Raw genomic sequence first — 101,311 nt, 5'->3', positions numbered from 1 at the left:
GGTAGAGTAAGAAGGAATTAAAGGCATTTAGCTCAGAAATATCACAACTAAACCCTGTGTATAGCCAGTTCCAATAATGCAATGCTGCCCCCTAGTGCCCTACAAAAAAAGTACACAAGAAAATTATGATTTATGACTCTCAGAAATCACTTTAAAGACGCAACCACATCAATTACTGTAAAATCATTATTTATTCAAACTTTTTAATAGAGAAAATGTGATTTTCTTACTGCTGTATGCATAAATTCTCAATTCTATACAAAACCATGTGTAAAACTAGGTGTACCATTTACAAATATACAGGAAGAAACTCCAGTTTTTGAAGTCATTCATACCAAAAACCTAAGGGGTTGTCCAGTAGCACACCAAAAATAAAAGCAGGTAAAGAAATGATTGGAGAACACTGTCAGTCACCATTAGAAGAGTAAAAATGCGTTGGTGGGCAACTACAAAAATAGAGTTTCAGGTAGATGTATGTTTGGTATAGCAATACAGGTTAAAAGCCTTCAGAAATCTACATTTTAGAAATCAATACATATAGAACTAATTTTAAAAGTAATATTTGCAGATTCAAAACAAGAAAAAGAAAACAAAGAACACCCCTGGCCTTCACACACTGAAAGCTATACACTAATTTTTAACATGTCCTAAATGCACATTTTGTTTGGAATTTAAGCTACATGAAGCAAATGAGGTGTGACATGAAATTAAATAAATAACTAGACATTAATTTAACCATGAATTTAGTAAATAAATACAGTGGAGGGGAAAAAATCAAGTAAAGTTGACAGATATTGAGTGAGCTACGGCTTCATTAGTAACACCGGGGCTTGATTGCTTAGGGATGGCTGTATGGCTTATACATAGGAAGGCAACTCAGTAGGTTACACAGTTTGGAGTTCAAACTAATTCTGCAGAAACCAACACATAAAAATCAATAATCAATAAAATTTCTTGGTGGGTCTAATAAAACAAATGATTTCATTGCTTTCAAGCCTAATATGCATACAAACATTTAGAAAATAAACTGTACTATGTTACAGTGCATAATTGTACAATATTTCATTTACTTATACAAAAAAAACAAAACTTCTTCTTAAAACATATTCTTTTTTTTTTTGCACCATCATGACAAAAGATTAAATAAAAAGGGTCGTGACTGCTCTGAAAGGAAATAGGCATTATATGAGGAGGGAGGTAGAGAGGGCATCCAATATGGCTACTATTGTATTTCAGGTAATCAGGTGTATCTGATAAACCTTATAATGTGCCAGGTCGCCTTTTCTCCTCCTCTTCACATACAAGAGTCTCTTATGCTCCCTCTCTGTGGTGGGAGCTGTTGGTCTCTCCATACACTTCTTTGTCCCCTGCCCGCCCCCTCCTCCTCCTCACCTCTCCTCTTTGACATCAAGCCTATTTGAGAAAGCCCTTGTAAAGGAAATGGGAGCGACTGGTAAATCTCTCATTCTCCAAACAGAAGAGCAGGTCCCTGAGATTGACGCGTGTGATGCGCTGCCGTGTGGGTCTGGAGCCTGATGAAGCAGGCCCACCAGACAGAGAGGGACCTGTTCCCGATCCCTGCAAGATAAGGGAGAGGGGCATAAGAAAGGGAGCGTGTGACATCTGTTACTGGTGGCAGCAGAGTTTAATGACTGAATGGGTTTGCACGTGTTCACATTTATCTGGATATCTTTTAAGCTTTTCTCAGTTAAATAATAATGTTAACCAATATAATATAAGCAGATTATACCAAGGAGAGAAGTTTATTGCAAGATTCTGAAATTAACCAGAAGAAATAGACATTATCTTCTTTTTACTTTTTGACTGAAAAAAAAAGTGTAAATGTGTACTGTAAGGCACTGACAATATAAGGGAGATCAAAGTAAACAGACACAAAAAAGTAAAGAAATGATGATAGGATAAAGCACTTTCTCAAGAAAAGCACTGAGATGTTGCCGCTTAGTTAAAATTTTAGAACTTTTTCCCTCAATTAGATCAGGCTAGAAGGTTTTAGAGAAAAACCCTGTATGCAGGAAGCATAAGAGCAACTCCAGCATTACTAGTTACAGTGTGAGAAACAACAGTGGCTGTTCCATTGTCTTAAATGAATTTATCTAGTGACCTGTTTACATGTGATCTATGATTATAATAGTCAGTTGACATTGTGCATGAGTGTAATGCTCTGGCTGATTTAATGACAGGTCTTATTCTGTTACTTTCTCAGCACTGCTCAGATAACTGGTAGCAGGTTTTTGTCAGGCTAGAGTGGACTCTCAGTGACAGCCTGTCACCAAATTAACTTTGTCTGGCTCTAGCGATCTCCGGGGAGAAAAATGGACAGTTATTGCCAATGTTAGCCATTTCTTTATGACAAATATATTATGCAGAAAAAAAAAAAATCAGGAGAAGCTAATCTTCTTAATGCTCCCAGTGGAATTTGAACACAAGGTAATACGCTATCCATCCGGCACCAGCTATGACATATCCAACCTTTCTACATAACGTCTGTGCCATTGAGTCGTGCGGTCCTCAGTTCTCTTTTTGTTCAAGCACCGTAGCAAATACTGCCCTCCACAAGGGAGTAAACCAAAGTTCTACATGAACTCAAGATGACACGGTCTGTTAATAAGGAGGCTGTCAGATAAACATCCACGATGACTTTCTGGCAGGGTTTTATACACACATTAATAACTGACTTATTTTTTCAGTTTAATTTATAACTATTCATCACATTTACAAGTCTGCCCACTGGCCACTTCATCAGCCAATCATGTGGCAGTAACTCAGTGCGTTTAGGAAAGTGGACATGGTCAAAATGACCTGTTCAGATTCAAACTGAGAATCAGAGTGAGGATGAAATGCGACTGAATTGACTTTGAACTCTGACAGACAGGCTGCTCTGAGTATTTCAGAAACTGATCTTCTGGAATTTTCCAATACAACCATCTCTGGGGTTTCTACCAGGCAGTCCTCTGTTGCTGCCAGAGAAGAATAGCCACACTGCTTTGAGCTTATAGGAAGGCAACGGTAACTTAAATAAGTACAAGTTACAATCAAGGTATGTAGACGATCATCTCTGAAAGCACAATATACTGAACCCCGACCTAGATGGGCTGCAGCAGCAGAAGAGCACACGGGTGCCACGCCTGTTAGTTAAGAACAGGAAACTGAGGCTACAGTTCACCCAGCCTCACCAAAACTGGACAACAAAAAATTGAAAAGATATCATTCAAATAGTAGGGTCGGAATTTGGTACGAACAACAGGAAAGCATGGATCCATCACGCTTTCTAGCAACAATTCAGACTGCTGGTGGTGAAATGGAGTGGGGATATTTTCTTGAAACACTTAGGGCCCCAACTGATCATCATTTAAACACCACGTCCTTCCCTTTACAATCAGAGCGATGGCTCTCTAATCAATCAATGATCTAATTTCCCAACTCATGCAATAAATTAATGTCATTTTTAATATCATTATTCTGAGATTGATAATAAATTAAATCTACCAAGCCACAGTTTGATCTTGCACCTCCAGATACAACCAACGCATGTGCATAGATGCACGCACACGTCTGGACTTCTGCACACTTTGAAATGAACGTAGACACTGGTCTCTTTCCCCCTACACCGGGCATGTTGTCAGGTTGAATGGGAAGATACAGTAGAACTGTACATGTGATTGAACGTGAACTTCACATCCTGGATGTGCTCACAAACCTGCACTAACTATGTGATGCTATCCTGTCATTATGGCCCAAAATCTTTGAGAAATGTTTTCAGCACCTTGCTAAATCTGCGCAAATGAAAAAGACAAAAGAGGGCCCAATCCAGTACAAGCAATGTGTACCTCAAAAAAAAGTGTCCTGTGAGTGTGTATATATATAACAGAACAAGAAAATTAAAGTATAGGTAGGATTTAGGATTTCTTGTTTTATGTCACCTCGGCTGAAGCAGAAGAGGACGGTGATTCCAGATTCTTCCTCTTCTTCCTGGGGCCAATGGCTGCCAGAGCTGTCAGGTTGGCCTCCCTTTGTCTCATTTGAGCCAACTCCTGCTGTTGCATCTATACAACACAAACACACATACGTAAATTCATCATACACTACATAAATATAGGGAAACAAACTTTGTGGACAGTCCTCTTTTTATTGTACCTCTTTTGCCTTCTGCTTGAGACGCAGCTGTTCTGGATCCTCTTGCCGAGCTCGAGACTGCAGAAACACAAGAAAGATGCAACAAATTAAACAAAGAAAAAAAACCTAACTAAAAACACATTGCACGCAGGAAAAAAAAACAACCCTCCCCCCAAAAAAACCCCCACCTAGGAGTAGGTGGTGCAAGCACTGAGATCCATTCAACATCAATGTAAGCCTGTAGACAAAATATACTGATATCTGTCAGCGATGCTGTACCTTAGCTGCCTTCAGGAGGATCTCTCTCTCCTGCTCCTCTTTTCGTTGTTTCTCTAACTGGTCCAACTGCTCGAAGAATTTCAGCTGAGTACGAACATCGCTGCTTTGCTCATAGTTGTTATCCTCCTGCCAAGTGAAAGAGATGTTAAGATTTTATATTAAATAGACTGTGTTCCAACTCATTTACTGCAAGACATACCTATCATTTGCACATTAAAACCAAATGGAAAAACATTTTGTGGCTACAAACCTTGAAAGTGATGTTTTTCTGCTGGGCTACTTGGGAGACTTTTTCAAGCAGGTTCTGAAGTCGCTGTTGAGCAGCGTGCGAGACGTAGTTCACCACCTCAGGACCGAGTTCTGTTACACCATACCTCCTACCTGGAGCAGAAAAACCACAGCAGTGTTATGAGGCTGATAAAACAACAAACGTCGTATTGAGGTTTTGCAGGCATCTGAGTGCTAAACCACGTGACTTTATCTTGTCTGCCATTTTGGACGTTGATGGTTACAGTGTAGGATAAAGTGAAAAAGGCCGCAGTCACACAGACAGTGGTGGGCGACCATCTGGTAGCCATCCATCGTGAGGGAAAAAGAAAGTGCTTTGAGTGTTCTGGTAGAATAGAAAAGCTCTATATAAGAACCAGTCCATTCACCATTTACCTCACAATATGGCAAAAACCTTGCAATTACTTTGGTCACTAGCAGACTTCCACGCAACACTTTCCAGCTACTTTCCGAGCTACAGTATAACTGTGGAAAGTAACTGGAAATGGAGAGCATTAATGCAAAAATGTCACCTTCTGAAACATGTTAGCTCCAACACAAAGGCACAACCTTTTACTTTGAAGGAGAACATTGTCAGAACATTGTCTAGTCTGTTTGACTAGTACTTAGCAAGTATTAGAAAAAACAGACTAAGACTAACAACTAACTTCAGGCGTTTTTGACATTCTAGTAGCTTATCATAAGAGATTTTGGTGCAGCACCCTGTTTGTGACCATTGTCAACCTTCCAGGAAATACTTGCAAACCACTCAGGGAATACACATTTTTCATTTGCAAATGGCACTTGTATTACATCCAATGTGGTGGACAACTCAAACAATGTCAGCATCACTTGAGAAACCTGTAGTGTCTCACCGATCTCCAGCATTTTCCTCTGCAGTACGGCACAGGAGAGAAACGCTTCGTCCTTACAGGAATGCGTCACCGCTCCCACTGTAATGGAATTGGTGGCGAGGATATTGGCGCTCTCTTCTGACAGGTTCACTCCAGCCATGGAGGCTACGTCATTGATGTCATCATCATCTCTGTCAATAAACATCAAGTAAAAAAATTCATCATGAAATTCATTTATGAAATATGGCGCACAATACTAAGACTTCAAAACTATCAATTCAATTTTTAACCCTGTTTAGAGCCAGCTAGAGTTTTTTAAGCAACGAAAAGATGCATTGACATTTACTTAAGTCTTTAATTATTACTTAACTACAGTTGCTGGTTTTCATTTTTCAAGTAAACCTTTTGTTGATACCAAACAAAACTAGAAGGACTCATTTAAATGTCACTTACTTGAAAGTACCACCCGCCTCTTTGAGCTTGTTTTTTTGAGCTGGGGTCAAGGCTGCAACAAGGACTTGTTTAGAACCAGGCGGCCCCTCTGGCCTCAGGGGAACTAGCAGGGACAAAACAAATTAACTACATTGACTCGCAAAAAAACAAATACTGCGACTCACCCAATAAAAGGTGCACATACACAAACACACACATTCAGAAGTGTTGTTAGACTGACATCCTCACCTGGTTGTAGCTCCTTAAGCTGGACCTGCTGCTGTCCCAGCACGATGTGACTAGGGGCCTGATTCCTGAGAGTCATCACGGGGGTTGTCGGTAAGGTTACCTGAGGTCTCAGAAGTGCTCTTTGCTGCTGAGGCTGGAGAACCTGAAAAGGTAAAAGTTTAAAAGTATTATATTGTACGCTGTATTGTTATTAAGTAAATATTGAAACTCCTTCAGAACTTCTTGCCATCTCATTTTTACTTCACACATCTGTTAGATAAAGCCTAATGTAGCAGAGGTGGCTGACTGGACTTCTTTAAGACATTTCTTGAAGGCGTTTAACCTCTCATCTGAGAAGTTTCTTTAGTTTCATGAGAGGAAAAACGTCTTCAAGAAATATCTTAAAGCTTCTTTCCAAGCTTCTTAGATTACCATGACCTGGACGACTGAGAACCTTCACAGACATATTGAACATTTTGTAGTGTAGAATTTCTGAAACAGTTCTAGATGAGACTTCTACATTACTCTGCTGGTAGTCTGAGTAAACTATGCAGAATTCTCTCAGATTTAATGGGTGGCTTCTCCCAACTTTCTGCCCAGTTCATTCATTGATGCACTACAACATCAATAACCAAATAGCCACTAAATATGATGTGTGCAAGTCAGCAGTGATCAGATGCTTGGAGACTTTTTTAGCCTTTATCTTCACCATGCTTGGCAATGCTTTGGTCCTTTATTCCTTAAACAACTCTTTTCTTTTGGTGAACACAATGATACTAAACAGCTAAATGAGGTCTTCTCTCCATTTAAATAGGTGGAATGCCAGATTTTAAGATCGTCTGCTAATTAGCACCTCATCTAGTAAGTATCAATATTACTTCAAAGACTTTTTAGAGCAGAATAAGCAAGAAATCAAGAAAACATCATTTCTGTGTGTAGAGGTTTCAGTTTCAATGCTCTACAGAAAGAACACAGCAGTTATTCAGTGAGGTGTAACGTCAATAAAACATCTTGTAACATCTCTAACTGGAACAAGAGCTACCTGAGTCAACATCTAAATGAATTTTACTTACCAGTGAGGGCATTTGCCCTGGTTTGTTAATGCCTGGCTGGAGCAGGGGCCTACTAACTGGTGTAGGAAGGCGAGGGGCTGGGCTACCGAGGACCACTGTAGTAGGAGTGGTAGCGGTGGAGGAGACTGAACCTGAGGCTGGCTGGGCCAGCTGACTCTGCTGGATGAAAGCTGCTGAGTCTGGGGTGAGCTGCCTCAAAGCTGGGAGGCTTCTCTAAAAAAATGAAGACCGTTGGACAAATATTAGCCTTACAATACCCTTATGTACAAACTTAAAGGAAATGCACACACAAAGCCTCGCATTTTAATGGTCACTGTAAAAAGATGCAATAATTATACTTACCTTGAGGAAAGGCACAAGATAAGGTTGGGGTGAGGAGTTGAGCTCTTTGTACAATCTGCTGGTGAACTCTTCAGCTTCCAGTTTGCCCTCCTAATAAAACACAAAATAACAATATGACAGCTGAATGTGGGTGACTGTACCGTCTGTGCGTCCAATCTAAAACACAATCCAGGAGTTTTTACACAAAAATACATTCAGAATCACTTCCAAAAGGTCTCTCTTTTTCCTTTTTGAGTTGTATACAAAAGTGGTAAGGGATGCACCCACATCAAATCCATCCTATCCCCTCCTGCCTGCCTGCTTCTCTTTGAAAATGAAATTCATGCTAGTGGGTGTTTCTCTCTATTTAAAAAGCTTATTATGCATTTTGAAATGATATCCGTGTGGAGAGAGCCTAAGGTTTACTCACTAGCAGATCCTTGACCAGCTCCCTAACAGTGGCTGCAGTTTCTGTGGATTGCTTTCCACTGGATGCCAGCTTGATCAGTGTGGAGAGGAAGTTCTTGCATTTTTTCACATTCTCAATTGTCTCCTGCCAAAAAGGAAACACAGAAAAACCCAATTAAACCCAATTTTAAAAAATAACCATGCTGTTATACATCACAGTAACTTAAAAAAAAAAAAATACACTACAATAATGTGCAAGTCGTCTTTTCTTTAGTCCTCATTTCTTTACATTTTGCCAGGAAAATGTGTGCTGTGATTTATTAAAATGTGGAAATTCAATATTTGGAATGACCGCCTTTTATTCTTCAACACAGCCTGAACTCTAAGGTAAGCTTTCTTGTCAATTCTTAAGTAGTCTTCAGGAATAGTTCTCCAGCTTCTTGAAGGACATTCAAAGCTCTTCTTTGAATGTTGGCTTTTTGTTCTGTTCTGTAGAGATGATCCCACACTGCTTTAATAATGTAAAGCTCCAAGCTCTGTAGAGGACGTGACTGATGGTTTCCAGCGTTCCTCTATCCAGGTATGCTCTGGGATTATTATCACGCTGAGTATATATTGATGACAAATTAAACCTAAAATTTTGATTCATGACTCCATAAAACCTCAGTTGGGTTCTTATGTAATTTGACGTACACTAAATTGCCAAAGGTCTTCACATGCATATGAACCAGAATGACATCCCATTCCTAATCTATAGAGTTTAATATGCAGCTATAGCAGCTTTAACTCTTCAGAGAAGACTTTCCACAAAGTTAAGGAGAATTATGGGAATTTTTGACTTTTTTCCAAAAGTGGATTTGTGAGGTCATTAATGTTGGACAAGAAGTCCTGGCTCACAGTCTCTGTTCTAATTCATCCCAAAGGTGTTCTGTTAGGTTGAGGTCAGGACTCTGTGCAGGGCAGTCAAGTTTTTCTACACCAAACTCACTCATCCATGTCTTTATGGACCTTGCTTTGTACACTGATGCACAGTCATTTTGGAACTGTTCCCACAAAGTTGAGAGTATGGCTTAGTGCTGCCACTTCTTCTTTTGTCCTCCACTTGTCCAGTTTCCAGAAGTTTTTTTAGGACACACTGCACAGTACGTCTGGTTTTCAAGTTCAGGTAAGCTGTAAGCTACCGTTCTGGAAATCACCTTGTTGCTGTTAAAGTACTATTTTATGCCTGTCAAACTTTTCTGATCTTTGACATTTTTGTTAGAGTTAACTAAAAAAAAAAACTGGGAAGAAATGATGTGTTTCAGTGGCAGGCTGCTAGTAAAAAAAATGCCCAAATATACAATTTAAAATCAGTTCTTTGTCAAGTTGTCTGTTATGTATAGACAAAACACTGGTTCATCCTTTGAGTTAGGTGCTTTTTAAAAATCCTTGAATGATTTATAAATCAGTGTTAAGTGGCTTAAAAAAAGAAGAAGAAAACATATTCCTCTTAAAATGATTAAGTCCAAGGACTGGAATGAGTGTAAAGCAGACAATGTCCAAAGAAAAACTTTGAAAGACCCTCAGAAAGCCTCAAGAACTATTGCTGAAGACCACTTGAAAAATGACAAGAAAATCTGGCTCCTTGTAAGCAAAAGATAAAGAAATGAGGGATGACTCAAGACTTTTGCAGTAATTATGTGTCTAATAGAGTAAATGCATCACATGAAGTATTATAAACTCTACAATACACAGCAAAGCACAGTCATCCAACTCCATTTGATCTATTGCAATTGACACAACTCACTTTACTGAATGCTACTGAGGTAACTGTGGTCCCAGTTGTTTGGCTCACTGTCCTAGAGGTCATTCCGGGTACTGCTGCCCCAACTGAGCTCTGAAAAAGGATATATAAATAAACATAAAGTTATGTCATTTGGATTGTTGAACTGTTTCAAAGACAGCTATTTGCATCATTAGAGAACAATATGAGATTTAAAGCCATTTCACAGTTGCTCAAGTACATCATTCAATCTTCAGGTTTATATAAGGAAACAGGTGCACTTCTCTTGCAGCGTCTCAGCTGGGCGCTCTTCCTTAAAAAAATAATTTCAGTTTGCTGCTTCACTAATATCTTAGTGAAAGTCTGGACACCAATAACCATTGTTCTTTTTTTGTCGTTCATTACTAGTTTATAATTTGCAGAGACATTTCTGCGTGTATTAACACATAACTTGCCCAGGTCGAACAAGGTCCACAAGAGCCAGATTTCCCAATGCCATGCATGACTAACTCAGTGTGATAACTGGTTGCTCTTGTAAGCAACCTCACTGTACATCATCCCACATAGATGGAAGCGAAACAACAAAGCTGAAGGTAAAATGACAGTAATCCTAGTACAGAAGTCATTTCTCTTAAACTTAATAAAATGAGTAATAAGCGAATGTCACATTTGTAGATTCGTGTTTGTCAGTGAAACAGCTGTAATCATTAAAATAAGAAAAAAAGACTTCACACTCTGACTCAAATGCACTTAAGAGAAATGACTTGATATTTTTCCCTCTCTTTTCTCTATTAAAGCTCAATGTGATCACTGAAAAAAATAGTCCTGCAGTAGCATTTGTATAACAGTCCATGAAAGTAAACATTAAGCTAAACTACTAGAATTGTGCTTTCTAACTGATTTTACACCCAATATAATATTGACTTAACAGCAGTCATTCTGGCATAAAGTAGCAATTAAATAAACCAAATCTTGTATATAGACATCTAAAAGTAAAATCCATAACATATAAATTGTTCGCATTTTGTATAAACAAAATAACTTCTCATTAAAAAGCAAATGGGGGGTTTAAAAGCATTCCCTATACACAACAAACAGACGATTCTCAGAACACTGTAACTCAAGTAGGTTTCCATTGTATGGCCTATGTGCCTGAAAATATCATGCTCTGAATATTATTTTGTGTCTCTAGCTCACACGCTATTACAAAGAAAATACTGCAAAGGCAGTCACATCAGAAATCAAATATGTTTCGCTGCCAACCGACCTGAAGGATAGGTGGTCTGTGAAGAGTAGTGGTTGCAGTCAGTGATGCAGGAGCTGGACAGCCTGGTCGGATGATGGTGCTGGGAGTCACTTGTCTGCTGATGACAGTGTTTCCAGGAGCCTAAGAAGTGGCAAAAAGCAAAAGCTGACGAGCAACATCCAAGTCTATAAAAAGTTAAAATGCATGAATCTTGCAGCTTTGCGAGGCTTAAGACCAATAATAAAATCCACAATGCTGCTCCCCATGTACTGCAAGTTATGCAATCTAATATTCTGCTCAACAGGTGTTTTCATCAACTGTGTGCAGGCTGAACGTGGCCTGAGTCACTAATATGAAGTGAACGATAATTGTTGTGAAAATGATGTTCTTACCTGGCCTGGAGGCACATTCGTTGGTGTAGTGGCCCGAGGTGCCAGGTCTCCCTGCGCCTGGGCTTGCATCTGGGCCAAAGCCTGCTGAGGAATCATCAGCAGCTGTCCACTCTCACTCCGTACAAGCACCATTCCTGACACCCGTCAAAAAAAAAAGAAAAAGAAAAAAAAACATACTATAAACCTCAACATAATAACAGTAACAGCAAATAACAAATGAGCAAATTAGTGTGACTTAAAGACTTCAGTGTGCTTCTTGTAGTAAGTCTGAGTAAGTATTATATATACTGTCCTGGGATAACAACATTCAGTTATTTTTGCAATCATTCAGAAAGACAAAAAAAAGGAACTAAACTGGTGACTCAGTTAAGTGTTAAATAAATGCCTTATCAACTAACTCCACTCACCCGGTGGGAGCTGGATGTTATGGATACTGGGTTGTCCCGGTGCAGCCTGGGGTAGCCTTGGGGCCAGCATCTGAGGTGTCAGAGCTCGGATTCCGCCAGTAGCGGCAGCTGCTGCCGAAGAAGTCCGGGGAACGGTGACGGCGCCGGGAGTGACAGTAGGCTGCGGTGCCGACTCTGTTATTGTTGTGGGTGGCTCTGCCTTGATGATGTGCGTCCCCGCGCTGATGGCCACAGAACTGGAAGGCTGGCCGTTGTTTACAAGCGGAGTTTGCATGCCGATACCTGTCTGACTCGATGCACTGGCCGCCACAGAAGGGCTCGCGCTATTGTTCCCATTCAAAACTGCACCCGACCCAGCGGTTTGCATAGGCGTCCTGACGAGTGTCACAGTGGGTCCCGTTGCTTGGCTCACAGGCTGAGCTGAAGCCACAACGCTCTGAGAGTTCATGAGCGGGGTCTGAATTACACTGTTTGAAGAGGGGGGCATTGTGACACCGGCCAGCCCTTTTGACAACACTGGTCCACTGTTGACAGCTGTGACAGATATCGCAGCGCTGCTGCTGCTACCAGTGCCACTTGTCACTATCGTCCCCCTGAGAGTGGCAGCGTTTCCTGAATTGTGAGAGTTCATAGTTTGGCTCCCATTGAAAGTCTGCGCCGAGTATGAGCCCACTTTCCCCTGATGATTAGGGAGAAAAGTTACGCCGCTACTAACGACAAGTGTTTTGCCAGGGTCGTGTCCCGTGTTGGAGTCCGTGCTGGCCGTCGATGCGTCCATAGCTGAACCATGGAGAACTCGTTATGTAGAGACCCCCCGCACTTCAACTTGTTTAACAAGGAGCACAAACAATCTTGAATGCGATGGGGCAAGACTATGTCACAGTTGCTGCTTTTCTCTGTCAGCTCCGGCGATCGCTTTCCGTTTACAGTAGGAGAGACAAAGAGAAAAACAACATTAGTAGTTTACAGCGTACCTGCTTTAGCAATCGTCTTGACCAAGTCCCAGCTGGGCATTAGCTCGAGCTACCCCCTTGTCCCGGAACTATAGCCAGGTAATTACCGGCAGCCTCGTCCCTAACACAGTGGTTGTTGTGACACAAGAACGACAGTTGTGACTCTACAGACCGTGCAGGATGACAAACTACCGCTTTATTCACTCCTGTGAGTAACAAGAGCTCTTCCAGCGGGCCAGAGCCAACCGCCATCTTCACACTCTTGCGAGCTTGTGAAAAGTGAGGTACTTACCGACTGACATGCGCTTGCGCACAACAGCTAAAAGTCTCCGAGCAGGGACTTCTGAGAGCTGTGATTGGCTGCTCCACGTGTAAAAGGCGGTACCAATGGCTTCAGCTGTCATTCCAGGGGATGCTCGAGACGGAACAACATCGTATCGGAGATAATCTGTTTTCGTCAAACGTTACACTGTCAGCGACGTGTTTACACTAACACGATAACTTTTCGGCTGAAGAATTTCAATATGTGTCGTTTGGTAGAAGAATAATTGGGTTTGCGACAAGCTAACAAACCGAATTTAACAGGTTATTCGCGCTCGGTGCGCTGTGCAAGATGGCTGCAGTGTTATAGCCGAGTGAAGTTGCTGTTGTGATGAGGCGTTTGAGGGCGCCCCACCCTGCTTTAGAGAGGAAATGTACAGTGCAGTCAGCCAGTCATGGGATTTAGAGCTTTTTTTTGTTTTGTTTTTTTTAAGCGTACCGACTGCTACGAATGCCAGCGCAAGAGCAAAGTTTGTTTTGCTTTCATTTTTGTGTTGAAATAAAGATCCAGACGTGCAGGTGTTTATTTTATTCCTTTCAAAAAATTATTCAGCAACTTTGGGAGAGCAAACTCAAAATGGCTCAAACAAGATAATTATTTCCAAGTTTCGTGGGTTTTTGTTTGTTTGTTTGTTTGAAGGATTTAACGTTTTACAAATGTTGAGCCAAAATTTAAAAGGGAGAAAGTATGTAATAACGCTCTGGAATAATTTCTAAAAAATAATATTTTAACACAGTCTAAATGATTTATTTCAAATTTTGTTCTGACCTTCAAAAAAGTTTTTAATTCTTTTTTATTATTTGTAAGCAGCTGGAGTAATGTTATATATTTTTTCAGTTTGATAAATTACATATCATATACAATCACTGTTATTAGGAACACCTTGCTTGTTCTGGGTTGGACCCGGTTTTTACCTTCAGAGTTGTCCAAATTCTTTGTGGCACAGATTGAACATGGTGCTGGAAACATTCTTCAGGCCTTGGGCCCATGTTGCTGTAGCATCACACAGTTGCTGCAGATTTGCAGACTGCACATCCACAATGTGAAGCTCCCATTCCAGCACATCCCAGATGTCATGTATTGGGTTGGGATCTGGTGACTGTGGAGGCAATCTGAGTCCAATGAACCCATTGCTATGTTTAAGAAACTAGTTTGAGATTATTTGAGCTTTAAGCAGTTTCTTATCCTGCTGGAACCATTAGAAGACTGTATCTTCAGTATGTGATCATAAGGGAATGGACATGGTAAATAATGATATTCAGGTAGTCTGTAGGATTAAAAACATGCTCAACTGGTACTAAGAGACCCAAAGTGTGCCAAAAAATATCCCTCGCACCAGTACACCAGCAGAAACTGAACTACAAGGCTAGATGGATCCATGGTGCAGAAGAAACTGAGCCTCATCAGACCATGCAATGTTTTTTTTTTCCAGTTTTTTATTGTCCACTTGTAGTGTGTGTATTCTAGCCTCAGTTTTTTGTTCTTAGTTTACAGGAGTGGCATCCGGTGTGGTCATCTGCTGCTGTAGCCCATCCCCTTTGAGGTTTGAGGTGTGTTGTGCATGCACTCTTCTGCATACTCTAATTGTAATGAGTGGTTATTTGAGTTACTGTTGCCATCCCATCAGCTCAAAGCAGTCTGGCCATTCACCTCTGACCGCTAGGATCACCAAGGCACTTTTTGGTTTTTTCCTTTTTGTTTTTTCTCAGAGGACTGCCACCAACTGGATATTTTCTCTTTGCAGACCATTCCCTGTAAATCCTGGAGATAGTTGTGAGGCAAAATCCCAGATCAGGCCACACTCCAGCACCACCAACCATGCTACGTTCAAAGCCACTTAAACATCAGTAGGTCATTTTGACCATGCTTACATGCCTAAATTCACTGGGTTGCAGCCGTGAGATTAGTTGAACAGATGTACCTATCAAAGTGGCCAGTGAGTAAGCTGGTATGTATTAGTATGTATGTCAGCATACACCGCTAGTTACAAAAGCAAGAGCGTGGAGTTAAACTAAGTAAAACTGGAAGCGGGCTCGCTGGTGTTAAACGCTAAGCCCAAACACATCAGAGGTGTCCACTAACAAACTCACCAGCAGCTAGCGGTTAAAAATTAGTTTTGCTGTCGTTATGGTACAGGACAGGGTTGTTTAATTTATCCAATAAACATATACATCAGGGGTGGGGAACTCCAGGCCTCAAGGGCCGGTGTCCTGCAGGTTTTAGATGTGTCCTTGAGCCAACACAGCTGATTTAAATGGCTAAATTACCTTATCAGCATGTCTTGACATTCTCCAGAGGCCTGGTATTGAACTAATCATTTGATTCAGGTTTGTTGACCCAGGGTGATATCTAAAACCTGCGGGACACAAGCCCTCGAGGCCTGGAGTTCCCCGATCCCTGATGTATATGTTTATTCAATAAGTTAAACAACCCTGTCCTGTACCATAACGACAGCAAAACTAATTTTTAACCGCTAGCTGCTGGTGAGTTTGTTAGTGGACACCTCTGATGTGTTTGGGCTTAGCGTTTAACACCAGCGAGCCCGCTTCCAGTTTTATTTAGTTTAACTCCACGCTCTTGCTTTTGTAACTAGCGGTGTATGCTGACTGAGTAAAGAAACTACCCCCGTTTTACACACAGCTGCAAAGAGGTGCGGCACTGCCAAGCTTATAAAGTGCACAGGTGTTCTCCATCATGTACACTGTGGATTAGTTAAGGTGTGCGTGGCGTGGCTTCTCACTCTGTAGGTGAAGTTTGATCTGAAAGCATATTTTTACTGCAAGCATGAGTGCTGGAGGAACTCCTTACATTGGCAGTAAAATAAGTTTAATATCCAAGGCACAGATTCGTTATGAGGGCATTTTGTCTTCTGTGGACACAGACAGGTCCACAGTTGCTTTAGCAAAAGGTAGGTGGATGCTTTACAGGATGTGGCTCGAGGCTGTGTTTACTCCTCAGTTTTCTGCACGTTATGTCTTAAACAAAATTTGCTGGAGTTTAAAAAACGGCTGACTTGCTTTATGTCATTTCAACATATTTTCCCAGTTAAATCTTACGGCACTGAAGACCGGCACACAGATAGACCAGTGCCACCCAAAGATGAAGTTTATGAATTCATAATCTTCAGGGGCAGTGACATAAAAGATATTACTGTGTCTGAGCCACCAAAACCACACCATGGACTTCCTCGGGACCCTGCTATTGTTCAGGTGAGTAGGCAAAGGAGATTCAACTGACTTAATTTTGTTTCCTCACTGTAGATTTATTTGACATTGATAGAAAGTTTCATAAAAGTTGATTTTTCTCTTTATTGTTGTGGGATCAGTCATCAATTGGCAGCTCCTCTGCAATGTATCACCCACGCTGGAGTCCTTACAGAGACATGATGCCCACCTACAATCAGCTGGCTGCTAGCTCTCTACTCAACCAGCAGTACAGTGCAGCACTGGGACTAGGTACAGAGTTCTTCTCAATTTAACAGAGGATTTGTTATATATTTATGTTTGTGTAAATCTGGGTTTCCAGCATGGAAAATGGTCTTGCACCACTAGGCTTCTTTGTGCTCTCTCAATTCTAGGACTTTCAGGCCAAGCCAGAAGAGCCCCTATGGTTGAACAGGCTGTCCAGACCATGCCTTTGGTCAGTTCTGCACAGAAAAAGGGAAAGACTACAACCCAGCCACAGAACAAACCGCTGGGGCGTCCAGTTCGGCAGGCTGGTGCCCAGGTTCAAAAAGAGAATATACCCACCAGTAAGCGGACTTTAACAGTGAACATTTACTTTCACAACAGTTGACTTCATTGTACTGCTTTTAAGTCCACCACAATAAGGAGAAAGATTATCATATATCATTTTAGGACAGGCACCATCTCAGCCGAGTGCTGCCTCAGCTGAAGGCCAAAATACTGGAAACCAGAAACTAAGGCAGAGACAAGGTATCCACATTTAAAATGTGCATTGTAAGCTGCTAATTGCTGAATGACAGTAGGTTTGCTTGACTCTTTCTGCTGGAAAATGAACTGCAATTATATTTATAAAACAAAATTTTGCCCATCTGCCTGGAAGCATTAAATTACAAAATGAAATGTCATACTAGATGAACTGGTTTGAGAACCAGTTTTAACTGTTTTTTTTTTTTTTGTTTGTTTTTTTTCCCTTCCCCTCTAAATGCTTATTCACAGGCAGCCGCAGGTCCAGGAACAGAAGTAGAGGCCAACTAATAGTGAAAAACACAAAGGCTTCAACTTTGGCATTTGAGTCAGATTTTGATTTTGAAAGTGCAAATGCTCAGTTTAAAGATCTTACAAAGGAAAATGTTGGTATGTTTTAAAGATCACCAATCAATTCAGTTTTATTTGAGATGACACAAACTGAGCTGAGTGTGTGTATATACATGTATTTTGTAGTTGAGAAGGAGTCTTGGGAGACCCAGGACAGCCCTCCTGAACAGGAGGAGGAACCTCTCAGAGATAAGTACTATGACAAAGCCAAGTGTTTCTTTGATAACATCTCATCAGACCTCAAGCCCAGGTGATCTAAACAGTTTGTCATATTTGTTTCGTGAAGCTCTGTAATATACTTACCACCACCCCACCAAAAATGTGCCTTTTAGGAGGACCACCTGGGCCGAGGAGAAAAAGTTGAACATAGAAACATTTGGAGTTCCTGGTCGCTTCCTGAGAAGCAGAGGATTCAGGGGGCGTGGACGCAGAGGGCTGAACGCCACTGAGCAGCGAGCGCTTCCAAAAGTTGGTAGTGGCAGAGTGTGAAGGATTTCCTTTTTGTTAAAACTGTTGTACATACTGTTCCAACCTCTGCAACAGCACTCAGTGAAGGGGTTTTTTTTTTGTTTTGTTTTTGTTTATCCCAAATGCAAATTTGTATTTTGGATCCTTACATGAAATAGGAGAGCAGTTTCTTTTAATCCAGCAACTGTGCACTTAAAGAAGAGAAAAAAGCAGGAAAAAAAAAGCAATATTGTTAGTTTGAAACATGCGATGTGGAATTTGTCGTTTTGTGGGGGTTTTTTTTTTTGGTTTTTTTTTTTTTAAATGTTTGTATAAATTTACATGTACTTGGCTGTCCAAATGTAATCCAAATGGGTTATGGAAGAGTTATGGGTTATTTTTTCTTTACCCAGTTTGATATAAAAACTGAAGACGCATGTGGCACAGTAATAAATATGTGATTAACAATATGGCTCTCTCGTAGCATTTCTCCTACAGAAGTGGTCGCCACAAACCCTTTTTAGTCTATCCTCCTAATAGAATATAGGAATTGAATGTTCTTCCTCGCACTTGGAGCAGAAATGTTTACTATATATCGTAATATCTTGAGTCCTGTCGTTGTGTTGGGCTGCAAATAGAAGTGAGTTTGTGGCACTTTGGGCCCAGATCTTCCAGTGTGTCCTGATATGAACCACCTTCAGAAATACTGATCCTATTCAGCTCTGAGGTGGCGTCTGAGTCCCCCTCCTCTGCGTAGATGTGAAGGTCACTGTTTAAGTCCCCTTTTTTCTCTGGGAGTGAGGTTGTCTTCTGTAAAAGGTGGCACATGCAAATGTGCCAGCAGTGATTATTTTTTTCTGAATGATGCATGTGCTTTTTTTTTTTTTTTTTTTTTTTTTTTTAATTTTTATTATTTCAATGCAGTCCATACATAATGGACTAAAAAAGACTACCAACCTGATGAAGTGGCATGAGTTCAATGGACTCCGTAGCACAGCTCAAGTTTTGTGATTGGAGGACGTTCATGTTGCCCATATCTTCAAACTGCACAAAAAAGTTCACGCATTTCTTCATCTCTGACTTCAAAGTAAAAATCACAAAGATCTCTGGTGTTCTACCTGATGGCTGCTGTCATAGCCAGTGGTTATTGGAGATTTCCCATCTGACTGAAATTTGAAAAAGGAAACCATTTAATATTTTAAGATCCATTTGTAAGACATCCTTGATCTTCTGTGGGTGTGTACAACCTGGTTCTGAGGGTAGCTGTGTTGGTAGGACAGGCTTTCTCTTCTTAAATTCTCACATGGTGAGTGGATTTCCTGTTGGGAAAGGGTGACAAGACCAGGAGGTGATCTATAGAGGAATCTGTTCACACTTTGAAGGGATGCATTTACAAAAGTACATGCTCCATGGAAGAATGACCTACCTTAGGTTGTGAGTCCTTGGCTGTCATGCATATAGAAGCCAGTTGGTGAAACTTTGGACCTAGAACTTCCAGTGTGTCCTGAAATGAACCCTCTTCAGAAATACTGATTGCCTCCAGCTCTGGGGTGGTGTCTGAGTCCCCTAGCTCTGAATAGATGTGAAGCTCATCGTCTAGCAAGTCCCCTTCTTTCTCCCGCAGAGAGGTTAGCTTTTGTAAAAAGCGGAACATGTCAAAAGCAAATACAAATATGCCTGAAGTGATTTGTTTTTTTAATGGTACATGCTCATACATTTTTATTATTTTTTTTAAAATAATGCAGCATAGGAGATGTGACATACTTAAGAGACTACCAACCTGATGAAGCTGCATGTCATTAGACTCCGTAGCACAGCTCAAGTTTTGTGATTGGAGGACGTTCATATTGCCCATGTCTTCAAACTGCACACAAAAGGTTCACACATTCATTTATCTCTGATTTCAAAGTAAAAGATTACAAACACAAATCTCTGGTGTTCTACCTGATGGCTGCTGTCATAGCCAGTGGTTAGTGGAGAATTCCAGTTTGACTGAAATTTAAAGAAAACAAAGATATAGTTATTATTTTAAGATCCATTTGTAAGACATCCTAGATCTTCTGTGGGTGTGTACAACCTGGTTCCCAGTGTAGCTGTATTGGCTTTCTCTTCTGAAATCCCCAAAGCGTGAGTGGATGGACCTCTGTGTAAAATCCTGTTCAAAAGGATGACAAGACCAGGAGGTGATCTATAGAGGATTCTGTTTATCACACTTTCAAGAGATGCTTTTATAAAAGTACATGCTCCATGGAAGAATGACCTACCCTAGGTTGTGAGCGTAAGCTCCGAAAACTGCCAAAAGTCTGAACTTCATTCATACCCACCCTTGCTGAATATCTCCCATTTCTCATCCCATTCAGTGGAATATGGAAATTAGATTGATTATATTGCTCCATACAAACAGGTTCTTCCATAATAGTGACAGGAATCTAAAGAAAAAGAAATGGTTTAATGATATTTGCCTTAAAATGGGTCACTGGCATGGTTGCAAATGTTTCTAAACAGTGACCTCGCAGTTGTCTCCTGGTGCCTCAGTGTTTGATTGGAGGAGGATTCCTCCAGAATGATCTTCAGGCTCTATAGTGATGAACTCTCTTTTGGTCGAGATGCTGAGTGCCATCAGCAGCAGAACTGTCAAAGAGTAAAATAAAACTTATGCTGGGTTCTTAGAGATGTTAGCACACATATCACAGTTCTCCTACACTAAAGTAAGCAGTGTGTTCCTTACACAGAAGTAGTAAGAGTGAAGAAATTATTATGCATAAAGCATAAGGGCCAACTGTTATTTCAGAGTTCTGGCGAATTCGACAGTTTGGTGTCACAGTGCAGTCACATGCAGTCACACTGAGGTTGTAAACATGAAATGCTCCCTGCATGTCGGAGATCTTTAGATGAATTGTGTGTTGACCAGGGTACACACCGGGCTCCTTCACCAGACCAGCTGTGTAACCTTGAAGAAATGATCACAAAATGATAGGATACTTTAGGAGTTCTGGCTTTTGTGCTTGTTTTTCTGTTATATGTCACTAAATACACGAAGGATGTTTCTACCATAGTCAGGATTCAGTCTCCATTTTCCTTCAGCATTTCCCAACAGTTCAAAAGTGAAAGGCCCTCCATAAGGTGCTTCATCTGGGTCAAAGGCCTCGATGTTGGTGGTTGTGGGGGCATCAGACACACACACATCCAGGCTGTCCACTCTTAGCTGTGGTACATTGTCATTCTGGTCCCACACATGGATATGTAGTGTAGCTGTTCCTGTCATTGGTGGTATACCTGTCCAAGATGCAATAAATGTAGTTAAAAAAAGCTGTTTTTTAGATTTTTTTGTTTGTGTTTTAAAAGTCAGAGTGTGTGTTTACCTTTGTCAACTGCATACACTAAGATGGTGTAGGTGCCGTTAACAACATGTGGAGATTCTCTATCGGGCGTCTTTATCATTGTGATGTCACCTGTGACGGAATTCACCGTCACCCAGCCAGCAGGATCATTTCCTATCTTGTAACTGTGGACAGATTCAGTGCACTTTAACAGAACTGAACAGCTTCAGATTAATGTTCAGAGATGTTTAATCAAATAAATCGCTTACACAAACTCTTTGGAATAACTGGAGTCAGGATCCACAGCCGTCACTTTATCAACCCAGGTTCCAACGGGTACGTTCTCCATCACCGCGACCTCTTTCAGGGTCACGTTGAACTCAGGAGGGTCATTGGCATCCTCCACGTTGATGGTGACTTTCACAGACTGAAGTTCAGCTGCACCAGAGGGATCATGGCCTTTAATGGTGTCAACTTTCCAGAGGCCTGAGGACGTCCTCTCTTTTACTTCACAGGAGTAATACGGCGCCTCGTTTTCCACTGAGATCAACAGCTCCCTCTGCGCCCCATTTTCAAAGTCTAAAGGCTGAAATTATACAACAGAGTTGCAAAATCAGTAAATTGTTATTTGTGAAATTCAAAAAAATATTGTCAGCATCATTATATAAGAGGATAATAAATTTAAAAAAAAGCTGTGGGTGTCATTGTAACGTATAGCATGCAGTCAAACACCACTTACTTTAACTACTGTCAGGATCCCATCATTAGTCTCTAAGTCTGTTAGTATCTCGAAGTTCTCTCTCTCGTCACCATGTATGGTGTATCTGGCTCTCCATGCAGAGGTGTGGGGTGTGTCTTTGTCTGTCACGTGCAGCCTCAGAGGAGAGACCCCAGTCTCAAGCTCCTTCACTTTACCAGTGCCCTGTTGTTTGAATACAGAGTGTATAAACCTGTAGAAGAATTTCCCATTGCTAATACACAATTTTAAGTATACATTTTTTCTTATGTGTCTATTATAATTTATGCAATTATGGAGCCAGTGTGGTCTATTCACAATGTTTATACTCCTTGTAATACATTAAGCAGATATGATTTTATAAAATAATGATTTGGTGGTTATGTAAAGTATGGAGCAAGCCAACTACACAAGTTTATTAAAGTAATACTGTGTAAAACTGTGATTGCTTGATGTCAGTAGATTGCAGTCACTTAAGTTCTGTTTTATTATCCTTCCCACTTCAAGTCCATAATCATTTAATTTAGTCCAGCAACTTTCTCCTTCCCTTTGGACCAGATCTGAATACACCCCAGAGTTTTTCCATATCTGTGGAAGGCTGTCAGTTCACAGTTTACCTTAGATGTCGATGTTGGGTAAGAAGTGTTTACTTGTATTTACTCTGCAAGATGCCTTAAAACTTTGTGAAGGGAGTTCCATATGAGTTAGTGAGAAGAGAAGGTCACTTCTGTCCAATGACAGCCATGCTGAGGTGAAATGTTGAGATATGCTGGTGTTTTCTGTCAGTAAGTGATGCTATTAGCATTCATTAGCTACTGTTAGCAGCGTTAGTGAAACTTTCTTTAAAGTGAATGTAACTTTGCTGTACTCTGACACTTAGTGAATAAACTCTCATATAATGTGAAAATGCACTCAAACTGTTTATTAGAGGGAAACGGAGTGAGCTTTCACAGCTTTCACAATAAGCAAATCTGCTTCTATGCATTTTTAATGGATTAAATATGAGTTTATGAGAAAGTATTAATTTGGCATAAATAGACAATAATCTACAGGGTGGGCCATTTATATGGATACACTGTAATAAAATGGGAATGGTTGGTAATATTAAAGTCCTGTTTGTGGCACATTAGTATGTGTGAGGGGGCAAACTCCTCAAGATGGGTGGTGACCATGGTGGCCATTTAGAAGTCGGCCATCTTGGATACAACTTTTGTTTTTTCAATAGGAAGAGGGCCATGTGACACATCAAACTTATTGGTAATGTCACAAGAAAAACAATGGTGTGCTTGGTTTCAACGTAACTTTATTCTTTCATGAGTTATTTACAAGTTTCTCTTTGTTCACAGCCATTGACATGTCGAAGAGGTTAACACGTGACGAGCGGATCGAAATTGTGTTGATATCTGGTGAACACAGTAACCGGGTCATTGCAGCAGATTTCAATGCAAGACACCCTACGAGACCACCCATCTCCCATGCTACAGTCAGCAAACTGCTTGCTAAGTTTCGTGAAACTGGTTCAGTGTTGGATTTGCCAAAATGTGGACGCAAGAAAACTGTCACTAATGAAGAAACATCAGTGGTTGTCCTAGCTTCATTCAGCAAGAACCCACAGCGTAGCACTCACTGCATGTCACTGGAGAGTGGCATTAGTCGAACATCCCTTCGGCGGATATTAGCTACTCACAAATGGCACCCTTACAAACTCCAGCTACTGCAGTATCTCAACGAGGATGACCCAGATCGGCGCACAGAATTTGCAGAATGGGCAAAACAAAAATTGGAACAGGACCCTCAGTTCACGCAGAAGATTTTGTTCAGTGATGAGGCAAACTTTTATGTGAATTGTGAAGTTAACAAACAAAACCACTGCTATTGGTCTGACACTAACCCACATTGGATGGATCCCTCCAAGACTGTTGGAACAACAAAAGTAATGGTTTGGTGTGGTATATGGGGTACAACGATAGTGGGTCCATTCTTCATCAATGGAAACCTCAAGGCCACTGGATATTTGAAATTGCTACATGATGATGTGTTTCCCTCTTTATGCACTGAAGCTGGCACGTTCCCTGAGTTTTTCCAGCAAGATGGTGCACCACCACATTATGGGTGCCAGGTCATTCCTAGATGAACAGTTTCCTGGAAAGTGGATTGGTCGTCGTGGGCCAGTTGAATGGCCCCCAAGGTCTCCCGATCTGACCCCCTTAGACTTTTATCTTTGGGGTCATCTGAAGGCAATTGTCTATGGTGTGAAGATACGAGATGTGCAGCACCTGAAACTACGGATACTGGATGCCTGTGCTGGCATTTCTCCTGCGGTGTTGCTATCAGTGTGTGAAGAGTGGGAGAAGAGGGTTGCATTGACAATCCAACACAATGGGCAGCACATTGAACACATTTTATAAGTGGTCAGAAACTTGTAAATAACTCATGAAAGAATAAAGTTACGTTGAAACCAAGCACACCATTGTTTTTCTTGTGACATTACCAATAAGTTTGATGTGTCACATGGCCCTCTTCCTATTGAAAAAACAAAAGTTGTATCCAAGATGGCCGACTTCTAAATGGCCACCATGGTCACCACCCATCTTGAGGAGTTTGCCCCCTCACATATACTAATGTGCCACAAACAGGACTTTAATATCACCAACCATTCCCATGTTATTACGGTGTATCCATATAAATGGCCCACCCTGTATATATTAATGAGAATAATATCAATTTTTTCTATTATAAAACATAAAAAATTACTGACTGCACCTTTAAAACGTAAACTCACTGTGAATGCAGTATAAATATGAGTTTATATTTATGTTTGACGACCAAGGTTTCTTGCCTTCTGTTCTGTATACACTACACATCAGTATCAGATTACAGGTGTGAAACTCCTGAAACACGTGCTGTTTGGAGTTTGTAACACCAACTGACTGCCTACCGTTTGATCACTGAAGACAGGAAGGTGGTTGTTGCCATCCCGTACATGAATTACAACAGTGGTTGAACTGGACAGTTTGACTACTTCACCGTGGTCTTTGGCCTCCACTATTAATGTAAACTTCTCAGCCACCTTAACAAAAGCAAATGGAGAGTTTTCCATTAATAGGCTAATAGCATAACAATGTATTCATAGGATACATAGATCATAGTGTATCCTAGACAGTGGCTCCTACAGTAGTTAGACCATTATGCACAAAGCTTACGGGTGTTTTTTTGTATTACACGAATGGGGGGGGGGGGGGGGGGGGGGGGGGGGGGGCGGGTTATAATAAGGAAACATTTGTAACCTTTGTGATATTTGCAAAGAATCTGTTGCTGCTCAAAGTAAGCATGCGCATTTGCATAAATAGCTCAGTAAGTTTTACTTACTCAAGTAAAGAACTAGCCAAATCGTTCTCCTTACTCCTCTTTAAAATGTTTCGTACTCCTGACATATCAACAAAAGAGTCTCTTACCTCATGATTTAAACATCCTTTGAATGAAATGTTTCCAGACTCATCAACGAAGAATTCAGTGTCTCTAATATTTGGAGACACAGATTTGATTTCATAGTGGAAGGTTGAGTTTAGTGTTCCGCTCTCGTCTATGTCAGTAGCATGCACTTTCAAAAGATTGGAGCCTGTTGGGAAATAAACAATTAAAGAGCATATATAATACTCAGTGTTTAATTCAATTCAAAGGAAGAAGCACACACACACACACACACACACACACACACACACACACACACACACACACACACACACACACACACACACACACAGGGCTAGATAGATAAACACAGAGACATAACTCACACAGACACAGTGGGGGAAATAATTATTTGATCCCCTGCTGCTAACTTAAGTTTGCTCACTACATTAGAAATGAAGAGCCTCTTTTCATTTCTAATGTAGTTTTATTTTAGTGGAAAGAGACAGAATATCTACCAAAAATCCAGAAAAACCCCATCACATTACAAGTTGTAGGCACACAGATTCCAATCAATCAATCACTTACAGATCCTCCTGATCTCAGCTTGTTATGTATATAAAGTACACCTATCCTCAGAATCATTTTCTTTCATTCCAACCTCTCCACCACCACAGGCAAGACCAAAGAAATGTCAAAGGATGTCGAGACAAGAATGGGCTTGTAGTCCACTCTTGCCCCGTGGAGGTGGGCTGGAATGGACTACAAGCCCATTCATGTCCCCGACACCTGGTTGAGAAGGTAACAAGTGGTGATGCAATTGTTCAGCAATGGAAGCAGTAAAAAATGACCAAAATGCCATTCTGTCTCTCACCATTAAAATGAAACAATGATAAAAAAAATTTTTTATTCATTTGTAAGTGAGCCAACTTACAGATCAAATAATTATATGTACATATATCTTATTATTTTTTTTTTTTTACCTTGTGTGTTTTCCTGATCAACAGTAGTCTCATACAGACTGTTCTCAAAGCGTGGTGGGTTGTCATTGATGTCCTTTATGAAAATCTCAAGTCGTAACCTGGTAACCTGTCTGGTGTCAGTTGACACGTCCATCTTTCTGGCCTCACATATTAGCTAGACATCAAATGATACCATGAAGACTTAGTTACAATAGAAAATAAATAGTAAATATTGTGATCTATGACATGGAAAGATTATCATTAAGTGGTAAAGTTCTGTGACAAGAAGTTAAAATCATTTTAAAGATTTTTTTCAGCCTTTTTTATGCAACCAAAGTAACAAAATTTTACATTTCTAGTATGAAATCAGGTAAAGCTTCTGACGATATACTGACAGAAATGTGAAGTGTAAAAACTGTTGGTTAAAAATGAGCATGAGCATGCTTACTCTGCACTCTCATTAATAGTAACTACTCCACAATAACAGGTGTTCACTGTCACTATGAATAATTTATACATGAACAGAAAGACTGTGGGATCACTACATGTTGGCGTTTAGCGAGTGTTGATTCTAACCTCAAGTTTTTGCCACTCCTCATAGTCCACAGCCTTGTGGACGTACAACATGCCAGACTCTTTGTCAATGGAGATGACTCCCATCGGCGCCTCATCCACCCCTTCTCCATAGAGTTGAAAGGTTAGTCGATTTTGCCTATCAATAGTTACCTACAACACAACAGTAAATGTTTACAAATGTAAATGTCCGTTTTGTGATTTTAAATGTATCACTGATTTTATTGCTGTGAACCTGGGCATGATTAAATAAAGAAACGTGCAAGTATCAAAGGAATGCAGGTGTTAAATCAGCTTTAATCAATGAACTGATTATTTTTGCATTATTAGTATTCGTTTTTTGGTAGCTACATTAAAAAAGTTCACCTGAAAATTAAATTCACTGTCCATTTTATTCCACAAAAAAATAAATTTGAAACGTAAAAACCTATACATAAAAGTTTGTTTTTTTTCTGTCATTTTCTGGTTAAATTTCTCACCTTGCCCAACTCATATGGGAATGGCCCTGGATAACCCTCCTCAAGCTCAAACGAGTCAGTAGTCCATTCCCTCCTGTGACGGCTCAGCAGCTCTGAGCTTCTAGCACCTGATAAACAATAAACCTGGAAGGCAAACAGTCAGTCAAAGCAGGAATGTTAGGGGATGGGCTTACGGTGAAGTTATAATTTATGCGTCTGGGGTAATGAACTTCTTAAAAGCTCACTGTTGCATAGTTGGTAAACCAGTTTTGATAAGGTGCGCACACACGTATTTCTGTAGATATGCAAAGGCATTCCGAGTATAGCGTGATAAGAGAAATGAACCTGTTCAAACGGAAATCCCAGATTTGTATCGCCGAAAACAAAACATTAACTCCATTTTAAGCAATTTCAGAAAACGTTTTCAAGAATTTTGCCTTACGTGGCCATGTGATACGACAGATGAAGAGATCCATTAGGGCACGCAGTATTTGCGCACATAATTAGCATGTCTGACAAAGGAAAAGTCAAAGGAATACAAAAGTAATTGCTACGTACCAATAAAAAGAAGTAGCGCATGACCTTTGTTCACTGCAGTCAGCTCAGAGTGAGTAAGGACTGACTTCAGAGTAGCAAGCCCAGCCTTCTTTCCACACCCACATATGCAACCGTAAAATCCTGTTTTTGTACGCGCGTGTGTGTGCGCACGCGTGTTTCTATGTTTGTGTGTGTGTCTGTTTACCTGCCTTTCCATGGAACCAGCTGTGACTGACAGCTGAAAATCAAAATAGGACAAACTCAGTCTAACGAATAGAAGCCATTTTTTGTGCCTTTAGTTCCTTGACTGCTTTAGTTTGACGATAGGTTTGTTATGTCTAAATCTTGGTCTAGTGCTAGTTAGTTGCTGTTTTATTGTGATGGCCTGTTATCTCTTGTGCTTTGTGTTTAGTTCTACCTTCCTACTCTCATGGTCTGTGTTTAGCCGTCCTCCCACCTGTGTCCTCTTCCCTTGTTATATGGTGTGTTTTTGTCTCATTTTCCACTTGTCCTTGGTCCCATGCTCCCTTATGTCTGTGTTTCTCCTTGTTCTGTGTGTTTTGTAGAAGTTTCATTGTGTTGGATTCTTTGTTTGTAACCTGCAGTTATTTTGTAAGAGCTCATCATTAAAGCTGCTTTTTGAGATTAAGTCTTGTTTATACTGTGTATGCATTTTGGGTCCATCTCCTTCCTGCCAATTAGTGATCCTCGACAAAAGGCAAAAACAAAAGAGTTTGTACAATGCTAAACAGCTTGAAAGTCAATATTTGTTATGACCACTTTTATTTTTCAACAGAGTCTAGTTAAGATTTCTTGTAATTTTTTTACTAGTCCTCATGAATAGTTCTCCAGGCTTCTTGAAGATTATTCAAAGCTCTTCTTTCAATGTTGTCTTTCTCTCTGTCAAGATGATGCCGCACTCTTTCAATAATGCTGGGCTGTGGGGAGGCCAATCCATGACTAACAGTGGAAATTTTTATTAAACCTGACAACTGGTAGTCACGTGGGGTCCGGAGCTCTATAGCCTTCTAGCCTTCCACAGTTACTCCTGTGGAGAGACGTGTAGTGAACTCCACCACCACAGGCCAATACTTAGGGTGTGACTTGAACTTGTGGACAGAGTGCCAAGCTGCTTTGCCTGGGTGGATTTCTGGCTGCGGGGCCAAGGTCCCGATACATCAATGTATTTTAATTTGTTTTAGACTGGTGTACTTTGACAAGGAAGAGCTGAAGCTTATTTTGACGGCTGCCGCTGTCGATACTGTTGTTTTGTTTATGTGTTTTATTTTACTGTATCAGTAGGCACCTCATGTATTTATTGTATTTTAGAGTGGTTTACCCTTTTTTATATATATTGTTGCAGACAGTGAAGGCACTGCATGGAAAACTAATCGTTTTTTTCTTTCCGTTTTTTGCATGCACCGTGGTGAGCTTGAGTGGAGACGGCACTGAATATTTTCCTTCTTATTGTGTTTTGTCCAGTTGGGGTTCAGGGTGAGTTGCCGTCCCTTTTAAACGTGTGTCATATGTTGATTTGTTTTTAACAGGTTCCCCGCAGCGCTTATCCTGTCCCCCACGTACAATCATACAATTTTAAAGTTTTAACCGTATTTAATGAAGTAAAGCTTTTAATTGTTTTAGGTGCTACTGTTACATGTTTACTTTTATTTTGTGTTAACATTAAACCCATTTTAACTGACTGTATGGCTACGGCTCTGTCCTATTGAAGTAGGTACCTACCATGGGTCACACTGTGGTTATTAAGACAAATGTGATAAGCATTTTGGCATGTGTGATGAGATGCTGCATATATTTTATCACACTGTGGTGGGCAGTGCTCTCTATTATACTGTGGTGTTTTGGTGGTGCAGCCTGACAGACAAACACTTCTACAACACTGTCCACTAGAGACACATGAATGAAATGCAGTGTCATTAAAAACACTTATGATTTTTTTCCATATTCTTCAATGATCTTTATTTAAAAATGTAATATATTTACATGTGAATAAACTTTTAAGCATTACGCTGACTGATGGATAAGTGGACAATGAATGCTTTCTCATCCTTCTGTCATGCTCCATAGAAGTGTCTGAGGGGGTTTTCCACTTGGTATCGGGATTCTGTGTCCACCCTTCAGAGGTGGAGTTTCCAGTGTCTTACCTGGGCCTCATCTGCAAACAATCAGCAGGAGGGCTTTTTAAACCAGCGCTGTCTGCTACTCCTCGCCAGTTTGTTCTGCTATCTACAGTGGTAACTAGGCTCCACCTCTGCTCCAATTCTGGCTTCCCCATGTTTAACCTTGTTTTCCCTGTGTTTAGATCTCCTCTGCCAACATACTCGTCCAGCAACTTCTTCTCCTCTGTTGCAGAATTCCCTTTGGATTGTTCCCATCACGACCCAGGTGATCAGTCTCTCAATAGTTTTTCCTCTGGTACCTGCTCTCTGCTGACACTCCTAGCTCTAGCCACGTTCTCCATTCCTTCTCCTTAAATAAAGTCTTATAAATAGTTTAACCATGTGCTTTGAATTTGCATTTGGGTCTAAGCCTTCTATGGAGGGAATATCTCTTCACAGTAACATCTATTCAATTTTCTGTTCAATTCAATTTTATTTATACAGCGCCAAATCACAACAAAAGTCGCCTCAAGGCGTTATATTGTAAGGTAGAGCCTACAATAATATTTACAAAGAAAGACCCAACAATCAAATGACCCCCTATGAGCAAGCAGTTTGGCGACAGTGGGAAGGAAAAACTCCCTTTTAACAGGAAGAAACCTCCAGCAGTACCAGGCTCAGGAGGGGGGGCCATCTGCTGCAACCAGTTGGGGTGAGAGAAGAAGACAGGATAAAAGACATGCTGTGGAAGAGAGACAGAGATTAATCACAAGTATTATTCAATACAGGGAGGTCTGTTAACACATTTCGAATGAGAAAGGTGGATGAAAAGGAAAAACGCGATGCATTACGGGAATCCCTCAGGAGCCTACGCCTTGCAGCATAACTAAGGGAGGATTCAGGTTCACCTGAGTTGGCCATCAGCCTACTAAAAGGATACTGAAAAAACCTGTTGAAATAGTCTTAGTTGTCATCACTTGTGCTGGTGGACTCAGAAATTTGCAAACACGCAAGTATTCCTCTTCTTCCTCAAAATCCTCTCGGGACCACTTCCTCGAGCCTCCATTTTCATGGTTGTCAAGCTCTTCAAGTTCATCCCCAAAAATGTTCATCACGACTGCTCTCAGAGTGATCATACACAGTTGAGCTTGTCCCTGAATCAGAGTTTGCAAGCCTAAGTGTTTTGCTGTTCTCTTCTTCATCTACACATTCCTCTCTGGGCTTTTTCGTGGATCCACCAGGCAGCGGTTCTTCTTTTATTACCTGCAGATTGATGTCCTCATCAGCAATATTACCAACATGAGAACAGCCCTCGCTATCAGTGTCACAGTCAGAAATGAAATCAGAGTCATCATCAGAAAACTCCTCGCACCATCTGATTCTTTTGTTCTTCATCCATCTCTCTAGACCTCCTCCTGGATACACCTGGCTGAGGGTCCTCTTCTGGGATGTACTGGTGAACATCCACACAGTCTTCAAATGCCTCATCAGAATCATCATTTTCAATGCCAACAACAACAGCATTATTATCATCATGCAGTTCATTGTTGTCAACATTGGCATTATTGTCTCGCACATGTTTTGAATGTTTGCATTGTTGACATTGCCGTCATTGACATTGACACGGGGCCGGGTTGCGGGGGCAGCAGCCTAAGCAGAGAAGCCCAGACCTCCCTCTCCCCAGCCACCTCCTCTAACTTATCCGGGGGAACACCAGTGCGTTCCCAGGCCAGCCGAGAGATATAATGTCTCCAGCGTGTCCTGGGTCTGCCCTGGGGCCTCCTCCCGGTGGGACATGCCCAGAACACCTCACCCAGGAGGCGCCCAGGGGGCATCCTTGTCAGATGCCTGAACCACCTCAGCAGGCTCCTTTCGATGTGGAGGAGCAGCGGCTCTACACTGAGCCCCTCCCGGATGGCTGAACTTCTCACCCTATCTCTAAGGGAGAGGCCAGCCAGCCTTCAGAGGAAGCTCATGTCCGCCGCTTGTATCCGCGATCTCGTTCTTTCAGTCACTACCCACAGCTTGTGGCCATAGGTGAGGTTAGGGACGTAGATCGACCGGTAAATTGAGAGCTTCGCTTTTATGCTCGGCTCTCTCTTCACCACGACGGACCGTTGCAGGGTGCGCATCACTGCGGCCGCAGCACCAATCCGTCTGTCGATGTCCGACTCCCTTCTCTCATCACTCGTGAACAAGATCCCGAGATACTTAAACTCCTCCACCTGGGGCAGGCACTCCACCCTTTTCTGGCTGAGAACCATGGCCTCATATTTGGAGGTGCTGATCCTCATTCCCGCTGCTTCACACTCAGCTGCAAACCGTTCCAGTGTGAGGTGGAGGCCATCACCTGATGAAGCCAACAGAAACACATCATCCATGAAAAGCAGAGATGAGATTCTGAGACCACCGAAGTGAAAGTCCTCCGCCACTTGGCTGCGCCTAGAAATCCTGTCCATAAAAATTATGAACAGAATCAGTGACAAAGGGCAGCCCTGGTGGAGCCCATCACCCATCGGGAACGAGTCCGACTTATTGCTGGCAATGCGAACCAAGCTCTTGCAACAGTTGTATAGGGATCGAATGGCCCGTAGCAATGGGCCGCAGCACCTCCCACAGGACACCCCGAGGGATACGGTCAGATGCCTTCTCCAAGTCCACAAAACACATTTAGACTGGTTGGGCAAACTCCCATGCGCCCTCAAGTATCCTTGAGAGGATAAAGAGCTGATCCGGTGTTCCACGACCAGGACGAAAACCGCATTATTCCTCCTGTATCGGAGGTTCGACTAGCGGACGAACTCTCCTTTCCAGCACCCTGGCATAGACTTTCCCAGGGAGGCTGAGGAGTGTGATCCCCCTGTAGTTGGAACACACCCTCCGGTCTCCCTTCTTAAAGATGGGGACCACCACCCCGGTCTGCCAGTCCAGGGGTACTGCCCCTGATCTCCACGCAACATTGTAGAGACGTGTCAACCAGGACAGCCCTACAACGTCCAGAGCCTTCAGGAACTTGGGGCAGACTTGGGGCAGACCTCATCCACACCAGGGGCTGTGTATAGTGCTCTACCTGCACTATACACAGTGCAGGTAGAGCACCGCTTTCCCCTCCTGAGACGCCTGACGGTTTGCCAGAATCTCTTCAAGGCAGTCTGAAGGCATTCCTAGCACACCCTCACTCCCCCACCACTTGATCCAACTCACCACCAGGTGGTGATCAGTTGACAGCTCAGCCCCTCTCTCTACCCGAGTGTCCAGAACATATGGTCGCAGGTCTGGTGATACGACTACAAAATCGATCATCTAGCTGCGGCCTAGAGCATCCTAGTGCCACGTGTGCTTATGGACACTCTTATGTTCGAACAAGGTGTTTGCTATGGCCAAACTGTGATTTGCACAGAAGTCCAATAACAAAACACTGGTCGGGTTCAGATCAGGGAGACCGTTCCTCCCAATCACGCCCCTCCAGGTTTCGCTGTCATTACGCACGTGAGCATTGAAGTCTCCCAGTAGGACAACAGAGTCTCCAGGTGGAGACTCAGAATGTTCAGTGAATTTGCTTTTTTTGTGATAACCTTAGGCTGCGTCCACACGTTCACAGGTATTTTTTGAAAACTGAAATTTTCCTTTTTCGTTAAAAAAAAATAATCCCGCCCACATGTGCAGTTTTGAAAAAATATCTCCTTCCACATTTAAATTCTAAAAACTAAATAGTCGTCTTCTTTCATACGGTTTTCATTCAAAAGATGTTTAAATGCTCACTGCAGTGATGTCCCCTCATAATGTCCTCCCGATTTCCATACACCTGTGGTCCTCAGGGGTCAAAAATGTCCCCACTTCATTTGAGTGTTTTTTAAAATATAAAGTATAAATTGTCAATCAATTCAGTGTTACATTTTAGTTTTACTTAAGACCAACACATTAACACAAAATTTACCCAACATTTTACGTTTTAGGGCCACCAGACCTTGTTTACATAAAGTACACTCTGTTTTTGAGCGAAAATAAAATGAGAAAATAAAATATTTAATTGTTTAGATAATTTTGACTATCTGACTAACTACAGAGTGCTGTATGTTGAACTTTAGTGAGAAAGGCTTTTTTGAAGCGTTTATAAATTTTAAATGGCAGCACATAATCACACCTGTGGTCCTCAGGGGTCAAAAATGTCCCCATCTGGTTTGATTGATACTTAATTAATATGAAGTGGATTTTTCCCCCCACTTTTAATTAAAACTTAATTCAAACATTTTGACACAATTTTTCTATTCCATTTCAAATTTAAGTCTGATAAAAACCTCATAAAAATTAATTTTTTCTTTGTTTTCGGGTAAAAAATAAATTAAATCATCAGTTATTGTGATTATCGTTTCACAACCAGAGTCGGTTGCTTTAACAGATTATCACAGATGTCAAAGTTAATTTAGAAGCTGTTTTTAAACTACTTCAAGTTTTTTACTGGCAGCAAATAATCACATCTGTTGTCCTCTGGGCTCAAAAATGACCCCGTTTGCTTTGACTGTTTATAAAGCAATAAGTATAAAATATCATCCATCTCTGTGTTTCAAGGTTTTATTCAACTTTATTCCAACTCATTACCTGACAGTTTTCTATATTTTGGCATGGTAGGACACCAGGGCATGAGTCTGAGTGAAGGCAAACTTTCATGAGGACAAAGGCGTGTCCATATTTGACACAAGTGCAGGAGGAAGCTCAGGTTTATTCCTCTGTACTGGTCCCATCATGGACAGCTTTCTTTTCTGCAGTTGCAGGCCAAGGGTCATATACAGTAAACAAGTTTTTACAGGTGATTGTTTTCTTTTGGAAACCTTCTGCAATGTTAGGGACAACTCGCGTGTCCTGACTGCAGGCCAGACGGTTTGCCATCGTACACTAGCATGTTCCATGTACAGCTGGACCTGCATCACATACTGCCCATGATTTTATCTCATAGTTCCCCGGTTTACTTGGGATGTTCTGTTGGAATGGACAGAGTCCTCTGAAGGGGACTTGGTGCTCATACACAGTCACATCAGTACCAGGATCTTACATCAACAGCAGGAGAAACACCCACTTGTTCCATACACCTCAAATGGGAGCACGTTTGTGTCATGAACGATGATCATCTATTGTGTCTTTATCAAGAAATTATATCCTTTTCGCGATTCTATAATTAATTTTGTGTCACCTTTAAAACTTCTCTACCAGACTCAGGATGTCATAAACTGGCCGTAGCGACTCTACTGGATGCGCGGCAGTAAGAATCAACATACCCACATATGCCTACAGCTGCATTCGATCCATTTTTCTTCCTCTCTCGTTGTCCCTCCTTTTTTGTCATTGAGTTGGCTGTAGAGCAGGTCATCTGCTAATTGAATGGTTGTTGGTTCAATCTCTGTGTGCTCTAGTCTGGAGTTCTTACCAAGGTGTCCTTGGGCAAGTTACTGAACCCCAACTTGGTCTCTGATGCATCTATTGGCATGTGAACGTTAAAAAGCATAATACAAGCAGAATACATGGTGTATAATGCTTTCAGTACTCGAGTAGAAAAGCCACTGAAGGAGTATGGGACCTGGCATATGTGCTTGGACCGTGGTAGATTGTCTTTCTCTGAGGCACATGAGAGAGTCATGCATCGTCTGTCACTGGGAAGGACAGAAGACCAGATCAATGCTTCCTCATATTACTGCAAATATTCCTCTGTCTCAGCTGACTCCTCTTTCTTGTTTGATTCTTTGTCTTCATCATAATTGAAATGGAAGATGTGTAGTCCTCTGACACATCTTCTATTTCAGTTTCACATTCTGAAAATTCAAGAAACTTCAAGAAGCCCAGTCACTTTCTTTCCAAGCTCCTCAGACAACCATGTCCTGGATGCCTGAGAACCTACTTGAACATAGTTCAGATTCTTCATCACTTTTCTTCACTTCATACCCTTCTTCCACTTCTGCAGGTGGGTGATGTGCTTTTTCAGAGAAAGGGTAGCATGTGAACTAAATATTGACAATATTTTCTTTATCTTCTAACCCTGGATCTTCCTGAACATTGATTCTCCCTCCTCTTTATACTAGAGGACAATATATGCTTTGTTCTACTGGTCATTGCTTTGCACAACATGGTAAAAAAAAAAAGTATGCTCATCAAAGTATGCAAATCTCTAGTGCAATGGAGGCTTGTGAGCATACTTTCTGTGTATGTATTATTGTAGGGTCTACCTTACAATACGAAGCACCTTGATGCGACTTTCTCCTCATTGTGCTGCCTGTTGTTGTTGTCGTTGTGGTTGTTATGACCAGTGCTTGACCCCACACATCAGTGATACAAGATCAAAGATGTTTTAAAGCAGTATGGTGTGAAAATATGGCCCTTTGCAACACTTTGTACTTTGGGGTCATTTTTGTCCACGAGGACCACAGGTGTTATAAAATCCAATAAAAACTCCATAAATAAATCAAATTACTTAAAACTTCTTCCAATCATGCATAGCATAGTAATGAATAACTTTTTTTCAGACCATTTGATGAATAAAAAACACATTTTTGATAGCAAAAGATTTCTTTAGAGGACAAAAATGACCCAAGGACAACACAAGGGTTAAGCATCATAGACTGCAGAATATATATAGATTCTTTTTACTTTTAAGTTTTATACTCAGATTTTGATATCTTTTATATGGAGACAAAAAAAATACTCAAAACAATTAAAGAAAAATAAAGCAGTCAATGTGTTATTTAAAATAAATAAATAATAAATAGTTACTGTAAAATTCTCCTCTAAGAGATTCATCTTGGCCTTCTTGCAGGATTAAAGCTAAAAAATGAGTACACACACAAGATATAATTCATTTCTTTATGCTTGTAAGGCAAAAATAAAGAGACAGCGCTGATAATCAAAAGTGACGAAGAGGAACTCAGATACCAGCTATGCTGAAGTTTTCGCAACATCACTCGAGTTTTGGAGGTAAAAGGCAAGTAAGGACCACGTCAGGGTGGAGTTTACAGATTATTTTTTCCACTATGAAGGTAGTGAGATCATCTAATGTCATATAATCTTTAGCTTGAGATCCATTATTCAGGTGCCCAGTGATCAAAAGTTGATAGCCAGAAGGGGGAGACATTGAGCTACAAGTGAGCTGTGTAGGGTGTAGGTGAGGTTTTCTGTTCTGTTGTTGGGTTACCACTTCTTAGTTTCACTGTACTTCAGCGTGTGACAGTTCACTATTAGCGATGTCTGATTGTCAAAGTATTCATTCATTTTGCTGGAATCCTTCACTTGCCCCTTTTCCTAATTATATCCCTCTATGTATTTTTTGACCACATTAATCTCACCTTCCTCTGTCTTTTTCTCACACTGCTGCTGGGACTGCTGTCTCTCCTGCTGCATTTCACCATGGCTGGTACTAGCAGCAGCAGCCTCTTGAGCCCATGAGACCTGGTTACTGCCACTTCTTCCACACTAAACTCTGTTCTAAAAGCTGTGTGAGCATACAACCAAGGTAGGGCCTGATTGTTTTAATTGATTTGATTGAGCAATCCTTTGAGTGTAATGAAAATGAACCACTTGCAAAAAATAATCATCAAAATATTGATGAGCATATTTTCCTTTTAGCAAATTCCATTAACAAAAAGCCCCAAATTATTTCTCTGAACACTCTTCCAACAACCACACCAACCCATCGCACAGTACCACTGCATTACATGTACTAAATCAGTGCTCATCCAAAGATTGATATGCAAAGGAAAGCTGTCAGTATGCAAATGATCTTGTTTGAGATACCACATGACCCTATTTTCCTTTTTACTTTGCATCATTGTAATAAAGCTGAAAGCTGAGTCCACTTTAATTGTGAGCAAGTAAAGAGCAGTAAAAAATAAAATAAAAATAAAAACAACAGAAAAGATGCAGAAGCAGAAAACAAACAAAAACAAAAAACACCACGTGTATAAAAAAAAATAAGCCAAGAAACCAGAGCTGGTTAAAGGCACTCAGATGTTTGCATGTTAAATTTGTAGCTCCTGGTATGTTATGTCAGGGTGTGTGGCTGGTGGGATGTGGACCCAACTGGAAGACTCAGAAGAGAAAGAGTGAACTCAAAACCAAATTTTATTTCTGTTAAACCACAGAAAAAAACCTACAACATACAACAACAATCACCAAAGTAAAACAGGAAGACAGACACAAATGAATGGGGACGTCATGGTTCTGGGTTGTTTACCCAGTGTTTGTGTTTTGGACGTATGAATCTTGTTTGTTTATTGTTTTGATCTTGAACAGTGGGTTATAAGATTAGTTTTCTTGTGCTTATGAGTTTTCTGATTATGTTGTTTATGCCTTGTGATTCAGGTTGATTGTAGGTTATCAGACTTCCTTTAGTGTTCCCTTTTCTGTCTTGTCTTCATGTTGATTTATCTCTATGTCCCTCGATCTCCCTCTCTCTGTCTCCAAGTTCTTAGTGTTTCCAGATTTTCCAAGTGTTTTTCCGATTTAGTTTTTCACGATTTGTTCCTTTTTCAGTTTGGTTTTCTTATTTTTGTCATTTTTGACAACCAGCCTGAATAAACGGCTCGTCTTCTGTCAGCCCCATTCTCCGTGTGTCTGCATTTGGTTTGTCCCCTCTGCTCCACATGCTGCCCGCAGATTGTGACAGGGGAGAGACGACTAACTTCGCACATGAGACACAGGTGGACAAAACACAGACCTGAACAGAATAAACTGAACACTACTTAAACAAGAAGCACTGAGGCCTCTGGGAGATAGAGCAAAAATCTAAACAATACAACTTATAATACAAAAGGAGTAAACCTCAAACACAAATGATCCTCAAAACCAAAACAGAACCAAAACTGTTCTCAGAAACCTTGAGTCCAAAACCCTGTAACACCTTTAAAACTACTGGTAAAAACACATCTATCGTGGCCACAGATGCTCGAGATTCAACACAAAACAAGATGCATGCTTTACCTATCATGACTAACTCCCAGTATGTATGTGGTGCAGGCAGTTTCAGGAGCTCTTCAAACCTGATTACTGTGGACACCACATACATTCATTTTTATTTTGGCATTAATTTTAAGCTCTGGGTATACATATACCAGTTTGTTTTTTAAACAGGAGGAGGAACGTCTCAGAGATAAGCACTGTGACAAAGACCCCACAACCTCCTTAATCTCCAGCCTCACCCCACAAAAAAAACGTAAATAACAAAAAATGCCTTTTTACAAGGACCACCTGGGCCGAATACCACCGAGCAGAGAGCGCTCCCAGAAGTTGGTAGAGGTAGACTCTGAAGAGTTTCCATTTTCCTAAAACTGTCGTAAATACTGTAGTTTTCTACTTGTTTAAGAGGGACCACCTTGAGTTCCACCCTTTGCATGAGCACTCAGTGAATGATTTTTGTTTTTTTGTTTATCTCAAATGCAAATTAGCATTTTGGATCCTAACATTAAAGGGAAGAACAATTTCTTGTAATCCAGCAACGGTGCGCTTTTGCTTTTCTTTCCTCATTTTGAATGAAAACTGCAGATGCATGTGGCACAGTTATTAAATACATGTGATTAACAATATCGCTCTCTGGTAGTATATCTCATGCAGAAGTGGTTGCCACAAACCCTTTTTAATTAACCCCAAATCTGAATGGAACAAAGGGATTAAATGCCTTCTTCCTCACACTTGAAACAAAAATGTTTGCTACATATCAGGATAACCCGAGTACTGTGTTTGTGTCGGGCTGCAAATAGAAGCCAGTTGGTGAAACTCTGGACCCAGATCTTCCAGTGTGTCCTTAAATGAATCCTCTACAAAAATCATGATTGCCCCCGGCTCTGAGGTTGGGTCTAAATGCTCCTCCTTTGCATAGACCTGAAGCTCATCGTCTCCTAAGTCCACTTCTTTCTTCCGGAGTGAGGTCACTTTCTGAAAATTTTGTAACATGTAAATTATTATTTATTGAATGATGCATGCTCATATGTTTTGAATAATGCAGCATAAGAGATGTAACTTACTGAAGAGATTACGCACTGAAGCAGTTTAACCTTCATGTCATTATGCTCCATTGCACAGCTCAAGTTTTGTTTTTGGAGGACGTTCATATTGCCCATGTCTTCAAACTGCACACAAAAGGTTCACGCATTTCTTCATCTCTGACTTCAAAGTAAAAATTACAAACACAAATCTCTGGTGTTCTACCTGATGGCTGCTGTCATAGCCAGTGGTTATTGGAAAATTCCAGTTTGACTGAAATTTAAAGAACACAAAGACATAGTTAGTATTTTAAGATCCATTTGTAAGACGTCTTCGATCTTCTGTGGGTGTGTACAACCTGGTTCCCAGTGTAGCTGGGATGGCTGTATTGGGTTTCTCTTCTGAAATTCCCAAAGCGTGAGTGGATGGGCCTCTGTGTAAAATCCTGTTCAAAAGGATGACAAGACCAGGAGGTGATCTATAGAGGACTCTGTGTATCACACTTTTAAGGGATGCTTTTATAAAAGTACATGCACCATGGAAAAATGACCTACCCTAGGTTGTGAGCGTAAGCCGCGAAAACTGCAAAAAGTTGGAACTTCATTCACACCCACCCTTGCTGAATATTTTCCATTTCTCATTCCATTCAGTGGAATATGGAAATTAGATTGATTATGTTGCTCCATACAAACGGATTCTTCCATAATAGCAGCAAGAATCTTTAAAGAAAAAGAAATGGTTTACTGATATTTGCCTTAAAATGAGTCATTGGCATGGTTGCAAATGTTTCTAAACAGTGACCTTGTGGTGGACCACTATAGGGCTCCACTCACACCCAGTGTTGAGGAAGTGTGTTGCTGCGTTTTGTGGCGCAGTGTGTTCAAGTTGATGTGTGGAGAGGAATAAAGAAGGAGTGAGAACTAAGAGCTCCGTATCGTCCATGCTTACCTCCACATTGGTGACCCCTGACTCGAGCTTGCTACGGGCCGAGGATAACACAGACTCCGCTATGGATGCATCAGCAGCCGCCGGTCCTCTGCCTCCTGCTGCAGCTACGTTTGCTGTGGCGCTGAAACTGCCGGACTTTTGCGGCTCCACGATCCCCCGTCGTGGTTTGTGCACATGGAGGCTCAGTTCGCGCTTTGCGGCATCTCGGCTGACGACACGAAGTATCACCATGTGATGGCCTCGCTCGACCTGCTGGTCACCCGTCGCGCGATGACCCTCCTCCGGGACCCACCCGCCCAAGGGAAATACACTATGCCCTCTCCGATGCAGAATGAGCCGAAAAGCTCCTCACCCTGTCAGGCTTGGGTGGTGGTACGGCTCTCGAGCTCATGGAGAACATGCTGTCGTTGCTCAGGCCGAATGATGGGGAATTCCTCTTCGCCCACCTCTTCCTCCTCCAACTGCCGGCTGCCGTGAGAGCTGTCCTTGCCAACTTCCCACTTCTGGCTGCAAAGGATTATCGCTCCCTGGCTGAAGAAGTGGATTGCATTCTTCTAGCTAGCCGCACTTTTGACGTTCACGCCCTGGCTACGAGCCCGCCGGGGGCACCTTTCACGCCTCCACCTGCCTCCCACGGAGCATCCACCCCTTTGCTGATGGCAGGATTGCTACACGCCGACACTGCGGAAAGAGCATCTGTTTCTACCATCAGCGTTTTAGCGCCAGAGCACGTCGCTGCCTGCCGCCTTGCGCTTTCATGGCCCAGGGAAATGGACCCGCCAGCGCATCGTAGCAGCTGCGACCGCTGGCAATACAGAAAGGCTGCTCTTCATAGAGGACTCGCGCGCCGGGAGACCTTTTCTCGTGGACTCCAGCTCCCAGAAGAGCCTCCTTCCCCCCACCACTGCCAACAGGCTAGCAGTGAACTGCGGGCCGCAGCTCATTGCAGCTAAAGGATCTCCCATCACAACGTTTGGGGAAAGGTTGGTGACTGTTTGTTTTCATGGGCGTGATTTCCAGTGGAACTTTGTTGTTGCCGCTAGCTCTGTACCTATTTTAGGTGCTGATTTTCTGTGTGCCCATGGACTGCTTGTCGATGTTGGTAACAGACTTTTAATTGATGTTCTCTCGTTTTCTTCGCTACCCTGTTTTACTCGGGCTGCCGAGCCCCTGATTCGGGCTAATGTAGTGACCTCTGGGTCTGTCTGTCCCTAATTTCTCTAACATGGTAACGAAGCAGAAGGTTGAGCATTATATTCCCACGGTCGGGCCCCCGGTGTTCGCGCACGCGTGTGCCCACGCCGCCCCGACCCCGCGAAACTGTCCATCGCTCGGGAAGAGTCATGGAGCGCCTTGGCATTGTACAGCGCTCGAACAGTGCATGACTTGGTGCGGGGGTATCACCTTGTTCCCGTGCGTGCCGAAGACGTTCCTAAAACCACTGTCATTACCCCCTTCGGCTTGTTCGAGTTTTTGCGCATGCCATTTGGCCTGAAAGGTACCGCCCAGACGTTTCAACGGCTAATGGACTCCGTTTTGCGCAGGCTGCCGTTCATTTTTGTTTACCTGGACGATATATTGGGGGCCAGCTGCTCGGCGAGCCAGCACAAGTCCCATCCGAGGTTTTCCAGCGTTTGGCAGCGCAGCGTAGCGAAGAAAACATCAAGAGAACATCAATTAAAAGTCTGTTAGCAACATCGACAAGCAGCGCACGGCCTGATCATCAACCCTTCCAAGTGCCAGTTTGGGTTGCCTGTTCTGGATTTCCTCGGGCACCGCATTTCCGCTGAGGGTGTGGTTCCGTTGCCCAACAGAGTCCAGGCCGTTTCGGTTTTTCTGCGTCCCACGTCGGTTAAAGCATTGCAGGAGTTCTTGGGGATTATCAATTTTTACAACCGCTTCCTCCCCAGAGCGGCCCACCTGCTACAGCCGCCCTGTCATGATCTGGGTGGGTACCTGCAGGTCTCCAACAGCGGCTCCTCCTCCTTTAGGCGGAGATCGGTTGCTCCTCCCTGGCTGACCACCTGTGGGCAATTATTCCGGCAGCATATAAGACCTGCGCTCTCAACCGTTCATCGCCTGAGTATCTGCTATCCCATGTTAGTCTAGTGGAGAGTGATTGTTCTGTCCTGAACCCGTGTGACGACTTACCTGTTTTTCTTGTTCTCAGAGGTAGCACCTGGAGAGGAGGTCTCGCCTCCCTCATTCCCGCTTTCCTGGACCTGGGCCACCTGCTGCTGATACGACGTTGCCAACTGGTCCACCACTCACTTGCCTGCCTCCCCACGTCTCGACCGCATCCGGGCTTTCCGCCCTACCTGTCCCCTCCACCTGAAACCAAGTAAGGCAACTCAGTTCAACTGTGGAGGATCGCTGATTGTCTGCTGGATCCCGTTGACTGTGCTCTCCTCTCATTACAGTGCCCCAGCCACTTCCTAGTCCAGTTTCCACCTCCCCACTGCCTCTGCTGTTCAGCTGCATCCTAGAGTTGTCTAGGTCACTCTTAGTTACCTTGGGTTTTACTGCGCGCCACTAGTGTGGTGGCGTCGTTTTGTTTTCGCTTATGTTTACTTGTGGGTGGAAATAAATCCTTTGTTCACTTACCGTCTCGCTTCCGGTTTGGTTTCTGCACTTGTGTCCATCTCAGTTACCTCGTGCCGCTGGGCCGTGACACGCCCTATGCTGCCTTAAAAGGTAAAACAGCCAAAGATCTTGTTGACTGGCTGCCGGAACGCATCCAGGCATTTTCCGCAGCCAAGTCTGCGCTGGCTGACGCCGCCCTGCTGGCCCATCCGTTTCCGTCGGCGGAGATCATGTTGACCACCGACGCGTCCGACGTGGCAGTGGGTGCCGTGTTGGAACAGCGGGTTTCAGGTCTCTGGCAACCGCTTGCTTTTTTCAGTCGTACACTCCGGGATGCCGAACGCAAGTACAGTGTTTTCGACAGGGCGTTGCTGGCCCTGCACCTCACGACACGACACTTTTGTTTTTTCCTCGAAGTTCGCAACCTTACCGCGTACATTGACCTCAAACCCTTGACGTTTGCCATGTCCAAGGTCTCTGACTCATGGAGCGCACGCCAGCAGCGCCAGTTGGCGGTATTTGGGAGTTTACCACAGACATTCAGCATGTGGCTGGTAAGTCCAATCACGTGGCTGACTGTCTCTCAAGCGTGTTGGTTTCTCCAGTGTATGTTGGTGTCGACTACGCTGCCATGGCCGCTGAGCAATGTGCTGAACCGAACGTCCTTGCCCTTCAGTCAACGAAAACGGGCCTTGTGCTGGAAGACACCCCCATGTGGGACGGCGGTCTGCGCCTGCTTTGCAATGTTTCCACCGGCCACCCCCGCCCGGTGGTTCCCCTTTCATGGCGTCGTCGTGTTTTTGACTCGGTGCATGCCCTCTCTCATCCAGCCTTCCGGGCCTCGGTCAAGGTGGTCAGCGCCAGGTTCGTCTGGCCGGCCCTTCGCAAAGCGGTGAAAGACTGGGTGGCGGCTTGTATTCCATGCCAACACTTGAAAATCCACCAGCATTTCGATCACATTCATGTGGACCTGGTTGGTCCCTTGCCACAGTCACAGGCGGTCCCCCTGGCGTCCACGACAGCGGTGACGGTGGCCAGAGCATTTTTGTCAACGTGGGTTTCACGTTTCAGTCCCCCTGCTGACATTACCTCGGACAGGAGCCCCCAGTTTGTTTATTAGCTTTGGGCTGCCATAGCTGATGACCTGTGGGTCAAGGTACACCGTACCACAGCCTACCACCCGCAAGCTAACGGGATGTGCGAGCGGTTTCACCGGTCACTCAAGGCCGCGCTCCGGGCTTCCTTAACAGGTGACGACTGGATCGACCGTCTTCCGGGGGTTTTGCTGGGATTGCGTAGCACGGTTAAAGAAGACCTCGGGGTTTCCCCGGCTGAACTGGTCCTCGGCCAGCCCCTCTGGGTCCCCGGGGAATTCAGAATCAGAATCAGAATCGTGTTTATTGGCCAAGTATATGGCAGACAAATACAAGGAATTTGGTTCCGGTAGATGGTGGCTCTCAAGCACAGCAATGTAAAAAAAAAACACACACACACACACACACACACACACACACACACACACACACACACACACACACACACGTGTCTATATATACATTACACATGCATACACATACATACACAAAGCTGTGTAAACCAACTATAAATAACTAATCTAAACGTATATACATAAAATACAGAAATGAAATGAGGTGGAATGAATACTACAGAATGTACATAAGGTGCAGTTGCAGTCTGGCAGTGGGAGCAGTGTGACAGGTCAACTGTTTAGAAGGGAGATGGCGAGGGGAAAGAAACTGTTCCTGTGTCGGGTGGTCCTGGTCTGCAGGCTTCTGTACCGTCTGCCAGAGGGCAGCAGATCAAAAAGTCTGTGTCCAGGGTGTGAGGGGTCTGTGATGATTTTCCCTGCCCGTTTCCTGGTTCTTGAGAGGTACAGATCCTGGATGGAGGGCAGGGGGGCGCCGATGATCCTTTCTGCTGCCCGTACAGTCCGCTGCAGTCTGCTCCTGTCCTGTTTAGTGGCTGCACCATACCAGACTGTGATGGAGGAGCACAGGACAGACTCAATGACTGCAGTGTAGAACTGGGTCAGCAGCTCCTGTGGAAGACTGTACTTCCCTAGTTGTCTTAGGAAGTACATCCTCCGCTGGGTCTTTTTGAGGATGGAGTTGATGTTGGTCTCCCACTTCAGGTCCTGGGAGATGGTGGTACCCAGGAACTTGAAGATCTCCACAGTCGACACAGGGCTGTCTGATATGATGAGGGGGGGCAGAGTTGAGGGATGTCTCCTGAAGTCCACTGTCATCTCTACAGTTTTAAGAGTGTTCAGCTCCAGATTGTGCTGACTGCACCAGAGTACCAGCCGCTCAACTTCCTGCCAGTATGCAGACTCATCACCATCCTGAATGAGGCCAATGACGGTGGTGTCATCTGCAAACTTTAGGAGTTTTACAGCCGAGTTCTTGGAGGTGCAGTCATTAGTGTAGAGGGAGAACAGTAGTGGTGAGAGGACACATCCTTGAGGGGCACCAATAGTGAGGGACCGAGTTTCAGAGGTGATCTCCCCCAGCCTCACTTGTTGCTTTCTGTCTGTCAGGAAGCTTATCTGAGAGCCCCGCCCCTTGTTTCGATACCTCTGTGCGGCATTTTTGCCCCCCAAGGGACTCATTTCCTGTTCCTGGCCCTGTGCACCACTGCCTGCCTGACATTTTTGTACCGTGGTCGTTGGACTTTGCTCGTTTCATTTTCGTCAGGCACGATGCCCATAGGACTCCGCTGCATCCACCATATGACGGGCCATAGAGGGTTCTTTAGCCGGGCAAAAAACATTTCGTTTTGGACTTTGGCGGTCGGCAGGAGGTCGTCTCTGTTGACAGACTTAAGCCTGCACATGTTCTGCAAGATGATCAGGTGGTCCCGGCCCAGGCCCCTCGCTGTGGCCACCCACCTACAACCGGGCTGATGGATTCTGCTCTTCCCCCTAGGAGCGCCCCACAACCAATGGAGCCCGAGTTGTCTGCAGCTTTCTCTGACCGCCAGTGCCAGCCTTGCTCCCGGGCTGGGTTTCCCTCAGTCAGTTCCCCACCCCCCAGGTTCAGCCGTTCCGGCCGTTTGCTTAAACCCCAGGTCCTGGACTAGTTCCTGGACTAGTTCCAGGACTGGGGGGGGGGGGGGGGGGACCACTAGAGGGCTCCACTCACACCCAGTGTTGAGGAAGTGTGTTGCTTTTTTTTTTTTGGCACAATATCTTCAGTTGATGTGTGGCTGCACCTGCACCTCCACCCATCAGTCTGTCAAGCTAATCAAGTTTGCAGATGACACCACCGTTATTGGACTCATCTCAGACGGTGATGAGTCTGACTACAGGATAGAGGTTGAATGTCTGGTGTCCTGGTGCAGACACAAAAACCTGGTGCTGAATGCCCAGAAGACAGTGGAGATTATTATGGATTTCAGGAAGCACACAACCCCACTCCCCCCCATCATCCTGACTGACGCCCTCATCACCTCTGTGGACTCATTCCGCTTCCTGGGTACCACCATCACCCAGGACCTAAAGTGGGAGCCCACCATCACCTCCGTCATAAAGAAAGCCCAGCAGAGGATGTATTTCCTGAGGCAGCTGAAGAAATTCAACCTGCCAACACGGACCATGATGCAATTCTACACTGCAATCATCGAGTCCATCCTCACCTCCTCCATCATCGTGTGATACGCTGGAGCCACCATCAGGGACAAACAGAATCTGCAGCGTGTTGTGCGCTCTGCTGAGAAGGTGATTGGCTGCAGACTCCCATCTCTGCAAGACTTGTACACCTCCAGGACACTGGGGCATGCAGCTCGGATCACAGCTGACCCTTCTCACCCTGGACACAGTCTGTTTGACGTGCTCCCCTCAGGCAGGAGGCTCCGGTCCATTCGCACCAGAACCTCTCGTCATAAGAACAGTTTCTTCCCCTCTGCTGTTGGACTCATGAACAATAATCATATGACTGTTCGCACCACTAACACATGACCCTACACTATGTTCACTGCATCATTCCATTTTTGCACTGATCACCACCTGCATTCATGTATATATCTACTTAGCACTTTTAATTTTTATTTTTATGTTTATTTAAGCATTGTCTGACAGAATGTTTTGCACTAAGTACCGCAGCAATTTCCTAATGTTGTAAACCTGCTCAATATTTGGCAATAAAACCCTTTCTGATTCTGATTCTGAGAGGAATAAAGAAGGAGTGAGAACAAAGAGCTCCGTGTCGCTCCGAAAACTGCCAAAAGTCTGAGCTTCATTCATACCCACCCTTGCTGAATATCTCCCATTTCTCATCCCATTCAGTGGAATATGGAAATTAGATTGATTATATTGCTCCATACAAACAGGTTCTTCCATAATAGTGACAGGAATCTAAAGAAAAAGAAATGGTTTAATGATATTTGCCTTAAAATGGGTCACTGGCATGGTAGCAAATGTTTCTAAACAGTGACCTCGCAGTTGTCTCCTGGTGCCTCAGTGTTTGATTGGAGGAGGATTCCTACAGAACAATCTTCAGGCTCTATAGTGATGAACTCTCTTTTGGTCGAGATGCTGAGTGCCATCAGCAGCAGAACTGTTAAAGAGTAAAATAAAACTTATGCTGGGTTCTTAGAGATGTTAGCACACATATCACAGTTCTCCTACACTAAAGTAAACTGTGTGTTTCTTACACAGAAGTAGTAAGAGTGAAGAAATTATTATGCATAAAGCATAAGGGCCAAGTTTTATTTCAGAGTTTTGGCGAATTTGACAGTTTGGTGTCACAGTGCAGCCACATGCAGTCACACTGAGGTTGTAAACATGAAATGCTCCCTGCATGTCAGAGATCTTTAGATGAATCATGTGTTGACCAGGGTACACACCGGGCTCCTTCACCAGACCAGCTGCGTAACCTTGAAGAAATGATCACAAAATGATAGGATACTTTAGGAGTTCTGGCTTTTGTGCTTGTTTTTCTGTAATATGTCACTAAATACACGAAGGATGTTTCTACCATAGTCAGGATTCAGTTTCCATTTTCCTTCAACATTTCCCAACAGTTCAAAAGTGAAAGGCCCTCCATAAGGTGCTTCATCTGGGTCAAAGGCCTCGAAGTTGATGGTTGTGGGGGCATCAGACACACACACATCCAGGCTGTCCACTGTTAGCTGTGGCACGTTGTCATTCTGGTCCCACACATGGATATGTAGTGTAGCTGTTCCTGTCATTGGTGGTATACCTGTCCAAGATGCAATAAATGTAGTAAAAACAGCTGTTTTTTAGATTTTTTTGTTTGTGTTTTAAAAGTCAGAGTGTGTGTTTACCTTTGTCAACTGCATACACTAAGATGGTGTAGGTGCCGTTAACAACATATGGAGATTCTCTATCGGGCGTCTTTATCATTGTGATGTTTCCTGTGAGGGGATCCACCATCACCCAGCCAGCAGGATCATTTCCTACCTTGTAACTGTGGACAGATTCAGTGCACTTAGACAGAACTGAACAGCTTCAGATCAACGTTCAGAGATGTTTAATCAAATAAATCGCTTACACAAATTCTTTGGAATAACTGGAGTCAGGATCCACAGCCGTCACTTTATCAACCCAGGTTCCAACGGGTACGTTCTCCATCACTGTGACCTCTTTCAGGGTCACGTTGAACTCAGGAGGGTCATTGGTATCCACCACAATGGTGATGTTTTCCCTCTGGTGAAACTGAACCACAGTTTCACCAGAGGGATCATGGCCTTTAATCGTGTCAACTTTCCAAAGGCCTGAGGGCGTCCTCTCTTTTACTTCACAGGAGTAATACAGTGCCTCGTTTTCCACTGAGATCAACAGCTCCCTTTGTGCCCCATTCTTAAAGTTTAAAGGCTGAAATTATACAACAGAGTTGCAAAATCACTAAATTTTTATTTGTGAAATTCAGAAACTATTGTCAGGATCATTAAGAGGATAATCTTTGCTAGCCTCAAAAGCAGGTTTGACAACTATTTATTACTTACAGAGAAGTTGAGAAAGTAGTTACAGAGAAACTGTGGGTGTCATTGTAATGTATGGCATGTAGTCAAACTCCACTTACTTCAACTACTGTCAGGATCCCATCATTAGTCTCTGAGTCTGTTAGTATGTTGAAGTTCTCTCCCTCATCACCATGTATGGTGTATCTGGCTCTCCATCCCGAGGTGTGAGGGGTGTCTTTGTCTGTCACGTGCAGCCTCAGAGGAGAGACCCCAGTCACAAGCTCCTTCACTTTACCAGTGCCCTGTTGTTTGAATACAGAGTGTACAAACTTGTAGTACTGCCTGGTACTAATACAAATTATGAAATATGTACGTTTTCCTCATCTGTTTATTGATATTACAATTTATGATATCATGGAGTCACTGTGGTTGATTAACAGTGTTTATATTCCTTGTAATAAGTTTGTAGCTTAGGCAGATATCATTCCAAAAATATATATAAAATTATGATTCTGAGGGCTCCACTCACACCCAGTGTACAGGAAGTGTGTTGCTGTGTTTTGGTGCGTAAAGTAGTCAGTTGTTGTGAGACGAGGAATAAAGTTGGAGTGAGAAGTGAGAGCTCTCGTGCCGTCTGTGTTTACCTCCACAATTCGGGGATTATAAGAAGTATGGACAAGGTAAAATATCTGTATTATAAAAATACAGTAATAAAAACAAGGTAACAACTACATCCAAATTTTAGGCCTTAAGCTCAGTATGAATGCTGCTGAAATATGAGTGTATCGTTCATATTTTTTTCTGTTCACCTTTCACAATTTTTCAGTTTACCTCCCTTTTCTATGATGAACAAGTTCAATTTCTCATTGTAGAAACTTTTGTCTTTTCTTATTTATATTTTGACTAATTGATGCCACATCATCATTGGGTCTTACCTTGTGTTCTGTATACACTACACATCGGTATCAGATTACAGGTGTGAAACTGCTGAAACACGTGCTGTTTGGAGTTTGTAACACCAACTGACTGCCTACCGTTTGACCGCTGATGACTGGAAGGTGGTTGTTGCCATTCCCTACGTGAATTACAACAGTGGTTGAACTGGACAGTTTGACTACTTCACCGTGGTCTTTGGCCTCCACCACTACTGTAAACTTTTCAGCCACCTTAACACAAGCAAATGGAGAGTTTTACATTAACAGACTAAAAGAAGAATAAAGAATTAATACTATTCTCTATATTTCCTCCCAAAGGAGTTGGACCACTTGTCACAAAATGTAGCTTACAGGTAATTTTATAAAGTACAGGAAGATAATTTGTTCATTGGAAGGAAAGGACACATGAGAAAGCACTCAAAGTAAGTATTCATATCTGCGTAAAAACTTAGTTTTACTTTGTCTCATCAGTTACAGATCTAGCCAAACAGGAAATACCTCCGTTCTTCTTACTCATCTTTAAAGTGTTTTGTACTCCTGACATATCAACAAAAGAGTCTCTTACCTCGTAATTTAAACATCCTTTGAATGAGATGTATCCAGACTCATCAATGAGGAGTTCAGTGTCTCTAACATTTGGAGACACAGATTTGATTTCATAGTGGAAGGTTGAGTTTAGTGTTTCACTCTTGTCAATGTCAGTTGCATGCACTTTCAAAAGATTGGAGCCTGTTGGGAAATAATAACTCAAGCTAACGAGCATATTTAATAATCACTGTGTAATTAAGTTCAAATCAAGAAGTATTTTTTGTTTTCTTGTTTGTTAGTTTTACCTTGTGTGGATTCCTGAGGAACGTTAATCTCATACAGATCCCTCTCAAAGCGTGGTGGATTGTCATTGATGTCCTTTATGGAAATCTGAATTCCTAACCTGGTGTCAATTGATGTGTCAATTTTTCTGGCCTCAAATCTTAGCTAGACGTCAAAAGATATCATGCAGAGTTAGTTACAGTATAAAGACAAACATGATAAATTGTTGAACATTGGGAATGTAGTGTGAGAAATCATAATACAAATATTTTTCAGTTCTCTGACAAGAAAATGTGCTTTAAAGATGTTTTAATGTCAATATTTTACATATCGTGTATGAAATCAGGGAAAACCTCATATTTACAGAGGATAATACATGATTTGATGAGAACTCTAATTTGTTTGTCCTGCAAACCTATTAACAGTGACTACTCCAAAATAACAGATTTTCACGGTCACTGTGAACAGAAATTCTGCGGCATCACTACATGTTGGAGTTTAACATGTGTCGATTCTAACCTCAAGTGTGTGCCACTTCTCATAGTCCACGGCCTTGTGGACGTTCAACATGCCAGAGTGTTCGTCTATGGAGATGACTCCCATCGGCTCCTCGTCCACCCCTTGTCCATGCAGTTCAAAGTATATTCGATATTCCCTATCAACACTCACCTACAACACAACAGCAAATGTCCGTGAGGTCAGTTATGGTGGATACTACGGGTATTTTCTGGCAATTACATTAAAATGAAAGTTCCTCCCAAAATTAAATTGATTATTTTTATATACTAAAAAAAGAAAGAAAGGACAAAATACACATTTGAAACACAAAATGGCTCGTAGACTGTTAGTGGATTTTTTCTAAGCAACTGATCATAAATGGACAATGCTGTATGCTTATTTCCATTACATTCAAGAGATGTTCTACATCTCTACAGCTAATATCATACAAAGTGGGCAGCCAACACCAAGTCCAAAGTAAAAATATGTCATTCGGATTTGTCATTATTTATTTATAAAATTTGGAAATGGACATTTTCTGCTTGAATTTCTCACCTTGCCCAACTCATATGGGAATGGCCCTGGATGGCCCTCCTCAATCTCAAAGGAATCAATAATCCACACCCTTTTGTGACGGCTCAACAGCTCTGAGTTTGTTGCACTTGACAAACAATAAACCTGGAAGACAAAGCAGGAATGTCAGGGTATGACTATAGGCTGTAGCTTTAATTTATGTGCCTGTGGTAATGAACTTCAGCGCTTTGTTGTACAGTTGGTAAACAGATTTTGATAAGGTGAGCGCACACACATATTTCTGTTGATATGCAAAGGCATTTTTCCTGTGTGTAGGGTGATAAGAAAAATGAAACCATTTCAAAGGAAGTCCCTGACTTTTATGGCTCATAACAAACCTTTAACTCCATTTTAAGCAATCTAAAAACTAAAAACAAAAATATGTTTTGGAGGATTTTTTTTGTTGTCTATAAGAAGATTTCAGATAACATCTGTCACGTGGCATCTGTCATCTGTCATTATGTGGCCATATGACAGATGACGAGTTCGGCACACAAGATTTGCTCACATACTTTTATAAGAAATAAAATGTAACAGAAATGTTACATACCAACAGGATGAAGCGGAGCATGATTCTTGTTCAGTATATCCAGCTCAGAGTGAGTGAGGACTGACTTTTTTGAAAGTAAAGAGACCCGGTCCTCTGCTTTCCACACCCACATACACAAGTGCAAAATCCAGTCTGTGTGTGTGTGGTTTCATACCTGCCTTTCCACGGAAGAAGCCTTATAACCTTAATACGTCACAAACTTTTTATAGTAACTGAACAATGCCAACTTTGATCTTGCCTTTCAAATGCTTTATAGTTACTGACCCTCAGTGTGTATTCACTCAAAAATCATCACTCATGTGTAGAGTTGGATGTCTCGAGACCGGTCTTGGTCTCGAGACCACTTTTACGTGGTCTTGGTCTCGTCTTGGTCTCGACGGACTTTTGTCTTGGTCTTGTCTTGGTCTCGACGGACTTTGGTCTCGGTCTTGTCGTGGTCTCGCTGTCTCGGTCTTGCTGTCTCAGATCAACATAGTGGTCGGGAGATTTGGAGTCAACAGTATCCATGACACACAACGTAACGTTCGATAATATATCTCTAAGAGCCGTGCTTAGAGAGTGCTTTGTAGTGAATCAGAATAGTCGACTCCCATTGAGCGAGAGCCGGCTCCTCACTTAATTTCCTTTCGCTGCTCAGCTCTCACACAGCGACACACAGTGGCTCAGCTATGCTTAAATCCCTCCACATTGTGGCATTTTATTATTTCGCCTTTCGCGCCCTTCAAACACAACTAAATGCAACCTATTAGATTGAGCAGTATGCCCGGTCAGTAAGTTACAGAAATGTCAGCGACTTTGTCTGTCATAAAGTTTGCGTTCATAGAACACAAAGAGTTTTCGGTAAATGCAAAAACGAAGCATTCGGCAAAGTGCAGGTTTTGCAAAGTCTCCTTGACCGAGACAGCCGGGACTACCTCAACCTTCACCAGGCACCTGGAGCGCAAACACCCTCAAAGGTAAGCTAGCCAGTAGCCATCTATCCATCTTCAAACTCTTCTAACTACCTTTCCAACCTCAGATGACCAGGTCATGTTTATGTAATATTGTTATTTATAATGTGTTCTTCAAGCGTTATAAATTATGTAGGGACAGTTTTTTTGCAACCGTCCCTGCAGACTTAACTTGTGAAGATTGTAACTAACGTTACGTTACATGCTATGTACAGGTAGCTAGCGCTAGCAGTGGCTATCAGCTACTTAAACAGTTTTCACTAACTTTAGGTATTTTGGTGAATTCATTGAGCAGAAATATATCGAAACCATTTCAGTGAGCACTTTAAGGGCTGGTATGGTGTGGTTTGTTGTCGACTTTAATGGGCATATTTATGTGGTTGCTGACTCGTAAGTAAGGACGGGCGTTTCAAGAGTGTCCCTATAACACTGCTCGGCTAACAGCGGCATTCTCGACAGTGAAGCCCAGATCAGTGCGATCTATGGCTCTGGTCCAGATAGCACGGATCGCAAAACTGAGTCCTAAAGTTCTTAAATTGAACTTAAGGACCTTTGACTATGACTTTCTTAGGTGTTTTCTACTATGTTGCCCTACTAAACCAGTCCAGTGTGTAGGGGCTATTGCAGCATGTCATTATTAGACACAGTTATTTTGTATTGGTGTAACCTCAGACTTTATTGAGTAGTTCATTTCTTGTCAATACAGCTGTGTCTGATAGCTGACTGGCATGAGGAGGCTTAATGCAATATGCAAAGTTAATGCACAGACATTTTGTCTTTTGTAGATTCCATTCAACTGTTTTTCTGTTCTTGTTATTTAAGGTCTTGCAACCCTGAACACTCCAGTATTTTCATTATTACTAGTTGTGCCTAATGATCTATATGTGTCACACTGGATTGGACTAGGTTATTTTGTATGCAAAGGTCTGCCCTCATTGATAGGTTTAAAATTACTGTGCTTGTAAGATACAGTGGTTTTTGTGGTTGAATAGAAACAGATGTTTTACAGATTCCTATTTCCCTGTTTTGTAGGTACTTGGAGTACAAAGCAGGATCTGCGGTCAATCCCACACAGCCTCAATTATCATTGTTTGCTCCAAGCATCCACTTATTTTCCCCAAATTCACCCAGGCAACAGGCCATCACCCAGTCCATCCTCCAGGACCTTATAGTTGGATGCTCTCTCCCCCTGTCTATCGTTGAGAATCCACATTTTAGACACTTCCTGAATGTCTTGGATAGCAAATACACTCCTGTGTCTAGGACCACCTTGACAGAGAAGCTGATACCTCACCTTGTCACTAAAGTGAAGGGTGACATAATCAAAGCCCTGGAAGTCCAGCCAAATGTAGCAATAACAACAGACCTCTGGTCTGACCGGAGGCTTCGTACTTTCCTGGGAGTTACTGCTCATGTTGCCTGCAAGAACAAGGACTCTTACAGTTTACAATCATTTTTGCTTGACTGTAGGCATTTCACAGGGAAGCACTGTGGCGAACGAATCACCTCAGCATTTGACAGCATAGTTGAGGAGTATGGCATTGGCCATAAAATAAGCTACATTCTGACGGATAATATGAAGCGGGCCTTTAAAGTCAGGATGCCAGAAGTAGAGCACCCTGAAGGTGACAGCAGTGATGACCTCGATGATGAAACAATGTGGAAGGATGCAGAAGGTTCTGATCCATGGTCAACGGGTGAACGTCTTTCTTGCTTCGCCCACTCGCTGCAACTTGTAATCAGTGATGGGATGAAAGAGGTAAAGGCAATAGCTAGAGCCATTGCCAAAGCCAGCAAGTTTACAAACCTGCTGCACAGCAGTAGTAACCACAAAGACTTGTTTGAGGCACATTTTGGCTCCAATAAGTCCATCCCAGCAGGAAACAACACTCGCTGGAATAGCACCTACAGACAGTTAAAGGCTCTGATCACACTTGACCAGGGGGCCATCACTGAAATGTGCAGCGATACAGAGAATTTAGTGTTTTCAGCCCGAGAGTGGGCTCAGCTGAAAGACCTTTGTGCTTTGCTTGATTGAGCCTTTTTCTGAGGCAACAGACCTTACAGAAGGTGATCATCAGGTGACTATTAGCATGGTGGTCCCCACTGTTCTGGACTTGAAGAATCATCTTATAAAGATGGAAGTACAAATGCCCCATGTCGTAACTATAGTCAGGGCACTGAAAAGATCGTTAGAGAAACGGTTCTCTGGAATTTTCAGGCAGATTTGCATGGACGAAAAGGATCCAGAAGAGCCGTTTAGCCATCGGATCTACTTCCTTGCCACCATGCTCGACCCCCAGTTTGGACTGACCTGGGTAGATTTAGATGTCCAAAATGGTGAAACCGGACCATCACTGAAGAGGTTCAGAGATGACCTTAAAAAGTCATTAAAAGGTGAATGTATAATAATAATTATTTATTGTTATTGTTGTTTTTGTTGTTCCACTTATTATCACTGTCTTTGGTTTTATAGCATCATTAGAAGCATCCTGTCTAATCCTGTCTAATCCTGTCTTTGTGTGTGTGTGTGTGTGTGTGTGTGTGTGTGTGTGCACCCTTTTCCAGACCTTTTGATCACAGAGGTAGACAGAGATGGACCTGCAGCACAAACAGAAGAAGACACAGAATTATCAGATAGTGACTCAGCGCCACCCCCAAAACAACGTCTTCTTTCACGCTACAAGGCATTTAGGTTGCAACGCAGCACAAGCCAGGACTCGAGCACTGATGCAAGTACCTAGACAGCATAAATGACTGTGACTGTGATGCACTCACCTTTTGGTCAAAAAACAAAGAGCGTTTCCCCAGTCTACACAGTGTTGCCTTGAAGGTCCTCTCTGTCCCTGCCTCTTCTGCCCCAGTTGAGAGGGTTTTTAGTAGAGGAGGCATTCTAATGAGACCCCACCGTGCACGTCTAGGCTATAAGATGTTGCAATCTTTAGTTTTCTTGAAGTGCAATCAAACACTGTTTTAAAATGTGAACTGTTTTCTCTCCCTTCTCTCTGAAAATATGCTGTTTGTTCATTATATATTTGTTCATAAGATATCTGTTATTTGTTCATAATGTCTGTGTTCTATTTTTCCTCCCCTACTGAACAACAGGCTTGATTTCATTGGCAGTGTGTTGTAATCTCATGCCACTGTAGACATCAAGATGCCAGAATCTTTTAAGCACTTGTTCTTATTCGTATTAATGCACAATTTGTATTGGTATGTAATATTTGTAGTTTGCATCTGATTCATGTGAGGTGTGCACATGTCTTTATATTGTTTGATTACAGAATTTTACTTAAAATGGTGTTGTTTGACTAAATAAATGTGACCATTGACTTTTAAATAACATCTGCATATCACTTTGTGTTGACAGGCCTAATCCATTTTAGGGAAGTTGATATCATACAGTGTAATTTGGCTAGTACTACTACAATAGGACATGATGCAATTTCAAGTTTATAATCTTCAGTTTGATGTTACAATTTTATCTATATATAAAGTATAACTGAAACCATTTACATTGTTAGAGTGAATTGTTAAATGTTTGTCATTTTTATGCTTACCATCCATTTCTACATTGTAAAGCAATTCCACAGTCCCCCTCCCCAGATTCTTGAGTTTTTGGGTGAGGGGCTGTAGGTTTGATTACAGACACATCCTATCTGGAAGGTCTGTTTGATGTAAGCTTCCTGCCCAGCAGGAGGTCTCACACACACACACACACACACACACACACACACACACACACACACACACACACACACACACACACACACACAGAGTGCCTCGTCTTTGTAACCAAGGGGGGTTAAGAGGGGAGGTACGTGTTGTAAACTATTGTGTGAACTGTAACAGTTTGTCAATAAATAGCTGCGAGGGAAGCTGCTCTTTGAAGGACTTTGGGCTGGAGACAGGTTAGGAGCGTGAGCTCCAAGAGCTGGTTCTTGACCAAAGGCCTCCCTTGCGCAAGTAATCGATCGAACGCTGTTGCCTTGTTTTCTTTCATGATAAATAAGTCTCTAGAACTAGCGGGGTTTGTGGGAACAGACCCAACATACATATTTCCCATTCTTTAGACAGTTGTTGGAGGTGATCGCTGTTTTGTCAGATGACTTTGGGGCCAGTCAGTACCATCATGTCAGCCCTCAAAAGCACACAAAAGTTAGTCTTTTTTGTTCCGGTCTTGGTCTCGGTCTTGGTCTCGCCTCAACTTGGTCTCGGTCTTGGTCTCGTCTCGACTTGGTCTTGGTCTTGTCTTGGTCTCGGATTAGGCGGTCTTGACTACAAGTCTACTCATGTGTGAAGAAGATTTTATCTTCCCGCTTTTTCGGCATTTGATCCTGGGAATCAAACCAAAATTATAAAGTCTCTGCAAACTGTGACTGCTTCAGAATCCTTTAGTGATACACACCCCCGTCTGGTGATCGAGGATTCCCTGAAGTAGAATTTTTAAAAAACTTGAAATATGTGAGACATCTGACCTCATGGCTTTGTACCAAAGAGTCAAACACATATGCGTCTAGCGTCTACGGAGACGTTCCCATGGGACGGCGAGGATAAACCATCCAACTTCGACGGCGGAGTAACAGAGCGTATGGGACTGTGAGGTAGTGCTGCCCGGACTAGCTTGCACTGTTGCCTCGGAATCTCCTAGTTAGCGGCGTGCTAACTTGGCTAGTGTTCACACTGAACGCGATAGACGCGACCAGAGCGTCAGGTTTACATGTAAAGTCAATGGAGAAGCGTGATGACGCGCGACTGGGGGTCCCGCAAAAATTGAGAAGCAGATTTGCGTCGTGAAAATGCGTCAGAGTAGCGCGTTTGACGCGCAAATAAAAATACGCGCGTCAGTTTATGTGGTGCATTTTGTGCATTCGCGCGTATCGCGTCTATCGCTTGAGTTGGAAAAATCTGAACTCCAGCGTCAATTCGCGCCGCGACAACCAATCATGCGAAGAGATCGGGCAACCTGGTAAGTTCATTCATTTCTCTTTTGAATTTTTTGACTGACCAGGGAAAGCCGCGCTAAAGCTAGCAAGCCCGCCTACTGCTATGTATGTTGTCATATAGGAATATATGTTATTGTTAATTAATAAACAGCACACAGTGGTCCCGCTGTTCATCCGTCACTGCCTCGCTTTTTCGCAGAGTTTTTTATTACACAGTACAACTTTCAACAATGCGCATTGCATTCTGCAGCCTGATTGACAAATCTCCTCCGTGTCGTGTCTCCTGCGATTGTCAGATTTATCATGTTTGGTTTTGATAACCATCACGTCCAATAGAAAAAACAGCACAAAAACACCCATAACTATGACCCTCATTCGGAAATAGACACCTGCACCGGGAGGGAAAACGGCGCACAAAAGTGGTGCGCAGACGAAGACAAAACACGGCATAATAATACTTTTACGTTTTAAAATCTACAAAAGGTTTGCACTTTGAGAATCAACTTGTGAGAACTGTGAGTAATGCTCGTGTGTGTGACAAAAAGTGTATAAAGTGCGTGGCGAGGGGCTAGTTACTCTGACAACCCCTGCTTCAATTGATGCACGTGTCAAGCTAGGGGCGTGTGGCACTTTTTGGTCGCGTCTATAGCATTCTGTGTGAACGCACCGTGGGGGGCGGCATCACGGGCATCGGCAAAAAAAACCCAATTTGCTCCTACTCGTGTTGCCCCGACGTCATTCCAGCGCATATTGGAAATGGCATAGGCACCAATCGGTTTTCTATCGCCCATTTTCTGGGAGGCGTCCTCCGTTTGTGAGGTGCGCCTGCTGCTTGCGGCACAGGGAGGAGAGGGCGGGGCGGAGGGGGATTCTCTGGTAGTGATGTGCGATACCACTGATTTTCTTTCCAATCCGATACCAAGTAATATTCAGGGTGGTATTGACGATACTGATCCGATACCGATACTTTGTACAAAAACGTATTTTATTTATTGTATCTCAAATTATAGCATCATAATGATTACAGGACATCAGATTACTTGTTCTTATCACTTAATAATGCAGGGTTCATCATATAGAAATAAAAAAAACTGAAGTTGTGCGCTATTTGAACACCTTGCCTGCCTGCAGCACTAAAGGACTCCGTGAGAGACGTCTGTCTCGCCCTAGCAGCACCTGTCCCTCTCCTCCTCTTCAGTTCATCTCAACATACGCTCCTCATATTCTGTGATATGATTTACTCTGAGGTGTTTGACGACGTTAGTGATGTTGCCACAACCATACATGCCAACCCTCCCGATTTTTCCGGGAGAATCCTGAATTTCAGTGCCCCTCCCGAAAATCTCCCGGAGCCATCATTCTCCCGAATTTTTCCCGATTTTCCACCCGGATAACAAAATTGAAAAACCACATTGCAGAATTCATAGCACGGCCCAGCCAATTCCAGTTTCCAACAATGGTGGCAGCTACTTAGGTTTAATATTACTCTTATTTCTCTTTCTGGGTCTCCAAAAAACTTTTAACATATTTTCAAGTGAGAATGTAGCTGTGGAAACTTCAAATATCTGAGCCAACCGACACATCGTTTTCAAACCCCCGCGGTCTTTCACTACTCGGGTTAAACATGATATATAAGTCACTTTGATAACTTTAAAATGTTATTGTTTGGCTTTTTCAGTGTTTTATTTGTTCGTGAGTAAATCGGTTTGGCTGAGATTAAAGTTATTGGATTAGATCAAATTAAATTTAACTTTATTAATCCCTCGGGAGGGTTCCTCCGGGGTTTTCACACACCCGAATAAACGTCAAACAGAAAATGATTAAACAGAAGTGTGAGACGGTCGAGAGTTTAAGTCAGTGCCCGGTTATATTTTAGATAGCAAGGAGCAGACGGCAGAGTTTCACTCCACCGAGGGAGCTCGTGACGTACTACCCGGCTTTCTTTAGACCGCGAAGGCCGGGTCCTCAGGTGGAAGCAGCCTCTGAATTTGGACACCCCCGCTGTTTCCGGGACGACCAATAATAACGGTGACATTTAACGTATTTTATCCGATAAATAAACCCTGTAAAATGTATTTTACCACCCCCCCCCCCCAACAGCCCTTTTGAATGTTTGAATGAGTGAGGTGTTGTATGGCCACAACACCTCACTCTTGGAGCACTTTTTGCCACATGTATCGCAAACCACGTCTCAGCTGTTTGTGGAGGTAAAATAAGTCCACACATGACTCCAATTACGCTCAGCCATTGTCGTGAGTGCGCATGCCAGCGGCTGCGAGACATTTATACAGCCGTATTTCGCACATGACTATGAAAGGCGGAAGAGAAAGTAGTTCCTTTGAATGTAGACAATCCGAATGTTATAGTTTCTTTCCACTGTGTTCCTGTTAATGATAAACTACAACTTTACCCTAAATTACTAAAATATCGATATTTTAATGTGAGAATCGATTCTAGAACATAAATGATTGGTATCGGAGGAATCGATATTTCAGGATCGATCCGCACATCACTATTCTCTGGGTGGCTGGAGCAGCATCTAATAACCAACTCGCAAAATAAAACAAAATAAAATCAAACCAACAAACACGAAAACACCAGACATCATGATACAGACTTATAATTTGCACCGATGTTTTTCCTATACTCGAGTAAACAAACAATAAATATAAGAAGAGTAAGAAAATAAATATAGACTTTAGGACTAGGGGTAAAGGGATCAATAACAATTTAAAATGTATAATTTACAGTTTGATGATTTAAAGTCTCACACTGTCAGGTTTTGTGTCGTGGCGAGGACACACACACAACCTATTGAAAGGGGAGGGGGGGCCGGCTGCTTCCAAATAGAGCACATTTCATTCATAATGTTGTAAATCCAAGCCCATTATGTATTCATGATTTCAATCCTGGGTTGTGCGAAATCCCAGAAATAAACCCTAGACAAAGCGAATCTCTGAACTAAGGTGTAGGTATATTAGGTTATGTTGTGATGATCCTCGAGTTGGGTGGATGGGTGTTCATACTGGAGTGCAAAATTAAAACCAGTGTCATCAGGTCCTCAGTTTAGAAAAAAGAGAAAAGAAGAGGAGAAACCGGAAAGCAGATGTGTCATTGGATAATGGCAGGTCATGTATCCTGACACAATCAGAATCAGAATCAGACTTACACATTAGTCATTACAAAAAGTTTATTTGAAATAATATTAAGATGTTCAAACAGAAAAACATTAAACATAAATATATAAAATATAACTATTTACAGAGAGACAGGAATAAAAAGGACCCAGCTTAAAGTGGAAGAGCCTCAGGGAGAAGGAGGAGAAAAATAAGAACCCTGGAGAGCCTGCTGCCTCATCAGAAAACTACTGATTGCTAGAATGAATGGCTTTGGCTGGACCTGCCCCTTTGAACTAAGTTAGAGCATGACGCCACCAGGCTCCTGATTGGTTGTTGCGGCGCGACTTGATGCTGGAGTTCAGATTTTTCCAACTTGAGCGGTAGATGCGATAAGTGCGAATGCACAAAATGCACCACACAAACTGCAGCGCGTATTTTACTTTGCGTTTCAAACGCGTCAGTCGCGCTACTTGGTTGCGCGAATCAGGCAGAAAAGCGTCTTCCTGATGCAAATCTGCTTCTGAAGTTTTGTGCAACCCCCAGTCGCACTTCATAGCACTCCTCCATTGACTTTACATGTAAACCTGAAGCTCTGGTCGCGTCTATCGCGTTCGGTGTGAACGCACCGTGAGTGTGCAGCTGCATGGACTAAGGGACAGATCTCGCAGCTTGCCGTGAATTTGTGGAAAGAGACTAGAGTTCCAGGTAGGAGCACCATTTTGTTTTCTTTTAGGACCGTTGGTTCCTACACACGCAAGCATCGATCCAGGCCTGCACCAAGGGGACTTGGGAAATCAGGGGTGTGAGAGAGTGTGTGCATGTGTGGGGCCCATTACGGTAACTGTTTAACTGTTGTTATTGTTATAATTTATCATTGCAAGAGACTGTTTACTTTAATAATTTATTGGGTGTTTATCGATCCATTCAGTAAACCCGCTTAGTTGAAACGGAAGATCTTGTGTGTTGTACTGTTTCTTATATATAGTTCAGAGTAAGATAAAGGTGTTATACGTGTGTAACTCGGGGGAGCTTGCACTGAGGGCAATGGGTAAGTTCAAGGTAACTAGAACTCAGGGCGTACCCGGCTATAGTGGAGTACTGAGTCAGGGGCGCTACATATGTCAGAGATCTTTAGATGAATTGTATGCTGACTAGGGCTGGGCAAAACGATTATTTTCCTAATCGATGAATCTAGCGATTAATTTTTCGATGCATCGATTAATCTAATGATTAATTTTTCAATCCGATTCGATTTCGATTTGATTCGATTATCGATTATTTCCCCATTATTTGACTTGTATAGCAATTTTACATTTACTAATTTATGTATTTCAATGAAAAACACAAATTTCTTCATTTGAACACCTTTTAATAAAAAAAATGCAAATTTTGCAAGTTGTGCATTGGAGATTTAATAAAAACAAAATCCACAATAAAATTGTAGAACAATCTTCTGTTTTTAACAAAAAATGAAATGCTGTGCAACACAAATATGAATAAAGGAAATCATAGCAAAAAATTAATAAAATATAAACAGCAGCAATGGCATCTTTGAACAAATAAAACGTAACATTCACTTTGCTCTCTGCAAAAAAAGTGCTCTTCGCTAACAAAATATCCATTTTGCTGCCTTCTCTCCTATTTCTGGGTGTTTGTGTTCAATCACGTTCATCACATGAAGTAGTTATGCACTGGAGTGGAGGAATGTTAGCATTTCTACATGCTCAGCAGTCAGGCTTGCCCTTTTTTTGGTGACAATGTTTCCAGCAACTGAAAAAAGCCTTTCAGATGGTGTTGATGTGGCAGGTACAGCCAGATATGATTTGGCTAAAGTAGCCAGTGTGGGGAATCTTGTTGCATTATTCTTCCACCATGTAAGGGGGTCATTATCCCTTGGAATAGGGGCTTCCCCAAAATACAACAGTACTTCTTTCCTCACTGCCTCATTTTCTCCATCCTCACCCTGGTCAATTTTTTCATTACAATCTTCCTCCTCAGAATCTGTACCCAACAAAGTGTCCAACACAGACCTCTTCTTTGTTGCGGGACTTGCTGACAGAGACTGTGACATAAGACTGTCCACTAAGAACATTAGTGGCTTGCTCATAAGGCTTGAGCACCTCCTTCAATTCATCCAGAAGAACCCGCTGATCACTTTTCAGATCTAGGTACTGTTTCCCACGCTGTGTGACTTCTGGATCTGAAAGTGTCACAACCACTGGCCATCTCTGTTCCAACAGACGTTCAATCATGTAGTATGAACTGTTCCATCTGAAAGCGGCATCCTGGATTAGTTTGTGCTCAGCTGTACCCATCTGCTTTTGCTTCTGCTTAAGTTTGGTGCTAGCTGGCTCACTTTTCCTGATGTGCTTTACAAGGCCCCGTGCAGCCGATAGTGCCTTATCAATCTTGGGGTCTTTCAGTGCATGGTTTACAACCAGTTGCAGTGTATGCCCGGCACACCGATAGGACATCACTCCAAACTTCTCTTTCAGGATGTGGAGAGCTGCAACTATGTTACTTGCATTATCATGCACAATGGCAAGGACATTATGCAAGGAAATGTGGAATTTTTCTGCCACCTTCTCCACCCAGGAGGCAAGATTTTCTGCAGTGTGGCGCTCTTCAACTGACAGTGTTGCTAAATTGAAGGAGAGAAGATCCCAATTGTCATTAATGAAATGACAAGTTACCCCTAAGTAGGACTCTGTGACCAGACTTGTCCAAGTATCAGTGGTAAGGGAGATTTTGGATGTGGCCTTTTTTAGTTCATTCCTTAGTTTCTCCACTGAAGTTTCATACTTTCTCTCCATCATTAGTAAGTTAGTAAAAACTTACGGTGGTTTGTCCTGTTCCTGGATGCCGTCGTTTGAGGTGCTGGTGCATAGACGTCGTGCTTTTATGATAGGCCATTTCCACTTTACAAAGCCGGCAAACAACTGAATCACTTCATTTTCTGTTAAATTATTCCCATACTGTAGAACTACGTGTTTGGGTGGAGTGATTTAAGTTGACTGCGGCTGCCTCACTCATGTTGCCGCTACTCGCTGCCGCCATCTCTGTTTTGAAAGTGACAACGCATCGACGCGCATTTTTTTCGATTACGTCGACGCGTCGTCCCAGCCCTAATGCTGACCAGGGCGCACTCTGGGCTCCTTCACCAGACCAGCTGTGTAACCTTGAAGAAATGATCATAAAGTGGTGTGCTTGGCTGTCATGCATATAGAAGCCAGTTGGTGAAACTTTGGACCCAGATCTTCCAGTGCGTCCTGAAATGAACCCTCTTCAGAAATACTGATTGCTTCCAGCTCTGAGGTGGTGTCTGAGTTCCCCTCCTCTGCATAGATGTGAAGCTCATCATCCAGTGAGTCCCCTTCTTTCACCTGGAACAAAGTTAGCTTCTGTAAAAGGTGGAACATGTCAAAGGCAAATATGCCTACAGTGATTTTTTAATAGTACAAGCTCATACATCTTTAATAACGCAACATAGGAGATGTGACATACTTAAGACTACCAACCTGATGAAGCTGCATGTCATTAGACTCCGTAGCACAGCTCACGTTTTGTGATTGGAGGACGTTCATATTGCCCATGTCTTCAAACTGCACACAAAAAGTTCACACATTTCATTATTTCTGACTTCAAAGTAAAAATTACAAACACAAATGTCTGGTGTTCTACCTGACTGCTGCTGTCACAGCCAGAGGTCCAGTTTGACTGAAATTTGAAGAACACAAAGATATAGTTATTATTTTAAGATCCATTTGTAAGACATCCTCAATTTTCAGTGGGTGTTTACAACCTGGGTCCCAGTGTAGCTGGAATGGTGGGACAGGCTTTCTCTTCTTAAATTCTCACGTGGTGAGTGGATGAAGCTCTGCTTCATTTCATGTTGAAAAGGATGACAACACCAGGAGGTGAACTATAGAGGATTCTGTTTATCACACTCTCAAGGGATGCTTCACAAAAGTACATGCTCCATGGAAGAATGACCTACCCTAGGTTGTGAGTGTAAGCTGTGAAAACTGCCAAAAGTCACCCTTGCTGAAAGTCTTCCATTTCTCATCCCATTCAGTGGAATACGGAAATTAGATTGATTATATTGCTCCATACAAACAGGTTTTTCCATAATAGTTGCAGGAAACTTTATAGAAAAAGAAATGGTTTATTGATATTTGCCTTAAAATGGGTCATTGGCATGGTAGCAAATGTTTCTAAACAGTGACCTCGCAGTTGTCTCCTGGTGCCTCAGTGTTTGACTGGAGGAGGATTCCTCCAGAACAATCTTCAGGCTCCATAGTGATGAACTCTCTTTTGGTCGAGATGCTGAATGCCAGCAGCAGCAGAACTGTCAAAGAGTAAAATAAAACTTATGCTGGGTTCTTAGAGATGTTAGCACACATCCCAGTTCTCCTACGCTAAATTAAATGCTGTGTTTCTTACATAGAAGTAGTAAGAGTGAACAAATTATTATGCATAAAGCATAATGGCCAACGTTTACTTCAGAGTTCTGGCGAGTTCGACAGTTTGGTGTCACAGTGCAGCCACATGCAGTCACACTGAGGTTGTAAACTTTAAATGCTCCCTGCATGTCGGAGATCTTTAGATGAATTGTGTGTTGACCAGAGGACACACCGGGCTCCTTCACCATAACCAGGATTCAGTCTCCATTTTCCTTCAACATTTCCCAACAGTTCAAAAGTGAAAGGCCCTCCATAAGGTGCTTCATCTGGGTCAAAGGCCTCGATGTTGGTGGTTGTGGGGGCATCAGACACACACACATCCAGGCTGTCCACTCTTAGCTGTGGTACGTTGTCATTCTGGTCCCACACATGGATATGTAGTGTAGCTGTTCCTGTCATTGGTGGTATACCTGTCCAAGATGCAATAAATGTAGTAAAAAAGCTGTTTTTTAGATTTTTTGTTTGTTCTTTAATACTCAGAGTGTGTGTTTACCTTTGTCAACTGCATACACTAAGATGGTGTAGGTGCCGTTAACAACATGTGGAGATTCTCTGTCGGGCGTCTTTATCATTGTGATGTTTCCTGTGAGGGGATCCACCGTCACCCAGCCAGCAGGATCATTTCCTACCTTGTAACTGTGGACAGATTCAGTGCACTTAGACAGAACTGAACAGCTTCAGATCAACGTTCAGAGATGTTTAATCAAATAAATCGCTTACACAAACTCTTTGGAATAACTGGAGTCAGGATCCACAGCCGTCACTTTATCAACCCAGGTTCCAACAAGTACGTTCTCCATCACTGTGACCTCTTTCAGGGTCACGTTGAACTCAGGAGGGTCATTGGCATCCTCCACATCAGTGGTGACTTTTACAGACTGAGGTTCAGCTGCACCAGAGGGATCATAGCCTTTAATGGTGTCAACTTTCCAAAGGCCTGAGGGCGTCCTCTCTTTTACTTCACAGGAGTAATACAGTGCCTCGTTTTCCACTGACATCAACAGCTCCCTCTGCGCCCCATTCTCAAAGTCTAAAGGCTGAAATTATACAACAGAGTTGCAAAATCACAAAATTTTTATTTGTGAAATTCAGAAGCTAGTTTCAGCATCATTATATAAGAGTATAATGTTTGCTAGCCTCAAAAGCAGGTTTGACAACTATTTATTACTTACAGAGAAGTTGAAAAAGTAGTTACAGAGAAACTGTGGGTGTCACTGTAATGTATGGCATGTAGTCAAACACCACTTACTTCAACTACTGTCAGGATCCCATCATTAGTCTCTAAGTCTGTTAGTATCTTGAAGTTCTCTCCCTAAACGCAAAAACGTAGTTTCCAAAAATCTCCACCCTGGCAGGAGTTTTTAAAAATGTCACCTTTCAGTGACCCAAAATGCCATTTATGTGTGGACGAAAGGCCCAAATGCATAGAAAAAGCTGTGTTTTCAAAAATACCCGTGTACATGTGGACGTAGCCTTAGTTTCTCAAAAAATCTCTCAGAAATTCTAATAGTTTGTTTGAAAAAAAATTAGGTGTTATCTATTTTGCTACATTAACAAGATAATATCAGAAATAATCTTCTTAAAAAGAGCTTCTTGTCACTCCAAGATATGTTTAAGTACATTTTCTAATTTATGTATAATTTGTCAAATATTACAACAGCTGACAAATAGTTAAGTCTTCATTTGTTTTTCCTGAATAATAGATCCACATCATCCTCCCTATGATGTAAAATATAGTCTAGACTTGCACAATGTAAAGTACATAAATACTGTTCTGGCAGGCAGGAAAATTGGGCTTTGTATTTAAGTAAATTATCTTGATTTTATAAACTTTAGTTCTTGGATGGTAATAATATAAATTACAGAGTAGTTAATCCTCAGGAGTAGAAATTTCACTAAATAGTCGTCTTCTTTCATACGGTTGCAGTGTCTCTTCAGTTTTGTTTTCATATGCTGATGTTTTCATTCAAAAGATGTTTTAGCATCATAGACTGCAGAATGTACATAAATTCTTTTTACTTTTACGTTGTATGCTCAGATTTTGATATATTTTATATGGAGACAAAAAAATACTCAAGACAATTTAAAAAAACTAAAGCAGTCAATGTGTTATTTAAATTTTTCATTTATTCTAATAGGTACTGTAAAATTCTCCTCTAAGAGATTCATCTTGGCCTTCTTGCAGGATTAAAGCTCAAAAATGAGTACACACACAAGATATAATTCATTTCTTTATGCTTGTTAGGCAAAAATGAAGAGACAGCGCTGACAGTCACAAGAGACGAAGAGGAACTCAGATACCAGCTATGCTGAAGTTTTCGCAACATTACTCGAGTTTTGGAGGTAAAAGGCAAGTAAGGACCACGTCAGGGTGGAGTTTACAGATTATTTTTTACACTATCAAGGTGCAGGTTGTGGGTAGTGAGATCATCTAATGTCATATAATCTTTAGCTTGAGATCCATTATTCAGGTGCCCAGTGATCAAAAGTTGATAGGCAGAAGGGGGAGACATTGAGCTACAAGTGAGCTGTGTAGGGTGTAGGTGAGATTTTCTGTTCTGTTGTTGGGTTACCACTTCTTAGTTTCACTGTACTTCAGCGTGTGACAGTTCACTATTAGCGATGTCTGATTGTCAAAGTATTCATTCATTTTGCTGGAATCCTTCACTTGCCCCTATTCCTAATTATATCCCTCCATGTACTAGCAGCAGCAGCCTCTTGAGCCCATGAGACCTGGTTACCGCCACTTCTTCCACACTAAACTCTGTTCTAAAAGCTGTGTGAGCATACAATCAAGGCAGGGCCCGATTGTTTTGATAGAATTGATTGAGCAATCCTTTAACTTTAATGAAAATGAACCATGCTACAAAAAATAAGCATCAAAATATTGATGAGCATATTTTCTTTTTAGCAAATTCCATTAACTCACAACCCAAATAATTTCTCTGCACACTCTTCCAACAACCACACCAACCCATCGCACTGTACCACTGCATTACATGTACTAAATCAGTGCTCATCCAAAGATTGATATGCAAAGGAAAGCTGTCAGTCCTCTTATTAAAATGATCTTGTTTGAGATACCACATGACCCTATTTTCCTTCTTACTTTGCATCATTGTAATAAAGCTGAAAGCTGAGTCCATTTCCAATGCGAGCAAGTAAAGAGCAGTAAAAAATAAAATAAAATAAAAACAACAAAAAAAGATGCAGAAGCAGAAAACAAACAAACAAAAAACAAAAACAAAACATAAGTATAAAAAATAAGCCAAGAAACCAGAGCTGGTTAAAGGCACTCAGATGTTTTCATGTTAAATTTGTAGCTCCTGGTATGTTATGTCAGGGTGTGTGGCTGGTGGGATGTGGACCCAATTGGAAGACTCAGAAGAGAAAGAGTGAACTCAAAACCAAGTTTTATTTCTGGTAAATCACAGAGAAAAAAACCTACAACATACAACAACAATCACCAAAGTAAAACAGGAAGACAGACACAAATGAATGGGGACGTCATGGTTCTGGGTTGTTGACCCAGTGTTTGTGTTTTGGACGTATGAATCTTGTTTGTTTATTGTCTTGATCTTGAACAGTGGGTTATAGTTCTTAGATTAGTTTTCTTGTGCTTATGAGTTTTCTGATTATGTTGTTTATGCTTTGTGATTCAGGTTGATTGTAGGTTATCAGACTTCCTTTAATGTTCCCTTTTCTGTCTTGTCTTCATGTTTATTTATCTCTGTGTCCCTCGATCTCCCTCTCTCTGTCTCCAAGTTCTTAGTGTTTCCAGATTTTCCAAGTGTTTTTCCAGCTTAGGTTTTCACGATTCGTTCCTTTTTCAGTTTGGTTTTCTTGGGCGACCGTGGTTCAGGGGGTTGGGACGCTCATCTGTAACCGTTCGATCCCCCAGCTCTCTCTGTCCTGGTTGTTGTGTCCTTGGGCAAGACACTTTACCCTACCGCCTACTGGTGTTGGCCAGAGGGGCCGATGGCGCGATATGGCAGCCTCGCTTCTGTCAGTCTGCCCCAGGGCAGCTGTGGCTTCAACTGTGGTTTGCCTGCACCAGTGTGTGAATGTGAGAGTGAATGAATAATGCATAGAAAAGCGCTATATAAATCCAATCCATTATTATTATTATGATTTTTGTAATGTAAGCCGTTTACATTACAAAAAAATTATTCAGGCTGGTTGTCAAACCAGCCTGAATAAACGACTCGTCTTCTGTCAGCCCCTTTCTCTGTGTGTCTGCATTTGGGTTGTCCCCTCTGCTCCACATGCTGCCCGCAGATTGTGACAGGGGAGAGAAGACTAACTTCGCACATGAGACACAGGAGGACAAAACACAGACCTGAACAGAATACACTGAACACTACTTAAATAAGAAGCACTGAGGCGGCTGGGAGATAAAGCAAAAATATAAACAATACAGCTTATAATACAAAAGGAGTAAACCTCAAACACAAATGATCCTCAAAACCAAAACAGAACCAAAACTGTTCTCAGAAACCCTGAGTCCAAAACCCTGTAACACCTTTAAAACTACTGGTAAAAACACATCTATCGTGGCCACAGATGCTCGAGATTCAACACAAAAGCAAGATCTCTTTTTTTAAAAAGAGACATGCTTTACCTATCATGACTAACTCCCAGTATGTATGTGGTGCAGGCAGTTTCAGGAGCTCTTCAAACCTGATTACTGTGGACACCACATAATCAATTCATTTTTATTTTGGCATTAATTTTAAGCTCTGGGTATATATATACCAGTTTGTTTTTAAACAGGAGGAGGAACCTCTCAGAGATTAGCACTGTGACAAAGACCCCACAACCTCCTTGATCTCCAGCCTCACCCGCAAAAAAAGGTAAATAATAAAAAATGCCTTTTTACGAGGACCACCTGGGCCGAATACCACTGAGCAGAGAGCGCTCCCAAAAGTTGGTATAGGTAGACTCTGAAGGGTTTCCATTTTCTTAAAACTGTTGTAAATACTGTAGTTTTCTACTTGTTTAAGAGGGACCACCTTGAGTTTCACCCTTTGCATGAGCACTCAGTGAATGATTTTTGTTTTTTTTGTTTATCCCAAATACAAATTTGCATTTTGGATCCTAACATGAAAGCGAAGAACAATTGCAATCCAGCAACGGTGCACTTTTGCTTTTCTTTCCTCATTTTGATATGAAAAATGAAGATGCATGTGGCACAGTTATTAAATACATGTGATTAACAATATCGCTCTCTGGTAGTATATCTCATGCAGAAGTGGTTGCCACAAACCCTTTTTAATTAACCCCAAATCTGAATGGAATAAAGGGATTAAATGCCTTCTTCCTCACACTTGAAACAAAAATTTTTGCTACATAACAGGATATCCTGAGTACTGTGTTTGTGTCGGGCTGCAAATAGAAGCCAGTTGGTGAAACTCTGGACCCAGATCTTCCAGTGTGTCCTGAAATGAATCCCATTCAGAAATACTGATTGCCTCCAGCCCTGAGGTGGTGTCTAAATCCCCCTCCTCTTCATAGATGTGAAGCCCATCGTCTCCTAAGTCCACTTCTTTCTTCCGGAGTGAGGTCACTGTCTGAAAATTTTGCAAAATGTAACTTATTATTTTTTTGAATGATGCATGCTCATATGTTTTGAATATTGCAGCATAAGAGATGTAACTTACTGAAGAGATTGCGCACTGAAGCAGTTTAACCTGCATGTCATTAGACTCCGTAGCACAGCTCAAGTTTTGTGATTGGAGGACGTTCATATTGCCCATGTCTTCAAACTGCACACAAAAGGTTCACACATTCATTTATCTCTGATTTCAAAGTAAAAGATTACAAACACAAATCTCTGGTGTTCTACCTGATGGCTGCTGTCATAGCCAGTGGTTAGTGGAGAATTCCAGTTTGACTGAAATTTAAAGAACACAAAGATATAGTTATTATTTTAAGATCCATTTGTAAGACATCCTAGATCTTCTGTGGGTGTGTACAACCTGGTTCCCAGTGTAGCTGTATTGGCTTTCTCTTCTGGAATTCCCAAAGCGTGAGTGGATGGGCCTCTGTGTAAAATCCTGTTCAAAAGGATGACAAGACCAGGAGGTGATCTATAGAGGATTCTGTTTATCACACTTTCAAGAGATGCTTTTACAAAAGTACATGCTCCATGGAAGAATGACCTACCCTAGGTTGTGAGCGTAAGCTCCGTAAACTGCCAAAAGTCTGAACTTCATTCATACCCACCCTTGCTGAATATCTCCCATTTCTCATCCCATTCAGTGGAATATGGAAATTAGATTGATTATATTGCTCCATACAAACAGGTTCTTCCATAATAGTGACAGGAATCTAAAGAAAAAGAAATGGTTTATTGATATTTGCCTTAAAATGGGTCACTGGCATGGTTGCAAATGTTTCTAAACAGTGACCTCGCAGTCGTCTCCTGGTGCCTCAGTGGTTGATTGGAGGAGGATTCCTACAGAACAATCTTCAGGCTCTATAGTGACAAACTCTCTTTTGGACGAGATGCTGAGTGCCATCAGCAGCAGAACTGTCAAAGAGTAAAATAAAACTTATGCTGGGTTCTTAGAGATGTTAGCACACATATCACAGTTCTCCTACACTAAAGTAAACTGTGTGTTTCTTACACAGAAGTAGTAAGAGTGAAGAAATTATTATGCATAAAGCATAAGAGCCAACTGTTATTTCAGAGTTCCGGCGAATTTGACAGTTTGGTGTCACAGTGCAGTCACATGCAGTCACACTGAGGTTGTAAACTTTAAATGCTCCCTGCATGTCAGAGATCTTTAGATGAATCATGTGTTGACCAGGGTACACACCGGGCTCCTTCACCAGACCAGCTGTGTAACCTTGAAGAAATGATCAGAAAATGATAGGATACTTTAGGAGTTCTGGCTTTTGTGCTTGTTCTTCTGTAATATGTCACTAAATACACGAAGGATGTTTCTACCATAACCAGGATTCAGTCTCCATTTTCCTTCAGCATTTCCCAACAGTTCAAAAGTGAAAGGCCCTCCATAAGGTGCTTCATCTGGGTCAAAGGCCTCGATGTTGGTGGTTGTGGGGGCATCAGACACACACACATCCAGGCTGTCCACTCTTAGCTGTGGCACGTTGTCATTCTTGTCCCACACATGGATATGTAGTGTAGCTGTTCCTGTCATTGGTGGTATACCTGTCCAAGATGCAATAAATGTAGTAAAAACAGCTGTTTTTTAGATTTTTTTGTTTGTGTTTTAAAAGTCAGAGTGTGTGTTTACCTTTGTCAACTGCATACACTAAGATGGTGTAGATGCCGTTAACAACATGTGGAGATTCTCTATCGGGCGTCTTTATCATTGTGATGTTTCCTGTGAGGGGATCCACCATCACCCAGCCAGCAGGATCATTTCCTACCTTGTAACTGTGGACAGATTCAGTGCACTTAGACAGAACTGAACAGCTTCAGATCAATGTTCAGAGATGTTTAATCAAATAAATCGCTTACACAAACTCTTTGGAATAACTGGAGTCAGGATCCACAGCTGTCACTTTATCAACCCAGGTTCCAGCGGGTACATTCTCCATCACCGCGACCTCTTTCACCGTCATGCTGAACTCAGGAGGGTCATTGGTATCCTCCACATCAATGGTGACTTTTACAGACTGAGGTTCAGCTGCACCAGAGGGATCATGGCCTTTAATGGTGTCAACTTTCCAGAGGCCTGAGGGCGTCCTCTCTTTTACTTCACAGGAGTAATACGGTGCCTCGTTTTCCACTGAGATCAACAGCTCCCTCTGCGCCCCATTCTCAAAATCTAAAGGCTGAAATTAAACAACAGAGTTGCAAAATCCCAAAATGTTTCTTTGTGAAATTCAGAAGTTTCAGCATCATTATATAAGAGTATAATTTTTTTTAGCCTCAAAAGCAGGTTTGACAAATATATATTAATTACAAAGAAGTGAAGAGAAGGTAATTACAGAGAAACTGTGGGTGTCATTGTAATGTATGGCATGTAGCCAAACTCCACTTACTTCAACTACTGTCAGGATCCCATCATTAGTCTCTAAGTCTGTTAGTATCTGGAAGTTGTCTCTCTCGTCACCATTTACGGTGTATCTGGCTCTCCATCCCGAGGTGTGAGGGGTGTCTTTGTCTGTCACATGCAGCCTCAGAGGAGAGACCCGAGTCTCAAGCTCCTTCACTTTACCAGTGCCCTGTTGTTTGAATACAATGTGTATAACCCTTTAGAAGTACTCCCTGGTACTAGTACAAAACATGAAATGTATACAATTTCCTCATCTATGTTTATTGATATTACAATTTATACAATCATGGAATCAGTGTGGTTGATTAACAGTGTTTATATTCCTTGTAATTAGTTTCTGGCTTAGGCAGATATCATTCTATGAAATTATGATTTGGTGATTATATGAAGTGTGGACAAGTAATAACAACAAGGTAACTGCATCCATGTTTTAGGCCTTAAACTCAGTATAAATGCAACTGAAACATGATATTATCTGCATATTTTATTCTTTCCACCTTTCACAATTTTTCAGTTTACCTCAGTTTTCTTTTCTTATGTTTATATTTTGACTAATTGATGCCACATCATCATTGGGTCTTACCTTGTGTTCTGTATACACTACACATCGGTATCAGATTACAGGTGTGAAACTGCTGAAACACGTGCTGTTTGGAGTTTGTAACACCAACTGACTGCCTACCGTTTGACCGCTGATGACTGGAAGGTGGTTGTTGCCATTCCCTACGTGAATTACAACAGTGGTTGAACTGGACAGTTTGACTACTTCACCGTGGTCTTTGGCCTCCACCACTACTGTAAACTTTTCAGCCACCTTAACACAAGCAAATGGAGAGTTTTACATTAACAGACTAAAAGAAGATGGTAAAATGGTAAATGGCCTGTATTTATATAGCGCTTTAAGGACCCCAAAGCGCTTTACATATCCATCCATCCACCCATTCACACACTGGTGATGGCAAGCCACATTGTAGCCACAGCCACCCTGGGGCACACTGACAGAGGCGAGGCTGCCGGACACTGGCGCCACCGGGCCCTCTGGCCACCACCAGTAGGCAACGGGTGAAGTGTCTTGCCCAAGGACACAACGACCGAGACTGTCCAAGCCGGGGCTCGAACCAGCAACCTTCCGATTACAAGGCGAACTCCCAACTCTTGAGCCACGATCGCCCCAGACTAACAGACTAAAAGAAGAATAAAGAATTAATACTATTCTCTATATTTCCTCCCAAAGGAGTTGGACCACTTGTCACAAAATGTAGCTTACAGGTAATTTTATGAAGTACAGGAAGATAATTTGTTAATTGGAACAAAAGCACACATGAGAAAGCACTCAAAGCATGTATTCATATTTGCATAAATACTTAGTTTTAGTCTCATCAGTTACAGATCTAGCCAAACAGGAAATACCTCCGTTCTTCTTACTCATCTTTAAAGTGTTTCGTACTCCTGACATATCAACAAAAGTGTCTCTTACCTCATAATTTAAACATCCTTTGAATGAGATGTATCCAGACTCATCAATGAGGAGTTCAGTGTCTCTAACATTTGGAGACACAGATTTGATTTCATAGTGGAAGGTTGAGTTTAGTGTTTCACTCTTGTCTATGTCAGTTGCATGCACTTTCAAAAGATTGGAGCCTGTTGGGAAATAATATCTCAAGCTAATGAGTATATTTAATAATCACTGTGTAATTAAGTTCAAATCAAGACGCATTTTTTGTTTGCTTGTTTGTTAGTTTTACCTTGTGTGGATTCCTGAGGAACGTTAATCTCATACAGATCCCTCTCAAAGCGTGGTGGATTGTCATTGATGTCCTTTATGGAAATCTGAATTCCTAACCTGGTGTCAATTGATATGTCCATTTTTCTGGCCTCAAATCTTAGCTAGACGTCAAAAGATATCATGCAGAGTTAGTTACAGTATAAAGACAAACATGATAAATTGTTGGACATTGGGAATGTAGTGTGAGAAATCATAATACAAATATTTTTCAGTTCTCTGACAAGAAAATGTGCTTTAAAGATGTTTTAATGTCAATATTTTACATATTGTGTATGAAATCAGGGAAAACCTCATATTTACAGAGGATAATACATAATTTGATTAGAACTCTAATTTGTTTGTCCTGCAAACCTATTAACAGTGACTACTCCACAATAACAGATTTTCACGGTCACCGTGAACAGAAATTCTGCGGCATCACTACATGTTGGTGTTCAGCGTGTGTTGATTCTAACCTCAAGTGTGTGCCACTTCTCATAGTCCACGGCCTTGTGGACCTTCAACATGCCAGAGTGTTCGTCTATGGAGATGACTCCCATCGGCTCCTCGTCCACCCCTTGTCCATGCAGTTCAAAGTATATTCGATATTCCCTATCAACACTCACCTACATCACAACAGCAAATGTCCGTGAGGTCAGTTATGGTGGATACTACGGGTATTTTCTGGCAATTACATTAAAATGAAAGTTCCTCCCAAAATTAAATTGATTATTTTTGTATACTAAAAAAAGAAAGAAAGGACAAAACACACATTTGAAACACAAAATGGCTCGTAGACTGTTAGTGGACTTTTCTGTTTTAAGCAACTGATCATTCAATTCAATTTAATTCAATTCAATTCAATTCAATTCAATTCAATTCAATTCAATTTTATTTATATAGCGCCAAATCACAACAAAAGTCGCCTCAAGGCGCTTTATATTGCACAGTAGATCGCACAATAATAAATACAGAGAAAAACCCAACAATCAGATGACCCCCTATGAGCAAGCACTTTGGCGACAGTGGGAAGGAAAAACTCCCTTTTAACAGGAAGAAACCTCCGGCAGAACCAGGCTCAGGGAGGGGCGGCCATCTGCTGCGACCGGTTGGGGTGAGAAAAGGAAAACAGGATAAAGACATGCTGTGGAAGAGAGACAGAGATTAATAACAGATATGATTCGATGCAGAGAGGTCGATTAACACATAGTGAGTGAGAAAGGTGACTGGAAAGGAAAAACTCAATGCATCATGGGAATCCCCGGCAGCCTACGTCTATTGCAGCATAACTAAGGGAGGATTCAGGGTCACCTGGTCCAGCTCTAACTATATGCTTTAGCAAAAAGGAAAGTTTTAAGCCTAATCTTGAAAGTAGAGATAGTGTCTGTCTCCCGAATCCAAACTGGAAGCTGGTTCCACAGAAGAGGGGCCTGAAAACTGAAGGCTCTCCCTCCCATTCTACTTTTAAATACTCTAGGAACAACAAGTAAGCCTGCAGTGCGAGAGCGAAGTGCTCTAATAGGGTGATATGGTACTACAAGGTCATTAAGATAAGATGGGGCCTGATTATTTAAGACCTTGTATGTGAGGAGCAGGATTTTAAATTCAATTCTGGATTTAACAGGAAGCCAATGAAGGGAAGCCTTCATTGCCTTCCCTTCATTGCCTTCCCTTCATTGCATACAGCATTGTCATAAATGGACAATGCTGTATGCTTATTTCCATTACATTCAAGAGATGTTCTACATCTCTACAGCTAATATCATACGAAATGGGCAGCCAACACCAAGTCCAAAGTAAAAATATGTCATTCGGATTTGTCATTATTTATTTATGAAATTTGGAAATGGACATTTTCTGCTTGAATTTCTCACCTTGCCCAACTCATATGGGAATGGCCCTGGATGGCCCTCCTCAATCTCAAAGGAGTCAATAATCCACGCCCTTCTGTGACGGCTCAACAGTTCTGAGTTTGTTGCACTTGACAAACAATAAACCTGGAAGACAAAGCAGGAATGTAGGGGTATGGCTACAGACTGTAGCTTTAATTTATGTGACTGTGGAACTTCAGCGCTTTGTTGTACAGTTGGTAAACAGGTTTTGATAAGGTGAGTGCACACATATTTCTATTGATATACAAAGGCATTTTTCCTGTGTGTAGCGTGGTAAGAAAAATGAAACCATTTCAAATGAAGTCCCTGACTTTTATGGCTCATAACAAACCCTTAACTCCATTTTAAGCAATCTAAAAACTTAAAACAAAAATATGTTTTGGAGGATTTGTCTTCGTCGTCTATAAGAAGATTTCAGATAACATCTGTCACGTGGCATCTGTCATCTGTTATTATGTGGCCATATGACAGATGACGAGTTCGGCACACAAGATTTGCTCACATAATCAGCACATACTTTTATAAGAAATAAAATGTAACAGAGATGTTACATACCAACAGGATGAAGCGGAGCATGATTCTTGTTCAGTATATCCAGCTCAGAGTGAATGAGGACTGACTTTTTTCAGAGTAAAGAGACCCGGTCCTCTGCTTTCCACACCCACATACACAAGTGCAAAATCCAGTCTGTGTGTGTGTGTGTGGTTTCATACCTGTCTTTCCACGGAAGAAGCTTTATAACCTTTAAAACGTCATTGTTTGTTTGTAAACTTTTTATAATAGCTGAACGACGCGAACTTTGATCTTGCCTTTCAAATGCTTTATAATCACTGGCCCTCAGTGTGTATTCACTCAAAAATCATCACTCATGTGTGAAGAAGATACTATCTTCCCGCTTTTTCGGCATTTGATCCTGGGAATCCAACCAACATTATAAAGTCTCTGCAAACTGTGACTGCTTCAGAATCCTTTAGTGATACACACCCCCGTCTGGTGATCGAGGATTCCCTGAAGTAGAATTTTTCAAAATCTTGAAATAGGTTCAAGGTTCAAGGTTCAAGGTTCTTTATTTGTCACATGCATAGTTATACAAGTATAACACACAGTGAAATGTATCCTGACACGCTCCTCAACATGTGCAAAAAAAAAGGGGGGGGGGGGGGGGGTAGAGGAATAACATTATAAATATATATATATATATATAGTATATACATTAGGTGAATGTGCAGTAGTAGCAGCAAGCAGGTGAGTTCTGTACATTAATATGAATAGACATCTGACTATTTTACAGAATGGACAATATAAACATATTTAAAGTTAAAGGAATTGAGTGTCTGGAGGAGAGTCTCAGTCAATTATAGATGATGTGAGAGGGCGGGTGTGTGTGTGGGGGGGGTTTGGTTTAGGGCCCGGATGGCTTGAGGATAGAAGCTCCTCTTGAGTCTCTCTGTCCTTGCCCGGATGATGCGGAACCTTCTACCAGATTGTAGAAGTTGGAACAGTTTGTTGCCAGGATGGGACGGGTCCTTCAGTATCTGCGTTGCTCTAGTCCGGCATCTCCTGGTGTAGGTGTCCTGAAGCGGGGGGAGAGCAATCCTGCAGCAGTGTTCTGCTGTACGGATCACTCTCTGGAGAGCTTTTTGGTCCTTCACACAGCTGTTTCCAAACCACGATGTCATGTTCTGTGTGAGGATGCTCTCCACAGCGCCTGTATAGAAGATCCTGAGGATCTTTGGAGAGACCCTGAACTTCCTCAGTTGTCGTAGGTGATACAGGCGCAGCCTAGCCTTTTTGGTCTGGGCCTGAATGTGGGCAGCCCATGTCAGGTCTGAGGAGATGTGGACGCCAAGATACTTAAAGGACTGCACCCTCTTTACTGGAGCTCCATTAATGATAATGGGCTTGTAGTCTCTGTGCCGACTCCTTCTGAAGTCCACCACCAGCTCCTTGGTCTTGCTGACGTTCAGCTGGAGGTGGTTGTCCTGGCACCATGATGCCAGATTCTTCACTTCGTCCATGTAGGCCGCCTCATCGCTGTTGGAGATGGCACCCAACACCACTGTGTCGTCAGCAAACTTCACAATGGTGTTGGAGCCGTGGGTGGCCACACAGTCTGAAGTGTAGAGGGAGTAGAGCAGTGGCGAGAGGACACACCCCTGTGGTGCTCCTGTGTTGATGGTGATGCTGTCGGAGACACACCTACCCACCCTCACCACCTGAGTTCTGCCAGTGAGGAAGTCCAACACCCACGCACACAGACGGCTGTTGAGTCCCAGATCCCTCAGCTTTGTGAACAGTCTGCTGGGCACTATTGTGTTAAACGCTGAACTGTAATCAACAAACAGCATTCTCACATAGTTACCCTGTTTCTTGTCCACGTGGCTGAGGGTGGTGTGCAGGACATGGGCGATGGCGTCCTCAGTGGATCTGTTGGGTCGGTAGGCGAACTGGAGCGGATCTGTGGTGTCTGGGATGGAGGAGGAGATGATGTTCTTCAGCAGCCTCTCAAACACCTTCATTACTACCGAGGTCAGCGCAACTGGCCGGTAATCGTTCAGGGATGAGGGTTTGCTGTTCTTGGGCACCGGGATGATGGTGGATCTTTTGAAGCATGTGGGGACCACAGACTTCGCCAGGGACTCGTTGAAGATGTAAGTGAACACACCTGCTAGCTGGTCAGCACAGCAGCACAGCAGACGGCCGGTGATGCCGTCTGGCCCCGCCGCTTTCCTTGTGTTCACTCTCCTCAATGCCGCTCGGACGATGCTGGTCACCGGTCTCTCGCTGATGACGTCACTGTCCTCGGTAGTCAGGCGGTAGATGGCATTAGCCGCCTGGCTAACCTCGAAACGGGCGTAGAACTGGTTCAGCTCATTGGTGAATGCAGAGTCGGCGTTGATCGGCGCAGTGTCCCTGGGTTTGTAGTCCGTAATGGTGCGTAGTCCGTGCCACATACTCCGTGTGTCGCCCTGGAGGAAGCGGGACTCCACACGCTCCCGGTACCGGCGTTTAGCATCTCTCACCGCGCGCCGCACGCCATATGAGGCCGCTTTGTAGGCGCTCATATCGCCAGTGGCGAGACCCGCGTTGTAGGTGGCGGTCCTGGCGTTTACTGCAGCGCGGATCGATCTGTCCATCCACGGTTTCTGGTCTATGTGAGACATTTGACCTCACGGCTTTGTGCCAAAGAGTCAAACACGTACTTGGTGTTATTAAAACAGAACATGACAACAATGATAACACTGAAATGTAAAACAGGCTGAAAAACTGGAAATTAAATGTGAATTAAATCTAGAACAAACTCAGTCTAAAAGTAAAAGTCGGGTTTTTCAGTCAGTCATCCACTTCAGCATTCTCTCTCAGTGGACTTTTTCACTTTTCAGACTGTCATCTGACTTTTTCAAACCTTAATGCTCAAATGTTTCTACAGCAGAAAGGAATGATTTGTAATGTCTTTGCTGCTTTTAGAGGAAACTTGTATTCCTCACACTCCACACTGATTTATGAACTCCTTTTGAAAACAAACTGAGTTGAGCATTCTGAGTCTTGGATTTTTTAAAAACCAGACATGCCGTGTCACAGTTCTGGGTCATTTGACCCAGCATTTTGAGTTTATTGTATGTTTGTGATTCTTTGTGTTATAATGATAATGATGGATTGCATTTATATAGTGGTTTTCCAGACCCTCAAAGTGCTTTACAATTCCACTATTCATTCACTCTCACATTCACACACTGGTGGAGGCAAGCTACAGTTGTAGCCACAGCTGCCCTGGGGCAGACTGGCTGGCCATCACCAGTAGGCGGTAGGTGAAGTGTCTTGCCCAAGGACACGACGACCAAGACAGACAGAGCTAGGGATCAAACCAGCAACCTTCCAGTTACAAGATGAGCTTCCCAACCTGCTGAGCCACGGTCGCCCATTTAGTTTTTGACAATTTAGTATTGAATTTAGTCCTTTTCATGTCCCAGAGTTTATTTGTAATTTCAGGTTCATGTTTTCTTGTCTTATCCCTGTGTCCCATGTTAGAGTCCCTAAACTCCTCAGTGTCTCTTAATCCCTCTCTCTCCAGGTCCTAGTCATGCCCTTGTGTTTCATCTCTGTTTTCCTGTTCCCATGTTCCCCTCCTTGTGTTTCATTCCATGTCTCCCCTGTCTGTCATGTGTGTTCTCGCCAGCCCGTCATGTCTCTCACCCTCCCTGTCTCTTCTGTCTGTCTCATCCCCATGCCTGCTTCTTTCCTCCGGCCCCGTGTCAAACCATGTGTCATAGTCTGTGTTTCAGTGTGAGTCCTGATTTATTTTGACAGTCTCTCCTCCTATGTTCAGTGTGTTTAGTTTTGCTTCCTCTGTGTCATTATGTCTATTCATCCCAGCTGTGTTCCCCATGTGTTTCCACTTCCCTTGTATATATTTTGTGGTTTAGCCTTTGTTCATCGTCAGGTCATCTGCTTATCATGCTTATCAATAGTTCATGTTTCAGGTTTTCTTTCCCAAGCCCAGGTTTTCATGTTCCATGTTCTTAGTGTTTAGTTTTAGTTTTCCCAGTTTAGGTTATTCTTAGTTTCGTCTCAGTTCCCTTTTGCCCTTTGTTTTGCATGTTTTTGTCAGCCTCAATAAATGGCTCATCTTTTTGTTCATTTCCTGCTTCGAGCGTCTTCTTTTTTGGTCCACAGTATTAACACAAGGTCTGCCGCCACAGCCCTCTGACATGCTGAGGTTGGATCCAGCTTTGAAACTAATCACACTGCACACTATTAACCTCTTAATCACAAAGAGGTCACATAAAATTAACAGTGCTGTACTGAATAAAGTGACATTTCACCACTCAGTGACAAAATATTTCTCCTACTGGTAACGTCCAGATGAACAGAATCATCTTTTGGGGATTTTCCTACCTGGATGATTGAGCATTCATCAAGATATCTCACAGACATATCATAAGGTACAGGTCAAAACCATTGGTATTTACTCTTTTTTGCTGGTTGATCCTTCTGAGTTAACTTCAGAGCTCATCACAGTACAGAAACGGCATTAGAGATGGTTATAAATGATCTTATTATCACCTCAGACAGTGGATTCATCTCTGTTCTTTTTCTGCAGGACCTCAGTGCAGTGTTTGATACTATTGACTATAGACATTAGACATTAGAGCATGTCGTAGGAATTAAACGTACTACGCTGCAATGGTTTGAATCATATCTATCTAATATACTCTAATTTGTTCATGTAAATGGAGAGTCCTCTTCACACACAAAGGCTCCGTACTAGGACCAATTCTGTTTACATCATACATGAGTTCTGCTCTCTACCTGAAACTCCTGAAGGAGAATGTACGGACATCAGTTTATGCCCTAAAGCTCATGTGCACATAACTTCAGTTATGCAGCAGGACAATGATTCAAAACACACCAGCAAGTTCTCCTAATGGCACAAAGAACAAAACAAAATCAAGGTTATGGTGTAGTCTGGTCAAAGCAGATTTAGAGGCTTTAGCATGACCTTAAAAAGCATTGTTCATGTTCAAAAACCATGTAGTGTGGCTGAATGCAGGGGCCAAATTCCTTCACAGTAACGTACAAGACTCGTTGAAAGTTATCACAAATGCTTGATTGCAGTTGCATTTTCTGCCAACAGTGGCTCAACCAGTTATATTTAGGAGGCAATTACTTTTTCCACACAGGACTGACACATTTAAGCGTGAAAAATATGCAAAACAAATTTCAACTTACTGCAGAAAGCAAATGCACACGCTTGCTTTGAGCACTGTCTCATGCATGCATGTTTTAACAGTGCATGCAATAAAATAGTGCATCTGGGTTTTAAGACTTGTTTGTGTGAATGACAGCAGATTTCTTGCAAGAATCACATAAATTACTCAGTTTTCATATAATGAGCAAAGACTATACCTGTAATACAATAATCTAATAATAATTTTGGGCACAATGATCTAACTAACTACTCTGGGAGGAAATGATAGTAATGCAGTGTAGCAGACATGGCATACTAAAGAGATTACCAACCTTATGAGGCAGCTTGAGGACAAATTAACAAATTTCCCACGTGTGGGACTAATAAAGGTGATCTTATCTGTTATCTTATCTTAAATGACTTTGTGGAACTAGTTCCTAAGGCCCAAATCCTCAAACTGCACACAAAAAAATCATCTTTATTCAGCTCTAGTCTTAAAGTTACAAAGAAATAAAAACAACTCTCTGCTGTTCTGCCTCGTGGGTGCCGTCATTGTCAGTGGATATTAGATTTCAGGTTATCTGATATATGAAGAAAGACGTAGAGAAAAGAAACCAACACTGCTGCCCCAGTGACCTGGACCAGATAAGTGGAAGAGGATGGATGGATGGATGGACAAAAGTATTTTTCTCCTTGTGTAGAATGGTGCATTTCAGAATCCACATGCATGGTTCCCACCGTGGGCTCCTGCAGCGACATGCCATACCATCCAGTTCGGTTTAGTTGGATCATAATTTTTTTTTCAATTGACAATGACCCCAAACACACCTCCAGGTTGTGTAAAGGCTATTTGACCAAGAAGGAGAGTGATGGAGTGCTGTGCCAAATGGCCTGGCCTCCACAGTCACCTGACCTAAACTCAACCAAGATGGTTTGGGATGAGGGTGGTTATTTCATCTATCTAAAATCAATCTAAAATCTAAAATATGTTTTGAGTTATTTCACACTTTTTGTTCGCTACATATTTCTGTATGTGTTCATTCATAGTTTTGATGCCTTCAGTGAGAAGCTGCAAAGTAAATAGTCATTAAATAAAGAAAAACCATTAAGTGAGAAGGTGTGTCCAAACTTTTGAGTGGTAGTGTATATCACAACGCTCCTATGGTGACGCAAATGCCATTTTCCTTACATATAAGTAGTAAGAGTGAAGAAACTGTCATGCATTAAGTATAGGGGCCAACGTTTATTTCAGAGTTTTGGCGAATTCAACAGTTTGGTGTCACAGTGCAGCCACACGGAGTCACACTGTGGTTGCAAACATCAAATGCTCCATGTATGTCAGAGATCTTTAGATGAATTGTATGCTGACCAGGGCGCACTCTGGGCTCCTTCACCAGACCAGCTGTGTAACCTTGAAGAAATGATCATAAAGTGGTGTGCTTGGCTGTCATGCATATAGAAGCCAGTTGGTGAAACTTTGGACCCAGATCTTCCAGTGCGTCCTGAAATGAACCCTCTTCAGAAATACTGATTGCTTCCAGCTCTGAGGTGGTGTCTGAGTTCCCCTCCTCTGCATAGATGTGAAGCTCATCATCCAGTGAGTCCCCTTCTTTCTCCTGGAACAAGGTTAGCTTCTGGAAAAGGTGGAACATGTCAAAGGCAAATATGCCTACAGTGATTTTTTTAATAGTACAAGCTCATACATCTTTAATAACGCAACATAGGAGATGTGACATACTTAAGACTACCAACCTGATGAAGCTGCATGTCATTAGACTCCGTAGCACAGCTCACGTTTTGTGATTGGAGGACGTTCATATTGCCCATGTCTTCAAACTGCACACAAAAAGTTCACACATTTCATTATTTCTGACTTCAAAGTAAAAATTACAAACACAAATGTCTGGTGTTCTACCTGACTGCTGCTGTCACAGCCAGAGGTCCAGTTTGACTGAAATTTGAAGAACACAAAGATATAGTTATTATTTTAAGATCCATTTGTAAGACATCCTCGATTTTCAGTGGGTGTTTACAACCTGGGTCCCAGTGTAGCTGGAATGGTGGGACAGGCTTTCTCTTCTTAAATTTTCACGTAGTGAGTGGATGAAGCTCTGCTTCATTTCCTGTTGAAAAGGGTAACAAGACCAGGAGTTGAACTCTAGAGGATTCTGTTCATCACACTCTCAAGCGATGCTTCACAAAAGTACATGCTCCATGGAAGAATGACCTACCCTAGGTTGTGAGTGTAAGCTGTGAAAACTGCCAAAAGTCACCCTTGCTGAATGTCTTCCATTTCTCAGCCCATTCAGTGGAATACGGAAATTAGATTGATTATATTGCTCCATACAAACAGGTTCTTCCATAAAAGTGACAGGAATCTTTAAAGAAAAAGAAATGGTTTACTGATATTTGCCTTAAAATGGGTCACTGGCATGGTGGCAAATGTTCTAAACAGTGACCTTGCACTTGTCTCCTGGTGCCTCAGTGTTTGACTGGAGGAGGATTCCTCCAGAACAATCTTCAGGCTCCATAGTGACGAACTTTCTTTTGGTCGAGATGCTGAATGCCATCAGCAGCAGAACTGTCAAAGAGTAAAATAAAACTTATGCTGGGTTCTTAGAGATGTTAGCACACATATCACAGTTCTCCTACACTAAAGTAAGCAGTGTGTTTCTTACACAGAAGCAGTAAGAGTGAAGAAATTATTATGCATAAAGCATAAGGGCCAACTGTTATTTCAGAGTTCTGGCGAATTCGACAGTTTGGTGTCACAGTGCAGCCACATGCAGTCACACTGAGGTTGTAAACTTTAAATGCTCCCTGCATGTCGGAGATCTTTAGATGAATCATGTGTTGACCAGGGTACACACCGGGCTCCTTCACCAGACCAGCTGTGTAACCTTGAAGAAATGATCACAAAATGATAGGATACTTTAGGAATCTTGGCTTTTGTGCTTGTTTTTCTGTAATATGTCACTAAATACACGAAGGATGTTTCTACCATAACCAGGATTCAGTCTCCATTTTCCTTCAACATTTCCCAACAGTTCAAAAGTGAAAGGCCCTCCATAAGGTGCTTCATCTGGGTCAAAGGCCTCGATGTTGGTGGTTGTGGGGGCATCAGACACACACACATCCAGGCTGTCCACTGTTAGCTGTGGCACGTTGTCATTCTGGTCAGACACGTGGATATGTAGTGTAGCTGTTCCTGTCATTGGTGGTATACCTGTCCAAGATGCAATAAATGTAGTAACAAAAACAGAAGAAGCTGTTTTTGAGATTTTTTTTGTTTGTTTTTTTAAAAGTCAGAGTGTGTGTTTACCTTTGTCAACTGCATACACTAAGATGGTGTAGGTGCCGTTAACAACATGTGGAGATTCTCTGTCGGGTGTCTTTATCATTGTGATGTTTCCTGTGAGGGGATCCACCGTCACCCAGCCAGCAGGATCATTTCCTATCTTGTAACTGTGGACAGATTCAGTGCACTTAGACAGAACTGAACAGCTTCAGATCAACCTTCAGTTAATGTTAATTACAATTTTTCTCAGTCAATTTGGTGCAATTATTACAGCAGAACAGTAACTTTCCCTACTCTTATTTTTCCAGGTATTTGCAGCAACACAAGGTCCATGTCAGGCGAGTCCTGCAGCCCAAGTTAGAAAACAAAATTTTTGTCAAAGCAGAAAAGTGACTTTAAAAGCCTGACTCCCTCTCACACTAGTTTGTGCCAGAGACCAGTAGAGCACAGCACGTCAATGTCTGCGACAATTCTGCCTCCCTCTTGCGTAGTAGTGGGAATGTTGACTTGTGAAATAATGGCCCAGGTAAAGTGAGCCCATCTTAGCGAGCCTGATCCTGGCACGGATCCGCCCAATCGCACCTTTGTTCCACCAGCTGCTAGGTCCCAGGTTTTACAATGTGTGCATGCCTACAAACTCGCCTGCCACCCTAGTGCTTCATGAAGAGTTTTCTTATTTAGGCAAAGCTTTTGGTGGCCCACCTTAAATAAGGATGCTCGCAAATTCATCTTAGCCTGCTCGGTTTGCATCCACGGTAAATCCCACTCTCAGCCTCCTGCCTCCCCGCCTGCTCCCATTGCCCTTAACTGGCCACCCCTGTCCTCATATCGTGGTAGATTTCGTTAATGATTTATCCCCCTCTGAGGGCAACACCACCATTCTAACCATGATTGGTAGTCTAAAGCAGCCCACTTCATAGAACTTCCGAAACTTCCCTACACCTCTGAGACCGCACAGGTATTGGTTAACCACGTTTTCAGTCTTCATGGTTTTCCAGCCGACATTTTTTTTGACCTTGTGCCAACTTTTTTAAAGCACTAGGGGCACAATTCAGCTAAACCTCAGATTTTCATCCACATTCTAACGTCCAAAATGAGTGAGCAATCCAAGCGCTTGACACTGCCCTCCTGTGTGTCACATCTCAAAATCCTGCGTCCTGGAGCTCTCAGGTCAGTTGGGTCAAGTATGCACACAGCACGCTCACCTCCTCTGCCATGAGTCTGTTGCCATTTGAAGTGTCTTTAGGTTATCAGCTGCCTTTTTTTCCCCAACACATGGAAAGGAGATTGTGGTCCTGATTTTTTGAGAGTTTAGATAATGACTTTTCTCATGTGAGAATTGCACCGAATTAAGAAACTGTAAAACAATCCCTTACAGAAAGTCTTTTGCATGACTGGAGTCAGGATCCACAGCCGTGACTTTATCAACCCAGGTTCCAGCCGGTACGTTCTCCATCACTGCGACCTCGTTCAGGGTCACGTTGAACTCAGGAGGGTCATTGGTATCCTCCACATCAATGGTGACTTTTACAGACTGAGGTTCAGCTGCACCAGAGGGATCATGGCCTTTAATGGTGTCAACTTTCCAGAGGCCTGAGGGCGTCCTCTCTTTTACTTCACAGGAGTAATACGGTGCCTCGTTTTCCACTGAGATCAACAGCTCCATCTGTGCCCTATTCTCAAAGTCTAAAGGCTGAAAAAAATCAGTAAATTATCATTTGTGAAATCCAAAAAATATTGTCAGCATCATTATATAAGAGGACAATCTTTGTTAGCCTCAAAAGCAGGTTTGACAAATATATATTAATTACAGAGAAGTTGAGAAAGTACTTACAGAGAAACTGTGGGTGTCATTGTAATGTATGGCATGTAGTCAAACTCCACTTACTTCAACTACTGTCAGGATCCCATCATTAGTCTCTGAGTCTGTTAGTATCTTGAAGTTCTCTCCCTCATCACCATGTACGGTGTATCTGGCTCTCCATCCCAAGGTGTGAGGGGTGTCTTTGTCTGTCACGTGCAGCCTCAGAGGAGAGACCCCAGTCTCAAGCTCCTTCACTTTACCAGTGCCCTGTTGTTTGAATACAGAGTGTATAAACCTGTAGAAGAACTTTCCAGTGATAGTACACAATTTTGAAATATATACATTTGCCCTTCTTTATCTTTGCTGATGTTATTATTTATGCAGTCATAGAGTCAGTGTGGTCTATTAACAATGGTTATAGTCTTTGTAATAAATAATCATTTTATAAAATAATTACTTGCTGGTTACATGAAGTACGGTTAATAAGAAGAAGAAGAAGCCACTCTGAGCAGTTTTAAGGGAATAGTATTATATTTTGTATATTGTGATGGCTGCCCTTACAGCCACACAGTGGTAATATCCACCACGTTAGTGTAGAGGCTTATAAGTAACATTGCATTCACATTTGTCTTTCTTTAAATATAGGAATTAATTTACAGGACAATAAATAACTGGTTTTGGTTTAGAATTAATTCACATATCCACATAACACTGCATTCTAAAATAAGTGCGCACATTTTAGTTTACACTGTTATGTATGATTAATCTTTTGTTTTCTGAGTTACCTTAGTTGCAGCTGTTCCAGTCCCTTGATTAAGGAGCCAAGAGGTGGAAAAGGGGCGGAGCGAGCTTTAAAGGAAGACTGCTAATTGGTTCATGCCATAACTCGGGACCATGGGGGGGAATTGGAGTTCATTATGTTTGGTTTAGTTAGGTTTTGTGTGTTTTACCCCTTCTCGTGTTTTTGTGGGCTGATCAGCCACTATTTAAATTTCCCCTTTGTCTCGTTAAGTTAGGTCAGTTTGTTTGAGTTATCAGTAGTGTTGTCAACTTTGAGTAGAGTTCTGTTATTTTGACCTCTTTTATGGGCCCAAGATTTTGATTCTTTTTGCATGATTTAACCAATTATGTTTTTTGGGTTAAATAAAAAATCATTTTTTTGGACTTTAACCTGTGCCTAAGTTTCCTTCACTGCTCGGTCCATCACAAGTGGTGGCAGCAGTGGGATCAGCAGTTGAAGGCACAGGATTTTTTTTTTCTTTTTTCCCCCCTTCACTTATCAAGCCATGCACAGAATGGGAAGGAATGGCAGAGGAGCAAAAGGAGATTGTCAAAACCAGCCGGTTGGAGTGGTAGAGCAAGAAGAAGGAGAAGAGGAAAATGGAGCCTCTGGAGGGGTGGATAGCACTGACAGCCAAGGTAAGGAGCCGACAATGTCAGAACTGATTTCCATCCTTCGTTCTCATATGGGTCAGCAGGAGGCCCAGGAAGCAAGAAGAAGGGAGGAGTTTACCCGCCAGGAACAGTGCTTTAGAGCACTGCAACATCAGTTTCAGCTGTTGCAGGTAGAAGTGCAAGCTCGTACCTCCCTGGTCCCTGAGCCTCAAATGGAGGTCTCTGAGCCTCAAATGGAGGAACCTCAACAACCAGAGGTAGAGTCCTTTGAAGAGGAGGATCCTCCCTGTGCTGGCTCCAGTAATGAGCAAATACATCCTCAATCAGGTCAGTCTCGCTTTTATGAACCCAGGCTGGAGAAATTGACAGAGGAGGATGATATTGAACATCTTTTAACAACATTTGAACGCATGGCTGTAGTTTGCCGGTGGCAAAAAATGGACTGGGTTTTTCATCTGATTCCTTTACTCACTGGCAAAGCTAGAGGTGTGTATGTTCATATGGATATGGATGACTCTCTAGACTATGACAAAGTTAAAGCAGCTATCCTTCAAAAATATGACATCAATCCTGAGACATATAGACTGAGATTCCGTTCACTGGAGGTAAAACCTGATGAGAATCCAAAAGAACTATATGCAAGATTGAAAGAGTTATATGAGAAGTGGGTAAAGCCAAAAGGAAAAACGGTGCATGAGGTTGGTGAAATATTAATTTTAGAACAATACTTGAGAATGCTGTCTCCTGAGTTACAGATATGGATTAAAGAATGCAACCCAAACTCTGCTGTGGCGGCTGCAGAACTGGCTGATGTGTTTGTGGCGGCACGGAGAAAAGGACAGCCATGGAGCCACACAGCATGGAAAATGAGAGATGTTTCAAAGTCTGTCCCTCACTACCAGAAAGCAGGGGTGAGTAAACCTCCAAAGAGCCAGTCTGTCAATATGCCGTCAAGACCCCCACCTAAGACTGTAATTTGTTATTTGTGTGGGATGGAGGGCCATACAAAACCGATGTGCCCGAAGAATTCTACAAAAATAACTCAGATGTGTTTTGTGCCCCGACAAAGTGTGGAGCCTAAAGTGGAGTTTGAGAATGGTTTCAAAATGACCTTAGTTGAGGTTGATGGGAAACCATTAAAGGCCCTTGTTGACTCAGGAAGTACTCAGACTCTTGTGCACCAAGACTTTGTTCCCGCAAATAAAGTTAATAATGTGGAGACAATCCCTGTTCGCTGCATTCATGGAGATGAGAGGTCATATCCAACAGCAGATCTGTACATCAAGGTACAAGGACAAACGTATATTCTAAATATTGGTGTTGCAGAGAATCTGCCATTTCCAGTATTGCTGGGTCGAGATCTGCCTGTGTTGTTTGACCTGCTGAATCCTAGTCATACATGCAATGTTGCAGTAACAAGAGCTCAAGCTAAGAAGAAAGGAATCCCTACACCCACTCCGTGCCTTGCCCTTCTATGATGCGGACATAGACTGCACCCGGGAAGTCTCGTAAGTCACGTAGACAGAGAAGGCAAGAGAAGTTTCTACATACTGCTGTTCGACCAGCTCCTAGCACAGAGCCTGAGTTACCTTTGGGTTTTAAAATCCCTGTTAATATTATTGAAATGCAACATGACAATCCATCTCTAACATCTCTGTTCCAGAAAGCTGCAGAGAGGAATCAAGGAACTAAGCAAGATTTGAGCAGCAAGGGGGAATTTCTACTGAAAGATGGCATTCTGTATCGCCAGCAGGGTTCAGCATTACAGTTGGTGGTTCCTAGAGCAGTCCAGAAGGTAGTGCTCTCCTTGGGACACTCCATTCCATGGGCTGGCCATTTGGGAAAGCACAAAACCATGGCCCGCATTAGAAAATATTTTCATTGGCCTGGAATGCGCTCAGATGTGACACTGTTCTGTAAAAGCTGCCCTCAGTGCCAGAAGTCTTCTCTTAAAATCCCCTCCAGAGCTCCTCTCCAGTCTCTACCAATTATCAGCACTCCATTTGAACGGCTAGAAATGGACATTGTTGGTCCTCTAGAAAGAAGTACACCAATGGAAGGATCACGCGATGGTACCTTGCAATCCAGCCATTCCGGTTCACCATCAACCACATTCCTGGCAAAGATAACTGCACTGCAGACTGTCTCTCTCGCTGTCCCAGGGAGAGGTCTGAAGAGGGGGAGTGTGTGATGGCTGCCCTTACAGCCACACAGTGGTAATATCCACCACGTTAGTGTAGAGGCTTATAAGTAACATTGCATTCACATTTGTCTTTCTTTAAATATAGGAATTAATTTACAGGACAATAAATAACTGGTTTTGGTTTAGAATTAATTCACATATCCACATAACACTGCATTCTAAAATAAGTGCGCACATTTTAGTTTACACTGTTATGTATGATTAATCTTTTGTTTTCTGAGTTACCTTAGTTGCAGCTGTTCCAGTCCCTTGATTAATTAATTTATTTGTCCTTTATTTATCCAGGTAAAAAAAAATCTCATTGAGATTAAAAATCTCATTTTCAAGAGAGACCTGGCATCATGACAGGTCTCCCATTAGGGAGCCAAGAGGTGGAAAAGGGGCGGAGCGAGCTTTAAAGGAAGACTGCTAATTGGTTCATGCCATAACTCGGGACCATGGGGGGGAATTGGAGTTCATTATGTTTGGTTTAGTTAGGTTTTGTGTGTTTTACCCCTTCTCGTGTTTTTTGTGGGCTGATCAGCCACTATTTAAATTTCCCCTTTGTCTCGTTAAGTCAGGTCAGTTTGTTTGAGTTATCAGTAGTGTTGTCAACTTTGAGTAGAGTTCTGTTATTTTGACCTCTTTTATGGGCCCAAGATTTTGATTCTTTTTGCATGATTTAACCAATTATGTTTTTTGGGTTAAATAAAAAATCATTTCTTTGGACTTTAACCTGTGCCTAAGTTTCTTTCACTGCTCGGTCCATCACATATATATTCATTTTGTTTTCTTTGTTCTTATTAATAGAAGTTTGTACTGCAGCAAAATGAGCCATGGCGGCTTTTATCTGCAGAGTGATCGCACGAATAGCTTTTTTGTACTAAAAAGTTAATGCCTTAAGAATCTCACGGTTAGTTAGCGTGTAACAGTGAACCTGAACTCTCGCCTTATACATATGGAGTTACTTGTTATCAACATTCAAATGAAATAAATACTACTAATGTCTAAGAGTTGACACCATCTGGTGAGATCAATAGATAGGCAGCGTACTGGCTGGTTGCATCAATACCTGAGCGCCTTAAACACTACAGGTAATATGTGACAAACTACTGCTTTGGCAGCACTCGAGCGCCTCTAACTGTACTAATAACGTCTAATTGTGACATAAGCTAAGACAATCAGATAAGGTTAGCAAGACAGATGTTTACTTTGATTACACAAAAATTATGTAGGAGTAGGTAGAAACAGATCCTGACCCTCCCCTGTCTGCTGCTATCAGCTTGTTTAGTTCATCCACTTGGGTCAGATTCAAACATGTGGAACAGAATTAATCACACCTCAATGCACCCTGCCACTTTTGTACACCATGACATACTTGTCCTTTTATATTTATATGTATATTTATATTTATACCTATATTTATCTGTCATAACTCTGTTTCTACACTCATTATGTATGAGTGCTTGTTTCTTATTGTATATTTGCTGCTATGACAACTCAGTTTCCCTCTGGGATTAATGTTTCTCTGATTCTAATGCATAATAGGGACTGATTTCTAAATTATTGGAGAGGAATAACTTGAGCTTATTATATAATATTAAACTACAGTATATTTCTGACTAACTAGGCAGCTCATTCACTTTCTCTGGACAAAACTTTGTTTAAAGATAGAACACAGTTTAGGGTTAACTTGAAAGAAAACCCCGTGTGAATGTTATTGTTCCTTCTGTTCTCCCCAGCTCTTTGCTGAGGTTTGTTTTCTTTCTCTTTCTCTTTCTCTCTCCCTCCTCTTGCTTTCTGTTTGTTTTTTTTCATATTACAGTGTGGTACTCACTGTGGCTTCCCGCCTTAGGCTACACGCACCTGCCTGAAATGAGCTTACCTGTGACTCATGTGCTCACCTGGCAGTCTTTGCTGGATCGTTGCACTCTCTAGTTAGTGAAGCCCTGGCTCCCGTGAAAATGTTTTTTTTCTCCTGTTGTTTTCATCTCTCGATTCTAACATTGGTCTCTTTTCACTGTGCAGACCTCCCCTTTCCCCTGGACCCCTGGAGCCCCATCCCCCAATCACACATTTGTATATAGCACTTTGTGGTTATTTCACTGTAAATAAACATGAACTAACTGTGAAAACCTTGAGTTCTGCATTTGGGTGTACTCCAGTGAACATGACAGTGAGGTCAGAGGTCAATTGAATGATATTTAGATACAAACTAAGATGTGATATTCAGGATACCGATATACCAATATCATTTCCTAAAACACAGCAAATTTTAAATCTAAATAATTTTTGTTTTAAAGATAAAAGACCTTTTATGAAGGTTTGACCTCATTTGCCCTTGAAAAAAGGTCAGAGATCCAAAGTAACGTGATATTTAGAAAATAATATTCCCTATATGCTGTCAGTACAAAGAATGGCAGTAAGAAACAGTTCTAAATACCTCTGTGTAGCAGGATTGTCATTGTGACCTTTAAATCGCTCGATTGACCTTGAAGAAGAGGTCAGAGGTTTAACACAGTGTAATATTTTAAATCCTTATAAGGTCAGTCCTACATGTTGTTAACATGACCCCATACCCTACAAAGATTTATAAGAATTCATTCAAAACTTTTCAAACTATCAGAATGTAAGAATGTGAGCAGTACCAAAAACATAACCTCCATGGCAGATGTAACAAGGTAACTACATGAATTTATTAGGCCTTAAACAGATTGTGATGCAACTCAAATATGATTTATTGTTAATGTATTCCTTTTTTAACCTTTGAATTTTTTCAGTTTAGCGCATCCTGTTAAAGTGGTTCATCAAAAATTAAAGTTTCACTTGATAGTTCTGTATACACTACACATCAGTATCAGATTACAGGTGTGAAACTGCTGAAACACGTGCTATTTGGAGTTTGTAACACCAACTGACTGCCTACCGTTTGACCGCTGATGACTGGAAGGTGGTTGTTGCCATTCCCTACATGAACAACAACAATGGTTGAACTGGACAGGCTGACTACTTCACCGTGGTCTTTGGCCTCCACCACTATTGTAAACTTTTCAGCCACCTGAACAAAAGCAAATAATAAAGACTTTTCACTTATTCATACAGTATTAAAGTATTCATACTAGTGTATCCTCTTCATTTTCTCCCAAAGGAGTTAGACCATTGTGGAAAAGTTGAGTGATATTTGAATGTATTACAGGAATGCTCTTTATTATGTGGAAACTTGTCTAACTTTAGTAGCTCACCCAAACAAGCCTTAAAACCCACATGCAGCTGTTCATGCACTGTTACAATCTTTACATATATCAGACAGTGGTCAAAGTTAGCATGCGCATTTAAATACTGCAGTAAGTTTTACTTTGTCTTATCAGTTACAGATCTAGCCAAACAAGAAATACCACCGTTCTTCTTACTCATCTTTAAAGTGTTTTGTACTCCTGACGTTGCAGCAAAGAGTCTCTTACCTCGTAATTTAAACAACCTTTGAATGAGATGTATCCAGACTCATCAACGAAGAATTGAGTGTCTCTAACATTTGGAGACACAGATTTGATTTCATAGTGGAAGGTTGAGTTTAGTGTTTCGCTCTTGTCTATGTCGGTCGCATGCACTTTCAAAAGATTGGAGCCTGTTGGGAAATAATAACTCAAACTAAGTATGACTCGGTGTATTCAATAATCAGCATGTAATTCAATTCAAATCAAGAAGCATTTATATAGATTTTTTTTCTACCTTGTGTGGATTCCTGAGGAAGGTTAATCTCATACAGATCCCTGTCAAAGCCTGGTGGATTGTCATTGATGTCCTTTATAGAAATCTGAATTCCTAACCTAGTGTCAATTGATTTGTCCATTTTTCTGGCCTCAAGTCTTAGCTAGACATCAAAAGATATCAAAAAGAGTTACTTACAATATAAAGACAAACATGATTAAATACATGGACATTGGGAATGTAGTGTGAGAAATGATAAAACAGATATTTTTTCAGTTCTGTGAGAAGAAGTTTAAAATGTTTCAAAGATGTTTTCAGCGTTTTTGCACATCAAAAGTATCAAATCAGGTAAAACCCCTTATGATTACCTGACAGAAATGTAGCAAAATCTAAAAATCATCTTTTCCCCCCACAGAACACATAAATAGTTTGGTTAATAAGTATGAGCATGTTTATTCTGTAAACTCATTAATAGTAACTACTCAACAATAACAGATTTTCATTGTCACTGTGAAGAATTTTACATGAACAGAAATTCTGTGGCATCACTACATGTTGGTGTTTAACGTGTGTTGATCCTAACCTCAAGTGTTTGCCACTCCTCATAGTCCACGGCCTTGTGGACGTACAACACGGCAAACTCTTTGTCAATGGAGATGACTTCCGTCGGCTCCTCATCCACCCCTTGTCCTTGCAGTTCAAAGTATATTGGATATTTCCTATCAATATTCACCTACAACACAACATACATTTTTGTAAGATCAAATTTTGGAGTTATGATTTGAATGCATCGCTGGTAAATTTTGATAATGCAAAACACGATTAAATAAAATGATACGCAGGTGTCACAGGAATGTGACTGTCAAGACAGTTTATCTTAACACATCTTAACATTACCACAAAAGTATTTTGTGGTAATTACATTAAAATTAAAGTTCGCCCATAAACTCAATTCACTGTTCTATTTATGCCGCACAAAAAAAGAAAAATGAAGAATGTATGCCATTATAAAAGATGAAACTGTTCACAAAAAGGATTTTTTTTTAATTGGTTATAACTGGAAACTGGAATAACTGGTCATGATTTCTAGAAAGTGACATTGCTGCTGAGTTTCTCAAATATTTTTTTTTCTGGAGCTTTTAATACAACAACAAGTGCCCTTTAGTCCTGTAGTGTTGTCCAAGATAAAGACAATGTTGGCTAATACCTCCCACCCACTCCATGACATGCTGGCTAGTCACAGGAGCACGTTCAGTGAGAGACTGAGATTACCAAAAAGAACCACAGAACGACACAGGAAATCATTCCTGCCTGTGGCCATCTCCCTGTACAACTCCTCCATACACTGTAAACACTGCAATAGTTATTTCCTTTTGCACACGCTCTTTTCTACTCTGTAATATTCCTGTCAACATTCTTGATATTATTTCTAATCACCTTATCTATAATCAACCCACAAAATTTCCTTAGGGATTAATAAAGTATGCCCATTCTGATTATATTCAAGAAAATGAAAGCAGTCTTGGTAGCTGGGGATCAGTCCGCCAGGGCCTCCGCTCCTGGCTGCCGCCCGGCACACAATGCACCCGACCCCTACAGCACCTCCTGCGGGTGGTGGGCCTGCAGGAGGATGGGCCCATGTCCCCTTTTCGGGCTGTGCCCAGCCGGACCCCATGGACTAAGGCTCGGGCACCCTCTGGGACCCCGCCCTGGAGCCAGGCCCGGGGCCCCGGTAACCCTATCCCGGGCAGAGTAAACTGTTCCCTTGATGTTTTCCTCATAAGGGTCTTCTGACCTCCGTGAGCTCTTCAACGCACACCTCCGGCAGAGCTTCAACAACATTCTGAGGGAGACTGGGGACACTGAGTTCGAATGAACCATGTTCTGCATCTCCTTTGCCGAAGCTGCTGCATTGAGCTGCGGCCACAAGGTGGTTGGTGCTTGTCGTGGTGGTAACCCCCGGACCAAATGGTGGACACCAGAAGTGAAGGGAGCCACCAGGCTGAAGAAGGAGTCCTATCGGGCTTGGTTAGCCTGTGGGACTTCGGAGACAGCTGACAGGTACCGACAGGCCAAGCGGAATGCGACTCGGGCAGTGGCTGAAGCAAAAAACTCAGGTGTGGGAGGAGTTCGGAGAGGACATGGAAAAAGACTTTCGGACTGCCTCGAAGAGATTCTGGCAAACCATCAGGCATCTCAGGAGGGGAAAGTGGTGCTCTACCTGCACTGTGTATAGTGCTGGTCGAGCGCTGCTGACTTCGACTGAGAAAATTGTCGGGCGGTGGAAGGAATACTTCGAGGACCTCCTTGATCCCACTGACACGTCTTCCGAGGAGGAAGCAGAGTCTGGGGATGAGGGGGATGACCCGCCAATTTCCGGGGGCGAGGTCACTGAGGCAGTTAAACAACTCCTTGGTGGCAGAGCCCCTGGTGTGGATGAGGTCAGCCCCAAGTTCCTGAAGGCTCTGGACGTTGTAGGGCTGTCCTGGCTGACACGCTTCTACAATGTTGCGTGGAGATCAGGGGCAGTACCCCTGGACTGGCAGAACGGGGTGGTGGTCCCCATTTTTAAGAAGGTGGATGGGAGGGTGTGTTCCAACTACAGGGGGATCACACTCCTCAGCCTCCCTGGGAAAGCCTATGCCAGGGTGCTGGAAAGGAGAGTTCATCCGCTAGTCGAACCTGAGATACAGGAGGAACAATGCGGTTTTTGTCCTGGTCGCGGAACACTGGACCAGCTCTTTATCCTCTCAAGGATACTTGAGGGCGCATGGGAGTTTGCCCAACCAGTCTACATGTGTTTTGTGGACTTGGAGAAGGCATTCGACCGTGTCCCTCGGGGTGTCCTGTGGGAGGTGCTACAGGAATATGGGGTGTCTGGCCCATTCCTACGGGCCATTCGATCCCCATACAACCATTGCAAGAGCTTGGTTTGCATTGCCGGCAATAAGTCGGACTCGTTCCCGGTGGGTGATGGGCTCTGCCAGGGCTGCCCTTTGTCACTGATTCTGTTCATAATTTTTATGGACAGGATTTCTAGGCGCAGCCAGGGCTTTCACTTCGGTGACCTCAGAATCTCATCTCTGCTTTTCGCGGATGATGTGGTTCTGTTGGCTTCATCGGGTGATGGTCTCCAGCTCGCACTAGAACGGTTCGCAGCTGAGTGTGAAGCAGGGAATGAGGATCAGCACCTCCAAATCTGAGGCCACGGTTCTCAGCCGGAAAAGGGTGGAGTGCCCACTCCGGGTCGGGGATGAGTTCCTGCCCCAAGTGGAGGAGTTTAAGTATCTCGGGGTCTTGTTCGCGAGTGATGGGAGAAGGGAGCCGGAGATCGACAAATGGATTGGTGCAGACGCTGCACCGGTCCGTCGTGGTGAAAAGAGAGCTGAGCGTAAAAGCAAAGCTCTCTATTTACCGGTCAATCTACGTCCCTACTCTCACCTATGGTTATGAGCTGTGGGCAGTGACCAAAAGAACGAGATCGCGGATACAAGCGGTGGAAATGAGCTTTCTCCGAAGGGTGGCTGGCCTCTCCTTTAGAGATAGGGTGAGAAGTTCAGCCATCCGGGAGGGGCTCAGAGTAGAGCCGCTGCTCCTCCACATCGAAAGGAGCCAGCTTAGGTGGTTTGGGCATCTGACAAGGATGCCTCCCGGGCGCCTCCTGGGTGAGGTGTTCTGGGCATGTCCCACCGGGAGGAGGCCCCGGTGCAGACCCAGGACACGCTGGAGATATTATACCTCTCGGCTGCCCTGGGAACGCCTTGGTGTTCCCCAGATAAGCTAGAGGAGGTGGCTGGGGAGAGGGAGGTCTGGGGTTCTCTGCTTAGGCTGCTACCCCCACGACCTGGCCCCAGATAAAGCAGAAGAAGATGGATGGATGGAAAATGAAAGCATCTGAACAGCCAATACAAAGAAAGTGGCTCACACCAAAACATAAGTTGAACTAAAGGTAAAATTGGAAGCTTTCTATGGTTGAATTTCTCACCTCGCCCAACTTATATGGGAAGGGGCCTCGATGGCCCTCCTCAATCTCAAAGGAGTCAATAATCCACGCTCTTCTGTGACGGCTCAGCAGCTCTGAACTTGTTGCACTTGACAAATAATAAACCTGGAAGACAAAACAGGAATCGAGTTTAAATTATAAGTAATTTATGTGAGTGGGAAAATGAACTTCCTTTGTGGCTGGTAAACTATATCTGATAAGATGCACACACAAGAAATTCTGGAGAAATACATTCTCTAATATAAAGAAAAACACTTCAGACTGATTTTTAAAACTCATGAAAAACTTTAAATCAATTTTAAGAAATGTCAGAAAACATTATCAAAAGTATCTTTATTTCCTTAAAAATAGTGTTTGGATAACATTTGTCACATGGCTACAAAAGCATTTTGACAAACGGTGTACGATAGATGAAGAGCTCCATTAGGTCACACAAGATTCAACCAGATACCGGATTGTATAGAAAAAGAAAATGTAATACGTACCAATAGAAAGAAGCAGAGCATGATGTTCGTTCAGTACGTCCAGCTCAGTGAGGACTGACTTTTACCAAAGAAGAAAGACCCAGTCCTCTTCTTTCCACACCCACACAGATAACTATAAAATTTATTCTGCAGTGTGCGTGTATATACCTGTCTTTCCAGGGAACCCGCTTTTTACCCTCATGTTTTGTTCCAGACAAAATTTGAAACCACAAATAAAACAAGTTTCGATTTAAAAGCTTCACCTCCTTAAAAAAATGTAGTTGATCAGACTAAGATTCCACAACTTTGTCCACAAAGACAATAATCAGTGATTCTGCTGGTAGTTTGCAGAGTCTGCAGAGTCTGGTCGGACAATTTTTCAGGTCACTGTCTCACTCCAGAAATTTTTCATGTTGTTACAGGTGATTCGCTTTGACAACCATGATACAGGAACAAGACGTTGTCAACAAAACAAAATTGCCAATGATAAAAGAGGTTTAGAAGAAGTGTGTGGAATGCCAGCCACTCATCTATATCCCACGTCTAAACGTCACAGTGGATGTGCATCTGGTGGCTTGTAGGGGACGCTGCCCTTTCAAATAGTACATGCCTAGAAAGCACTGTGAATATGGCATAAACATATGGGCAACAATGTGATCCCAGGACAAGTTATGCCTGGAACATGTAGGCTTCTACTGAATCAAGTGAAGTTTGTAGTTCTGGAGATGATTGCACGTCTCAGGGACATAAGAAAACTCATTTTTGACCAGGAACACAAAATTCTTTACATGAGATGAACGCAACATGAGGGTTAATACATACAAATGTCTCTCTGGCAGAAAGGGGTTTGCTGCACAAAGCAGCAGTGATTGATGATATTGTTG

General features: G+C 42.3%; 6 protein-coding genes and 1 pseudogene across 7 annotated transcripts; 1 reads left to right on the top strand and 6 right to left on the bottom strand.

Moving 5' to 3' along the window:
• Positions 1 to 215: 215 nt before the first annotated feature.
• Positions 216 to 13,644, bottom strand: taf4a (TAF4A RNA polymerase II, TATA box binding protein (TBP)-associated factor). 2 transcript variants are annotated; one of them, XM_063474654.1, is made up of 16 exons: positions 13,049 to 13,644; positions 11,804 to 12,718; positions 11,397 to 11,530; positions 11,026 to 11,145; positions 9,783 to 9,872; positions 8,019 to 8,141; positions 7,610 to 7,699; positions 7,268 to 7,480; positions 6,216 to 6,357; positions 5,988 to 6,090; positions 5,556 to 5,725; positions 4,664 to 4,794; positions 4,414 to 4,539; positions 4,156 to 4,212; positions 3,942 to 4,064; positions 216 to 1,578 (listed from the first exon to the last, which is right to left on the bottom strand). In XM_063474654.1, exons 2-16 carry the CDS (start codon positions 12,579 to 12,581, stop codon positions 1,414 to 1,416), a joined length of 2,565 nt encoding a protein of 854 aa, XP_063330724.1. In that variant the 5' UTR covers positions 12,582 to 12,718; positions 13,049 to 13,644; the 3' UTR covers positions 216 to 1,413. The 2 variants fall into 2 exon arrangements, with proteins under 2 accessions (XP_063330724.1, XP_063330723.1); XM_063474653.1 differs by lacking the exon at positions 13,049 to 13,644 and adding an exon at positions 12,864 to 13,039.
• Positions 13,645 to 15,746: 2,102 nt separating this feature from the next.
• Positions 15,747 to 18,193, top strand: LOC134627229 (protein LSM14 homolog B-B-like). Its single transcript, XM_063473180.1, has 8 exons — positions 15,747 to 15,986; positions 16,124 to 16,287; positions 16,404 to 16,533; positions 16,656 to 16,829; positions 16,936 to 17,013; positions 17,260 to 17,397; positions 17,485 to 17,608; positions 17,691 to 18,193. The coding sequence occupies exons 1-8, from the start codon at positions 15,863 to 15,865 to the stop codon at positions 17,845 to 17,847; spliced, it is 1,089 nt and encodes a 362-aa protein (XP_063329250.1). The 5' UTR covers positions 15,747 to 15,862; the 3' UTR covers positions 17,848 to 18,193.
• Positions 18,194 to 20,302: 2,109 nt separating this feature from the next.
• LOC134628254 (cadherin-like protein 26) lies at positions 20,303 to 37,302 on the bottom strand. Its single transcript, XM_065470973.1, has 14 exons — positions 37,248 to 37,302; positions 32,035 to 32,269; positions 31,183 to 31,372; positions 27,287 to 27,409; positions 26,811 to 26,960; positions 26,256 to 26,409; positions 25,317 to 25,480; positions 24,800 to 24,931; positions 21,865 to 22,047; positions 21,395 to 21,711; positions 21,168 to 21,310; positions 20,857 to 21,081; positions 20,534 to 20,755; positions 20,303 to 20,436 (listed from the first exon to the last, which is right to left on the bottom strand). The coding sequence occupies exons 1-14, from the start codon at positions 37,300 to 37,302 to the stop codon at positions 20,303 to 20,305; spliced, it is 2,427 nt and encodes an 808-aa protein (XP_065327045.1).
• A 10,548-nt stretch (positions 37,303 to 47,850) lies between these two features.
• Positions 47,851 to 52,286, bottom strand: LOC134628253 (cadherin-like protein 26; the record flags this gene model as incomplete). The annotated part of the gene is made up of 11 exons (XM_063475020.1): positions 47,851 to 47,984; positions 48,082 to 48,303; positions 48,405 to 48,629; positions 48,715 to 48,857; positions 48,942 to 49,264; positions 49,473 to 49,655; positions 50,388 to 50,519; positions 50,854 to 51,017; positions 51,122 to 51,263; positions 51,618 to 51,767; positions 52,152 to 52,286. Coding segments are annotated over 11 exons (1,953 nt in total), but the record flags the coding sequence as incomplete, so codon positions are not given.
• An 11,442-nt stretch (positions 52,287 to 63,728) lies between these two features.
• Positions 63,729 to 72,416, bottom strand: LOC134628252 (cadherin-like protein 26; annotated as a pseudogene).
• A 179-nt stretch (positions 72,417 to 72,595) lies between these two features.
• On the bottom strand, positions 72,596 to 78,460 carry LOC134628251 (cadherin-like protein 26). Its single transcript, XM_063475018.1, has 12 exons — positions 78,420 to 78,460; positions 77,867 to 77,966; positions 76,469 to 76,618; positions 75,973 to 76,114; positions 75,705 to 75,868; positions 74,910 to 75,041; positions 74,214 to 74,396; positions 73,687 to 74,003; positions 73,460 to 73,602; positions 73,150 to 73,374; positions 72,827 to 73,048; positions 72,596 to 72,729 (listed from the first exon to the last, which is right to left on the bottom strand). Exons 1-12 carry the CDS (start codon positions 78,458 to 78,460, stop codon positions 72,596 to 72,598), a joined length of 1,953 nt encoding a protein of 650 aa, XP_063331088.1.
• Positions 78,461 to 84,997: 6,537 nt separating this feature from the next.
• Positions 84,998 to 100,469, bottom strand: LOC134628250 (cadherin-like protein 26). Its single transcript, XM_063475017.1, has 14 exons — positions 100,449 to 100,469; positions 99,946 to 100,068; positions 96,544 to 96,693; positions 95,982 to 96,123; positions 95,714 to 95,877; positions 95,179 to 95,310; positions 88,760 to 88,942; positions 88,248 to 88,564; positions 86,896 to 87,038; positions 86,575 to 86,799; positions 86,252 to 86,473; positions 86,033 to 86,154; positions 85,326 to 85,409; positions 84,998 to 85,207 (listed from the first exon to the last, which is right to left on the bottom strand). The coding sequence occupies exons 1-14, from the start codon at positions 100,467 to 100,469 to the stop codon at positions 84,998 to 85,000; spliced, it is 2,238 nt and encodes a 745-aa protein (XP_063331087.1).
• Between the last annotated feature and the right edge of the window lie 842 nt (positions 100,470 to 101,311).

Source organism: Pelmatolapia mariae, linkage group LG5 (genome assembly GCF_036321145.2).
Source record: "Pelmatolapia mariae isolate MD_Pm_ZW linkage group LG5, Pm_UMD_F_2, whole genome shotgun sequence".
Taxonomy (NCBI): Eukaryota; Metazoa; Chordata; class Actinopteri; order Cichliformes; family Cichlidae; genus Pelmatolapia; species Pelmatolapia mariae.
Note: the sequence above shows the minus strand (reverse complement) of the source record. Positions and strands in the feature narration are given on the sequence as shown.

Bases quoted from the DNA above. Each gene is read 5' to 3' on its own strand.
- LOC134628254 (XM_065470973.1), bottom strand. From the start codon at position 37,302: ATGCAGCAGGAGAGACAGCAGTCCCAGCAGCAGTGTGAGAAAAAGACA. The intron at 32,270-37,247 runs GTGAGATTAATG...TGGCTTCATCAG, and splicing joins TGAGAAAAAGACAGAGGAAG to GTGATGGCCTCCACCTCACA. The intron at 26,961-27,286 runs GTGAGAAATTTA...GTTGTGTTGTAG, and splicing joins TCCCATATGAGTTGGGCAAG to GTAACTATTGATAGGCAAAA.
- LOC134628251 (XM_063475018.1), bottom strand. From the start codon at position 78,460: ATGCTCCGCTTCATCCTGTTGGTATGTAACATCTCTGTTAC. The intron at 76,115-76,468 runs GTTAGAATCAAC...TTTGACGTCTAG, and splicing joins AGAAGTGGCACACACTTGAG to CTAAGATTTGAGGCCAGAAA. The intron at 73,603-73,686 runs GTAAGCGATTTA...ATCTGTCCACAG, and splicing joins AGTTATTCCAAAGAGTTTGT to TTACAAGGTAGGAAATGATC.
- LOC134627229 (XM_063473180.1), top strand. From the start codon at position 15,863: ATGAGTGCTGGAGGAACTCCTTACATTGGCAGTAAAATAAGTTTAATA. The intron at 16,534-16,655 runs GTACAGAGTTCT...TCTCAATTCTAG, and splicing joins CAGTGCAGCACTGGGACTAG to GACTTTCAGGCCAAGCCAGA. The intron at 17,609-17,690 runs GTGATCTAAACA...TGTGCCTTTTAG, and splicing joins TCATCAGACCTCAAGCCCAG to GAGGACCACCTGGGCCGAGG.
- taf4a (XM_063474654.1), bottom strand. From the start codon at position 12,581: ATGGACGCATCGACGGCCAGCACGGACTCCAACACGGGACACGACCCT. The intron at 11,146-11,396 runs GTAAGAACATCA...GCCACTTCTTAG, and splicing joins CGAATGTGCCTCCAGGCCAG to GCTCCTGGAAACACTGTCAT. The intron at 1,579-3,941 runs GTGACATAAAAC...CTTATCTTGCAG, and splicing joins CCTCTTCTGCTTCAGCCGAG to GGATCGGGAACAGGTCCCTC.
- LOC134628250 (XM_063475017.1), bottom strand. From the start codon at position 100,469: ATGCTCTGCTTCTTTCTATTG. The intron at 96,124-96,543 runs GTTAGGATCAAC...TTTGATGTCTAG, and splicing joins AGGAGTGGCAAACACTTGAG to CTAAGACTTGAGGCCAGAAA. The intron at 88,943-95,178 runs GTAGGCAGTCAG...TTCAAACAACAG, and splicing joins CAGTCATCAGCGGTCAAACG to GGCACTGGTAAAGTGAAGGA.